The sequence below is a fragment of the Carcharodon carcharias genome, chromosome 5, assembly GCF_017639515.1.
Source record: "Carcharodon carcharias isolate sCarCar2 chromosome 5, sCarCar2.pri, whole genome shotgun sequence".
Lineage (NCBI taxonomy): Eukaryota > Metazoa > Chordata > Chondrichthyes > Lamniformes > Lamnidae > Carcharodon > Carcharodon carcharias.
The window spans coordinates 9,603,704-9,745,244 of record NC_054471.1 but is presented as its reverse complement, the minus strand read 5'-3'; positions in this window follow the sequence as shown (position 1 = coordinate 9,745,244).

Below are 141,541 nucleotides of genomic sequence, written 5' to 3'. Positions count from 1 at the left end.
GGAATCTCACCCTCTCCGGTGAGTGAGTGTGAGGGAATCTCACCTTCTCCGGTGAGTGAGTGTGAGGGAATCTCAACTTCTCCGGTGAGTGAGTGTGAGTGAATCTCACCTTCTCCGGTGAGTGAGTATGAGGGAATCTCACCCTCTCCAGTGAGTGAGTGTGAGGGAATCTCACCTTCTCCAGTGAGTGAGTGTGAGGAAATCTCAACTACTCCAGTGAGTGAGTGTGAGGGAATCTCACCCTCTCCAGTGAGTGAGGGTGAGGGAAACTCAACTTCTCCGGTGAGTGAGTGTGAGTGAATCTCACCTTCTCCGGTGAGTGAGTGTGAGGGGCATCTCACTATCTCCGGTGAGGGCGGGTGAGGAAATCTCACCCTCTCCGGTGAGTGAGTGTGAGGGAATCTCACCGTCTCCAGTGAGTGTGAGGGAATCTCAATCACTCCGGTGAGGGAGGGTGAGGGAATCTCACCTTCTCCGCTGAGTGAGTGTGAAGGAAACTCACCCTTTCCAGTGAGTGAGTGTGTGGGAATCTCATCCTCTCTGGTGAACGAATGTGAGGGAATCTCACCCACTCCGGTGACTGAGTGTGAGGGAATCTCACCTTCTCCAGTGAGTGAGTGTGAGGGAATCTCATCCTCTCTGGTGAGTGAATGTGAGGGAATCTCACTCTCTCCGGTGAGTGATTGTGAGGGAATCTCACGTTCTCCAGTGAGTGAGAGTGAGGGAATCTCATATTCCCCAGTGAGTGAGTGTGAGGGAATCTCACCTTCTCCAGTGAGTGACTGTGAGGGAACCTCACCCTCACGGTGAGTGAGTATGAGGGAATCTCATCCTCTCTGGCGAGTGAAAGTGAGGGAATCTCACCCTCTCCGTTTAGTGAGTGTGAGGGAATCTCACCCTGTCCGGTGAGTGAGTGTGAGGGAATCTCACCCACTCCAGTGAGTGAGTGTGAGGGAATCTCACCCTCTCCGGTGAGTGAGTGTGAGGGAATCTCATCCTCTCTGGTGAGTGAAAGTGAGGGAATCTCACCCTCTCCAGTGAGGGAGTATGAGTGAATCTCACCTTCTCCGGTGAGTGACTGTGAGGGAATCTCACCCTCTCCAGTGAGTGAGTGTAAGGGAATCTCAACCTCTCCGGTGAGTGAGTGTGAGGTAATCTCACCCTCTCCGGTGAGTGAGTGTGAGGGAATCTCACCTTCTCCGGTGAGTGAGTGTGAGGGAATCTCACCCTCTCCGGTGTGTGAGTGTGAGGGAATCTCACCCTCCCCAGTGAGTGAGTGTGAGGGAATCTCACCCTCTCCAGTGAGTGAGCGTGAGGGAATCGCACTCTCTCCGGTGAGTGAGTGTGAGGGAATATCACCACTCCAGTCAGTGAGTGTGAGGGAATCTCACCCTCTCTGGTGAGTGAGTGTGAGGGAATATCACCCTCTCCGGTGAGTGAGTGTGAGGGAATCTCACCTTCTCCGGTTAGTGAGTGTGAGGGAATCTCAACTATTCCGGTGAGTGAGTGTGAGTGAATCTCACTTCTCCGGTGAGTGAGTGTGAGGGAATCTCACCCTCGCCAGTGAGTGAGTGTGAGGGAATCTCACCCTCTCCAGTGAGTGAGTGTGAGGAAATCTCAACTACTCCAGTGAGTGATTGTGAGGGAATCTCACCCTCTCCAGCGAGTGATGGTGAGGGAAACTCAACTTCTCCGGTGAGTGAGTGTGAGTGAATCTCACCTTCTCCGGTGAGTGAGTGTGAGGGGCATCTCACTATCTCCGGTGAGGGCGGGTGAGGAAATCTCAACCTCTCCTGTGAGTGAGTGTGAGGGAATCTCACCTTCTCCAGTGAGTGAGTGTGAGGGAATCTCAGTCTCTCCGGTGAGGGAGGGTGAGGGAATCTCACCTTCTCCGCTGAGTGAGTGTGAGGGAAACTCACCCTTTCCAGAAAGTGAGTGTGTGGGAATCTCATCCTCTCTGGTGAACGAATGTGAGGGAATCTCACCCTCTCCGCTGAGTGAGTGTGAGGGAATCTCACCTTCTCCAGTGAGTGAGTGTGAGGGAATGTCACCTTCCCAAGTGAGAGACTGTGAGGGAATATCACCCTCTCCAGTGTGTGAATGTGAGGGAATCTCATCCTCTCTGGTGAGTGAATGTGAGGGAATCTCACCCTCTCCGGTGAGTGAGTGTGAGGGAATCTCACGTTCTCCAGTGAGTGAGAGTGAGGGAATCTCATCTTCCCCAGTGAGTGAGTGAGTCTGAGGGAATCTCACCTTCTCCGGTGAGTGAGTGTGAGGGAATCTCACCTTCTCCAGTGAGTGAGTGTGCGGTAACCTCACCCTCACGGTGAGTGAGTATGAGGGAATCTCATCCTCTCTGGTGAGTGAGTGTGAGGGAATCTCACCCTCTCCGTTGAGCGAGTGTGAGGGAATCTCACCCTGTCCGGTGAGTGAGTGTGAGGGAATCTCGCCCTCTCCAGTGAGTGAGTGTGACGGAATCTCACCTTCTCCGGTGAGTGATTGTGAGGGAATCTCACCATCTCCAGTGAGTGAGTGTGAGGGAATCTCACCCTCTCCGGTGAGTGAGTGTGAGGGAATCTCACCTTCTCCGGTGAGAGATTGTGAGGGAATCTCACCCTCTCCAGTCAGTGAGTGTGAGGGAATCTCACCTTCTCCGGTGAGTGAGTGTGAGGGAATCTCACCCTCTCCGGGGAGTGAGTGTGAGGGAATCTCACCCTCCCCAGTGAGTGAGTCTGAGGGAATCTCACCTTCTCCGCTGAGTGAGTGTGAGGGAAACTCACCCTTTCCTGTGAGTGAGTGTGAAGGAATCTCATCCTCTCTGGTGAACGAATGTGAGGGAATCTCACCCTCTCCGGTGAGTCAGTGTGAGGGAATCTCACAATCTCCATTGAGTGAGTGTGAGGGAATGTCACATTCCCAAGTGAGTGAGTGTGAGGGAATATCACCCTCTCCAGTGAGTGAGTGTGAGGGAATCTCATCCTCTCTGGTGAGTGAATGTGAGGGAATCTCACCTTCTCCAATGAATGAGACTGAGGGAATCTCACCTTCTCCAGTGAGTGAGTGAGAGGGAACCTCACCCTCACGGTGAGTGAGTATGAGGGAATCTCATCCTCTCTGGTGAGTGAAAGTGAGGGAATCTCACCCTATCCGGTGAGTGAGTGTGAGGGAATCTCACCCTCTCCAGTGAGTGAGTGTGAGGGAATCTCACCTTCTCCGGTGTGTGACTGTGAGGGAATCTCACAATCTCCAGTGAGTGAGTGTGAGGGAATGTCACCTTCCCAAGTGAGTGAGTGTGAGGGAATATCACCCTCTCCAGTGAGTGAATGTGAGGGAATCTCATCCTCTCTGGTGAGTGAATGTGAGGGAATCTCACCCTCTCCGGTGAGTGAGTGTGAGGGAATCTCACCCTCTCCGGTGAGTGAGTGTGAGGGAATATCACCCTCTCCAGTGAGTGATTGTGAGGGAATCTCACCTTCTCCGGTGAGTGACTGTGAGGGAATCTCACCCTCTCCAGTGAGTGAGTGCAAGGGAATCTCACCCTCACCGGTGAGTGAGTGTGAGGGAATCTCACCTTCTCCGGTGAGAGAGTGTGAGGGAATCTCACCCTCTCCGGTGAGTTTGTGTGAGGGAATCTCACCTTCTCCGGTGAGTGACTGTGAGGGAATCTCACCCTCTCCGGTGAGTGAGTGTGAGGTAATCTCACCCTCCCCAGTGAGTGAGTGTGAGGGAATCTCACCCTCTCCAGTGAGTGAGTGTGAGGGAATCTCACTCTCTCCGGTGAGTGAGTGTGAGGGAATATCTCCACTCCAGTCAGTGAGTGTGAGGGAATCTCACCCTCTCTGGTGAGTGAGTGTGAGGGAATCTCACCCTCTCCGGTGAGTGAGTGTGAGGGAATCTCACCTTCTCCGGTGAGTGAGTGTGAGGGAATCTCAACTTCTCCGGTGAGTGAGTGTGAGTGAATCTCACCTTCTCCGGTGAGTGAGTATGAGGGAATCTCACCCTCTCCAGTGAGTGAGTGTGAGGGAATCTCACCCTCTCCAGTGAGTGAGTGTGAGGGAATCTCAACTACTCCAGTGAGTGAGTGTGAGGGAATCTCACCTTCTCCGGTGAGTGAGTGTGAGGGGCATCTCACTATCTCCGGTGAGGGCGGGTGAGGAAATCTCACCCTCTCCGGTGAGTGAGTGTGAGGGAATCTCACCGTCTCCAGTGAGTGTGAGGGAATCTCAATCTCTCCGGTGAGGGAGGGTGAGGGAATCTCACCTTCTCCGCTGAGTGAGTGTGAAGGAAACTCACCCTTTCCAGTGAGTGAGTGTGTGGGAATCTCATCCTCTCTGGTGAACGAATGTGAGGGAATCTCACCCACTCCGGTGACTGAGTGTGAGGGAATCTCACCTTCTCCAGTGAGTGAGTGTGAGGGAATCTCATCCTCTCTGGTGAGTGAATGTGAGGGAATCTGACCCTCTCCGGTGAGTGATTGTGAGGGAATCTCACGTTCTCCAGTGAGTGAGAGTGAGGGAATCTCATCTTCCCCAGTGAGTGAGTGTGAGGGAATCTCACCTTCTCCAGTGAGTGACTGTGAGGGAACCTCACCCTCACGGTGAGTGAGTATGAGGGAATCTCATCCTCTCTGGCGAGTGAAAGTGAGGGAATCTCACCCTCTCCGTTGAGTGAGTGTGAGGGAATCTCACCCTGTCCGGTGAGTGAGTGTGAGGGAATCTCACCCACTCCAGTGAGTGAGTTTGAGGGAATCTCACCTTCTCCGGTGAGAGATTGTTAGGGACTCTCACCATCTCCAGTGAGTGAGTGTGAGGGAATCACACCCTCTCCGGTGAGTGAGTGTGAGGGAATCTCACCTTCTCCGGTGAGTGAGTGTGAGGGAATCTCACCCTCTCCGGTGAGTGAGTGTGAGGGAATCTCACCCTCCCCAGTGAGTGAGTGTGAGGGAATCTCAATCTCTCCGGTGAGGGAGGGTTAGGGAATCTCACCTTCTCCGCTGAGTGAGTGTGAGGGAAACTCACCCTTTCCTGTGAGTGAGTGTGAAGGAATCTCATCCTCTCTGGTGAACGAATGTGAGGGAATCTCACCCTCTCCGGTGAGTCAGTGTGAGGGAATCTCACAATCTCCAGTGAGTGAGTGTGAGGGAATGTCACATTCCCAAGTGAGTGAGTGTGAGGGAATATCACCCTCTCCAGTGAGTGAGTATGAGGGAATCTCATCCTCTCTGGTGAGTGAAAGTGAGGGAATCTCACCCTCTCCGGTGAGTGAGTGTGAGGGAATCTCACCCTCTCCAGTGAGTGTGTGTAAGGGAATCTAACCTTCTCCGGTGGGTGACTGTGAGGGAATCTCACAATCTCCAGTGAGTGAGTGTGAAGGAATGTCACCTTCCCAAGTGAGTGAGTGTGAGGGAATATCACCCTCTCCAGTGAGTGAGTGTGAGGGAATCTCATCCTCTCTGGTGAGTGAATGTGAGGGAATCTCGCCCTCTCCAGTGAGTGAGTGTGAAGGAATCTCATCCTCTCTGGTGAGTGAATGTGAGGGAATCTCACCTTCTCCAATGAATGAGACTGAGGGAATCTCACCTTCTCCAGTGAGTGAGTGAGAGGGAACCTCACCCTCACGGTGAGTGAGTATGAGGGAATCTCATCCTCTCTGGTGAGTGAAAGTGAGGGAATCTCACCCTATCCGGTGAGTGAGTGTGAGGGAATCTCACCCTCTCCAGTGAGTGAGTGTGAGGGAATCTCACCTTCTCCGGTGTGTGACTGTGAGGGAATCTCACAATCTCCAGTGAGTGAGTGTGAGGGAATGTCACCTTCCCAAGTGAGTGAGTGTGAGGGAATATCACCCTCTCCAGTGAGTGAATGTGAGGGAATCTCATCCTCTCTGGTGAGTGAATGTGAGGGAATCTCACCCTCTCCGGTGAGTGAGTGTGAGGGAATCTCACCCTCTCCGGTGAGTGAGTGTGAGGGAATATCACCCTCTCCAGTGAGTGATTGTGAGGGAATCTCACCTTCTCCGGTGAGTGACTGTGAGGGAATCTCACCCTCTCCAGTGAGTGAGTGCAAGGGAATCTCACCCTCTCCGGTGAGTGAGTGTGAGGGAATCTCACCTTCTCCGGTGAGAGAGTGTGAGGGAATCTCACCCTCTCCGGTGAGTTTGTGTGAGGGAATCTCACCTTCTCCGGTGAGTGACTGTGAGGGAATCTCACCCTCTCCGGTGAGTGAGTGTGAGGTAATCTCACCCTCCCCAGTGAGTGAGTGTGAGGGAATCTCACCCTCTCCAGTGAGTGAGTGTGAGGGAATCTCACTCTCTCCGGTGAGTGAGTGTGAGGGAATATCTCCACTCCAGTCAGTGAGTGTGAGGGAATCTCACCCTCTCTGGTGAGTGAGTGTGAGGGAATCTCACCCTCTCCGGTGAGTGAGTGTGAGGGAATCTCACCTTCTCCGGTGAGTGAGTGTGAGGGAATCTCAACTTCTCCGGTGAGTGAGTGTGAGTGAATCTCACCTTCTCCGGTGAGTGAGTATGAGGGAATCTCACCCTCTCCAGTGAGTGAGTGTGAGGGAATCTCACCCTCTCCAGTGAGTGAGTGTGAGGAAATCTCAACTACTCCAGTGAGTGAGTGTGAGGGAATCTCACCTTCTCCGGTGAGTGAGTGTGAGGGGCATCTCACTATCTCCGGTGAGGGCGGGTGAGGAAATCTCACCCTCTCCGGTGAGTGAGTGTGAGGGAATCTCACCGTCTCCAGTGAGTGTGAGGGAATCTCAATCTCTCCGGTGAGGGAGGGTGAGGGAATCTCACCTTCTCCGCTGAGTGAGTGTGAAGGAAACTCACCCTTTCCAGTGAGTGAGTGTGTGGGAATCTCATCCTCTCTGGTGAACGAATGTGAGGGAATCTCACCCACTCCGGTGACTGAGTGTGAGGGAATCTCACCTTCTCCAGTGAGTGAGTGTGAGGGAATCTCATCCTCTCTGGTGAGTGAATGTGAGGGAATCTGACCCTCTCCGGTGAGTGATTGTGAGGGAATCTCACGTTCTCCAGTGAGTGAGAGTGAGGGAATCTCATCTTCCCCAGTGAGTGAGTGTGAGGGAATCTCACCTTCTCCAGTGAGTGACTGTGAGGGAACCTCACCCTCACGGTGAGTGAGTATGAGGGAATCTCATCCTCTCTGGCGAGTGAAAGTGAGGGAATCTCACCCTCTCCGTTGAGTGAGTGTGAGGGAATCTCACCCTGTCCGGTGAGTGAGTGTGAGGGAATCTCACCCACTCCAGTGAGTGAGTTTGAGGGAATCTCACCTTCTCCGGTGAGAGATTGTTAGGGACTCTCACCATCTCCAGTGAGTGAGTGTGAGGGAATCACACCCTCTCCGGTGAGTGAGTGTGAGGGAATCTCACCTTCTCCGGTGAGTGAGTGTGAGGGAATCTCACCCTCTCCGGTGAGTGAGTGTGAGGGAATCTCACCCTCCCCAGTGAGTGAGTGTGAGGGAATCTCAATCTCTCCGGTGAGGGAGGGTTAGGGAATCTCACCTTCTCCGCTGAGTGAGTGTGAGGGAAACTCACCCTTTCCTGTGAGTGAGTGTGAAGGAATCTCATCCTCTCTGGTGAACGAATGTGAGGGAATCTCACCCTCTCCGGTGAGTCAGTGTGAGGGAATCTCACAATCTCCAGTGAGTGAGTGTGAGGGAATGTCACATTCCCAAGTGAGTGAGTGTGAGGGAATATCACCCTCTCCAGTGAGTGAGTATGAGGGAATCTCATCCTCTCTGGTGAGTGAAAGTGAGGGAATCTCACCCTCTCCGGTGAGTGAGTGTGAGGGAATCTCACCCTCTCCAGTGAGTGTGTGTAAGGGAATCTAACCTTCTCCGGTGGGTGACTGTGAGGGAATCTCACAATCTCCAGTGAGTGAGTGTGAAGGAATGTCACCTTCCCAAGTGAGTGAGTGTGAGGGAATATCACCCTCTCCAGTGAGTGAGTGTGAGGGAATCTCATCCTCTCTGGTGAGTGAATGTGAGGGAATCTCGCCCTCTCCAGTGAGTGAGTGTGAAGGAATCTCATCCTCTCTGGTGAGTGAATGTGAGGGAATCTCACCTTCTCCAATGAATGAGACTGAGGGAATCTCACCTTCTCCAGTGAGTGAGTGAGAGGGAACCTCACCCTCACGGTGAGTGAGTATGAGGGAATCTCATCCTCTCTGGTGAGTGAAAGTGAGGGAATCTCACCCTATCCGGTGAGTGAGTGTGAGGGAATCTCACCCTCTCCAGTGAGTGAGTGTGAGGGAATCTCACCTTCTCCGGTGTGTGATTGTGAGGGAATCTCACAATCTCCAGTGAGTGAGTGTGAGGGAATGTCACCTTCCCAAGTGAGTGAGTGTGAGGGAATATCACCCTCTCCAGTGAGTGAATGTGAGGGAATCTCATCCTCTCTGGTGAGTGAATGTGAGGGAATCTCACCCTCTCCGGTGAGTGAGTGTGAGGGAATCTCACCCTCTCCGGTGAGTGAGTGTGAGGGAATATCACCCTCTCCAGTGAGTGATTGTGAGGGAATCTCACCTTCTCCGGTGAGTGACTGTGAGGGAATCTCACCCTCTCCAGTGAGTGAGTGCAAGGGAATCTCACCCTCTCCGGTGAGTGAGTGTGAGGGAATCTCACCTTCTCCGGTGAGAGAGTGTGAGGGAATCTCACCCTCTCCGGTGAGTTTGTGTGAGGGAATCTCACCTTCTCCGGTGAGTGACTGTGAGGGAATCTCACCCTCTCCGGTGAGTGAGTGTGAGGTAATCTCACCCTCCCCAGTGAGTGAGTGTGAGGGAATCTCACCCTCTCCAGTGAGTGAGTGTGAGGGAATCTCACTCTCTCCGGTGAGTGAGTGTGAGGGAATATCTCCACTCCAGTCAGTGAGTGTGAGGGAATCTCACCCTCTCTGGTGAGTGAGTGTGAGGGAATCTCACCCTCTCCGGTGAGTGAGTGTGAGGGAATCTCACCTTCTCCGGTGAGTGAGTGTGAGGGAATCTCAACTTCTCCGGTGAGTGAGTGTGAGTGAATCTCACCTTCTCCGGTGAGTGAGTATGAGGGAATCTCACCCTCTCCAGTGAGTGAGTGTGAGGGAATCTCACCCTCTCCAGTGAGTGAGTGTGAGGAAATCTCAACTACTCCAGTGAGTGAGTGTGAGGGAATCTCACCTTCTCCGGTGAGTGAGTGTGAGGGGCATCTCACTATCTCCGGTGAGGGCGGGTGAGGAAATCTCACCCTCTCCGGTGAGTGAGTGTGAGGGAATCTCACCGTCTCCAGTGAGTGTGAGGGAATCTCAATCTCTCCGGTGAGGGAGGGTGAGGGAATCTCACCTTCTCCGCTGAGTGAGTGTGAAGGAAACTCACCCTTTCCAGTGAGTGAGTGTGTGGGAATCTCATCCTCTCTGGTGAACGAATGTGAGGGAATCTCACCCACTCCGGTGACTGAGTGTGAGGGAATCTCACCTTCTCCAGTGAGTGAGTGTGAGGGAATCTCATCCTCTCTGGTGAGTGAATGTGAGGGAATCTGACCCTCTCCGGTGAGTGATTGTGAGGGAATCTCACGTTCTCCAGTGAGTGAGAGTGAGGGAATCTCATCTTCCCCAGTGAGTGAGTGTGAGGGAATCTCACCTTCTCCAGTGAGTGACTGTGAGGGAACCTCACCCTCACGGTGAGTGAGTATGAGGGAATCTCATCCTCTCTGGCGAGTGAAAGTGAGGGAATCTCACCCTCTCCGTTGAGTGAGTGTGAGGGAATCTCACCCTGTCCGGTGAGTGAGTGTGAGGGAATCTCACCCACTCCAGTGAGTGAGTTTGAGGGAATCTCACCTTCTCCGGTGAGAGATTGTTAGGGACTCTCACCATCTCCAGTGAGTGAGTGTGAGGGAATCACACCCTCTCCGGTGAGTGAGTGTGAGGGAATCTCACCTTCTCCGGTGAGTGAGTGTGAGGGAATCTCACCCTCTCCGGTGAGTGAGTGTGAGGGAATCTCACCCTCCCCAGTGAGTGAGTGTGAGGGAATCTCAATCTCTCCGGTGAGGGAGGGTTAGGGAATCTCACCTTCTCCGCTGAGTGAGTGTGAGGGAAACTCACCCTTTCCTGTGAGTGAGTGTGAAGGAATCTCATCCTCTCTGGTGAACGAATGTGAGGGAATCTCACCCTCTCCGGTGAGTCAGTGTGAGGGAATCTCACAATCTCCAGTGAGTGAGTGTGAGGGAATGTCACATTCCCAAGTGAGTGAGTGTGAGGGAATATCACCCTCTCCAGTGAGTGAGTATGAGGGAATCTCATCCTCTCTGGTGAGTGAAAGTGAGGGAATCTCACCCTCTCCGGTGAGTGAGTGTGAGGGAATCTCACCCTCTCCAGTGAGTGTGTGTAAGGGAATCTAACCTTCTCCGGTGGGTGACTGTGAGGGAATCTCACAATCTCCAGTGAGTGAGTGTGAAGGAATGTCACCTTCCCAAGTGAGTGAGTGTGAGGGAATATCACCCTCTCCAGTGAGTGAGTGTGAGGGAATCTCATCCTCTCTGGTGAGTGAATGTGAGGGAATCTCGCCCTCTCCAGTGAGTGAGTGTGAAGGAATCTCATCCTCTCTGGTGAGTGAATGTGAGGGAAACTCACCCTCTCCGGTGAGTGAGTGTGAGGGAATCTCACGTGCTCCAGTGAATGAGAGTGAGGGCATCTCACCTTCTCCAGTGAGTGAGTCTGAGGGAACCTCACCCTCACGGTGAGTGAGTATGAGGGAATCTCATCCTCTCTGGTGAGTGAAAGTGAGGGAATCTCACCCTCTCCGGCGAGTGAGTGTGAGGGATCTCACCCTCTCCGGTGAGCGAGTGTGAGGGAATCTCACCCTCTCCAGTGAGGGAGTATGAGTGAATCTCACCTTCTCCGGTGAGTGACTGTGAGGGAATCTCACCCTCTCCAGTGAGTGAGTGTAAGGGAATCTCAACCTCTCCGGTGAGTGAGTGTGAGGTAATCTCACCCTCTCCGGTGAGTGAGTGTGAGGGAATCTCACCTTCTCCGGTGAGTGAGTGTGAGGGAATCTCACCCTCTCCGGTGTGTGAATGTGAGGGAATCTCACCCTCCCCAGTGAGTGAGTGTGAGGGAATCTCACCCTTTCCAGTGAGTGTGTGTGAGTGAATCTCACCTTCTCCGGTGAGTGACTGTGAGGGAATCTCACCCTCTCCAGTGAGTGAGTGTAAGGGAATCTCACCCTCTCCGGTGAGTGAGTGTGAGGGAATCTCACCTTCTCCGGTGAGAGAGTGTGAGGGAATCTCACCCTCTCCGGTGAGTGAGTGTGAGGGAATCTCACCTTCTCCGGTGAGTGAGTGTGAGGGAATCTCACCCTCTCCGGTGTGTGAGTGTGAGGGAATCTCACCCTCGCCAGTGAGTGAGTGTGAGGGAATCTCACCCTCTCCAGTGAGTGAGTGTGAGGGAATCTCACTCTCTCCGGTGAGTGAGTGTGAGTGAATATCACCACTCCAGTCAGTGAGTGTGAGGGAATCTCACCCTCTCCGGTGAGTGAGTGTGAGGGAATCTCACCTTCTCCGGTGAGTGAGTGTGAGGGAATCTCAAATTCTCCGGTGAGTGAGTGTGAGTGAATCTCACCTTCTCCGGTGAGTGAGTGTGAGGGAATCTGACCCTCTCCAGTGAGTGAGTGTGAGGGAATCTCACACTCTCCAGTGAGTGAGAGTGAGGAAATCTCACCTACTCCAGTGAGTGAGTGTGAGGGAATCTCACCCTCTCCAGTGAGTGAGGGTGAGGGAAACTCAACTTCTCCGGTGAGTGAGTGTGAGGGAATCTCACCTTCTCCAGTGAGTGAGTGTGAGGGAAACTCACCCTTTCCAGTTAGTGAGTGTGTGGGAATCTCATCCTCTCTGGTGAACGAATGTGAGGGAATCTCACCCTCTCCGTTGAGTGAGTGTGAGGGAATCTCACCTTCTCCGGTGAGTGACTGTGAGGGAATCTCACCCTCTCCAGTGAGTGAGTGTAAGGGAATCTCATCCTCTCCGGTGAGTGAGTGTGAGGGAATCTCACCTTCTCCGGTGAGAGAGTGTGAGGGAATCTCACCCTCTCCGGTGAGTGAGTGTGAGGGAATCTCACCTTCTCCGGTGAGTGAGTGTAAGGGAATCTCACCCTCTCCGGTGAGTGAGTGTGAGGGAATCTCACCTTCTCCGGTGAGAGAGTGTGAGGGAATCTCACCCTCTCCGGTGAGTGAGTGTGAGGGAATCTCACCCTCTCCGGTGAGTGACTGTGAGGGAATCTCACCCTCTCCGGTGAGTGAGTGTGAGGGAATCTCACCCTCCCCAGTGAGTGAGTGTGAGGGAATCTCACCCTCTCCAGTGAGTGAGCGTGAGGGAATCTCACTCTCTCCGGTGAGTGAGTGTGAGGGAATATCACCACTCCAGTCAGTGAGTGTGAGGGAATCTCACCCTCTCCGGTGAGTGACTGTGAGGGAATCTCACCTTCTCCGGTGAGTGAGTGTGAGGGAATCTCAACTACTCCGGTGAGTGAGTGTGAGTGAATCTAACCTTCTCCGGTGAGTGATGGTGAGGGAAACTCAACTTCTCCGGTGAGTGAGTGTGAGTGAATTTCACCTTCTCCGGTGAGTGAGTGTGAGGGGCATCTCACTATCTCCGGTGAGGGCGGGTGAGGAAATCTCAACCTCTCCGGTGAGTGAGTGTGAGGGAATCTCACATTCTCCAGTGAGTGAGTGTGAGGGAATCTCAGTCTCTCCGGTGAGGGAGGGTGAGGGAATCTCACCTTCTCCGCTGAGTGAGTGTGAGGGAAACTCACCCTTTCCAGAAAGTGAGTGTGTGGGAATCTCATCCTCTCTGGTGAACGAATGTGAGGGAATCTCACCCTCTCCGCTGAGTGAGTGTGAGGGAATATCACCTTCTCCAGTGAGTGAGTGTGAGGGAATGTCACCTTCCCAAGTGAGAGAGTGTGAGGGAATATTACCCTCTCCAGTGTGTGAATGTGAGGGAATCTCATCCTCTCTGGTGAGTGAATGTGAGGGAATCTCACCCTCTCCGGTGAGTGAGTGTGAGGGAATCTCACGTTCTCCAGTGAGTGAGAGTGAGGGAATCTCATCTTCCCCAGTGAGTGAGTCTGAGGGAATCTCACCTTCTCCGGAGAGTGAGTGTGAGGGAATCTCACCTTCTCCAGTGAGTGAGTGTGCGGTAACCTCACCCTCACGGTGAGTGAGTATGAGGGAATCTCATCCTCTCTGGTGAGTGAAAGTGAGGGAATCTCACCCTCTCCGTTGAGCGAGTGTGAGGGAATCTCACCCTGTCCGGTGAGTGAGTGTGAGGGAATCTCGCCATCTCCAGTGAGTGAGTGTGAGGGAATCTCACCTTCTCCGGTGAGTGATTGTGAGGGAATCTCACCATCTCCAGTGAGTGAGTGTGAGGGAATCTCACCTTCTCCGGTGAGAGAGTGTGAGGGAAACTCACCCTCTCCAGTGAGTGAGTGTGAGGGAATCTCACCTTCTCCGGTGAGTGAGTGTGAGGGAATCTCACCCTCTCCGGTGAGTGAGTGTGCGGGAATCTCACCCTCCCCAGTGAGTGAGTGTGAGGAAATCTCACCCTCTCCAGTGAGTGAGTGTGAGGGAATCTCACCTTCTCCGGTGAGTGAGTGTGAGGGAATCTCACCCTCTCCGGTGAGTGAGTGTGCGGGAATCTCACCCTCCCCAGTGAGTGAGTGTGAGGAAATCTCACCCTCTCCAGTGAGTGAGTGTGAGGGAATCTCACTCTCTCCGGTGACTGAGTGTGAGGGAATCTCTTCCTCCCTGGTGAGTGAATGTGAGGGAATGTCACCCTCTCCGGTGAGTGAGTGTGAGGGAATCTCACATTCTCCAGTGAATGAGAGTGAGGGAATCTCTCCTTCTCCAGTGAGTGAGTGTGAGGGAACCTCACCCTCACGGTGAGTATGCGGGAATCTCATCCTCTCTGGTGAGTGAAAGTGAGGGAATCTCACCGTCTCCAGTGAGGGAGTGTGAGGGAATCTCACCCTCTCCGGTGAGTGAGTGTGAGGGAATCTCACCCTTTCCTGTGAGTGAGTGTGAAGGAATCTCATTCTCTCTGGTGAACGAATGTAAGGGAATCTCACCCTCTCAGGTGAGTGAGTGTGAGGGAATCTCACAATCTCCAGTGAGTGAATGTGAGGGAATGTCACCTTCCCAAGTGAGTGAGTGTGAGGGAATATCACCCTCTCCAGTGAGTGAGTGTGAGGGAATCTCATCCTCTCTGGTGAGTGAATGTGAAGGATTCCCACCCCCTCCGGTGAGTGAGTGTGAGGGAATCTCACGTTCTCCAGTGAATGAGAGTGAGGGAATCTCTCCTTCTCCAGTGAGTGAGTGTGAGGGAACCTCACCCTTACGGTGAGTATGAGGGAATCTCATCCTCTCTGGTGAGTGAAAGTGAGGGAATTTCACCCTATCCGGTGAGTGAGTGTGAGGGAATCTCACCCTCTCCGGTGAGTGAGTGTGAGGGAATCTCACCCTCTCCAGTGAGTGAGTGTGAAAAAATCTCACCTTCTCCGGAGAGTGACTGTGAGGGAATCTCACCCTCTCCCGTGAGTGAGTGTGAGGGAATCTCACCCTCTCCGGTGAGTGAGTGTGAGGGAATCTCACCTTCTCCGGTGAGAGAGTGTGAGGAAATCTCTCATTCTCCGGTGAGTGAGTGTGAGGGAATCTCAACCTCTCCGGTGAGTGAGTGTGAGGGAATCTCACCCTCCCCAGTGAGTGAGTGTGAGAGAATCTCACCCTCTCCAGTGAGTGAGTGTGAGGGAATCTCACTCTCTCCGGTGAGTGAGGTGAGGGAATCTCACCACTCCAGTCAGTGAGTGTGAGGGAATCTCACCCTCTCTGGTGAGTGAGTGTGAGGGAATCTCACCCTCTCCGGTGAGTGAGTGTGAGGGAATCTCACCTTCTCCGGTGAGTGAGTGTGAGGGAATCTCAACTTCTCCGGTGAGTGAGTGTGAGGGAATCTCACCCTCTCCAGTGAGTGAGTGTGAGGGAATCTCACCTACTCCATTGAGTGAGTGTGAGGGAATCTCACCCTCCCCAGTGAGTGAGTGTTAGGGAATCTCACCCTCTCCAGTGAGTGAGTTTGAGGAGCATCTCACTATCTCCGGAGAGGGAGGGTGAGGAAATCTTACCCTCTCCGGTGAGTGAGTGTGAGGGAATCTCACCTTCTCCAGTGAGTGAGTGTGAGGGAATCTCAATCTCTCCGGTGAGGGAGGGTGAGGGAATCTCAACTTCTCCGCTGAGTGAGTGTGAGGGAAATTCACCCTTTCCAGTGAGTGAGTGTGTGGGAATCTCATCCTCTCTGGTGAACGAATGTGAGGGAATCTCATCCTCTCCGGTGAGTGAGTGTGAGGGAATCTCACCTTCTCCAGTGAGTGAGTGTGAGGGAATGTCACCTTCCCAAGTGAGAGAGTGTGAGGGAATATCACCCTCTCCAGTGAGTGAATGTGAGGGAATCTCATCCTCTCTGGTGAGTGAATGTGAGGGAATCTCACCCTCTCCGGTGAGTGAGTGTGAGGGAATCTCACGTTCTCCAGTGAGTGAGAGTGAGGGAATCTCATCTTCCCCAGTGAGTGAGTCTGAGGGAATCTCACCTTCTCCGGTGAGTGAGTGTGAGGGAATCTCACCATCTCCAGTGAGTGAGTGTGCGGTAACCTCACCCTCACAGTGAGTGAGTATGAGGGAATCCCATCCTCTCTGGTGAGTGAAAATGAAGGAATCTCACCCTCTCCGTTGAGCGAGTGTGAGGGAATCTCACCTTCTCCGGTGAGTGATTGTGAGGGAATCTCACCATCTCCAGTGAGTGAGTGTGAGGGAATCTCACCCTCTCCAGTGAGTGAGTGTGAGGGAATCTCACCTTCTCCGGTGAGAGAGTGTGAGGTAATCTAACCCTCTCCGGTGAGTGAGTGTGAGGGAATCTCACCTTCTCCGGTGAGTGAGTGTGAGGGAATCTCACCCTCTCCGGTGAGTGAGTGTGAGGGAATCTCACACTCCCCAGTGAGTGAGTGTGAGGGAATCTCACCTTCTCCAGTGAGTGAGTGTGAGGGAATCTCACTCTCTCCGGTGACTGAGTGTGAGGGAATCTCAATCCCTCCGGTGAGGGAGGGTGAGGGAATCTCACCTACTCCGCTGAGTGAGTGTGAGGGAAACTCACCCTTTCCTGTGAGTGAGTGTGAAGGAATCTCATCCTCTCTGGTGAACGAATGTAAGGGAATCTCACCCTCTCAGGTGAGTGAGTGTGAGGGAATCTCACAATCTCCAGTGAGTGAGTGTGAGGGAATGTCACCTTCCCAAGTGAGTGAGTGTGAGGGAATATCACCCTCTCCAGTGAGTGAGTGTGAGGGAATCTCATCCTCTCTGGTGAGTGAATGTGAGGGAATCTCACCCTCTCCGGTGAGTGAGTGTGAGGGAATCTCAACTTCTCCGGTGAGTGAGTGTGAGGGAATCTCACCCTCTCCAGTGAGTGAGTGTGAGGGAATCTCACCCTCTCCGGTGAGTGAGTGTGAGGGAATCTCACCTTCTCCGGTGAGTGAGTGTGAGGGAATCTCACCCTCTCCGGTGAGTGACTGTGAGGGAATCTCACCCTCTCCAGTGAGTGAGTGTAAGGGAATCTCACCCTCTCCGGTGAGTGAGTGTGAGGGAATCTCACCTTCTCCGGTGAGAGAGTGTGAGGGAATCTCACCCTATCCGGTGAGTGAGTGTGAGGGAATCTCACTTTCTCCGGTGAGTGAGTGTGAGGGAATCTCACCCTCTCCGGTGAGTGAGTGTGAGGGAATCTCACCCTCCCCAGTGAGTGAGTGTGAGGGAATCTCACCCTCTCCAGTGAGTGAGCGTGAGGGAATCTCACTCTCTCCGGTGAGTGAGTGTGAGGGAATATCACCACTCCAGTCAGTGAGTGTGAGGGAATCTCACCCTCTCTGGTGAATGAGTGTGAGGGAATCTCACCCTCTCCGGTGAGTGAGTGTGAGGGAATCTCACCTTCTCCGGTGAGTGAGTGTGAGGGAATCTCAACTACTCCGGTGAGTGAGTGTGAGTGAATCTCACCTTCTCCGGTGAATGAGTGTGAGGGAATCTCACCCTCGCCAGTGAGTGAGTGTGAGGGAATCTCACCCTCTCCAGTGAGTGAGTGTGAGGAAATCTCAACTACTCCAGTGAATGAGTGTGAGGGAATCTCACCCTCTCCAGTGAGTGATGGTGAGGGAAACTCAACTTCTCCGGTGAGTGAGTGTGAGTGAATTTCACCTTCTCCGGTGAGTGAGTGTGAGGGGGATCTCACTATCTCCGGTGAGGGCGGGTGAGGAAATCTCAACCTCTCCGGTGAGTGAGTGTGAGGGAATCTCACCTTCTCCAGTGAGTGAGTGTGAGGGAATCTCAGTCTCTCCGGTGAGGGAGGGTGAGGGAATCTCACCTTCTCCGCTGAGTGAGTGTGAGGGAAACTCACCCTTTCCAGAAAGTGAGTGTGTGGGAATCTCATCCTCTCTGGTGAACGAATGTGAGGGAATCTCACCCTCTCCGCTGAGTGAGTGTGAGGGAATCTCACCTTCTCCAGTGAGTGAGTGTGAGGGAATGTCACCTTCCCAAGTGAGAGAGTGTGAGGGAATATTACCCTCTCCAGTGTGTGAATGTGAGGGAATCTCATCCTCTCTGGTGAGTGAATGTGAGGGAATCTCACCCTCTCCGGTGAGTGAGTGTGAGGGAATCTCACGTTCTCCAGTGAGTGAGAGTGAGGGAATCTCATCTTCCCCAGTGAGTGAGTCTGAGGGAATCTCACCTTCTCCGGAGAGTGAGTGTGAGGGAATCTCACCTTCTCCAGTGAGTGAGTGTGCGGTAACCTCACCCTAACGGTGAGTGAGTATGAGGGAATCTCATCCTCTCTGGTGAGTGAAAGTGAGGGAATCTCACCCTCTCCGTTGAGCGAGTGTGAGGGAATCTCACCCTGTCCGGTGAGTGAGTGTGAGGGAATCTCGCCATCTCCAGTGAGTGAGTGTGAGGGAATCTCACCTTCTCCGGTGAGTGATTGTGAGGGAATCTCACCATCTCCAGTGAGTGAGTGTGAGGGAATCTCACCCTCTCCGGTGAGTGAGTGTGAGGGAATCTCACCTTCTCCGGTGAGAGAGTGTGAGGGAAACTCACCCTCTCCAGTGAGTGAGTGTGAGGGAATCTCACCTTCTCCGGTGAGTGAGTGTGAGGGAATCTCACCCTCTCCGGTGAGTGAGTGTGCGGGAATCTCACCCTCCCCAGTGAGTGAGTGTGAGGAAATCTCACCCTCTCCAGTGAGTGAGTGTGAGGGAATCTCACTCTCTCCGGTGACTGAGTGTGAGGGAATCTCTTCCTCCCTGGTGAGTGAATGTGAGGGAATGTCACCCTCTCCGGTGAGTGAGTGTGAGGGAATCTCACATTCTCCAGTGAATGAGAGTGAGGGAATCTCTCCTTCTCCAGTGAGTGAGTGTGAGGGAACCTCACCCTCACGGTGAGTATGCGGGAATCTCATCCTCTCTGGTGAGTGAAAGTGAGGGAATCTCACCGTCTCCAGTGAGGGAGTGTGAGGGAATCTCACCCTCTCCGGTGAGTGAGTGTGAGGGAATCTCACCCTTTCCTGTGAGTGAGTGTGAAGGAATCTCATTCTCTCTGGTGAACGAATGTAAGGGAATCTCACCCTCTCAGGTGAGTGAGTGTGAGGGAATCTCACAATCTCCAGTGAGTGAATGTGAGGGAATGTCACCTTCCCAAGTGAGTGAGTGTGAGGGAATATCACCCTCTCCAGTGAGTGAGTGTGAGGGAATCTCATCCTCTCTGGTGAGTGAATGTGAAGGATTCCCACCCCCTCCGGTGAGTGAGTGTGAGGGAATCTCACGTTCTCCAGTGAATGAGAGTGAGGGAATCTCTCCTTCTCCAGTGAGTGAGTGTGAGGGAACCTCACCCTTACGGTGAGTATGAGGGAATCTCATCCTCTCTGGTGAGTGAAAGTGAGGGAATTTCACCCTATCCGGTGAGTGAGTGTGAGGGAATCTCACCCTCTCCGGTGAGTGAGTGTGAGGGAATCTCACCCTCTCCAGTGAGTGAGTGTGAAAAAATCTCACCTTCTCCAGAGAGTGACTGTGAGGGAATCTCACCCTCTCCCGTGAGTGAGTGTGAGGGAATCTCACCCTCTCCGGTGAGTGAGTGTGAGGGAATCTCACCTTCTCCGGTGAGAGAGTGTGAGGAAATCTCTCATTCTCCGGTGAGTGAGTGTGAGGGAATCTCAACCTCTCCGGTGAGTGAGTGTGAGGGAATCTCACCCTCCCCAGTGAGTGAGTGTGAGAGAATCTCACCCTCTCCAGTGAGTGAGTGTGAGGGAATCTCACTCTCTCCGGTGAGTGAGGTGAGGGAATCTCACCACTCCAGTCAGTGAGTGTGAGGGAATCTCACCCTCTCTGGTGAGTGAGTGTGAGGGAATCTCACCCTCTCCGGTGAGTGAGTGTGAGGGAATCTCACCTTCTCCGGTGAGTGAGTGTGAGGGAATCTCAACTTCTCCGGTGAGTGAGTGTGAGGGAATCTCACCTACTCCATTGAGTGAGTGTGAGGGAATCTCACCCTCCCCAGTGAGTGAGTGTTAGGGAATCTCACCCTCTCCAGTGAGTGAGTTTGAGGAGCATCTCACTATCTCCGGAGAGGGAGGGTGAGGAAATCTTACCCTCTCCGGTGAGTGAGTGTGAGGGAATCTCACCTTCTCCAGTGAGTGAGTGTGAGGGAATCTCAATCTCTCCGGTGAGGGAGGGTGAGGGAATCTCAACTTCTCCGCTGAGTGAGTGTGAGGGAAATTCACCCTTTCCAGTGAGTGAGTGTGTGGGAATCTCATCCTCTCTGGTGAACGAATGTGAGGGAATCTCATCCTCTCCGGTGAGTGAGTGTGAGGGAATCTCACCTTCTCGAGTGAGTGAGTGTGAGGGAATGTCACCTTCCCAAGTGAGAGAGTGTGAGGGAATATCACCCTCTCCAGTGAGTGAATGTGAGGGAATCTCATCCTCTCTGGTGAGTGAATGTGAGGGAATCTCACCCTCTCCGGAGAGTGAGTGTGAGGGAATCTCACGTTCTCCAGTGAGTGAGAGTGAGGGAATCTCATCTTCCCCAGTGAGTGAGTCTGAGGGAATCTCACCTTCTCCGGTGAGTGAGTGTGAGGGAATCTCACCATCTCCAGTGAGTGAGTGTGCGGTAACCTCACCCTCACAGTGAGTGAGTATGAGGGAATCCCATCCTCTCTGGTGAGTGAAAGTGAAGGAATCTCACCCTCTCCGTTGAGCGAGTGTGAGGGAATCTCACCCTGTCCGGTGAGTGAGTGTGAGGGAATCTCGCCCTCTCCAGTGAGTGAGTGTGAGGGAATCTCACCTTCTCCGGTGAGTGATTGTGAGGGAATCTCACCATCTCCAGTGAGTGAGTGTGAGGGAATCTCACCCTCTCCAGTGAGTGAGTGTGAGGGAATCTCACCTTCTCCGGTGAGAGAGTGTGAGGTAATCTAACCCTCTCCGGTGAGTGAGTGTGAGGGAATCTCACCTTCTCCGGTGAGTGAGTGTGAGGGAATCTCACCCTCTCCGGTGAGTGAGTGTGAGGGAATCTCACACTCCCCAGTGAGTGAGTGTGAGGGAATCTCACCTTCTCCAGTGAGTGAGTGTGAGGGAATCTCACTCTCTCCGGTGACTGAGTGTGAGGGAATCTCAATCCCTCCGGTGAGGGAGGGTGAGGGAATCTCACCTACTCCGCTGAGTGAGTGTGAGGGAAACTCACCCTTTCCTGTGAGTGAGTGTGAAGGAATCTCATCCTCTCTGGTGCACGAATGTAAGGGAATCTCACCCTCTCAGGTGAGTGAGTGTGAGGGAATCTCACAATCTCCAGTGAGTGAGTGTGAGGGAATGTCACCTTCCCAAGTGAGTGAGTGTGAGGGAATATCACCCTCTCCAGTGAGTGAGTGTGAGGGAATCTCATCCTCTCTGGTGAGTGAATGTGAGGGAATCTCACCCTCTCCGGTGAGTGAGTGTGAGGGAATCTCACGTTCTCCAGTGAATGAGAGTGAGGGAATCTCTCCTTCTCCAGTGAGTGATTGTGAGGGAACCTCACCCTCACGGTGAGTATGAGGGAATCTCATCCTCTCTGGTGAGTGAAAGTGAGGGAATCTCACCCTATCCGGTGAGTGAGTGTGAGGGAATCTCACCCTCTCCGGTAAGTGAGTGTGAGGGAATCTCACCCTCTCCAGTGAGTGAGTGTGCGGGAATCTCACCTTCTCCGGTGAGTGACTGTGAGGGAATCTCACCCTCTCCAGTGAGTGAGTGTGAGGGAATCTCACCCTCTCCAGTGAGTGAGTGTGAGGGAATCTCACCTTCTCCGGTGAGAGAGTGTGAGGGAATCTCACCCTCTCCGGTGAGTGAGTGTGAGGGAATCTCACCCTCTACGGTGAGTGAGTGTGAGGGAATCTCACATTCTCCGGTGAGTGAGTGTGAGGGAATCTCACCCTCCCCAGTGAGTGAGTGTGAGGGAATCTAACCTTCTCCGGTGAGTGAGTGTGAGGGAATCTCACCCTCTCCGGTGAGTGAGCGTGAGGGAATCTCACCCTCCCCAGTGAGTGACTGTGAGGGAATCTCAGCCTCTCCAGTGAGTGAGTGTGAGGGAATCTCACTCTCTCCGGTGAGTGAGTTTGAGGGAATATCACCACTCCAGTCAGTGAGTGAGAGGGAATCTCACCCTCTCTGGTGAGTGAGTGTGAGGGAATCTCACCCTCTCCGGTGAGTGAGTGTGAGGGAATCTCACCTTCTCCGGTGAGTGAGTGTGAGGGAATCTCAACTTCTCCGGTGAGTGAGTGTGAGGGAATCTCACCCTCTCCAGTGAGTGAGTGTGAGGGAATCTCACCCCCTCCAGTGATTGAGTGTGAGGAAATCTCACCTACTCCATTGAGAGAGTGTGAGGGAATCTCACCCTCCCCAGTGAGTGAGTGTGAGGGAATCTCACCCTCTCCAGTGAGTGAGTGTGAGGGAATCTCACTCTCTCTGGTGACTGAGTGTGAAGGAATCTCTCATTCTCCGGTGAGTGAGTGTGAGGGAATCTCACCCTCTCCGGTGAGTGAGTGTGAGGGAATCTCTCATTCTCCGGTGAGTGAGTGTGAGGGAATCTCACCCTCTCCGGTGAGTGAGTGTGAGGGAATCTCACCCTCCCCAGTGAGTGAGTGTGAGGGAATCTCACCCTCTCCAGTGAGTGAGTGTGAGGGAATCTCACTCTCTCCGGTGAGTGAGTGTGAGGGAATATCACCACTCCAGTCAGTGAGTGTGAGGGAATCTCGCCATCCCTGGTGAGTGAGTGTGAGGGAATCTCACCCTCTCTGGTGAGTGAGTGTGAGGGAATCTCACCTTCTCCGGTGAGTGAGTGTGACGGAATCTCAACTTCTCCGGTGAGTGAGTGTGAGGGAATCTCACCCTCTCCAGTGAGTGAGTGTGAGGAAATCTCACCTACTCCATTGAGTGAGTGTGAGGGAACCTCACCCTCCCCAGTGAGTGAGTGTGGGGGAATCTCACCCTCTCCAGTGAGTGAGTGTGAGGGAATCTCACTCTCTCCGGTGACTGAGTGTGAGGGAATCTCAATCTCTCCGGTGAGGGAGGGTGAGGGAATCTCACCTTCTCCGGTGAGAGAGTGTGAGGGAATCTCACCCTCTCCGGTGAGTGAGTGTGAGGGAATCTCACCTTCTCCGGTGTGTGTGTGTGAGGGAATCTCACCCTCTCCGGTGAGTGAGTATGAGGGAATCTCACCCTCCCCAGTGAGTGAGTGTGAGGGAAGCTCACCCTCTTCAGTGAGTGAGTGTGAGGGAATCGCACTCTCTCCGGTGAGTGAGTGAGAGGGAATATCACCCACTCCAGTCAGTGAGTGTGAGGGAATCTCACCCCCTCCGGTGAGTGAGTGGGAGGGAATCTCACCTTCTCCGGTGTGTCAGTGTGAGGGAATCTCAACATCTGCGGTGAGTGAGTGTGAGTGAATCTCACCTTCTCCGGTGAGTGAGTGTGAGGGAATCTCACCCTCTCCAGTGAGTGAATGTGAGGGAATCTCACCCACTCCAGTGAGTGAGTGTGAGGAAATCTCACCTTCTCCGGTGAGTGAGTGTGAGGGAATCTCACCCTCTCCTGTGAGTGAGTGTGAGGGAATCTCATCCTCTCCGGTGAGTGAGTGTGAGGAAATCTCACCTTCTCCGGTGAGTGAGTGTGAGGGAATCTCACCCTCTCCAGGGAGTGAGTGTGAGTGAATCTCACCTTCTCCGGTGAGTTAGTGTGAGGGAATCTCACCCTCTCCAGTGAGTGAGTGTGAGGAAATCTCATCTTCTCCAGTGAATGAGTGTGAGGGAATCTCACCTCCTCCAGTGAGTGAGTGTGAGGGAATCTCACCTTCTCCAGTAAGTGAGTGTGAGGGGCATCTCACACTCTGCAGTTAGGGAGCGTGAGGGAATGTCACCTTCCCAAGTGAGTGAGTGTGAGGGAATCTCACCTTCTCCAGTAAGCGAGGGTGAGGGAATCTCACCTTCTCCGGTGAGTGAGTGTGATGGAATCTCACCCTCTCCGGTGAGTGTGTTAGGGAAACTCACATTCTCCAGTAAGTGAGTGTGAGGGAATCTCACCCTATCCAGTGAGTGATTGTGAGGGAATCTCAGCTTATCCAGTGAGTGAGTGTGAGGGAATCTCACCTTCTCCAGTGAGTGAGTGAGAGGGAATCTCACCCTCTCCGGTGAGCGAGTGTGAGGAAAACTCACCCTATCCGGTGAGTGAGTGTGAGGGAATCTCACAATCTCCAGTGAGTGAGTGTGAGGGAATGTCACCTTCCCAAGTGAGTGAGTTTGAGGGAATATAACCCTCTCCAGTGCGTGAGTGTGAGGGAATCTCATCCTCTCTGGTGAGTGAATGTGAGGGAATCTCACCCTCTCCGGTGAGTGAGTGTGAGGGAATCTCACATTCTCCAGTGAGTGAGAGTGAGGGAATCTCATCGTCCCCAGTGAGTGAGTGTGAGGGAAACTCACCTTCTCCGGTCAGTGAGTGTGAGGGAACCTCACCGTCACGGTAAGTGAGTATGAGGGAATCTCATCCTCTCTGGTGAGTGAAAGTGAGGGAATCTGACCAACTCCGGTGGTGAGTGTGAGGAAATCTCACCCTGTCCGGTGTGTGAGTGTGAGGGAATCACACCCTCTGCAGTGAGTGAGTGTGAGGGAATCTCACCTTCTCCGGTGCGTGACTGTGAGGGAATCTCACCCTTTCCAGTGAGTGAGTGTGAGGGAATCTCACCCTCTACGGTGAGTGAGTGTGAGGGAATCTCACCTTCTGAGGTGAGAGAGTGTGAGGGAATCTCACCCTCTCCGGTGAGTGAGTGTGAGGGAATCTCAACTTCTCCAGTGAGTGAGTGTGAGGGAATCTCACCTTCTCCGGTGAGTGAGTGTGAGGGAAACACAACTTCTCCGGTGAGTGAGTGTGAGTGAATCTCACCTTCTCCGGTGAGTGAGTGTGAGGGGCATCTCACTATCTCCGGTGAGGGAGGGTGAGTAAATTTTACGCTTTCCGGTGAGTGAGTGTGAGGGAATCTCACCTTCTCCAGTAAGTGAGTGTGAGGGAATCTCAATCTCTCCGGTGAGGGTGGGTGAGGGAATCTCACCTTCTCCGGTGAGTGAGTGTGAGGGAAGCTCACCCTTTCCGGTGAGTGAGTGTGAGGGAATCTCACCTTCTCCAGTGAGTGAGTGTGAGGGAATGTCACCTTCCCAAGTGAGTGAGTGTGAGGGAATCTCACCTTCTCCGGTGAGTGAGTGTGAGGGAATCTCACCCTCACGGAGAGCAGTATGAGGGAATCTCATCCTCTCTGGTGAGTGAAAGTGAGGGAATCTCACCCTCTCCGGTGAGTGAGTGTGAGGGAATCACAACTTCTCCGGTGAGTAAGTGTGAGGGAATCTCACCCTCTCCAGTGAGTGAGTGTGAGGGAATCTCACCTTCTCCGGTGAGTGACTGTGAGGGAATCTCACCCTCTCCAGTGAGTGAGTGTGAGGGAATCTCACCCTCTCCGCTGAGTGTGTTAGGCAATCTCACATTCTCCAGTAAGTGAGTGTGAGGGAATCTCACCCTATCCAGTGAGTGAGTGTGAGGGAATCTCAGCTTCTCCAGTGAGTGAGTGTGAGGGAATCTCACCTTCTCCAGTGAGTGAGTGTGAGGGAATATCACCCTCTCCAGTGAGTGAGTGTGAGGGAATCTCATCCTCTCAGGTGAGTGAATGTGAGGGAATCTCACCCGCTCCGGTGAGTGAGTGTGAGGGAATCTCACGTTCTCCAGTGAGTGAGAGTGAGGGAATCTCATCTACCCCAGTGAGTGAGTGTGAAAGAATCTCACCTTCACCGGTGAGTGAGTGTGAGGGAATCTCACCTTCTCCAGTGAGTGAGTGTGAGGGAACCTCACCCTCACGGTGAGTGAGTATGAGGGAATATCATCCTCTCTGGTGAGTGAAAGTGAGGGAATCTCACACTCTCCGGTGAGTAAGTGTGAGGGAATCTCACCCAGTCCGGTGAGTGAGTGTGAGGGAATCTCACCCTCTCCAGTGAGTGACTGTGAGGGAATCTCACCTTCTCCGGTGCGTGACTGTGAGGGAATCTCACCCGCTCCAGTGTGTGAGTTTGAGGGACTCTCACCCTCTCCGGTGAGTGAGTGTGAGGGAATCTCACCTTCTGAGGTGAGAGAGTGTGAGGGAATCACACCCTCTCCGGTGAGTGAGTGTGAGGAAATCTCACCCTCTCCGGTGAGTGAGTGTGAGGGAATCTCACCTTCTCCGGTGAGTGAGTGTGAGGGAATCTCACCCTCTCCGGTGAGTGAGTGTGAGGGAATCTCACCCTCCCCAGTGAGTGAGTGTGAGGGAATCTCACCCTCTCCAGTGAGTGAGTGTGAGGGAATCTCACTCTCTCCGGTGAGTGAGTGAGAGGGAATATCACCCACTCCAGTCAGTGTGTGTGAGGGAATCTCACCCTCTCCGGTGAGTGAATGTGAGGGAATCTCACCCTCTCCGGTGAGTGAGTGTGAGGGAATCTCACATTCTCCAGTGAGTGAGAGTGAGGGAATCTCATCGTCCCCAGTGAGTGAGTGTGAGGGAAAATCACCTTCTCCGGTCAGTGAGTGTGAGGGAACCTCACCGTCACGGTGAGTGAGTATGAGGGAATCTCATCCTCTCTGGTGAGTGAAAGTGAGGGAATCTGACCAACTCCGGTGGTGAGTGTGAGGGAATCTCACCCTGTCCGGTGTGTGAGTGTGAGGGAATCACACCCTCTGCTGTGAGTGAGTGTGAGGGAATCTCACCTTCTCCGGTGCGTGACTGTGAGGGAATCTCACCCTTTCCAGTGAGTGAGTGTGAGGGAATCTCACCCTCTACGGTGAGTGAGTGTGTGGGAATCTCACCTTCTGAGGTGAGAGAGTGTGAGGGAATCTCACCCTCTCCGGTGAGTGAGTGTGAGGGAATCTCAACTTCTCCAGTGAGTGAGTGTGAGGGAATCTCACCTTCTCCGGTGAGTGAGTGTGAGGGAAACACAACTTCTCCGGTGAGTGAGTGTGAGTGAATCTCACCTTCTCCGGTGAGTGAGTGTGAGGGGCATCTCACTATCTCCGGTGAGGGAGGGTGAGTAAATTTTACGCTTTCCGGTGAGTGAGTGTGAGGGAATCTCACCTTCTCCAGTAAGTGAGTGTGAGGGAATCTCAATCTCTCCGGTGAGGGTGGGTGAGGGAATCTCACCTTCTCCGCTGAGTGAGTGTGAGGGAAGCTCACCCTTTCCGGTGAGTGAGTGTGAGGGAATCTCACCTTCTCCAGTGAGTGAGTGTGAGGGAATGTCACCTTCCCAAGTGAGTGAGTGTGAGGGAATCTCACCTTCTCCGGTGAGTGAGTGTGAGGGAATCTCACCCTCACGGTGAGCAGTATGAGGGAATCTCATCCTCTCTGGTGAGTGAAAGTGAGGGAATCTCACCCTCTCCGGTGAGTGAGTGTGAGGGAATCACAACTTCTCCGGTGAGTAAGTGTGAGGGAATCTCACCCTCTCCAGTGAGTGAGTGTGAGGGAATCTCACCTTCTCCGGTGAGTGAGTGTGAGGGAATCTCACCCTCTCCAGTGAGTGAGTGTGAGGGAATCTCACCCTCTCCGCTGAGTGTGTTAGGCAATCTCACATTCTCCAGTAAGTGAGTGTGAGGGAATCTCACCCTATCCAGTGAGTGAGTGTGAGGGAATCTCAGCTTCTCCAGTGAGTGAGTGTGAGGGAATCTCACCTTCTCCAGTGAGTGAGTGTGAGGGAATATCACCCTCTCCAGTGAGTGAGTGTGAGGGAATCTCATCCTCTCAGGTGAGTGAATGTGAGGGAATCTCACCCGCTCCGGTGAGTGAGTGTGAGGGAATCTCACGTTCTCCAGTGAGTGAGAGTGAGGGAATCTCATCTACCCCAGTGAGTGAGTGTGAAAGAATCTCACCTTCACCGGTGAGTGAGTGTGAGGGAATCTCACCTTCTCCAGTGAGTGAGTGTGAGGGAACCTCACCCTCACGGTGAGTGAGTATGAGGGAATATCGTCCTCTCTGGTGAGTGAAAGTGAGGGAATCTCACACTCTCCGGTGAGTGAGTGTGAGGGAATCTCACCCAGTCCGGTGAGTGAGTGTGAGGGAATCTCACCCTCTCCAGTGAGTGACTGTGAGGGAATCTCACCTTCTCCGGTGCGTGACTGTGAGGGAATCTCACCCGCTCAAGTGAGTGAGTGTGAGGGAATCTCACCCTCTCCGGTGAGTGAGTGTGAGGGAATCTCACCTTCTGAGGTGAGAGAGTGTGAGGGAATCACACCCTCTCCGGTGAGTGAGTGTGAGGAAATCTCACCCTCGCCGGTGAGTGAGTGTGAGGGAATCTCACCTTCTCCGCTGAGTGAGTGTGAGGGAATCTCACCCTCTCCGGTGAGTGAGTGTGAGGGAATCTCACCCTCCCCAGTGAGTGAGTGTGAGGGAATCTCACCCTCTCCAGTGAGTGAGTGTGAGGGAATCTCACTCTCTCCGGTGAGTGAGTGAGAGGGAATATCACCCACTCCAGTCAGTGAGTGTGACGGAATCTCACCCTCTCCGGTGAGTGAGTGTGAGTGAATCTCACCTTCTCCGGTGAGTGAGTGTGAGGGAATCTCACCCTCTCCAGTGAGTGAGTGTGAGGGAATATCACCCTCTCCAGTGCGTGAGCGTGAGGGAATCTCACATTCTCCAGTGAGTGAGAGTGAGGGAATCTCATCGTCCCGAGTGAGTGAGTGTGAGGGAATCTCACCCTCTCCAGTCAGTGAGTGTGAGGGAACCTCACCCTCACGGTGAGTGAGTATGAGGGAATCTCATCCTCTCTGGTGAGTGAAAGTGAGGGAATCTCACCCTCTCCGGTGAGTGAGTGTGATGGAATCTAACCCTGTCCGGTGTGTGAGTGTGAGGGAATCTCACCTTCTCCGGTGAGTGAGTGTGAGGGAATCTCACCTTCTGAGGTGAGAGAGTGTGAGGGAATCTCACCTTCTCCAGTGAGTGAGTGTGAGGGAATCTCACCTTCTCCGGTGAGTGTGTGTGAGGGAAACACAACTTCTCCGCTGAGTGAGTGTGAGTGAATCTCACCTTCTCCGGTGAGTGAGTGTGAGGGGCATCTCACTATCTCCGGTGAGGGAGGGTGAGCAAATTTTACCCTTTCCGGTGAGTGAGTGTGAGGGAATCTCACCTTCTCCAGTAAGTGAGTGTGAGGGAATCTCAATCTCTCCGGTGAGGGAGGGTGAGGGAATCTCACCTTCTCCGCTGAGTGAGTGTGAGGGAAGCTCACACTTTCCGGTGAGTGAGTGTGAGGGAATCTCATCCTCTCTGGTGAACGAATGTGAGGGAATCTCACCCTCTCCGGTGAGTGTGTGTGAGGTAATCTCACCTTCTCCAGTGAGTGAGTGTGAGGGAATGTCACCTTCCCAAGTGAGTGAGTGTGAGGGAATCTCACCCTCACGGTGAGCAGTATGAGGGAATCTCATCCTCTCTGGTGAGTGAAAGTGAGGGAATCTCACCCTCTCCGGTGAGTGAGTGTGAGGGAATCACAACCTCTCCGGTGCGTAAGTGTGAGGGAATCTCACCCTCTCCAGTGAGTGAGTGTGAGGGAATCTCACCTTCTCCGGTGAGTGACTGTGAGGGAATCTCACCCTCTCCAGTGAGTGAGTGTGAGGGAATCTCACCCTCTCCGCTGAGTGTGTTAGGGAATCTCACATTCTCCAGTAAGTGAGTGTGGGGGAATCTCACCCTATCCAGTGAGTGAGTGTGAGGGAATCTCAGCTTCTCCAGTGAGTGAGTGTGAGGGAATCTCACCTTCTCCAGTGAGTGAGTGTGAGGGAATATCACCCTCTCAAGTGAGTGAGTGTGAGGGAATCTCATCCTCTCAGGTCAGTGAATGTGAGGGAATCTCACCCTCTCCGGTGAGTGAGTGTGAGGGAATCTCACGTTCTCCAGTGAGTGAGAGTGAGGGAATCTCATCTTCCCCAGTGAGTGAGTGTGAGGGAATCTCACCTTCACCGGTGAGTGAGTGTGAGGGAATCTCACCTTCTCCAGTGAGTGAGTGCGAGGGAACCTCACTCTCACGGTGAGTGAGTATGTGGGAATCTCATCCTCTCTGGTGAGTGAAAGTGAGGGAATCTCACACTCTCCGGTGAGTGAGTGTGAGGGAATCTCACCCAGTCCGGTGAGTGAGTGTGAGGGAATCTCACCTTCTCCGGTGCGTGACTGTGAGGGAATCTCACCCTCTACAGTGAGTGAGTGTGAGGGAATCTCACCCTCTCCGGTGAGTGAGTGTGAGGGAATCTCACCTTCTGAGGTGAGAGAGTGTGATGGAATCACACCCTCTCCGGTGAGTGAGTGTGAGGAAATCTTACCCTCTCCGGTGAGTGAGTGTGAGGGAATCTCACCTTCTCCAGTGAGTGAGTGTGAGGGAATCTCACCCTCTCCGGTGAGTGAGTGTGAGGGATTCTCACCCTCCCCAGTGAGTGAGTGTGAGGGAATCTCACCCTCTCCAGTGAGTGAGTGTGAGGGAATCTCACTCTCTCCGGGAGTGAGTGAGAGGGAAGATCACCCACTCCAGTCAGTGAGTGTGAGGGTATCTCACCCTCTCCGGTGAGTGAGTGTGAGGGAATCTCACCTTCTCCGGTGAGTGAGTGTGAGGGAATCTCAACTTCTCAGGTGAGTGAGTGTGAGTGAATCTAACCTTGTCCGGTGAGTGAGTGTGAGGGAATCTCACCCTCTCCAGTGAGAGAGTGTGAGGGAATATCACCCTCTCCCGTGCGTGAGTGTGAGGGAATCTCACATTCTCCAGTGAGTGAGAGTGAGGGAATCTCATCGTCCCCAGTGAGTGAGTGTGAGGGAATCTCACCCTCTCCAGTCAGTGAGTGTGAGGGAACCTCACCCTCACGGTGAGTGAGTATGAGGGAATCGCATCCTCTCTGGTGAGTGAAAGTGAGGGAATCTCACCCTCTCCGGTGAGTGAGTGTGAGGGAATCTCACCCTGTCCGGTGTGTGAGTGGGAGGGAATCTCACCCTCTCCAGTGATTGAGTGTGAGGGAATCTCACCTTCTCCGGTGCGTGACTGTGAGGGAATCTCACCCTCTCCGGTGAGTGAGTGTGAGGGAATCTCACCTTCTGAGGTGAGAGAGTGTGAGGGAATCTCACCCTCTCCGGTGATTGAGTGTGAGGGAATCTCACCTTCTCCAGTGAGTGAGTGTGAGGGAATCTCACCTTCTCCGGTGAGTGAGTGTGAGGGAAACACAACTTCACCGGTGAGCGAGTGTGAGTGAATCTCACCTTCTCCGGTGAGTGAGTGTGAGGGGCAACTCACTATCTCCGGTGAGGGAGGGTGAGCAAATTTTACCCTTTCCGGTGAGTGAGTGTGAGGGAATCTCACCTTCTCCAGTAAGTGAGTGTGAGGGAATCTCAATCTCTCCGGTGAGGGAGGGTGTGGGAATCTCACCTTCTCCGCTGAGTGAGTGTGAGGGAAGCTCACCCTTTCCGGTGAGTGAGTGTGAGGGAATCTCATCCTCTCTGGTGAACGAATGTGAGGGAATCTCACCCTCTCCGGTGAGTGAGTGTGAGGGAATCTCACCTTCTCCAGTGAGTGAGTGTGAGGGAATGTCACCTTCCCAAGTGAGTGAGTGTGAGGGAGTCTCACCTTCTCCGGTGAGTGAGTGTGAGGGAATCTCACCCTCACGGTGAGCAGTATGAGGGAATCTCATCCTCTCTGGTGAGTGAAAGTGAGGGAATCCCACCCTCTCCGGTGAGTGAGTGTGAGGGAATCACAACCTCTCCGGTGAGTAAGTGTGAGGGAATCTCACCCTCTCCAGTGAGTGAGTGTGAGGGAATCTCACCTTCTCCGGTGAGTGACTGTGAGGGAATCTCACCCTCTCCAGTGAGTGAGTGTGAGGGAATCTCACCCTCTCCGCTGAGTGTGTTAGGGAATCTCACATTCTCCAGTAAGTGAGTGTGGGGGAATCTCACCCTATCCAGTGAGTGAGTGTGAGGGAATCTCAGCTTCTCCAGTGAGTGAGTGTGAGGGAATCTCACCTTCTCCAGTGAGTGAGTGTGAGGGAATATCACCCTCTCCAGTGAGTGAGTGTGAGGGAATCTCATCCTCTCAGGTGAGTGAATGTGAGGGAATCTCACCCTCTCCGGTGAGTGAGTGTGAGGGAATCTCATCTTCCCCAGTGAGTGAGTGTGAGGGAATCTCACCTTCACCGGTGAGTGAGTGTGAGGGAATCTCACCTTCTCCAGTGAGTGAGTGTGAGGGAACCTCACCCTCACGGTGAGTGAGTATGTGGGAATCTCATCCTCTCTGGTGAGTGAAAGTGAGGGAATCTCACACTCACGGTGAGTGAGTGTGAGGGAATCTCACCCAGTCCGGTGAGTGAGTGTGAGGGAATCTCACCCTCTCCAGTGAGTGACTGTGAGGGAATCTCACCTTCTCCGGTGCGTGACTGTGAGGGAATCCCACCCTCTACAGTGAGTGAGTGTGAGGGAATCTCACCCTCTCCGGTGAGTGAGTGTGAGGGAATCTCACCTTCTGAGGTGAGAGAGTGTGATGGAATCACACCCTCTCCGGTGAGTGAGTGTGAGGAAATCTTACCCTCTCCGGTGAGTGAGTGTGAGGGAATCTCACCTTCTCCGGTGAGTGAGTGTGAGGGAATCTCACCCTCTCCGGGGAGTGAGTGTGAGGGAATCTCACCCTCTCCGGTGAGTGAGTGTGAGGGAATCTCACCTTCTCCGGTGAGTGAGTGTGAGGGAATCTCAACTTCTCAGGTGAGTGAGTGTGAGTGAATTTAACTTGTCCGGTGAGTGAGTGTGAGGGAATCTCACCCTCTCCAGTGAGAGACTGTGAGGGAATATCACCCTCTCCAGTGCGTGACTGTGAGGGAATCTCACATTCTCCAGTGAGTGAGAGTGAGGGAATCTCATCGTCCCCAGTGAGTGAGTGTGAGGGAATCTCACCCTCTCCAGTCAGTGAGTGTGAGGGAACCTCACCCTCACGGTGAGTGAGTATGAGGGACTCTCATCCTCTCTGGTGAGTGAAAGTGAGGGAATCTCACCCTCTCCGGTGAGTGAGTGTGATGGAATCTAACCCTGTCCGGTGTGTGAGTGTGAGGGAATCTCACTTCTCCGGTGAGTGAGTGTGAGGGAATCTCACCTTCTGAGGTGAGAGAGTGTGAGGGAATCTCACCCTCTCCGGTGAGTGAGTGTGAGGGAATCTCACCTTCTCCAGTGAGTGAGTGTGAGGGAATCTCACCTTCTCCGGTGAGTGAGTGTGAGGGAAACACAACTTCTCCGCTGAGTGAGTGTGAGTGAATCTCACCTTCTCCGGTGAGTGAGTGTGAGGGGCATCTCACTATCTCCGGTGAGAGAGGGTGAGCAAATTTACCCTTTCCGGTGAGTGAGTGTGAGGGAATCTCACCTTCTCCAGTAAGTGAGTGTGAGGGAATCTCAATCTCTCCGGTGAGGGAGGGTGAGGGAATCTCACCTTCTCCGCTGAGTGAGTGTGAGGGCAGCACACCCTTTCCGGTGAGTGAGTGTGAGGGAATCTCATCCTCTCTGGTGAACGAATGTGACGGAATCTCACCCTCTCCGGTGAGTGTGTGTGAGGTAATCACAACCTCTCCGGTGAGTAAGTGTGAGGGAATCTCACCCTCTCCAGTGAGTGAGTGTGAGGGAATCTCACCTTCTCCGGTGAGTGACTGTGAGGGAATCTCACCCTCTCCAGTGAGTGAGTGTGAGGGAATCTCACCCTCTCCGCTGAGTGTGTTAGGGAATCTCACATTCTCCAGTAAGTGAGTGTGGGGGAATCTCACCCTATCCAGTGAGTGAGTGTGAGGGAATCTCAGCTTCTCCAGTGAGTGAGTGTGAGGGAATCTCACCTTCTCCAATGAGTGAGTGTGAGGGAATATCACGCTCTCCAGTGAGTGAGAGTGAGGGAATCTCATCTTCCCCAGTGAGTGAGTGTGAGGGAATCTCACCTTCACCGGTGAGTGAGTGTGAGGGAATCTCACCTTCTCCAGTGAGTGAGTGTGAGGGAACCTCACCCTCACGGTGAGTGAGTATGTGGGAATCTCATCCTCTCTGGTGAGTGAAAGTGAGGGAATCTCACACTCTCCGGTGAGTGAGTGTGAGGGAATCTCACCCAGTCCGGTGAGTGAGTGTGAGGGAATCTCACCCTCTCCAGTGAGTGACTGTGAGGGAATCTCACCTTCTCCGGTGCGTGACTGTGAGGGAATCTCACCCTCTACAGTGAGTGAGTGTGAGGGAATCTCACCCTCTCCGGTGAGTGAGTGTGAGGGAATCTCACCTTCTGAGGTGAGAGAGTGTGATGGAATCACACCCTCTCCGGTGAGTGAGTGTGAGGGAATCTCACCTTCTCCGGTGAGTGAGTGTGAGGGAATCTCACCCTCTCCGGTGAGTGAGTGTGAGGGATTCTCACCCTCCCCAGTGAGTGAGTGTGAGGGAATCTCAACCTCTCCGGTGAGTGAGTGTGAGGGAATCTCACCTTCTCCGGTGAGTGAGTGTGAGGGAATCTCAACTTCTCAGGTGAGTGAGTGTGAGTGAATCTAACCTTGTCCGGTGAGTGAGTGTGAGGGAATCTCACCCTCTCCAGTGAGAGAGTGTGAGGGAATATCACCCTCTTCAGTGCGTGAGTGTGAGGGAATCTCACATTCTCCAGTGAGTGAGAGTGAGGGAATCTCATCGTCCCCAGTGAGTGAGTGTGAGGGAATCTCACCCTCTCCAGTCAATGAGTGTGAGGGAACCTCACCCTCACGGTGAGTGAGTATGAGGGAATCGCATCCTCTCTGGTGAGTGAAAGTGAGGGAATCTCACCCTCTCCGGTGAGTGAGTGTGAGGGAATCTCACCCTGTCCGGTGTGTGAGTGTGAGGGAATCTCACCCTCTCCAGTGATTGAGTGTGAGGGAATCTCACCTTCTCCGGTGCGTGACTGTGAGGGAATCTCACCCGCTCCAGTGTGTGAGTGTGAGGGAATCTCACCCTCTCCGGTGAGTGAGTGTGAGGGAATCTCACCTTCTGAGGTGAGAGAGTGTGAGGGAATCTCACCCTCTCCGGTGAGTGAGTGTGAGCGAATCTCACCTTCTCCAGTGAGTGAGTGTGAGGGAATCTCACCTTCTCCGGTGAGTGAGTGTGAGGGAAACACAACTTCTCCGGTGAGTGATTGTGAGTGAATCTCACCTTCTCCGGTGAGAGAGTGTGAGGGGCAACTCACTATCCTGGGTGAGGGAGGGTGAGCAAATTTTACCCTTTCCGGTGAGTGAGTGTGAGGGAATCTCATCCTCTCTGGTGAACGAATGTGAGGGAATTTCACCCTCTCCGGTGAGTGAGTGTGAGGGAATCTCACCTTCTCCAGTGAGTGAGTGTGAGGGAATGTCACCTTCCCAAGTGAGTGAGTGTGAGGGAATCTCACCTTCTCCGGTGAGTGAGTGTGAGGGAATCTCACCCTCACGGTGAGCAGTATGAGGGAATCTCATCCTCTCTGGTGAGTGAAAGTGAGGGAATCTCACCCTCTCCGGTGAGTGAGTGTGAGGGAATCACAACCTCTCCGGTGAGTAAGTGTGAGGGAATCTCACCCTCTCCAGTGAGTGAGTGTGAGGGAATCTCACCTTCTCCGGTGAGTGACTGTGAGGGTATCTCACCCTCTCCAGTGAGTGAGTGTGAGGGAATCTCACCCTCTCCGCTGAGTGTGTTAGGGAATCTCACATTCTCCAGTAAGTGAGTGTGGGGGAATCTCACCCTATCCAGTGAGTGAGTGTGAGGGAATCTCAGCTTCTCCAGTGAGTGAGTGTGAGGGAATCTCACCTTCTCCAGTGAGTGAGTGTGAGGGAATATCACCCTCTCCAGTGAGTGAGTGTGAGGGAATCTCATCCTCTCAGGTGAGTGAATGTGAGGGAATCTCACCCTCTCCGGTGAGTGAGTGTGAGGGAATCTCAACTTCTCCAGTGAGTGAGTGTGAGGGAATCTCACCTTCTCCGGTGAGTGAGTGTGAGGGAAACACAACTTCTCCGGTGAGTGAGTGTGAGTGAATCTCACCTTCTCCGGTGAGTGAGTGTGAGGGGCATCTCACTATCTCCGGTGAGGGAGGGTGAGTAAATTTTACGCTTTCCGGTGAGTGAGTGTGAGGGAATCTCACCTTCTCCAGTAAGTGAGTGTGAGGGAATCTCAATCTCTCCGGTGAGGGTGGGTGAGGGAATCTCACCTTCTCCGCTGAGTGAGTGTGAGGGAAGCTCACCCTTTCCGGTGAGTGAGTGTGAGGGAATCTCACCTTCTCCAGTGAGTGAGTGTGAGGGAATGTCACCTTCCCAAGTGAGTGAGTGTGAGGGAATCTCACCTTCTCCGGTGAGTGAGTGTGAGGGAATCTCACCCTCACGGAGAGCAGTATGAGGGAATCTCATCCTCTCTGGTGAGTGAAAGTGAGGGAATCTCACCCTCTCCGGTGAGTGAGTGTGAGGGAATCACAACTTCTCCGGTGAGTAAGTGTGAGGGAATCTCACCCTCTCCAGTGAGTGAGTGTGAGGGAATCTCACCTTCTCCGGTGAGTGACTGTGAGGGAATCTCACCCTCTCCAGTGAGTGAGTGTGAGGGAATCTCACCCTCTCCGCTGAGTGTGTTAGGCAATCTCACATTCTCCAGTAAGTGAGTGTGAGGGAATCTCACCCTATCCAGTGAGTGAGTGTGAGGGAATCTCAGCTTCTCCAGTGAGTGAGTGTGAGGGAATCTCACCTTCTCCAGTGAGTGAGTGTGAGGGAATATCACCCTCTCCAGTGAGTGAGTGTGAGGGAATCTCATCCTCTCAGGTGAGTGAATGTGAGGGAATCTCACCCGCTCCGGTGAGTGAGTGTGAGGGAATCTCACGTTCTCCAGTGAGTGAGAGTGAGGGAATCTCATCTACCCCAGTGAGTGAGTGTGAAAGAATCTCACCTTCACCGGTGAGTGAGTGTGAGGGAATCTCACCTTCTCCAGTGAGTGAGTGTGAGGGAACCTCACCCTCACGGTGAGTGAGTATGAGGGAATATCATCCTCTCTGGTGAGTGAAAGTGAGGGAATCTCACACTCTCCGGTGAGTAAGTGTGAGGGAATCTCACCCAGTCCGGTGAGTGAGTGTGAGGGAATCTCACCCTCTCCAGTGAGTGACTGTGAGGGAATCTCACCTTCTCCGGTGCGTGACTGTGAGGGAATCTCACCCGCTCCAGTGTGTGAGTTTGAGGGAATCTCACCCTCTCCGGTGAGTGAGTGTGAGGGAATCTCACCTTCTGAGGTGAGAGAGTGTGAGGGAATCACACCCTCTCCGGTGAGTGAGTGTGAGGAAATCTCACCCTCTCCGGTGAGTGAGTGTGAGGGAATCTCACCTTCTCCGGTGAGTGAGTGTGAGGGAATCTCACCCTCTCCGGTGAGTGAGTGTGAGGGAATCTCACCCTCCCCAGTGAGTGAGTGTGAGGGAATCTCACCCTCTCCAGTGAGTGAGTGTGAGGGAATCTCACTCTCTCCGGTGAGTGAGTGAGAGGGAATATCACCCACTCCAGTCAGTGTGTGTGAGGGAATCTCACCCTCTCCGGTGAGTGATGTGAGGGAATCTCACCCTCTCCGGTGAGTGAGTGTGAGGGAATCTCACATTCTCCAGTGAGTGAGAGTGAGGGAATCTCATCGTCCCCAGTGAGTGAGTGTGAGGGAAAATCACCTTCTCCGGTCAGTGAGTGTGAGGGAACCTCACCGTCACGGTGAGTGAGTATGAGGGAATCTCATCCTCTCTGGTGAGTGAAAGTGAGGGAATCTGACCAACTCCGGTGGTGAGTGTGAGGGAATCTCACCCTGTCCGGTGTGTGAGTGTGAGGGAATCACACCCTCTGCAGTGAGTGAGTGTGAGGGAATCTCACCTTCTCCGGTGCGTGACTGTGAGGGAATCTCACCCTTTCCAGTGAGTGAGTGTGAGGGAATCTCACCCTCTACGGTGAGTGAGTGTGTGGGAATCTCACCTTCTGAGGTGAGAGAGTGTGAGGGAATCTCACCCTCTCCGGTGAGTGAGTGTGAGGGAATCTCAACTTCTCCAGTGAGTGAGTGTGAGGGAATCTCACCTTCTCCGGTGAGTGAGTGTGAGGGAAACACAACTTCTCCGGTGAGTGAGTGTGAGTGAATCTCACCTTCTCCGGTGAGTGAGTGTGAGGGGCATCTCACTATCTCCGGTGAGGGAGGGTGAGTAAATTTTACGCTTTCCGGTGAGTGAGTGTGAGGGAATCTCACCTTCTCCAGTAAGTGAGTGTGAGGGAATCTCAATCTCTCCGGTGAGGGTGGGTGAGGGAATCTCACCTTCTCCGCTGAGTGAGTGTGAGGGAAGCTCACCCTTTCCGGTGAGTGAGTGTGAGGGAATCTCACCTTCTCCAGTGAGTGAGTGTGAGGGAATGTCACCTTCCCAAGTGAGTGAGTGTGAGGGAATCTCACCTTCTCCGGTGAGTGAGTGTGAGGGAATCTCACCCTCACGGTGAGCAGTATGAGGGAATCTCATCCTCTCTGGTGAGTGAAAGTGAGGGAATCTCACCCTCTCCGGTGAGTGAGTGTGAGGGAATCACAACTTCTCCGGTGAGTAAGTGTGAGGGAATCTCACCCTCTCCAGTGAGTGAGTGTGAGGGAATCTCACCTTCTCCGGTGAGTGAGTGTGAGGGAATCTCACCCTCTCCAGTGAGTGAGTGTGAGGGAATCTCACCCTCTCCGCTGAGTGTGTTAGGCAATCTCACATTCTCCAGTAAGTGAGTGTGAGGGAATCTCACCCTATCCAGTGAGTGAGTGTGAGGGAATCTCAGCTTCTCCAGTGAGTGAGTGTGAGGGAATCTCACCTTCTCCAGTGAGTGAGTGTGAGGGAATATCACCCTCTCCAGTGAGTGAGTGTGAGGGAATCTCATCCTCTCAGGTGAGTGAATGTGAGGGAATCTCACCCGCTCCGGTGAGTGAGTGTGAGGGAATCTCACGTTCTCCAGTGAGTGAGAGTGAGGGAATCTCATCTACCCCAGTGAGTGAGTGTGAAAGAATCTCACCTTCACCGGTGAGTGAGTGTGAGGGAATCTCACCTTCTCCAGTGAGTGAGTGTGAGGGAACCTCACCCTCACGGTGAGTGAGTATGAGGGAATATCGTCCTCTCTGGTGAGTGAAAGTGAGGGAATCTCACACTCTCCGGTGAGTGAGTGTGAGGGAATCTCACCCAGTCCGGTGAGTGAGTGTGAGGGAATCTCACCCTCTCCAGTGAGTGACTGTGAGGGAATCTCACCTTCTCCGGTGCGTGACTGTGAGGGAATCTCACCCGCTCAAGTGAGTGAGTGTGAGGGAATCTCACCCTCTCCGGTGAGTGAGTGTGAGGGAATCTCACCTTCTGAGGTGAGAGAGTGTGAGGGAATCACACCCTCTCCGGTGAGTGAGTGTGAGGAAATCTCACCCTCGCCGGTGAGTGAGTGTGAGGGAATCTCACCTTCTCCGCTGAGTGAGTGTGAGGGAATCTCACCCTCTCCGGTGAGTGAGTGTGAGGGAATCTCACCCTCCCCAGTGAGTGAGTGTGAGGGAATCTCACCCTCTCCAGTGAGTGAGTGTGAGGGAATCTCACTCTCTCCGGTGAGTGAGTGAGAGGGAATATCACCCACTCCAGTCAGTGAGTGTGACGGAATCTCACCCTCTCCGGTGAGTGAGTGTGAGTGAATCTCACCTTCTCCGGTGAGTGAGTGTGAGGGAATCTCACCCTCTCCAGTGAGTGAGTGTGAGGGAATATCACCCTCTCCAGTGCGTGAGCGTGAGGGAATCTCACATTCTCCAGTGAGTGAGAGTGAGGGAATCTCATCGTCCCGAGTGAGTGAGTGTGAGGGAATCTCACCCTCTCCAGTCAGTGAGTGTGAGGGAACCTCACCCTCACGGTGAGTGAGTATGAGGGAATCTCATCCTCTCTGGTGAGTGAAAGTGAGGGAATCTCACCCTCTCCGGTGAGTGAGTGTGATGGAATCTAACCCTGTCCGGTGTGTGAGTGTGAGGGAATCTCACCTTCTCCGGTGAGTGAGTGTGAGGGAATCTCACCTTCTGAGGTGAGAGAGTGTGAGGGAATCTCACCTTCTCCAGTGAGTGAGTGTGAGGGAATCTCACCTTCTCCGGTGAGTGTGTGTGAGGGAAACACAACTTCTCCGCTGAGTGAGTGTGAGTGAATCTCACCTTCTCCGGTGAGTGAGTGTGAGGGGCATCTCACTATCTCCGGTGAGGGAGGGTGAGCAAATTTTACCCTTTCCGGTGAGTGAGTGTGAGGGAATCTCACCTTCTCCAGTAAGTGAGTGTGAGGGAATCTCAATCTCTCCGGTGAGGGAGGGTGAGGGAATCTCACCTTCTCCGCTGAGTGAGTGTGAGGGAAGCTCACACTTTCCGGTGAGTGAGTGTGAGGGAATCTCATCCTCTCTGGTGAACGAATGTGAGGGAATCTCACCCTCTCCGGTGAGTGTGTGTGAGGTAATCTCACCTTCTCCAGTGAGTGAGTGTGAGGGAATGTCACCTTCCCAAGTGAGTGAGTGTGAGGGAATCTCACCCTCACGGTGAGCAGTATGAGGGAATCTCATCCTCTCTGGTGAGTGAAAGTGAGGGAATCTCACCCTCTCCGGTGAGTGAGTGTGAGGGAATCACAACCTCTCCGGTGCGTAAGTGTGAGGGAATCTCACCCTCTCCAGTGAGTGAGTGTGAGGGAATCTCACCTTCTCCGGTGAGTGACTGTGAGGGAATCTCACCCTCTCCAGTGAGTGAGTGTGAGGGAATCTCACCCTCTCCGCTGAGTGTGTTAGGGAATCTCACATTCTCCAGTAAGTGAGTGTGGGGGAATCTCACCCTATCCAGTGAGTGAGTGTGAGGGAATCTCAGCTTCTCCAGTGAGTGAGTGTGAGGGAATCTCACCTTCTCCAGTGAGTGAGTGTGAGGGAATATCACCCTCTCAAGTGAGTGAGTGTGAGGGAATCTCATCCTCTCAGGTCAGTGAATGTGAGGGAATCTCACCCTCTCCGGTGAGTGAGTGTGAGGGAATCTCACGTTCTCCAGTGAGTGAGAGTGAGGGAATCTCATCTTCCCCAGTGAGTGAGTGTGAGGGAATCTCACCTTCACCGGTGAGTGAGTGTGAGGGAATCTCACCTTCTCCAGTGAGTGAGTGCGAGGGAACCTCACTCTCACGGTGAGTGAGTATGTGGGAATCTCATCCTCTCTGGTGAGTGAAAGTGAGGGAATCTCACACTCTCCGGTGAGTGAGTGTGAGGGAATCTCACCCAGTCCGGTGAGTGAGTGTGAGGGAATCTCACCTTCTCCGGTGCGTGACTGTGAGGGAATCTCACCCTCTACAGTGAGTGAGTGTGAGGGAATCTCACCCTCTCCGGTGAGTGAGTGTGAGGGAATCTCACCTTCTGAGGTGAGAGAGTGTGATGGAATCACACCCTCTCCGGTGAGTGAGTGTGAGGAAATCTCACCCTCTCCGGTGAGTGAGTGTGAGGGATTCTCACCCTCCCCAGTGAGTGAGTGTGAGGGAATCTCACCCTCTCCAGTGAGTGAGTGTGAGGGAATCTCACTCTCTCCGGGAGTGAGTGAGAGGGAAGATCACCCACTCCAGTCAGTGAGTGTGAGGGTATCTCACCCTCTCCGGTGAGTGAGTGTGAGGGAATCTCACCTTCTCCGGTGAGTGAGTGTGAGGGAATCTCAACTTCTCAGGTGAGTGAGTGTGAGTGAATCTAACCTTGTCCGGTGAGTGAGTGTGAGGGAATCTCACCCTCTCCAGTGAGAGAGTGTGAGGGAATATCACCCTCTCCAGTGCGTGAGTGTGAGGGAATCTCACATTCTCCAGTGAGTGAGAGTGAGGGAATCTCATCGTCCCCAGTGAGTGAGTGTGAGGGAATCTCACCCTCTCCAGTCAGTGAGTGTGAGGGAACCTCACCCTCACGGTGAGTGAGTATGAGGGAATCGCATCCTCTCTGGTGAGTGAAAGTGAGGGAATCTCACCCTCTCCGGTGAGTGAGTGTGAGGGAATCTCACCCTGTCCGGTGTGTGAGTGGGAGGGAATCTCACCCTCTCCAGTGATTGAGTGTGAGGGAATCTCACCTTCTCCGGTGCGTGACTGTGAGGGAATCTCACCCTCTCCGGTGAGTGAGTGTGAGGGAATCTCACCTTCTGAGGTGAGAGAGTGTGAGGGAATCTCACCCTCTCCGGTGATTGAGTGTGAGGGAATCTCACCTTCTCCAGTGAGTGAGTGTGAGGGAATCTCACCTTCTCCGGTGAGTGAGTGTGAGGGAAACACAACTTCACCGGTGAGCGAGTGTGAGTGAATCTCACCTTCTCCGGTGAGTGAGTGTGAGGGGCAACTCACTATCTCCGGTGAGGGAGGGTGAGCAAATTTTACCCTTTCCGGTGAGTGAGTGTGAGGGAATCTCACCTTCTCCAGTAAGTGAGTGTGAGGGAATCTCAATCTCTCCGGTGAGGGAGGGTGTGGGAATCTCACCTTCTCCGCTGAGTGAGTGTGAGGGAAGCTCACCCTTTCCGGTGAGTGAGTGTGAGGGAATCTCATCCTCTCTGGTGAACGAATGTGAGGGAATCTCACCCTCTCCGGTGAGTGAGTGTGAGGGAATCTCACCTTCTCCAGTGAGTGAGTGTGAGGGAATGTCACCTTCCCAAGTGAGTGAGTGTGAGGGAGTCTCACCTTCTCCGGTGAGTGAGTGTGAGGGAATCTCACCCTCACGGTGAGCAGTATGAGGGAATCTCATCCTCTCTGGTGAGTGAAAGTGAGGGAATCCCACCCTCTCCGGTGAGTGAGTGTGAGGGAATCACAACCTCTCCGGTGAGTAAGTGTGAGGGAATCTCACCCTCTCCAGTGAGTGAGTGTGAGGGAATCTCACCTTCTCCGGTGAGTGACTGTGAGGGAATCTCACCCTCTCCAGTGAGTGAGTGTGAGGGAATCTCACCCTCTCCGCTGAGTGTGTTAGGGAATCTCACATTCTCCAGTAAGTGAGTGTGGGGGAATCTCACCCTATCCAGTGAGTGAGTGTGAGGGAATCTCAGCTTCTCCAGTGAGTGAGTGTGAGGGAATCTCACCTTCTCCAGTGAGTGAGTGTGAGGGAATATCACCCTCTCCAGTGAGTGAGTGTGAGGGAATCTCATCCTCTCAGGTGAGTGAATGTGAGGGAATCTCACCCTCTCCGGTGAGTGAGTGTGAGGGAATCTCATCTTCCCCAGTGAGTGAGTGTGAGGGAATCTCACCTTCACCGGTGAGTGAGTGTGAGGGAATCTCACCTTCTCCAGTGAGTGAGTGTGAGGGAACCTCACCCTCACGGTGAGTGAGTATGTGGGAATCTCATCCTCTCTGGTGAGTGAAAGTGAGGGAATCTCACACTCACGGTGAGTGAGTGTGAGGGAATCTCACCCAGTCCGGTGAGTGAGTGTGAGGGAATCTCACCCTCTCCAGTGAGTGACTGTGAGGGAATCTCACCTTCTCCGGTGCGTGACTGTGAGGGAATCCCACCCTCTACAGTGAGTGAGTGTGAGGGAATCTCACCCTCTCCGGTGAGTGAGTGTGAGGGAATCTCACCTTCTGAGGTGAGAGAGTGTGATGGAATCACACCCTCTCCGGTGAGTGAGTGTGAGGAAATCTTACCCTCTCCGGTGAGTGAGTGTGAGGGAATCTCACCTTCTCCGGTGAGTGAGTGTGAGGGAATCTCACCCTCTCCGGGGAGTGAGTGTGAGGGAATCTCACCCTCTCCGGTGAGTGAGTGTGAGGGAATCTCACCTTCTCCGGTGAGTGAGTGTGAGGGAATCTCAACTTCTCAGGTGAGTGAGTGTGAGTGAATTTAACTTGTCCGGTGAGTGAGTGTGAGGGAATCTCACCCTCTCCAGTGAGAGACTGTGAGGGAATATCACCCTCTCCAGTGCGTGACTGTGAGGGAATCTCACATTCTCCAGTGAGTGAGAGTGAGGGAATCTCATCGTCCCCAGTGAGTGAGTGTGAGGGAATCTCACCCTCTCCAGTCAGTGAGTGTGAGGGAACCTCACCCTCACGGTGAGTGAGTATGAGGGACTCTCATCCTCTCTGGTGAGTGAAAGTGAGGGAATCTCACCCTCTCCGGTGAGTGAGTGTGATGGAATCTAACCCTGTCCGGTGTGTGAGTGTGAGGGAATCTCACTTCTCCGGTGAGTGAGTGTGAGGGAATCTCACCTTCTGAGGTGAGAGAGTGTGAGGGAATCTCACCCTCTCCGGTGAGTGAGTGTGAGGGAATCTCACCTTCTCCAGTGAGTGAGTGTGAGGGAATCTCACCTTCTCCGGTGAGTGAGTGTGAGGGAAACACAACTTCTCCGCTGAGTGAGTGTGAGTGAATCTCACCTTCTCCGGTGAGTGAGTGTGAGGGGCATCTCACTATCTCCGGTGAGAGAGGGTGAGCAAATTTACCCTTTCCGGTGAGTGAGTGTGAGGGAATCTCACCTTCTCCAGTAAGTGAGTGTGAGGGAATCTCAATCTCTCCGGTGAGGGAGGGTGAGGGAATCTCACCTTCTCCGCTGAGTGAGTGTGAGGGCAGCACACCCTTTCCGGTGAGTGAGTGTGAGGGAATCTCATCCTCTCTGGTGAACGAATGTGACGGAATCTCACCCTCTCCGGTGAGTGTGTGTGAGGTAATCACAACCTCTCCGGTGAGTAAGTGTGAGGGAATCTCACCCTCTCCAGTGAGTGAGTGTGAGGGAATCTCACCTTCTCCGGTGAGTGACTGTGAGGGAATCTCACCCTCTCCAGTGAGTGAGTGTGAGGGAATCTCACCCTCTCCGCTGAGTGTGTTAGGGAATCTCACATTCTCCAGTAAGTGAGTGTGGGGGAATCTCACCCTATCCAGTGAGTGAGTGTGAGGGAATCTCAGCTTCTCCAGTGAGTGAGTGTGAGGGAATCTCACCTTCTCCAATGAGTGAGTGTGAGGGAATATCACGCTCTCCAGTGAGTGAGAGTGAGGGAATCTCATCTTCCCCAGTGAGTGAGTGTGAGGGAATCTCACCTTCACCGGTGAGTGAGTGTGAGGGAATCTCACCTTCTCCAGTGAGTGAGTGTGAGGGAACCTCACCCTCACGGTGAGTGAGTATGTGGGAATCTCATCCTCTCTGGTGAGTGAAAGTGAGGGAATCTCACACTCTCCGGTGAGTGAGTGTGAGGGAATCTCACCCAGTCCGGTGAGTGAGTGTGAGGGAATCTCACCCTCTCCAGTGAGTGACTGTGAGGGAATCTCACCTTCTCCGGTGCGTGACTGTGAGGGAATCTCACCCTCTACAGTGAGTGAGTGTGAGGGAATCTCACCCTCTCCGGTGAGTGAGTGTGAGGGAATCTCACCTTCTGAGGTGAGAGAGTGTGATGGAATCACACCCTCTCCGGTGAGTGAGTGTGAGGGAATCTCACCTTCTCCGGTGAGTGAGTGTGAGGGAATCTCACCCTCTCCGGTGAGTGAGTGTGAGGGATTCTCACCCTCCCCAGTGAGTGAGTGTGAGGGAATCTCAACCTCTCCGGTGAGTGAGTGTGAGGGAATCTCACCTTCTCCGGTGAGTGAGTGTGAGGGAATCTCAACTTCTCAGGTGAGTGAGTGTGAGTGAATCTAACCTTGTCCGGTGAGTGAGTGTGAGGGAATCTCACCCTCTCCAGTGAGAGAGTGTGAGGGAATATCACCCTCTTCAGTGCGTGAGTGTGAGGGAATCTCACATTCTCCAGTGAGTGAGAGTGAGGGAATCTCATCGTCCCCAGTGAGTGAGTGTGAGGGAATCTCACCCTCTCCAGTCAATGAGTGTGAGGGAACCTCACCCTCACGGTGAGTGAGTATGAGGGAATCGCATCCTCTCTGGTGAGTGAAAGTGAGGGAATCTCACCCTCTCCGGTGAGTGAGTGTGAGGGAATCTCACCCTGTCCGGTGTGTGAGTGTGAGGGAATCTCACCCTCTCCAGTGATTGAGTGTGAGGGAATCTCACCTTCTCCGGTGCGTGACTGTGAGGGAATCTCACCCGCTCCAGTGTGTGAGTGTGAGGGAATCTCACCCTCTCCGGTGAGTGAGTGTGAGGGAATCTCACCTTCTGAGGTGAGAGAGTGTGAGGGAATCTCACCCTCTCCGGTGAGTGAGTGTGAGCGAATCTCACCTTCTCCAGTGAGTGAGTGTGAGGGAATCTCACCTTCTCCGGTGAGTGAGTGTGAGGGAAACACAACTTCTCCGGTGAGTGATTGTGAGTGAATCTCACCTTCTCCGGTGAGAGAGTGTGAGGGGCAACTCACTATCCTGGGTGAGGGAGGGTGAGCAAATTTTACCCTTTCCGGTGAGTGAGTGTGAGGGAATCTCATCCTCTCTGGTGAACGAATGTGAGGGAATTTCACCCTCTCCGGTGAGTGAGTGTGAGGGAATCTCACCTTCTCCAGTGAGTGAGTGTGAGGGAATGTCACCTTCCCAAGTGAGTGAGTGTGAGGGAATCTCACCTTCTCCGGTGAGTGAGTGTGAGGGAATCTCACCCTCACGGTGAGCAGTATGAGGGAATCTCATCCTCTCTGGTGAGTGAAAGTGAGGGAATCTCACCCTCTCCGGTGAGTGAGTGTGAGGGAATCACAACCTCTCCGGTGAGTAAGTGTGAGGGAATCTCACCCTCTCCAGTGAGTGAGTGTGAGGGAATCTCACCTTCTCCGGTGAGTGACTGTGAGGGTATCTCACCCTCTCCAGTGAGTGAGTGTGAGGGAATCTCACCCTCTCCGCTGAGTGTGTTAGGGAATCTCACATTCTCCAGTAAGTGAGTGTGGGGGAATCTCACCCTATCCAGTGAGTGAGTGTGAGGGAATCTCAGCTTCTCCAGTGAGTGAGTGTGAGGGAATCTCACCTTCTCCAGTGAGTGAGTGTGAGGGAATATCACCCTCTCCAGTGAGTGAGTGTGAGGGAATCTCATCCTCTCAGGTGAGTGAATGTGAGGGAATCTCACCCTCTCCGGTGAGTGAGTGTGAGGGAATCTCACGTTCTCCAGTGAGTGAGAGTGAGGGAATCTCATCTTCCCCAGTGAGTGAGTGTGAGGGAATCTCACCTTCACCGGTGAGTGAGTGTGAGGGAATCTCACCTTCTCCAGTGAGTGAGTGTGAGGGAACCTCACCCTCACGGTGAGTGAGTATGTGGGAATCTCATCCTCTCTGGTGAGTGAAAGTGAGGGAATCTCACACTCTCCGGTGAGTGAGTGTGAGGGAATCTCACCCAGTCCGGTGAGTGAGTGTGAGGGAATCTCACCCTGTCCAGTGAGTGACTGTGAGGGAATCTCACCTTCTCCGGTGCGTGACTGTGAGGGAATCTCACCCTCTACAGTGAGTGAGTGTGAGGGAATCTCACCCTCTCCGGTGAGTAAGTGTGAGGGAATCTCACCTTCTGAGGTGAGAGAGTGTGATGGAATCACACCCTCTCCGGTGAGTGAGTGTGAGGAAATCTTACCCTCTCCGGTGAGTGAGTGTGAGGGAATCTCACCTTCTCCGGTGAGTGAGTGTGAGGGAATCTCACCCTCTCCGGTGAGTGAGTGTGAGGGATTCTCACCCTCCCCAGTGAGTGAGTGTGAGGGAATCTCACCCTCTCCAGTGAGTGAGTGTGAGGGAATCTCACTCTCTCCGGTGAGTGAGTGAGAGGGAATATCACCCACTCCAGTCAGTGAGTGTGAGGGTATCTCACCCTCTCCGGTGAGTGAGTGTGAGGGAATCTCACCTTCTCCGGTGAGTGAGTGTGAGGGAATCTCAACTTCTCAGGTGAGTGAGTGTGAGTGAATCTAACCTTGTCCGGTGAGTGAGTGTGAGGGAATCTCACCCTCTCCAGTGACAGAGTGTGAGGGAATATCACCCTCTCCAGTGCGTGAGTGTGAGGGAATCTCACATTCTCCAGTGACTGAGAGTGAGGGAATCTCATCGTCCCCAGTGAGTGAGTGTGAGGGAATCTCACCCTCGCCAGTCAGTGAGTGTGAGGGAACCTCACCCTCACGGTGAGTGAGTATGAGGGAATCGCATCCTCTCTGGTGAGTGAAAGTGAGGGAATCTCACCCTCTCCGGTGAGTGAGAGTGAGGGAATCTCACCCTGTCCGGTGTGTGAGTGTGAGGGAATCTCACCCTCTCCAGTGATTGAGTGTGAGGGAATCTCACCTTCTCCGGTGCGTGACTGTGAGGGAATCTCACCCGCTCCAGTGTGTGAGTGTGAGGGAATCTCACCCTCTCCGGTGAGTGAGTGTGAGGGAATCTCACCTTCTCCAGTGAGTGAGTGTGAGGGAATTACACCTTCTCCGGTGAGTGAGTGTGAGGGAAACACAACTTCTCCGGTGAGTGAGTGTGAGTGAATCTCACCTTCTCCGGTGAGTGAGTGTGAGGGGCAACTCACTATCTCCGGTGAGGGAGGGTGAGCAAATTTTAACCTTTCCGGTGAGTGAGTGTGAGGGAATCTCACCTTCTCCAGTAAGTGAGTGTGAGGGAATCTCAATCTCTCCGGTGAGGGAGGGTGAGGGAATCTCACCTTCTCCGCTGAGTGAGTGTGAGGGAAGCTCACCCTTTCCGGTGAGTGAGTGTGAGGGAATCTCATCCTCTCTGGTGAACGAATGTGAGGGAATCTCACCCTCTCCGGTGAGTGAGTGTGAGGGAATCTCACCTTCTCCAGTGAGTGAGTGCGAGGGAATGTCACCTTCCCAAGTGAGTGAGTGTGAGGGAATCTCACCTTCTCCGGTGAGTGAGTGTGAGGGAATCTCACCCTCACGGTGAGCAGTATGAGGGAATCTCATCCTCTCTGGTGAGTGAAAGTGAGGGAATCTCACCCTCTCCGGTGAGTGAGTGTGAGGGAATCACAACCTCTCTGGTGAGTAAGTGTGAGGGAATCTCACCATCTCCAGTGAGTGAGTGTGAGGGAATCTCACCTTCTCCGGTGAGTGACTGTGAAGGAATCTCACCCTCTTCAGTGAGTGAGTGTGAGGGAATCTCACCCTCTCCGCTGAGTGTGTTAGGGAATCTCACATTCTCCAGTAAGTGAGTGTGAGGGAATCTCACCCTATCCAGTGAGTGAGTGTGAGGGAATCTCAGCTTCTCCAGTGAGTGAGTGTGAGGGAATTTCACCTTCTCCAGTGAGTGAGGGTGAGGGAATATCACCCTCTCCAGTGAGTGAGTGTGAGGGAATCTCATCCTCTCTGGTGAGTGAATGTGAGGGAATCTCACCCTCTCCGGTGAGTGAGTGTGAGGGAATCTAACGTTCTCCAGTGAGTGAGAGTGAGGGAATCTCATCTACCCCAGTGAGTGAGTGTGAGGGAATCTCACCTTCACCGGTGAGTGAGTGTGAGGGAATCTCACCTTCTCCAGTGTGTGAGTGTGAGGGAACCTCACCCTCACGGTGAGTGAGTATGTGGGAATCTCATCCTCTCTGGTGAGTGAAAGTGAGGGAATCTCACACTCTCCGGTGAGTGAGTGTGATGGAATCTCACCCAGTCCGGTGAGTGAGTGTGAGGGAATCTCACCCTCTCCAGTGAGTGACTGTGAGGGAATCTCACCTTCTCCGGTGCGTGACTGTGAGGGAATCTCACCCTCTACAGTGAGTGAGTGTGAGGGAATCTCACCCTCTCCGGAGAGTGAGTGTGAGGGAATCTCACCTTCTGAGGTGAGAGAGTGTGATGGAATCACACCCTCTCCGGTGAGTGAGTGTGAGGAAATCTTACCCTCTCCGGTGTGTGAGTGTGAGGGAATCTCACCTTCTCCGGTGAGTGAGTGTGAGGGAATCTCAGCCTCTCCGGTGAGTGAGTGTGAGGGATTCTCACCCTCCCCAGTGAGTCAGTGTGAGGGAATCTCACCCTCTCCAGTGAGTGAGTGTGAGGGAATCTCACTCTCTCCGGTGAGTGAGTGAGAGGGAATATCACCCACTCCAGTCAGTGAGTGTGAGGGTATCTCACCCTCTCCGGTGAGTGAGTGTGAGGGAATCTCACCTTCTCCGGTGAGTGAGTGTGAGGGAATCTCAACTTCTCAGGTGAGTGAGTGTGAGTGAATCTAACCTTGTCCGGTGAGTGAGTGTGAGGGAATCTCACCCTCTCCAGTGACAGAGTGTGAGGGAATATCACCCTCTCCAGTGCGTGAGTGTGAGGGAATCTCACATTCTCCAGTGACTGAGAGTGAGGGAATCTCATCGTCCCCAGTGAGTGAGTGTGAGGGAATCTCACCCTCTCCAGTCAGTGAGTGTGAGGGAACCTCACCCTCACGGTGAGTGAGTATGAGGGAATCTCATCCTCTCTGGTGAGTGAAAGTGAGGGAATCTCACCCTCTCCGTTGATTGAGTGTGAGGGAATCTCACCCTGTCCGGTGTGTGAGTGTGAGGGAATCTCACCCTCTCCAGTGATTGAGTGTGAGGGAATCTCACCTTCTCCGGTGCGTGACTGTGAGGGAATCTCACCCGCTCCAGTGTGTGAGTGTGAGGGAATCTCACCCTCTCCGGTGAGTGAGTGTGAGGGAATCTCACCTTCTGAGGTGAGAGAGTGTGAGGGAATCTCACCCTCTCCGGTGAGTGAGTGTGAGGGAATCTCACCTTCTCCGGTGAGTGAGTGTGAGTGAATCTCACCTTCTCCGGTGAGTGAGTGTGAGGGGCAATTCACTATCTCCGGTGAGGGAGGGTGAGCAAATTTTACCCTTTCCGATGAGTGAGTGTGAGGGAATATCACCTTCTCCAGTAAGTGAGTGTGAGGGAATCTCAATCTCTCCGGTGAGGGAGGGTGAGGGAATCTCACCTTCTCCGCTGAGTGAGTGTGAGGGAAGCTCACCCTTTCCGGTGAGTGAGTGTGAGGGAATCTCATCCTCTCTGGTGAACGAATGTGAGGGAACCTCACCCTCTCCGGTGAGTGAGTGTGAGGGATTCTCACCTTCTCCAGTGAGTGAGTGTGAGGGAATGTCACCTTCCCAAGTGAGTGAGTGTGAGGGAATCTCACCTTCTCCGGTGAGTGAGTGTGAGGGAATCTCACCCTCACGGTGAGCAGTATGAGGGAATCTCATCCTCTCTGGTGAGTGAAAGTGAGGGAATCTCACCCTCTCCGGTGAGTGAGTGTGAGGGAATCACAACCTCTCCGGTGAGTAAGTGTGAGGGAATCTCAGCCTCTCCAGTGAGTGAGTGTGAGGGAATCTCACCTTCTCCGGTGAGTGACTGTGAAGGAATCTCACCCTCTTCAGTGAGTGAGTGTGAGGGAATCTCACCCTCTCCGATGAGTGTGTTAGGGAATCTCACATTCTCCAGTAAGTGAGTGTGAGGGAATCTCACCCTATCCAGTGAGTGAGTGTGAGGGAATCTCAGCTTCTCCAGTGAGTGAGTGTGAGGGAATCTCACCTTCTCCAGTGAGTGAGTGTGAGGGAATATCACCCTCTCCAGTGAGTGAGTGTGAGGGAATCTCATCCTCTCTGGTGAGTGAATGTGAGGGAATCTCACCCTCTCCGGTGAGTGAGTGTGAGGGAATCTCACCTTCTCCAGTGACTGAGAGTGAGGGAATCTCATCTTCCGTAGTGAGTGAGTGTGAGGGAATCTCACCTTCACCGGTGAGTGAGTGTGAGGGAATCTCATCCTCTCTGGTGAGTGAAAGTGAGGGAATCTCAAACTCTCCGGTGAGTGAGTGTGAGGGAATCTCACCCAGTCCGGTGAGTGAGTGTGAGGGAATCTCACACTCTCCAGTGAGTGACTGTGAGGGATTCTCACCTTCTCCAGTGAGTGAGTGTGAGGGAATGTCACCTTCCCAAGTGAGTGAGTGTGAGGGAATCTCACCTTCTCCGGTGAGTGAGTGTGAGGGAATCTCACCCTCACGGTGAGCAGTATGAGGGAATCTCATCCTCTCTGGTGAGTGAAAGTGAGGGAATCTCACCCTCTCCGGTGAGTGAGTGTGAGGGAATCACAACCTCTCCGGTGAGTAAGTGTGAGGGAATCTCAGCCTCTCCAGTGAGTGAGTGTGAGGGAATCTCACCTTCTCCGGTGAGTGACTGTGAAGGAATCTCACCCTCTTCAGTGAGTGAGTGTGAGGGAATCTCACCCTCTCCGATGAGTGTGTTAGGGAATCTCACATTCTCCAGTAAGTGAGTGTGAGGGAATCTCACCCTATCCAGTGAGTGAGTGTGAGGGAATCTCAGCTTCTCCAGTGAGTGAGTGTGAGGGAATCTCACCTTCTCCAGTGAGTGAGTGTGAGGGAATATCACCCTCTCCAGTGAGTGAGTGTGAGGGAATCTCATCCTCTCTGGTGAGTGAATGTGAGGGAATCTCACCCTCTCCGGTGAGTGAGTGTGAGGGAATCTCACCTTCTCCAGTGACTGAGAGTGAGGGAATCTCATCTTCCGTAGTGAGTGAGTGTGAGGGAATCTCACCTTCACCGGTGAGTGAGTGTGAGGGAATCTCATCCTCTCTGGTGAGTGAAAGTGATGGAATCTCAAACTCTCCGGTGAGTGAGTGTGAGGGAATCTCACCCAGTCCGGTGAGTGAGTGTGAGGGAATCTCACACTCTCCAGTGAGTGACTGTGAGGGAATCTCACCTTCTCCGGTGCGTGACTGTGAGGGAATCTCACCCTCTCCAGTGAGTGAGTGTGAGGAAATCTTACCCTCTCCGGTGAGTGAGTGTGAGGGAATCTCACCTTCTGAGGTGAGAGAGTGTGAGTGAATCTCACCTTCTCCGGTGAGTGAGTGTGAGGGAATCTCACCCTCTCCAGTGAGTGAGTGTGAGGGAATCACAACCTCTCCGGTGAGTAAGTGTGAGGGAATCTCACCCTCTCCAGTGAGTGAGTGTGAGGGAATCTCACCCTCTCCGGTGAGTGACTGTGAAGGAATCTCACCATCTTCAGTGAGTGAGTGTGAGGGAATCTCACCCTCTCCGATGAGTGTGTTAGGGAATCTCACATTCTCCAGTAAGTGAGTGTGAGGGAATCTCACCCTATCCAGTGAGTGAGTGTGAGGGAATCTCAGCTTCTCCAGTGAGTGAGTGTGAGGGAATCTCACCTTCTCCAGTGAGTGAGTGTGAGGGAATATCACCCTCTCCAGTGAGTGAGTGTGAGGGAATCTCATCCTCTCTGGTGAGTGAATGTGAGGGAATCTCACCCTCTCCGGTGAGTGAGTGTGAGGGAATCTCACCTTCTCCAGTGACTGAGAGTGAGGGAATCTCATCTTCCGTAGTGAGTGAGTGTGAGGGAATCTCACCTTCACCGGTGAGTGAGTGTGAGGGAATCTCATCCTCTCTGGTGAGTGAAAGTGAGGGAATCTCAAACTCTCCGGTGAGTGAGTGTGAGGGAATCTCACCCAGTCCGGTGAGTGAGTGTGAGGGAATCTCACACTCTCCAGTGAGTGACTGTGAGGGAATCTCACCTTCTCCGGTGCGTGACTGTGAGGGAATCTCACCCTCTCCAGTGAGTGAGTGTGAGGGAATCTTACCCTCTCCGGTGAGTGAGTGTGAGGGAATCTCACCTTCTGAGGTGAGAGAGTGTGAGGGAATCACACCCTCTCCGGTGAGTGAGTGTGAGGAAATCTTACCCTCTCCGGTGAGTGAGTGTGAGGGAATCTCACCTTCTCCGGTGAGTGAGTGTGAGGGAATCTCACCCCCTCCGGTGAGTGAGTGTGAGGGAATCTCACCTTCTCCGGTGAGCGAGTGTGAGGGAATCTCAACTTCTCAGGTGAGTGAGTGTGAGGGAATCTCACTCTCTCCGGTGAGTGAGTGAGAGGGAATATCACCCACTCCAGTCAGTGAGTGTGAGGGTATCTCACCCTCTCCGGTGAGTGAGTGTGAGGGAATCTCACCTTCTCCGGTGAGTGAGTGTGAGGGAATCTCAACTTCTCAGGTGAGTGAGTGTGAGTGAATCTAACCTTGTCCGGTGAGTGAGTGTGAGGGAATCTCACCCTCTCCAGTGACAGAGTGTGAGGGAATATCACCCTCTCCAGTGCGTGAGTGTGAGGGAATCTCACATTCTCCAGTGACTGAGAGTGAGGGAATCTCATCGTCCCCAGTGAGTGAGTGTGAGGGAATCTCACCCTCGCCAGTCAGTGAGTGTGAGGGAACCTCACCCTCACGGTGAGTGAGTATGAGGGAATCGCATCCTCTCTGGTGAGTGAAAGTGAGGGAATCTCACCCTCTCCGGTGAGTGAGAGTGAGGGAATCTCACCCTGTCCGGTGTGTGAGTGTGAGGGAATCTCACCCTCTCCAGTGATTGAGTGTGAGGGAATCTCACCTTCTCCGGTGCGTGACTGTGAGGGAATCTCACCCGCTCCAGTGTGTGAGTGTGAGGGAATCTCACCCTCTCCGGTGAGTGAGTGTGAGGGAATCTCACCTTCTCCAGTGAGTGAGTGTAAGGGAATTACACCTTCTCCGGTGAGTGAGTGTGAGGGAAACACAACTTCTCCGGTGAGTGAGTGTGAGTGAATCTCACCTTCTCCGGTGAGTGAGTGTGAGGGGCAACTCACTATCTCCGGTGAGGGAGGGTGAGCAAATTTTAACCTTTCCGGTGAGTGAGTGTGAGGGAATCTCACCTTCTCCAGTAAGTGAGTGTGAGGGAATCTCAATCTCTCCGGTGAGGGAGGGTGAGGGAATCTCACCTTCTCCGCTGAGTGAGTGTGAGGGAAGCTCACCCTTTCCGGTGAGTGAGTGTGAGGGCATCTCATCCTCTCTGGTGAACGAATGTGAGGGAATCTCACCCTCTCCGGTGAGTGAGTGTGAGGGAATCTCACCTTCTCCAGTGAGTGAGTGCGAGGGAATGTCACCTTCCCAAGTGAGTGAGTGTGAGGGAATCTCACCTTCTCCGGTGAGTGAGTGTGAGGGAATCTCACCCTCACGGTGAGCAGTATGAGGGAATCTCATCCTCTCTGGTGAGTGAAAGTGAGGGAATCTCACCCTCTCCGGTGAGTGAGTGTGAGGGACTCACAACCTCTCTGGTGAGTAAGTGTGAGGGAATCTCACCATCTCCAGTGAGTGAGTGTGAGGGAATCTCACCTTCTCCGGTGAGTGACTGTGAAGGAATCTCACCCTCTTCAGTGAGTGAGTGTGAGGGAATCTCACCCTCTCCGCTGAGTGTGTTAGGGAATCTCACATTCTCCAGTAAGTGAGTGTGAGGGAATCTCACCCTATCCAGTGAGTGAGTGTGAGGGAATCTCAGCTTCTCCAGTGAGTGAGTGTGAGGGAATCTCACCTTCTCCAGTGAGTGAGGGTGAGGGAATATCACCCTCTCCAGTGAGTGAGTGTGAGGGAATCTCATCCTCTCTGGTGAGTGAATGTGAGGGAATCTCACCCTCTCCGGTGAGTGAGTGTGAGGGAATCTCACGTTCTCCAGTGAGTGAGAGTGAGGGAATCTCATCTACCCCAGTGAGTGAGTGTGAGGGAATCTCACCTTCACCGGTGAGTGAGTGTGAGGGAATCTCACCTTCTCCAGTGTGTGAGTGTGAGGGAACCTCACCCTCACGGTGAGTGAGTATGTGGGAATCTCATCCTCTCTGGTGAGTGAAAGTGAGGGAATCTCACACTCTCCGGTGAGTGAGTGTGATGGAATCTCACCCAGTCCGGTGAGTGAGTGTGAGGGAATCTCACCCTCTCCAGTGAGTGACTGTGAGGGAATCTCACCTTCTCCGGTGCGTGACTGTGAGGGAATCTCACCCTCTACAGTGAGTGAGTGTGAGGGAATCTCACCCTCTCCGGTGAGTGAGTGTGAGGGAATCTCACCTTCTGAGGTGAGAGAGTGTGATGGAATCACACCCTCTCCGGTGAGTGAGTGTGAGGAAATCTTACCCTCTCCAGTGTGTGAGTGTGAGGGAATCTCACCTTCTCCGGTGAGTGAGTGTGAGGGAATCTCAGCCTCTCCGGTGAGTGATTGTGAGGGATTCTCACCCTCCCCAGTGAGTCAGTGTGAGGGAATCTCACCCTCTCCAGTGAGTGAGTGTGAGGGAATCTCACTCTCTCCGGTGAGTGAGTGAGAGGGAATATCACCCACTCCAGTCAGTGAGTGTGAGGGTATCTCACCCTCTCCGGTGAGTGAGTGTGAGGGAATCTCACCTTCTCCGGTGAGTGAGTGTGAGGGAATCTCAACTTCTCAGGTGAGTGAGTGTGAGTGAATCTAACCTTGTCCGGTGAGTGAGTGTGAGGGAATCTCACCCTCTCCAGTGAGAGAGTGTGAGGGAATATCACCCTCTCCAGTGCGTGAGTGTGAGGGAATCTCACATTCTCCAGTGACTGAGAGTGAGGGAATCTCATCGTCCCCAGTGAGTGAGTGTGAGGGAATCTCACCCTCTCCAGTCAGTGAGTGTGAGGGAACCTCACCCTCACGGTGAGTGAGTATGAGGGAATCTCATCCTCTCTGGTGAGTGAAAGTGAGGGAATCTCACCCTCTCCGTTGATTGAGTGTGAGGGAATCTCACCCTGTCCGGTGTGTGAGTGTGAGGGAATCTCACCCTCTCCAGTGATTGAGTGTGAGGGAATCTCACCTTCTCCGGTGCGTGACTGTGAGGGAATCTCACCCGCTCCAGTGTGTGAGTGTGAGGGAATCTCACCCTCTCCGGGAGTGAGTGTGAGGGAATCTCACCTTCTGAGGTGAGAGAGTGTGAGGGAATCTCACCCTCTCCGGTGAGTGAGTGTGAGGGAATCTCACCTTCTCCGGTGAGTGAGTGTGAGTGAATCTCACCTTCTCCGGTGAGTGAGTGTGAGGGGCAATTCACTATCTCCGGTGAGGGAGGGTGAGCAAATTTTACCCTTTCCGATGAGTGAGTGTGAGGGAATATCACCTTCTCCAGTAAGTGAGTGTGAGGGAATCTCAATCTCTCCGGTGAGGGAGGGTGAGGGAATCTCACCTTCTCCGCTGAGTGAGTGTGAGGGAAGCTCACCCTTTCCGGTGAGTGAGTGTGAGGGAATCTCATCCTCTCTGGTGAACGAATGTGAGGGAATCTCACCCTCTCCGGTGAGTGAGTGTGAGGGATTCTCACCTTCTCCAGTGAGTGAGTGTGAGGGAATGTCACCTTCCCAAGTGAGTGAGTGTGAGGGAATCTCACCTTCTCCGGTGAGTGAGTGTGAGGGAATCTCACCCTCACGGTGAGCAGTATGAGGGAATCTCACCCTCTCCGGTGAGTGAGTGTGAGGGAATCACAACCTCTCCGGTGAGTAAGTGTGAGGGAATCTCAGCCTCTCCAGTGAGTGAGTGTGAGGGAATCTCACCTTCTCCGGTGAGTGACTGTGAAGGAATCTCACCCTCTTCAGTGAGTGAGTGTGAGGGAATCTCACCCTCTCCGATGAGTGTGTTAGGGAATCTCACATTCTCCAGTAAGTGAGTGTGAGGGAATCTCACCCTATCCAGTGAGTGAGTGTGAGGGAATCTCAGCTTCTCCAGTGAGTGAGTGTGAGGGAATCTCACCTTCTCCAGTGAGTGAGTGTGAGGGAATATCACCCTCTCCAGTGAGTGAGTGTGAGGGAATCTCATCCTCTCTGGTGAGTGAATGTGAGGGAATCTCACCCTCTCCGGTGAGTGAGTGTGAGGGAATCTCACCTTCTCCAGTGACTGAGAGTGAGGGAATCTCATCTTCCGTAGTGAGTGAGTGTGAGGGAATCTCACCTTCACCGGTGAGTGAGTGTGAGGGAATCTCATCCTCTCTGGTGAGTGAAAGTGAGGGAATCTCAAACACTCCGGTGAGTGAGTGTGAGGGAATCTCACCCAGTCCGGTGAGTGAGTGTGAGGGAATCTCACACTCTCCAGTGAGTGACTGTGAGGGAATCTCACCTTCTCCGGTGCGTGACTGTGAGGGAATCTCACCCTCTCCAGTGAGTGAGTGTGAGGAAATCTTACCCTCTCCGGTGAGTGAGTGTGAGGGAATCTCACCTTCTGAGGTGAGAGAGTGTGAGTGAATCTCACCTTCTCCGGTGAGTGAGTGTGAGGGAATCTCACCCTCTCCAGTGAGTGAGTGTGAGGGAATCACAACCTCTCCGGTGAGTAAGTGTGAGGGAATCTCACCCTCTCCAGTGAGTGAGTGTGAGGGAATCTCACCTTCTCCGGTGAGTGACTGTGAAGGAATCTCACCCTCTTCAGTGAGTGAGTGTGAGGGAATCTCAACTTCTCCGATGAGTGTGTTAGGGAATCTCACATTCTCCAGTAAGTGAGTGTGAGGGAATCTCACCCTATCCAGTGAGTGAGTGTGAGGGAATCTCAGCTTCTCCAGTGAGTGAGTGTGAGGGAATCTCACCTTCTCCAGTGAGTGAGTGTGAGGGAATATCACCCTCTCCAGTGAGTGAGTGTGAGGGAATCTCATCCTCTCTGGTGAGTGAATGTGAGGGAATCTCACCCTCTCCGGTGAGTGAGTGTGAGGGAATCTCACCTTCTCCAGTGACTGAGAGTGAGGGAATCTCATCTTCCGTAGTGAGTGAGTGTGAGGGAATCTCACCTTCACCGGTGAGTGAGTGTGAGGGAATCTCATCCTCTCTGGTGAGTGAAAGTGAGGGAATCTCAAACTCTCCGGTGAGTGAGTGTGAGGGAATCTCACCCAGTCCGGTGAGTGAGTGTGAGGGAATCTCACACTCTCCAGTGAGTGACTGTGAGGGAATCTCACCTTCTCCGGTGCGTGACTGTGAGGGAATCTCACCCTCTCCAGTGAGTGAGTGTGAGGGAATCTTAACATCTCCGGTGAGTGAGTGTGAGGGAATCTCACCTTCTGAGGTGAGAGAGTGTGAGGGAATCACACCCTCTCCGGTGAGTGAGTGTGAGGAAATCTTACCCTCTCCGGTGAGTGAGTGTGAGGGAATCTCACCTTCTCCGGTGAGTGAGTGTGAGGGAATCTCACCCCCTCCGGTGAGTGAGTGTGAGGGAATCTCACCTTCTCCGGTGAGCGAGTGTGAGGGAATCTCAACTTCTCAGGTGAGTGAGTGTGAGTGAATCTCACCTTCTCCGGTGAGTGAGTGTGAGGGAATCTCACCCTCTCCAGTGAGTGAGTGTGAGGGAATCTCACCCTCTCCAGTGAGTGAGTGTGAGGAAATCTCACCCACTCCAGTGAATGAGTGTTAGGGAATCTCACCCTCTCCAGCGAGTGACTGTGAGGGAATCTCACCTTCTCCGGTGAGAGAGTGTGAGGGAATCTCACCCTCTCCGGTGGGTGAGTGTGAGGGAATCTGACCCTCCCCAGTGAGTGAGTGTGAGGGAATCTCACTCTCTCCGGTGAGTGAGTGTGAGGGAATATCACACCCTCCAGTGAGTAAGTGCGAGGGAATCTCACCCTCTCCAGCGAGTGAGTGTGAGGGAATCTCACCTTCTCCGGTGAGTGAGTGTGAGGGAATGTCACCCTTTCGGTGAGTGAGTGTGAGGGAATCTCACCCGCTCCGGTGAGTGAGTGTGAGGGAATCTCACCTTCTCCGGTGCGTGAGATTGAGGGAATCTCACCTCCTCGGGTGAGTGAGGGCGAGTGAATCTCACCGTCTCCAGTTAGTGAGTGAGAGGGAATATCACCCACTCCAGTCAGTGAGTGTGAGGGAATCTCACCCTCTCCGGTGAGTGAGTGTGAGGGAATCTCACCTTCTCCGGTGAGTGAGTGTGAGGGAATCTCAACTTCTCAGGTGAGTGAGTGTGAGTGAATCTCACCTTCTCCGGTGAGTGAGTGTGAGGGAATCTCACCCTCTCCTGTGAGTGAGTGTGAGGGAATATCACCCTCTCCAGTGCGTGAGCGTGAGGGAATCTCACATTCTCCAGTGAGTGAGAGTGAGGGAATCTCATCGTCCCGAGTGAGTAAGTGTGAGGGAATCTCACCCTCTCCAGTCAGTGAGTGTGAGGGAACCTCACCCTCACGGTGAGTGAGTATGAGGGAATCTCATCCTCTCTGGTGAGTGAAAGTGAGGGAATCTCACCCTCTCCGGTGAGTGAGTGTGATGGAATCTCACCCTGTCCGGAGTGTGAGTGTGAGGGAATCTCACCCTCTCCAGTGAGTGAGTGTGAGGGAATCTCACCCTCTCCGGTGAGTGAGTGTGAGGGAATCTCACCTTCTCCGGTGAGTGAGTGTGAGGGAATCTCACCTTCTGAGGTGAGAGAGTGTGAGGGAATCTCACCCTCTCCGGTGAGTGAGTGTGAGGGAATCTCACCTTCTCCAGTGAGTGAGTGTGAGGGAATCTCAGCTTCTCCAGTAAGTGAGTGTGAGGGAAACACAACTTCTCCGGTGAGTGAGTGTGAGTGAATCTCACCTTCTCCGGTGAGTGAGTGTGAGGGGCATCTCACTATCTCCGGTGAGGGAGGGTGAGCAAATTTTACCCTTTCCGGTGAGTGAGTGTGAGGGAATCTCACCTTCTCCAGTGAGTGAGTGTGAGGGAATATCACCCTCTCCGGTGAGTGAGTGTGAGGGAATCTCATCCTCTCAGGTGAGTGAATGTGAGGGAATCTCACCCTCTCCGGTGAGTGAGTGTGAGGGAATCTCACGTTCTCCAGTGAGTGAGAGTGAGGGAATCTCATCTTCCCCAGTGAGTGAGTGTGAGGGAATCTCACCTTCACCGGTGAGTGAGTGTGAGGGAATCTCACCTTCTCCAGTGAGTGAGTGTGAGGGAACCTCACCCTCACAGTGAGTGAGTATGAGGGAATCTCATCCTCTCTGGTGAATGAAAGTGAGGGAATCTCACACTCTCCGGTGAGTGAGTGTGAGGGAATCTCACCCAGTCCGGTGAGTGAGTGTGAGGGAATCTCACCCTCTCCAGTGAGTGACTGTGAGGGAATCTCACCTTCTCCGGTGCGTGACTGTGAGGGAATCTCACCCTCTCCAGTGAGTGAGTGTGAGGGAATCTCACCCTCTCCGGTGAGTGAGTGTGAGGGAATCTCACCTTCTGAGGTGAGAGAGTGTGATGGAATCACACCCTCTCCGGTGAGTGAGTGTGAGGAAATCTTACCCTCTCCGGTGTGTGAGTGTGAGGGAATCTCACCTTCTCCGGTGAGTGAGTGTGAGGGAATCTCAGCCTCTCCGGTGAGTGAGTGTGAGGGATTCTCACCCTCCCCAGTGAGTCAGTGTGAGGGAATCTCACCCTCTCCAGTGAGTGAGTGTGAGGGAATCTCACAATCTCCAGTGAGTGAGTGTGAGGGAATCTCACTCTCTCCGGTGAGTGCGTGAGAGGGAATATCACCCACTCCAGTCAGTGAGTGTGAGGGTATCTCACCCTCTCCGGTGAGTGAGTGTGAGGGAATCTCACCTTCTCCGGTGAGTGAGTGTGAGGGAATATCAACTTCTCAGGTGAGTGAGTGTGAGTGAATCTAACCTTGTCCGGTGAGTGAGTGTGAGGGAATCTCACCCTCTCCAGTGAGAGAGTGTGAGGGAACATCACCCTCTCCAGTGCGTGAGAGTGAGGGAATCTCACATTCTCCAGTGAGTGAGCGTGAGGGAATCTCATCGTCCCCAGTGAGTGAGTGTGAGGGAATCACAACCTCTCCGGTGAGTAAGTGTGAGGGAATCTCAGCCTCTCCAGTGAGTGAGTGTGAGGGAATCTCACCTTCTCCGGTGAGTGACTGTGAAGGAATCTCACCCTCTTCAGTGAGTGAGTGTGAGGGAATCTCACCCTCTCCGATGAGTGTGTTAGGGAATCTCACATTCTCCAGTAAGTGAGTGTGAGGGAATCTCACCCTATCCCGTGAGCGAGTGTGAGGGAATCTCAGCTTCTCCAGTGAGTGAGTGTGAGGGAATCTCACCTTCTCCAGTGAGTGAGTGTGAGGGAATATCACACTCTCCAGTGAGTGAGTGTGAGGGAATCTCATCCTCTCTGGTGAGTGAATGTGAGGGAATCTCACCCTCTCCAGTGAGTGAGTGAGAGGGAATCTCACGTTCTCCAGTGACTGAGAGTGAGGGAATCTCATCTTCCGTAGTGAGTGAGTGTGAGGGAATCTCACCTTCACCGGTGAGTGAGTGTGAGGGAATCTCATCCTCTCTGGTGAGTGAAAGTGAGGGAATCTCAAACTCTCCGGTGAGTGAGTGTGAGGGAATCTCACCCAGTCCGGTGAGTGAGTGTGAGGGAATCTCACACTCTCCAGTGAGTGACTGTGAGGGAATCTCACCTTCTCCGGTGCGTGACTGTGAGGGAATCTCACCCTCTCCAGTGAGTGAGTGTGAGGGAATCTTACCCTCTCCGGTGAGTGAGTGTGAGGGAATCTCACCTTCTGAGGTGAGAGAGTGTGAGGGAATCACACCCTCTCCGGTGAGTGAGTGTGAGGAAATCTTACCCTCTCCGGTGAGTGAGTGTGAGGGAATCTCACCTTCTCCGGTGAGTGAGTGTGAGGGAATCTCACCCCCTCCGGTGAGCGAGTGTGAGGGAATCTCAACTTCTCAGGTGAGTGAGTGTGAGTGAATCTCACCTTCTCCGGTGAGTGAGTGTGAGGGAATCTCACCCTCTCCAGTGAGTGAGTGTGAGGGAATCTCACCTTCTCCGGTGAGTGACTGTGAAGGAATCTCACCCTCTTCAGTGAGTGAGTGTGAGGGAATCTCACCCTCTCCGATGAGTGTGTTAGGGAATCTCACATTCTCCAGTAAGTGAGTGTGAGGGAATCTCACCCTATCCAGTGAGTGAGTGTGAGGGAATCTCAGCTTCTCCAGTGAGTGAGTGTGAGGGAATCTCACCTTCTCCCGTGAGTGAGTGTGAGGGAATATCACCCTCTCCAGTGAGTGAGTGTGAGGGAATCTCATCCTCTCTGGTGAGTGAATGTGAGGGAATCTCACCCTCTCCGGTGAGTGAGTGTGAGGGAATCTCACCTTCTCCAGTGACTGAGAGTGAGGGAATCTCATCTTCCGTAGTGAGTGAGTGTGAGGGAATCTCACCTTCACCGGTGAGTGAGTGTGAGGGAATCTCATCCTCTCTGGTGAGTGAAAGTGAGGGAATCTCAAACTCTCCGGTGAGTGAGTGTGAGGGAATCTCACCCAGTCCGGTGAGTGAGTGTGAGGGAATCTCACACTCTCCAGTGAGTGACTGTGAGGGAATCTCACCTTCTCCGGTGCGTGACTGTGAGGGAATCTCACCCTCTCCAGTGAGTGAGTGTGAGGGAATCTTAACATCTCCGGTGAGTGAGTGTGAGGGAATCTCACCTTCTGAGGTGAGAGAGTGTGAGGGAATCACACCCTCTCCGGTGAGTGAGTGTGAGGAAATCTTACCCTCTCCGGTGAGTGAGTGTGAGGGAATCTCACCTTCTCCGGTGAGTGAGTGTGAGGGAATCTCACCCCCTCCGGTGAGTGAGTGTGAGGGAATCTCACCTTCTCCGGTGAGCGAGTGTGAGGGAATCTCAACTTCTCAGGTGAGTGAGTGTGAGTGAATCTCACCTTCTCCGGTGAGTGAGTGTGAGGGAATCTCACCCTCTCCAGTGAGTGAGTGTGAGGGAATCTCACCCTCTCCAGTGAGTGAGTGTGAGGAAATCTCACCCACTCCAGTGAATGAGTGTTAGGGAATCTCACCCTCTCCAGCGAGTGACTGTGAGGGAATCTCACCTTCTCCGGTGAGAGAGTGTGAGGGAATCTCACCCTCTCCGGTGGGTGAGTGTGAGGGAATCTGACCCTCCCCAGTGAGTGAGTGTGAGGGAATCTCACTCTCTCCGGTGAGTGAGTGTGAGGGAATATCACACCCTCCAGTGAGTAAGTGCGAGGGAATCTCACCCTCTCCAGCGAGTGAGTGTGAGGGAATCTCACCTTCTCCGGTGAGTGAGTGTGAGGGAATGTCACCCTTTCGGTGAGTGAGTGTGAGGGAATCTCACCCGCTCCGGTGAGTGAGTGTGAGGGAATCTCACCTTCTCCGGTGCGTGAGATTGAGGGAATCTCACCTCCTCGGGTGAGTGAGGGCGAGTGAATCTCACCTTCTCCGGTGAGTGAGTGTGAGGGAATCTCACCCTCTCCTGTGAGTGAGTGTGAGGGAATCTCATCCTCTCCGGTGAGTGAGTGTGAGGAAATCTCACCTTCTCCGGTGAGTGAGTGTGAGGGAATCTCACCCTCTCCAGTCAGTGAGTGTGATGAAATCTCACCCTCTCCAGTGAGTGAGTGTGAGGGAATCTCACCTTCTCCGGTGAGTGAGTGTGAGTGAATCTCACCTTCTCCGGTGAGTGAGTGTGAGGGAATCTCACCGTCTCCAGTTAGTGAGTGAGAGGGAATATCACCCACTCCAGTCAGTGAGTGTGAGGGAATCTCACCCTCTCCGGTGAGTGAGTGTGAGGGAATCTCACCTTCTCCGGTGAGTGAGTGTGAGGGAATCTCAACTTCTCAGGTGAGTGAGTGTGAGTGAATCTCACCTTCTCCGGTGAGTGAGTGTGAGGGAATCTCACCCTCTCCAGTGAGTGAGTGTGAGGGAATATCACCCTCTCCAGTGCGTGAGCGTGAGGGAATCTCACATTCTCCAGTGAGTGAGAGTGAGGGAATCTCATCGTCCCGAGTGAGTAAGTGTGAGGGAATCTCACCCTCTCCAGTCAGTGAGTGTGAGGGAACCTCACCCTCACGGTGAGTGAGTATGAGGGAATCTCATCCTCTCTGGTGAGTGAAAGTGAGGGAATCTCACCCTCTCCGGTGAGTGAGTGTGATGGAATCTCACCCTGTCCGGAGTGTGAGTGTGAGGGAATCTCACCCTCTCCAGTGACTGAGTGTGAGGGAATCTCACCCTCTCCGGTGAGTGAGTGTGAGGGAATCTCACCTTCTCCGGTGAGTGAGTGTGAGGGAATCTCACCTTCTGAGGTGAGAGAGTGTGAGGGAATCTCACCCTCTCCGGTGAGTGAGTGTGAGGGAATCTCACCTTCTCCAGTGAGTGAGTGTGAGGGAATCTCAGCTTCTCCAGTGAGTGAGTGTGAGGGAAACACAACTTCTCCGGTGAGTGAGTGTGAGTGAATCTCACCTTCTCCGGTGAGTGAGTGTGAGGGGCATCTCACTATCTCCGGTGAGGGAGGGTGAGCAAATTTTACCCTTTCCGGTGAGTGAGTGTGAGGGAATCTCACCTTCTCCAGTGAGTGAGTGTGAGGGAATATCACCCTCTCCGGTGAGTGAGTGTGAGGGAATCTCATCCTCTCAGGTGAGTGAATGTGAGGGAATCTCACCCTCTCCGGTGAGTGAGTGTGAGGGAATCTCACGTTCTCCAGTGAGTGAGAGTGAGGGAATCTCATCTTCCCCAGTGAGTGAGTGTGAGGGAATCTCACCTTCACCGGTGAGTGAGTGTGAGGGAATCTCACCTTCTCCAGTGAGTGAGTGTGAGGGAACCTCACCCTCACAGTGAGTGAGTATGAGGGAATCTCATCCTCTCTGGTGAGTGAAAGTGAGGGAATCTCACACTCTCCGGTGAGTGAGTGTGAGGGAATCTCACCCAGTCCGGTGAGTGAGTGTGAGGGAATCTCACCCTCTCCAGTGAGTGACTGTGAGGGAATCTCACCTTCTCCGGTGCGTGACTGTGAGGGAATCTCACCCTCTCCAGTGAGTGAGTGTGAGGGAATCTCACCCTCTCCGGTGAGTGAGTGTGAGGGAATCTCACCTTCTGAGGTGAGAGAGTGTGATGGAATCACACCCTCTCCGGTGAGTGAGTGTGAGGAAATCTTACCCTCTCCGGTGTGTGAGTGTGAGGGAATCTAACCTTCTCCGGTGAGTGAGTGTGAGGGAATCTCAGCCTCTCCGGTGAGTGAGTGTGAGGGATTCTCACCCTCCCCAGTGAGTCAGTGTGAGGGAATCTCACCCTCTCCAGTGAGTGAGTGTGAGGGAATCTCACAATCTCCAGTGAGTGAGTGTGAGGGAATCTCACTCTCTCCGGTCAGTGCGTGAGAGGGAATATCACCCACTCCAGTCAGTGAGTGTGAGGGTATCTCACCCTCTCCGGTGAGTGAGTGTGAGGGAATCTCACCTTCTCCGGTGAGTGAGTGTGAGGGAATATCAACTTCTCAGGTGAGTGAGTGTGAGTGAATCTAACCTTGTCCGGTGAGTGAGTGTGAGGGAATCTCACCCTCTCCAGTGAGAGAGTGTGAGGGAACATCACCCTCTCCAGTGCGTGAGAGTGAGGGAATCTCACATTCTCCAGTGAGTGAGCGTGAGGGAATCTCATCGTCCCCAGTGAGTGAGTGTGAGGGAATCTCACCCTCTCCAGTCAGTGAGTGTGAGGGAACCTCACCCTCACGGTGAGTGAGTATGAGGGAATCTCATCCTCTCTGGTGAGTGAAAGTGAGGGAATCTCACCCTCTCCGGTGAGTGAGTGTGAGGGAATCTCACCCCGTCCGGTGTGTGAGTGTGAGGGAATCTCACCCTCTCCAGTGAGTGAGTGTGAGGGAATCTCACCTTCTCCAGTGCGTGACTGTGAGGGAATCTCACCCGCTCCAGTGAGTGAGTGTGAGGGAATCTCACCCTCTCCGGTGAGTGAGTGTGAGGGAATCTCACCTTCTGAGGTGAGAGAGTGTGAGGGAGTCTCACCCTCTCCGGTGAGTGAGTGTGAGGGAATCTCACCTTCTCCAGTGAGTGAGTGTGAGGGAATCTCACCTTCTCCGGTGAGTGAGTGTGAGGGAAACATAACTTCTCCGGTGAGTGAGTGTGAGTGAATCTCACCTTCTCCGGTGAGTGAGTGTGAGGGGCAACTCACTATCTCCGGTGAGGGACGGTGAGCAAATTTTACCCTTTCCGGTGAGTGAGTGTGAGGGAATCTCACCTTCTCCAGTAAGTGAGTGTGAGGGAATCCCAATCTCTCCGGTGAGGGAGGGTGAGGGAATCTCACCTTCTCCGCTGAGTGAGTGTGAGGGAAGCTCACCCTTTCCGGTGAGTGTGTGTGAGGGAATCTCATCCTCTCTGGTGAACGAATGTGAGGGAATCTCACCCTCTCCGGTGAGTGAGTGTGAGGGAATCTCACCTTCTCCAGTGAGTGAGTGTGAGGGAATGTCACCTTCCCAAGTGAGTGAGTGTGAGGGAATCTCACCTTCTCCGGTGAGTGAGTGTGAGGGAATCTCACCCTCACGGTGAGCAGTATGAGGGAATCTCATCCTCTCTGGTGAGTGAAAGTGAGGGAATCTCACCCTCTCCGGTGACTGAGTGTGAGGGAATCACAACCTCTCCGGTGAGTTAGTGTGAGGGAATCTCACCCTCTCCAGTGAGTGAGTGTGAGGGAATCTCACCTTCTCCGGTGAGTGACTGTGAGGGAATCTCACCCTCTTCAGTGAGTGAGTGTGAGGGAATCTCACCCTCTCCGCTGAGTGTGTTAGGGAATCTCACATTCTCCAGTAAGTGAGTGTGAGGGAATCTCACCCTATCCAGTGAGTGAGTGTGAGGGAATCTCAGCTTCTCCAGTGAGTGAGTGTGAGGGAATCTCACCTTCTCCAGTGAGTGAGGGTGAGGGAATATCACCCTCTCCAGTGAGTGAGTGTGAGGGAATCTCATCCTCTCAGGTGAGTGAATGTGAGGGAATCTCAACCTCTCCGGTGAGTGAGTGTGAGGGAATCTCACGTTCTCCAGTGACTGAGAGTGAGGGAATCTCATCTTCCCCAGTGAGTGAGTGTGAGGGAATCTCACCTTCACCGGTGACTGAGTTTGAGGGAATCTCATCCTCTCTGGTGAGTGAAAGTGAGGGAATCTCAAACTCTCCGGTGAGTGAGTGTGAGGGAATCTCATCCAGTCCGGTGAGTGAGTGTGAGGGAATCTCACCCTCTCCAGTGAGTGACTGTGAGGGAATCTCACCTTCTCCGGTGCGTGACTGTGAGAGAATCTCACCCTCTACAGTGAGTGAGTGTGAGGGAATCTCACCCTCTCCGGTGAGTGAGTGTGAGGGAATCTCACCTTCTGAGGTGAGAGAGTGTGAGGGAATCACACCCTCTCCGGTGAGTGAGTGTGAGGAAATCTTACCCTCTCCGGTGAGTGAGTGTGAGGGAATCTCACCTTCTCCGGTGAGTGAGTGTGAGGGAATCTCACCCCCTCCGGTGAGTGAGTGTGGGGGACTCTCACCCTCCCCAGTGAGTGAGTGTGAGGGAATCTCACCCTCTCCAGTGAGTGAGTGTGAGGGAATCTCACTCTCTCCGGTAAGTGAGTGAGAGGGAATATCCCCCACTCCAGTCAGTGAGTGTGAGGGAATCTCACCCTCTCCGGTGAGTGAGTGTGAGGGAATCTCACCTTCTCCGGTGAGTGAGTGTGAGGGAATCTCAACATCTCAGGTGAGTGAGTGTGAGTGAATCTCACCTTCTCCGGTGAGTGAGTGTGAGGGAATCTCACCCTCTCCAGTGAGTGAGTGTGAGGGAATCTCACCCTCTCCAGTGAGTGAGTGTGAGGAAATCTCACCCACTCCAGTGAATGAGTGTTAGGGAATCTCACCCTCTCCAGTGAGTCAGTGTGAGGGAATCTCACCTTCTCCGGTGAGTGAGTGCGAGGGAATCTCACCCTCTCCGGTGGGTGAGTGTGAGGGAATCTCACCCTCCCCAGTGAGTGAGTGTGAGGGAATCTCACCCTCTCCACTGAGTGAGTGTGAGGGAATCTCACTCTTTCCGGTGAGTGAGTGTGAGGGAATATCACACCCTCCAGTAAGTGCGAGGGAATCTCACCCTCTCCAGTGAGTGAGTGTGAGGGAATCTCACCTTCTCCGGTGAGTGAGTGTGAGGGAATGTCACCCTTTCGGTGAGTGAGTGTGAGGGAATCTCACCCGCTCCGGTGAGTGAGTGTGAGGGAATCTCACCTTCTCCGGTGCGTGAGATTGAGGGAATCTCACCTCCTCGGGTGAGTGAGTGCGAGTGTATCTCACCTTCTCCGGTGAGTGAGTGTGAGGGAATCTACCCTCTCCTGTGAGTGAGTGTGAGGGAATCTCATCCTCTCCGGTGAGTGAGTGTGAGGAAATCTCACCTTCTCCGGTGAGTGAGTGTGAGGGAATCTCCCCCTCTCCAGTGAGTGACTGTGATGAAATCTCACCCTCTCCGGTGAGTGAGTGTGAGGGAATCTCACCTTCTCCGGTGAGTGAGTGTGAGTGAATCTCACCTTCTCCGGTGAGTGAGTGTGAGGGAATCTCACCCTCTCCAGTGAGTGAGTGTGAGGAAATCTCATCTTATTCAGTGAATGAGTGTGAGGGAATCTCACCCCCTCCAGTGAGTGAGTGTGAGGGAATCTCACCTTCTCCAGTAAGTGAGTGTGAGGGGCATCTCACACTCTCCAGTTAGGGAGGGTGAGGGAATCTCACCTTCTCCAGTAAGCAAGGGTGAGGGAATCTCACCTTCTCCGGTGAGTGAGTGTGATGGAATCTCACCCTCTCCGGTGAGTGTGTTAGGGAATCTCACATTCTCCAGTAAGTGAGTGTGAGGGAATCTCACCCTATCCAGTGAGTGATTGTGAGGGAATCTCAGCTTATCCAGTGAGTGAGTGTGAGGGAATCTCACCTTCTCCAGTGAGTGAGTGAGAGGGAATCTCACCCTCTCCGGTGAGCGTGTGGGAGGGAAGCTCACCCTATCCGGTGAGTGAGAGTGAGGGAATCTCACCTTCTCCAGTGAGTGAGTGTGAGGGAATCTCAATCTCTCCGGTGAGGGAGGGTGAGGGAATCTCACGCTCTCCGCTGAGTGAGTGTGAGGGAAACTCGCCCTTTCCGGTGAGTGAGTGTGAGGGAATCTCACAATCAGTGAGTGAGTGTAGGGAATGTCACCTTCCCAAGTGAGTGAGTGTGAGGGAATATCACCCTCTCCGGTGCGTGAGTTTGAGGGAATCTCACCTTCTCCAGTAAGCAAGGGTGAGGGAATCTCACCTTCTCCGGTGAGTGAGTGTCATGGAATCTCACCCTCTCCGGTGAGTGTGTTAGGGAATCTCACATTCTCCAGTAAGTGAGTGTGAGGGAATCTCACCCTATCCAGTGAGTGATTGTGAGGGAATCTAAGCTTATCCAGTGAGTGAGTGTGAGGGAATCTCACCTTCTCCAGTGAGTGAGTGAGAGGGAATCTCACCCTCTCCGGTGAGCGAGTGGGAGGGAAGCTCACCCTATCCGGTGAGTGAGAGTGAGGGAATCTCACCTTCTCCAGTGAGTGAGTGTGAGGGAATCTCAATCTCTCCGGTGAGGGAGGGTGAGGGAATCTCACGCTCTCCGCTGAGTGAGTGTGAGGGAAACTCGCCCTTTCCGGTGAGTGAGTGTGAGGGAATCTCACAATCAGTGAGTGAGTGTAGGGAATGTCACCTTCCCAAGTGAGTGAGTGTGAGGGAATATCATCCTCTCCAGTGCGTGAGTGTGAGGGAATCTCACATTGTCCAGTGAGTGAGAGTGAGGGAATCTCATCGTCCCCAGTGAGTGAGTGTGAGGGAATCTCACCCTCTCCAGTCAGTGAGTGTGAGGGAACCTCACCCTCACGGTGAGTGAGTATGAGGGAATCTCATCCTCTCTGGTGAGTGAAAGTGAGGGAATCTCACCCTCTCCGGTGAGTGAGTGTGATGGAATCTCACCCTGTCCGGTGTGTGAGTGTGAGGGAACCTCACCCTCTCCAGTGATTAAGTGTGAGGGAATCACACCTTCTCCGGTGCGTGACTGTGAGGGAATCTCACCCTCTCCAGTGAGTGAGAGTGAGGGAATCTCACCCTCTCCGGTAAGTGAGTGTGAGGGAATCTCAATCTCTCCGGTGAGGGAGGGTGAGGGAATCTCACCTTCTCCGCTGAGTGAGTGTGAGGGAAGCTCACCCTTTCCGGTGAGTGAGTGTGAGGGAATCTCATCCTCTCTGGTGAACGAATGTGAGGGAATCCCATCCTCTCCGGTGAGTGAGTGTGAGGGAATCTCACCTTCTCCAGTGAGTGAGTGTGAGGGAATGTCACCTTCCCACGTGAGTGAGTGTGAGGGAATCTCACCTTCTCCGGTGAGTGAGTGTGAGGGAATCTCACCCTCACGGTGAGCAGTATGAGGGAATCTCATCCTCTCTGGTGAGTGAAAGTGAGGGAATCTCACCCTCTCCGGTGAGTGAGTGTGAGGGAATCACAAACTCTCCGGTGAGTAAGTGTGAGGGAATCTCACCCTCTCCAGTGAGTGAGTGTGAGGGAATCTCACCTTCTCCGGTGAGTGACTGTGAGGGAATCTCACCCTCTTCAGTGAGTGAGTGTGAGGGAATCTCATCCTCTCTGGTGAACGAATGTGAGGGAATCTCACCTTCCCCGGTGAGTGAGTGTGAGGGAATCTCACTTTCTCCAGTGAGTGAGTGTGAGGGAATCTCACCTTCCCAAGTGAGTGAGTGTGAGGGAATCTCACCCTCTCCGGTGAGTGAGTGAGGGAATCTCACCTTCTCCAGTGAGTGAGTGTGAGGGAACCTCACCCTCTCCGGTGAGTGAGTATGAGGGAATATCATCCTCTCTGGTGAGTGAAAGTGAGGGAATCTCACCCTCTCCAGTGAGTGAGTATGAGGGAATCTCACCCTTTCCAGTGAGTGAGTATGAGGGAATATCATCCTCTCCGGTGAGTGAGTGTGAGGGAAACTCACCCTCTCCAGTGAGTGAGTGTGAGGGAAGTTCAGCCTTTCCAGTGAGTGAGTGTGAGGGCATCTCACCCTCTCCGGTGAGTGAGTGTGAGGGAATCTCACCCTCTCCGGTGAGTGAGTGTGAGGGAATCTCACCTTCTCCGGTGAGTGAGTGTGAGGGAATCTCAACTTCTCCGGTGAGTGAGTGTGAGTGAATCTCACCTTCTCCGGTGACTGAGTGTGATGGAATCTCAACTTCTCCGGTGAGTGAGTGTGAGTGAATCTCACCTTCTCCGGTGAGTGAGTGTGAGGGAATCTCACCCTCTCCAGTGAGTGAGTGTGAGGAAATCTCACCTTCTCCAGTGAGTGAGTGTGAGGGAATCTCACCCCCTCCAGTGAGTGAATGTGAGGGAATCTCACCTTCTCCAGTAAGTGAGTGTGAGGGGCATCTCACACTCTCCAGTTAGGGAGGGTGAGGGAATCTCACCTTCTCCAGTGAGCGAGGGTGAGGGAATCTCACCTTCTCCGGTGAGTGAGTGTGATGGAATCTCACCCTCTCCGGTGAGTGTGTTAGGGAATCTCACATTCTCCAGTAAGTGAGTGTGAGGGAATCTCACCGTATCCAGTGAGTGAGTGTGAGTGAATCTCAGCTTCTCCAATGAGTGAGTGTGAGGGAAGCTCACCCTATCCGGTGAGTGAGTGTGAGGGAATCTCAATCTCTCCGGTGAGGGAGGGTGAGTGAATCTCACCTTCTCCGGTGAGTGAGTGTGAGGGAATCTCACCCTCTCCAGTGAGTGAGTGTGAGGGAATCTCACCTTCTCCAGTGAGTGAGTGTGAGGAAATCTCACCCACTCCAGTGAGTGAGTGTGAGGGAATCTCACCCTCTCCGGTGAGTGAGTGTGAGGGAATCTCACCTTCTCCGGTGAGTGAGTGTGAGGGAATCTCACCCTCTCCAGTGAGTGAGTGTGAGGGAATCTCACCTTCTCCGGTGAGTGAGTGTGAGGGAATCTCACCCTTTCGGTGAGTGAGTGTGAGGGAACCTCACCTTCTCCGGTGATTGAGTGTGAGGGAATCTCACCCTCTCCAGTGAGTGAGTGAGTGGGAATCTCATCCTGTCCAATGAGTGACTGTGAGGGAATCTCACCTTCTCCGGTGAGTGAGTGTGAGGGAATCTCACCTTCTCCGGTGGGTGAGTGTGAGGGAATCTCACCCTCCCCAGTGAGTGAGTGTGAGGGAATCTCACCCTCTCCACTGAGTGAGTGTGAGGGAATCTCACTCTCTCCGGTGAGTGAGTGTGAGGGAATATCACACCCTCCAGTGAGTAAGTGCGAGGGAATCTCACCCTCTCCAGTGAGTGAGTGTGAGGGAATCTCACCTTCTCCGGTGAGTGAGTGTGAGGGAATGTCACCCTTTCGGTGAGTGAGTCTGAGGGAATCTCACCCGCTCCGGTGAGTGAGTATGAGGGAATCCCACCTTCTCCGGTGCGTGAGATTGAGGGAATCTCACCTCCTCGGGTGAGTGAGTGCGAGTGAATCTCACCTTCTCCGGTGAGTGAGTGTGAGGGAATCTCACCCTCTCCTGTGAGTGAGTGTGAGGGAATCTCATCCTCTCCGGTGAGTGAGTGTGAGGAAATCCCACCTTCTCCGGTGAGTGAGTGTGAGGGAATCTCACCCTCTCCAGTGAGTGAGTGTGATGAAATCTCACCCTATCCGGTGAGTGAGTGTGAGGGAATCTCACCTTCTCCGGTGAGTGAGTGTGAGTGAATCTCACCTTCTCCGGTGAGTGAGTGTGAGGGAATCTCACCCTCTCCAGTGAGTGAGTGTGAGGAAATCTCATCTTATCCAGTGAATGAGTGTGAGGGAATCTCACCCCCTCCAGTGAGTGAGTGTGAGGGAATCTCACCTTCTCCAGTAAGTGAGTGTGAGGGGCATCTCACACTCTCCAGTTAGGGAGGGTGAGGGAATCTCACCTTCTCCAGTAAGCAAGGGTGAGGGAATCTCACCTTCTCCGGTGAGTGAGTATGAGGGAATATCATCCTCTCCAGTAAGTGAGTGTGAGGGAATCTCACCCTATCCAGTGAGTGATTGTGAGGGAATCTCAGCTTATCCAGTGAGTGAGTGTGAGGGAATCTCACCTTCTCCAGTGAGTGAGTGAGAGGGAATCTCACCCTCTCCGGTGAGCGAGTGGGAGGGAAGCTCACCCTATCCGGTGAGTGAGAGTGAGGGAATCTCACCTTCTCCAATGAGTGAGTGTGAGGGAATCTCAATCTCTCCGGTGAGGGAGGGTGAGGGAATCTCACGCTCTCCGCTGAGTGAGTGTGAGGGAAACTCGCCCTTTCCGGTGAGTGAGTGTGAGGGAATCTCACAATCAGTGAGTGAGTGTAGGGAATGTCACCTTCCCAAGTGAGTGAGTGTGAGGGAATATCACCCTCTCCAGTGCGTGAGTGTGAGGGAATCTCACATTGTCCAGTGAGTGAGAGTGAGGGAATCTCATCGTCCCCAGTGAGTGAGTGTGAGGGAATCTCACCCTCTCCAGTCAGTGAGTGTGAGGGAACCTCACCCTCACGGTGAGTGAGTATGAGGGAATCTCATCCTCTCTGGTGAGTGAAAGTGAGGGAATCTCACCCTCTCCGGTGAGTGAGTGTGATGGAATCTCACCCTGTCCGGTGTGTGAGTGTGAGGGAACCTCACCCTCTCCAGTGATTAAGTGTGAGGGAATCACACCTTCTCCGGTGCGTGACTGTGAGGGAATCTCACCCTCTCCAGTGAGTGAGTGTGAGGGAATCTCACCCTCTCCGGTATGTGAGTGTGAGGGAATCTCAATCTCTCCGGTGAGGGAGGGTGAGGGAATCTCACCTTCTCCGCTGAGTGAGTGTGAGTGAAGCTCACCCTTTCCGGTGAGTGAGTGTGAGGGAATCGCATCCTCTCTGGTGAATGAATGTGAGGGAATCCCACCCTCTCCGGTGAGTGAGTGTGAGGGAATCTCACCTTCTCCAGTGAGTGAGTGTGAGGGAATGTCACCTTCCCACGTGAGTGAGTGTGAGGGAATCTCACCTTCTCCGGTGAGTGAGTGTGAGGGAATCTCACCCTCACGGTGAGCAGTATGAGGGAATCTCATCCTCTCTGGTGAGTGAAAGTGAGGGAATCTCACCCTCTCCGGTGAGTGAGTGTGAGGGAATCACAAACTCTCCGGTGAGTAAGTGTGAGGGAATCTCACCCTCTCCAGTGAGTGAGTGTGAGGGAATCTCACCTTCACCGGTGAGTGACTGTGAGGGAATCTCACCCTCTTCAGTGAGTGAGTGTGAGGGAATCTCATCCTCTCTGGTGAACGAATGTGAGGGAATCTCACCTTCCCCGGTGAGTGAGTGTGAGGGAATCTCACGTTCTCCAGTGAGTGAGTGTGAGGGAATCTCACCTTCCCAAGTGAGTGAGTGTGAGGGAATCTCACCCTCTCCGGTGAGTGAGTGAGGGAATCTCACCTTCTCCACTGAGTGAGTGTGAGGGAACCTCACCCTCTCCGGTGAGTGAGTGTGAGGGAATATCATCCTCTCTGGTGAGTGAAAGTGAGGGAATCTCACCCTCTCCAGTGAGTGAGTATGAGGGAATCTCACCCTTTCCAGTGAGTGAGTATGAGGGAATATCATCCTCTCCGGTGAGTGAGTGTGAGGGAAACTCACCCTCTCCAGTGAGTGAGTGTGAGGGAAGTTCAGCCTTTCCAGTGAGTGAGTGTGAGGGCATCTCACCCTCTCCGGTGAGTGAGTGTGAGGGAATCTCACCCTCTCCGGTGAGTGAGTGTGAGGGAATCTCACCTTCTCCGGTGAGTGAGTGTGAGGGAATCTCAACTTCTCCGGTGAGTGAGTGTGAGTGAATCTCACCTTCTCCGGTGACTGAGTGTGATGGAATCTCAACTTCTCCGGTGAGTGAGTGTGAGTGAATCTCACCTTCTCCGGTGAGTGAGTGTGAGGGAATCTCACCCTCTCCAGTGAGTGAGTGTGAGGAAATCTCACCTTCTCCAGTGAGTGAGTGTGAGGGAATCTCACCCCCTCCAGTGAGTGAATGTGAGGGAATCTCACCTTCTCCAGTAATTGAGTGTGAGGGGCATCTCACACTCTCCAGTTAGGGAGGGTGAGGGAATCTCACCTTCTCCAGTGAGCGAGGGTGAGGGAATCTCACCTTCTCCGGTGAGTGAGTGTGATGGAATCTCACCCTCTCCGGTGAGTGTGTTAGGGAATCTCACATTCTCCAGTAAGTGAGTGTGAGGGAATCTCACCGTATCCAGTGAGTGAGTGTGAGTGAATCTCAGCTTCTCCACTGAGTGAGTGTGAGGGAAGCTCACCCTATCCGGTGAGTGAGTGTGAGGGAATCTCAATCTCTCCGGTGAGGGAGGGTGAGTGAATCTCACCTTCTCCGGTGACTGAGTGTGAGGGAATCTCACCCTCTCCAGTGAGTGAGTGTGAGGGAATCTCACCTTCTCCAGTGAGTGAGTGTGAGGAAATCTCACCCACACCAGTGAGTGAGTGTGAGGGAATCTCACCCTCTCCGGTGAGTGAGTGTGAGGGAATCTCACCTTCTCCGGTGAGTGAGTGTGAGGGAATCTCACCCTCTCCAGTGAGTGAGTGTGAGGGAATCTCACCTTCTCCGGTGAGTGAGTGTGAGGGAATCTCACCCTTTCGGTGAGTGAGTGTGAGGGAATCTCACCTTCTCCGGTGATTGAGTGTGAGGGAATCTCACCCTCTCCAGTGAGTGAGTGAGTGGGAATCTCATCCTGTCCAATGAGTGAGTGTGAGGGTATCTCACCTTCTCCGGTGAGTGAGTGTGAGGGAATCTCACGTTCTCCAGTGAGTGAGTGTGAGGGAATCTCACCTTCCCAAGTGAGTGAGTGTGAGGGAATCTCACCCTCTCCGGTGAGTGAGTGAGGGAATCTCACCTTCTCCAGTGAGTGAGTGTGAGGGAACCTCACCCTCTCCGGTGAGTGAGTGTGAGGGAATATCATCCTCTCTGGTGAGTGAAAGTGAGGGAATCTCACCCTCTCCAGTGAGTGAGTATGAGGGAATCTCACCCTTTCCAGTGAGTGAGTATGAGGGAATATCATCCTCTCCGGTGAGTGAGTGTGAGGGAAACTCACCCTCTCCAGTGAGTGAGTGTGAGGGAAGTTCAGCCTTTCCAGTGAGTGAGTGTGAGGGCATCTCACGCTCTCCGGTGAGTGAGTGTGAGGGAATCTCACCCTCTCCGGTGAGTGAGTGTGAGGGAATCTCACCTTCTCCGGTGAGTGAGTGTGAGGGAATCTCAACTTCTCCGGTGAGTGAGTGTGAGTGAATCTCACCTTCTCCGGTGACTGAGTGTGATGGAATCTCAACTTCTCCGGTGAGTGAGTGTGAGTGAATCTCACCTTCTCCGGTGAGTGAGTGTGAGGAAATCTCACCTTCTCCAGTGAGTGAGTGTGAGGGAATCTCACCCCCTCCAGTGAGTGAGTGTGAGGGAATCTCACCTTCTCCAGTAAGTGAGTGTGAGGGGCATCTCACACTCTCCAGTTAGGGAGGGTGAGGGAATCTCACCTTCTCCAGTGAGCGAGGGTGAGGGAATCTCACCTTCTCCGGTGAGTGAGTGTGATGGAATCTCACCCTCTCCGGTGAGTGTGTTAGGGAATCTCACATTCTCCAGTAAGTGAGTGTGAGGGAATCTCACCGTATCCAGTGAGTGAGTGTGAGGGAATCTCAGCTTCTCCACTGAGTGAGTGTGAGGGAATCTCACCTTCTCCAGTGAGTGAGTGAGAGGGATTCTCACCCTCTCCGGTGAGTGAGTGTGAGGGAAGCTCACCCTATCCGGTGAGTGAGTGTGAGGGAATCTCAATCTCTCCGGTGAGGGAGGGTGAGTGAATCTCACCTTCTCCGGTGAGTGAGTGTGAGGGAATCTCACCCTCTCCAGTGAGTGAGTGTGAGTGAATGTCACCTTCTCCAGTGAGTGAGTGTGAGGAAATCTCACCCACTCCAGTGTGAGTGTGAGGGAATCTCACCCTCTCCGGTGAGTGAGTGTGAGGGAATCTCACCTTCTCCGGTGAGTGAGTGTGAGGGAATCTCACCCTCTCCAGTGAGTGAGTGTGAGGGAATCTCACCTTCTCCGGTGAGTGAGTGTGAGGGAATCTCACCCTTTCGGTGAGTGAGTGTGAGGGAATCTCACCTTCTCCGGTGATTGAGTGTGAGGGAATCTCACCCTCTCCAGTGAGTGAGTGAGTGGGAATCTCATCCTCTCCAATGAGTGAGTGTGAGGGTATCTCACCTTCTCCGGTGAGTGAGTGTGAGGGAATCTCACGTTCTCCAGTGAGTGAATGTGAGGGAATCTCACCTTCCCAAGTGAGTGAGTGTGAGGGAATCTCACCCTCTCCGGTGAGTGAGTGAGGGAATCTCACCTTCTCCAGTGAGTGAGTGTGAGGGAACCTCACCCTCTTCGGTGAGTGAGTGTGAGGGAATATCATCCTCAATGGTGAGTGAAAGTGAGGGAATCTCACCCTCTCCAGTGAGTGAGTATGAGGGAATCTCACCCTTTCCAGTGAGTGAGTATGAGGGAATATCATCCTCTCCGGTGAGTGAGTGTGAGGGAAACTCACCCTCTCCAGTGAGTGAGTGTGAGGGAAGTTCAGCCTTTCCAGTGAGTGAGTGTGAGGGCATCTCACCCTCTCCGGTAAGTGAGTGTGAGGGAATCTCACCCTCTCCGGTGAGTGAGTGTGAGGGAATCTCACCTTCTCCAGTGAGTGAGTGTGAGGGAATCTCAACTTCTCCGGTGAGTGAGTGTGAGTGAATCTCACCTTCTCCGGTGACTGAGTGTGATGGAATCTCAACTTCTCCGGTGAGTGAGTGTGAGTGAATCTCACCTTCTCCGGTGAGTGAGTGTGAGGGAATCTCACCCTCTCCAGTGAGTGAGTGTGAGGAAATCTCACCTTCTCCAGTGAGTGAGTGTGAGGGAATCTCACCCCCTCCAGTGAGTGAGTGTGAGGGAATCTCACCTTCTCCAGTAAGTGAGTGTGAGGGGCATCTCACACTCTCCAGTTAGGGAGGGTGAGGGAATCTCACCTTCTCCAGTGAGCGAGGGTGAGGGAATCTCACCTTCTCCGGTGAGTGAGTGTGATGGAATCTCACCCTCTCCGGTGAGTGTGTTAGGGAATCTCACATTCTCCAGTAAGTGAGTGTGAGGGAATCTCACCGTATCCAGTGAGTGAGTGTGAGTGAATCTCAGCTTCTCCACTGAGTGAGTGTGAGGGAATCTCACCTTCTCCGGTGAGTGAGTGTGAGGGAATCTCACCCTTTCGGTGAGTGAGTGTGAGGGAATCTCACCTTCTCCGGTGATTGAGTGTGAGGGAATCTCACCCTCTCCAGTGAGTGAGTGAGTGGGAATCTCATCCTGTCCAATGAGTGACTGTGAGGGAATCTCACCTTCTCCGGTGAGTGAGTGTGAGGGAATCTCACCCTCTCCGGTGGGTGAGTGTGAGGGAATCTCACCCTCCCCAGTGAGTGAGTGTGAGGGAATCTCACCCTCTCCACTGAGTGAGTGTGAGGGAATTTCACTCTCTCCGGTGAGTGAGTGTGAGGGAATATCACACCCTCCAGTGAGTAAGTGCGAGGGAATCTCACCCTCTCCAGTGAGTGAGTGTGAGGGAATCTCACCTTCTCCGGTGAGTGAGTGTGAGGGAATGTCACCCTTTCGGTGAGTGAGTCTGAGGGAATCTCACCCGCTCCGGTGAGTGAGTGTGAGGGAATCCCACCTTCTCCGGTGCGTGAGATTGAGGGAATCTCACCTCCTCGGGTGAGTGAGTGCGAGTGAATCTCACCTTCTCCGGTGAGTGAGTGTGAGGGAATCTCACCCTCTCCTGTGAGTGAGTGTGAGGGAATCTCATCCTCTCCGGTGAGTGAGTGTGAGGAAATCCCACCTTCTCCGGTGAGTGAGTGTGAGGGAATCTCACCCTCTCCAGTGAGTGAGTGTGATGAAATCTCACCCTATCCGGTGAGTGAGTGTGAGGGAATCTCACCTTCTCCGGTGAGTGAGTGTGAGTGAATCTCACCTTCTCCGGTGAGTGAGTGTGAGGGAATCTCACCCTCTCCAGTGAGTGAGTGTGAGGAAATCTCATCTTATCCAGTGAATGAGTGTGAGGGAATCTCACCCCCTCCAGTGAGTGAGTGTGAGGGAATCTCACCTTCTCCAGTAAGTGAGTGTGAGGGGCATCTCACACTCTCCAGTTAGGGAGGGTGAGGGAATCTCACCTTCTCCAGTAAGCAAGGGTGAGGGAATCTCACCTTCTCCGGTGAGTGAGTGTGATGGAATCTCACCCTCTCCGGTGAGTGTGTTAGGGAATCTCACATTCTCCAGTAAGTGAGTGTGAGGGAATCTCACCCTATCCAGTGAGTGATTGTGAGGGAATCTCAGCTTATCCAGTGAGTGAGTGTGAGGGAATCTCACCTTCTCCAGTGAGTGAGTGAGAGGGAATCTCACCCTCTCCGGTGAGCGAGTGGGAGGGAAGCTCACCCTATCCGGTGAGTGAGAGTGAGGGAATCTCACCTTCTCCAATGAGTGAGTGTGAGGGAATCTCAATCTCTCCGGTGAGGGAGGGTGAGGGAATCTCACGCTCTCCGCTGAGTGAGTGTGAGGGAAACTCGCCCTTTCCGGTGAGTGAGTGTGAGGGAATCTCACAATCAGTGAGTGAGTGTAGGGAATGTCACCTTCCCAAGTGAGTGAGTGTGAGGGAATATCACCCTCTCCAGTGCGTGAGTGTGAGGGAATCTCACATTGTCCAGTGAGTGAGGGAATCTCATCGTCCCCAGTGAGTGAGTGTGAGGGAATCTCACCCTCTCCAGTCAGTGAGTGTGAGGGAACCTCACCCTCACGGTGAGTGAGATTGAGGGAATCTCATCCTCTCTGGTGAGTGAAAGTGAGTGAATCTCACCCTCTCCGGTGAGTGAGTGTGATGGAATCTCACCCTGTCCGGTGTGTGAGTGTGAGGGAACCTCACCCTCTCCAGTGATTAAGTGTGAGGGAATCACACCTTCTCCGGTGCGTGACTGTGAGGGAATCTCACCCTCTCCAGTGAGTGAGTGTGAGGGAATCTCACCCTCTCCGGTATGTGAGTGTGAGGGAATCTCAATCTCTCCGGTGAGGGAGGGTGAGGGAATCTCACCTTCTCCGCTGAGTGAGTGTGAGGGAAGCTCACCCTTTCCGGTGAGTGAGTGTGAGGGAATCTCATCCTCTCTGGTGAACGAATGTGAGGGAATCTCACCTTCCCCGGTGAGTGAGTGTGAGGGAATCTCACTTTCTCCAGTGAGTGAGTGTGAGGGAATCTCACCTTCCCAAGTGAGTGAGTGTGAGGGAATCTCACCCTCTCCGGTGAGTGAGTGAGGGAATCTCACCTTCTCCAGTGAGTGAGTGTGAGGGAACCTCACCCTCTCCGGTGAGTGAGTATGAGGGAATATCATCCTCTCTGGTGAGTGAAAGTGAGGGAATCTCACCCTCTCCAGTGAGTGAGTATGAGGGAATCTCACCCTTTCCAGTGAGTGAGTATGAGGGAATATCATCCTCTCCGGTGAGTGAGTGTGAGGGAAACTCACCCTCTCCAGTGAGTGAGTGTGAGGGAAGTTCAGCCTTTCCAGTGAGTGAGTGTGAGGGCATCTCACCCTCTCCGGTGAGTGAGTGTGAGGGAATCTCACCCTCTCCGGTGAGTGAGTGTGAGGGAATCTCACCTTCTCCGGTGAGTGAGTGTGAGGGAATCTCAACTTCTCCGGTGAGTGAGTGTGAGTGAATCTCACCTTCTCCGGTGACTGAGTGTGATGGAATCTCAACTTCTCCGGTGAGTGAGTGTGAGTGAATCTCACCTTCTCCGGTGAGTGAGTGTGAGGGAATCTCACCCTCTCCAGTGAGTGAGTGTGAGGAAATCTCACCTTCTCCAGTGAGTGAGTGTGAGGGAATCTCACCCCCTCCAGTGAGTGAATGTGAGGGAATCTCACCTTCTCCAGTAAGTGAGTGTGAGGGGCATCTCACACTCTCCAGTTAGGGAGGGTGAGGGAATCTCACCTTCTCCAGTGAGCGAGGGTGAGGGAATCTCACCTTCTCCGGTGAGTGAGTGTGATGGAATCTCACCCTCTCCGGTGAGTGTGTTAGGGAATCTCACATTCTCCAGTAAGTGAGTGTGAGGGAATCTCACCGTATCCAGTGAGTGAGTGTGAGTGAATCTCAGCTTCTCCAATGAGTGAGTGTGAGGGAAGCTCACCCTATCCGGTGAGTGAGTGTGAGGGAATCTCAATCTCTCCGGTGAGGGAGGGTGAGTGAATCTCACCTTCTCCGGTGAGTGAGTGTGAGGGAATCTCACCCTCTCCAGTGAGTGAGTGTGAGGGAATCTCACCTTCTCCAGTGAGTGAGTGTGAGGGAATCTCACCTTCTCCGGTGAGTGAGTGTGAGGGAATCTCACCCTCTCCAGTGAGTGAGTGTGAGGGAATCTCACCTTCTCCGGTGAGTGAGTGTGAGGGAATCTCACCCTTTCGGTGAGTGAGTGTGAGGGAACCTCACCTTCTCCGGTGATTGAGTGTGAGGGAATCTCACCCTCTCCAGTGAGTGAGTGAGTGGGAATCTCATCCTGTCCAATGAGTGACTGTGAGGGAATCTCACCTTCTCCGGTGAGTGAGTGTGAGGGAATCTCACCTTCTCCGGTGGGTGAGTGTGAGGGAATCTCACCCTCCCCAGTGAGTGAGTGTGAGGGAATCTCACCCTCTCCACTGAGTGAGTGTGAGGGAATCTCACTCTCTCCGGTGAGTGAGTGTGAGGGAATATCACACCCTCCAGTGAGTAAGTGCGAGGGAATCTCACCCTCTCCAGTGAGTGAGTGTGAGGGAATCTCACCTTCTCCGGTGAGTGAGTGTGAGGGAATGTCACCCTTTCGGTGAGTGAGTCTGAGGGAATCTCACCCGCTCCGGTGAGTGAGTATGAGGGAATCCCACCTTCTCCGGTGCGTGAGATTGAGGGAATCTCACCTCCTCGGGTGAGTGAGTGCGAGTGAATCTCACCTTCTCCGGTGAGTGAGTGTGAGGGAATCTCACCCTCTCCTGTGAGTGAGTGTGAGGGAATCTCATCCTCTCCGGTGAGTGAGTGTGAGGAAATCCCACCTTCTCCGGTGAGTGAGTGTGAGGGAATCTCACCCTCTCCAGTGAGTGAGTGTGAGGAAATCTCATCTTATCCAGTGAATGAGTGTGAGGGAATCTCACCCCCTCCAGTGAGTGAGTGTGAGGGAATCTCACCTTCTCCAGTAAGTGAGTGTGAGGGGCATCTCACACTCTAAAGTTAGGGAGGGTGAGGGAATCTCACCTTCTCCAGTAAGCAAGGGTGAGGGAATCTCACCTTCTCCGGTGAGTGAGTATGAGGGAATATCATCCTCTCCAGTAAGTGAGTGTGAGGGAATCTCACCCTATCCAGTGAGTGATTGTGAGGGAATCTCAGCTTATCCAGTGAGTGAGTGTGAGGGAATCTCACCTTCTCCAGTGAGTGAGTGAGAGGGAATCTCACCCTCTCCGGTGAGCGAGTGGGAGGGAAGCTCACCCTATCCGGTGAGTGAGAGTGAGGGAATCTCACCTTCTCCAATGAGTGAGTGTGAGGGAATCTCAATCTCTCCGGTGAGGGAGGGTGAGGGAATCTCACGCTCTCCGCTGAGTGAGTGTGAGGGAAACTCGCCCTTTCCGGTGAGTGAGTGTGAGGGAATCTCACAATCAGTGAGTGAGTGTAGGGAATGTCACCTTCCCAAGTGAGTGAGTGTGAGGGAATATCACCCTCTCCAGTGCGTGAGTGTGAGGGAATCTCACATTGTCCAGTGAGTGAGAGTGAGGGAATCTCATCGTCCCCAGTGAGTGAGTGTGAGGGAATCTCACCCTCTCCAGTCAGTGAGGGTGAGGGAACCTCACCCTCACGGTGAGTGAGTATGAGGGAATCTCATCCTCTCTGGTGAGTGAAAGTGAGGGAATCTCACCCTCTCCGGTGAGTGAGTGTGATGGAATCTCACCCTGTCCGGTGTGTGAGTGTGAGGGAACCTCACCCTCTCCAGTGATTAAGTGTGAGGGAATCACACCTTCTCCGGTGCGTGACTGTGAGGGAATCTCACCCTCTCCAGTGAGTGAGTGTGAGGGAATCTCACCCTCTCTGGTATGTGAGTGTGAGGGAATCTCAATCTCTCCGGTGAGGGAGGGTGAGGGAATCTCACCTTCTCCGCTGAGTGAGTGTGAGGGAAGCTCACCCTTTCCGGTGAGTGAGTGTGAGGGAATCTCATCCTCTCTGGTGAATGAATGTGAGGGAATCCCACCCTCTCCGGTGAGTGAGTGTGAGGGAATCTCACCTTCTCCAGTGAGTGAGTGTGAGGGAATGTCACCTTCCCACGTGAGTGAGTGTGAGGGAATCTCACCTTCTCCGGTGAGTGAGTGTGAGGGAATCTCACCCTCACGGTGAGCAGTATGAGGGAATCTCATCCTCTCTGGTGAGTGAAAGTGAGGGAATCTCACCCTCTCCGGTGAGTGAGTGTGAGGGAATCACAAACTCTCCGGTGAGTAAGTGTGAGGGAATCTCACCCTCTCCAGTGAGTGAGTGTGAGGGAATCTCACCTTCACCGGTGAGTGACTGTGAGGGAATCTCACCCTCTTCAGTGAGTGAGTGTGAGGGAACCTCACCCTCTCCGGTGAGTGAGTGTGAGGGAATATCATCCTCTCTGGTGAGTGAAAGTGAGGGAATCTCACCCTCTCCAGTGAGTGAGTATGAGGGAATCTCACCCTTTCCAGTGAGTGAGTATGAGGGAATATCATCCTCTCCGGTGAGTGAGTGTGAGGGAAACTCACCCTCTCCAGTGAGTGAGTGTGAGGGAAGTTCAGCCTTTCCAGTGAGTGAATGTGAGGGCATCTCACCCTCTCCGGTGAGTGAGTGTGAGGGAATCTCACCCTCTCCGGTGAGTGAGTGTGAGGGAATCTCACCTTCTCCGGTGAGTGAGTGTGAGGGAATCTCAACTTCTCCGGTGAGTGAGTGTGAGTGAATCTCACCTTCTCCGGTGACTGAGTGTGATGGAATCTCAACTTCTCCGGTGAGTGAGTGTGAGTGAATCTCACCTTCTCCGGTGAGTGAGTGTGAGGGAATCTCACCCTCTCCAGTGAGTGAGTGTGAGGAAATCTCACCTTCTCCAGTGAGTGAGTGTGAGGGAATCTCACCCCCTCCAGTGAGTGAATGTGAGGGAATCTCACCTTCTCCAGTAATTGAGTGTGAGGGGCATCTCACACTCTCCAGTTAGGGAGGGTGAGGGAATCTCACCTTCTCCATTGAGCGAGGGTGAGGGAATCTCACCTTCTCCGGTGAGTGAGTGTGATGGAATCTCACCCTCTCCGGTGAGTGTGTTAGGGAATCTCACATTCTCCAGTAAGTGAGTGTGAGGGAATCTCACCGTATCCAGTGAGTGAGTGTGAGTGAATCTCAGCTTCTCCACTGAGTGAGTGTGAGGGAAGCTCACCCTATCCGGTGAGTGAGTGTGAGGGAATCTCAATCTCTCCGGTGAGGGAGGGTGAGTGAATCTCACCTTCTCCGGTGACTGAGTGTGAGGGAATCTCACCCTCTCCAGTGAGTGAGTGTGAGGGAATCTCACCTTCTCCAGTGAGTGAGTGTGAGGGAATCTCACCTTCTCCGGTGAGTGAGTGTGAGGGAATCTCACCCTCTCCAGTGAGTGAGTGTGAGGGAATCTCACCTTCTCCGGTGAGTGAGTGTGAGGGAATCTCACCCTTTCGGTGAGTGAGTGTGAGGGAATCTCACCTTCTCCGGTGATTGAGTGTGAGGGAATCTCACCCTCTCCAGTGAGTGAGTGAGTGGGAATCTCATCCTGTCCAATGAGTGAGTGTGAGGGTATCTCACCTTCTCCGGTGAGTGAGTGTGAGGGAATCTCACGTTCTCCAGTGAGTGAGTGTGAGGGAATCTCACCTTCCCAAGTGAGTGAGTGTGAGGGAATCTCACCCTCTCCGGTGAGTGAGTGAGGGAATCTCACCTTCTCCAGTGAGTGAGTGTGAGGGAACCTCACCCTCTCCGGTGAGTGAGTGTGAGGGAATATCATCCTCTCTGGTGAGTGAAAGTGAGGGAATCTCACCCTCTCCAGTGAGTGAGTATGAGGGAATCTCACCCTTTCCAGTGAGTGAGTATGAGGGAATATCATCCTCTCCGGTGAGTGAGTGTGAGGGAAACTCACCCTCTCCAGTGAGTGAGTGTGAGGGAAGTTCAGCCTTTCCAGTGAGTGAGTGTGAGGGCATCTCACGCTCTCCGGTGAGTGAGTGTGAGGGAATCTCACCCTCTCCGGTGAGTGAGTGTGAGGGAATCTCACCTTCTCCGGTGAGTGAGTGTGAGGGAATCTCAACTTCTCCGGTGAGTGAGTGTGAGTGAATCTCACCTTCTCCGGTGACTGAGTGTGATGGAATCTCAACTTCTCCGGTGAGTGAGTGTGAGTGAATCTCACCTTCTCCGGTGAGTGAGTGTGAGGAAATCTCACCTTCTCCAGTGAGTGAGTGTGAGGGAATCTCACCCCCTCCAGTGAGTGAGTGTGAGGGAATCTCACCTTCTCCAGTAAGTGAGTGTGAGGGGCATCTCACACTCTCCAGTTAGGGAGGGTGAGGGAATCTCACCTTCTCCAGTGAGCGAGGGTGAGGGAATCTCACCTTCTCCGGTGAGTGAGTGTGATGGAATCTCACCCTCTCCGGTGAGTGTGTTAGGGAATCTCACATTCTCCAGTAAGTGAGTGTGAGGGAATCTCACCGTATCCAGTGAGTGAGTGTGAGGGAATCTCAGCTTCTCCACTGAGTGAGTGTGAGGGAATCTCACCTTCTCCAGTGAGTGAGTGAGAGGGATTCTCACCCTCTCCGGTGAGTGAGTGTGAGGGAAGCTCACCCTATCCGGTGAGTGAGTGTGAGGGAATCTCAATCTCTCCGGTGAGGGAGGGTGAGTGAATCTCACCTTCTCCGGTGAGTGAGTGTGAGGGAATCTCACCCTCTCCAGTGAGTGAGTGTGAGTGAATGTCACCTTCTCCAGTGAGTGAGTGTGAGGAAATCTCACCCACTCCAGTGTGAGTGTGAGGGAATCTCACCCTCTCCGGTGAGTGAGTGTGAGGGAATCTCACCTTCTCCGGTGAGTGAGTGTGAGGGAATCTCACCCTCTCCAGTGAGTGAGTGTGAGGGAATCTCACCTTCTCCGGTGAGTGAGTGTGAGGGAATCTCACCCTTTCGGTGAGTGAGTGTGAGGGAATTTCACCTTCTCCGGTGATTGAGTGTGAGGGAATCTCACCCTCTCCAGTGAGTGAGTGAGTGGGAATCTCATCCTCTCCAATGAGTGAGTGTGAGGGTATCTCACCTTCTCCGGTGAGTGAGTGTGAGGGAATCTCACGTTCTCCAGTGAGTGAATGTGAGGGAATCTCACCTTCCCAAGTGAGTGAGTGTGAGGGAATCTCACCCTCTCCGGTGAGTGAGTGAGGGAATCTCACCTTCTCCAGTGAGTGAGTGTGAGGGAACCTCACCCTCTTCGGTGAGTGAGTGTGAGGGAATATCATCCTCAATGGTGAGTGAAAGTGAGGGAATCTCACCCTCTCCAGTGAGTGAGTATGAGGGAATCTCACCCTTTCCAGTGAGTGAGTATGAGGGAATATCATCCTCTCCGGTGAGTGAGTGTGAGGGAAACTCACCCTCTCCAGTGAGTGAGTGTGAGGGAAGTTCAGCCTTTCCAGTGAGTGAGTGTGAGGGCATCTCACCCTCTCCGGTAAGTGAGTGTGAGGGAATCTCACCCTCTCCGGTGAGTGAGTGTGAGGGAATCTCACCTTCTCCAGTGAGTGAGTGTGAGGGAATCTCAACTTCTCCGGTGAGTGAGTGTGAGTGAATCTCACCTTCTCCGGTGACTGAGTGTGATGGAATCTCAACTTCTCCGGTGAGTGAGTGTGAGTGAATCTCACCTTCTCCGGTGAGTGAGTGTGAGGGAATCTCACCCTCTCCAGTGAGTGAGTGTGAGGAAATCTCACCTTCTCCAGTGAGTGAGTGTGAGGGAATCTCACCCCCTCCAGTGAGTGAGTGTGAGGGAATCTCACCTTCTCCAGTAAGTGAGTGTGAGGGGCATCTCACACTCTCCAGTTAGGGAGGGTGAGGGAATCTCACCTTCTCCAGTGAGCGAGGGTGAGGGAATCTCACCTTCTCCGGTGAGTGAGTGTGATGGAATCTCACCCTCTCCGGTGAGTGTGTTAGGGAATCTCACATTCTCCAGTAAGTGAGTGTGAGGGAATCTCACCGTATCCAGTGAGTGAGTGTGAGTGAATCTCAGCTTCTCCACTGAGTGAGTGTGAGGGAATCTCACCTTCTCCGGTGAGTGAGTGTGAGGGAATCTCACCCTTTCGGTGAGTGAGTGTGAGGGAATCTCACCTTCTCCGGTGATTGAGTGTGAGGGAATCTCACCCTCTCCAGTGAGTGAGTGAGTGGGAATCTCATCCTGTCCAATGAGTGACTGTGAGGGAATCTCACCTTCTCCGGTGAGTGAGTGTGAGGGAATCTCACCCTCTCCGGTGGGTGAGTGTGAGGGAATCTCACCCTCCCCAGTGAGTGAGTGTGAGGGAATCTCACCCTCTCCACTGAGTGAGTGTGAGGGAATCTCACTCTCTCCGGTGAGTGAGTGTTAGGGAATATCACACCCTCCAGTGAGTAAGTGCGAGGGAATCTCACCCTCTCCAGTGAGTGAGTGTGAGGGAATCTCACCTTCTCCGGTGAGTGAGTGTGAGGGAATGTCACCCTTTCGGTGAGTGAGTCTGAGGGAATCTCACCCGCTCCGGTGAGTGAGTGTGAGGGAATCCCACCTTCTCCGGTGCGTGAGATTGAGGGAATCTCACCTCCTCGGGTGAGTGAGTGCGAGTGAATCTCACCTTCTCCGGTGAGTGAGTGTGAGGGAATCTCACCCTCTCCTGTGAGTGAGTGTGAGGGAATCTCATCCTCTCCGGTGAGTGAGTGTGAGGAAATCCCACCTTCTCCGGTGAGTGAGTGTGAGGGAATCTCACCCTCTCCAGTGAGTGAGTGTGATGAAATCTCACCCTATCCGGTGAGTGAGTGTGAGGGAATCTCACCTTCTCCGGTGAGTGAGTGTGAGTGAATCTCACCTTCTCCGGTGAGTGAGTGTGAGGGAATCTCACCCTCTCCAGTGAGTGAGTGTGAGGAAATCTCATCTTATCCAGTGAATGAGTGTGAGGGAATCTCACCCCCTCCAGTGAGTGAGTGTGAGGGAATCTCACCTTCTCCAGTAAGTGAGTGTGAGGGGCATCTCACACTCTCCAGTTAGGGAGGGTGAGGGAATCTCACCTTCTCCAGTAAGCAAGGGTGAGGGAATCTCACCTTCTCCGGTGAGTGAGTGTGATGGAATCTCACCCTCTCCGGTGAGTGTGTTAGGGAATCTCACATTCTCCAGTAAGTGAGTGTGAGGGAATCTCACCCTATCCAGTGAGTGATTGTGAGGGAATCTCAGCTTATCCAGTGAGTGAGTGTGAGGGAATCTCACCTTCTCCAGTGAGTGAGTGAGAGGGAATCTCACCCTCTCCGGTGAGCGAGTGGGAGGGAAGCTCACCCTATCCGGTGAGTGAGAGTGAGGGAATCTCACCTTCTCCAATGAGAGAGTGTGAGGGAATCTCAATCTCTCCGGTGAGGGAGGGTGAGGGAATCTCACGCTCTCCGCTGAGTGAGTGTGAGGGAAACTCGCCCTTTCCGGTGAGTGAGTGTGAGGGAATCTCACAATCACTGAGTGAGTGTAGGGAATGTCACCTTCCCAAGTGAGTGAGTGTGAGGGAATATCACCCTCTCCAGTGCGTGAGTGTGAGGGAATCTCACATTGTCCAGTGAGTGAGGGAATCTCATCGTCCCCAGTGAGTGAGTGTGAGGGAATCTCACCCTCTCCAGTCAGTGAGTGTGAGGGAACCTCACCCTCACGGTGAGTGAGATTGAGGGAATCTCATCCTCTCTGGTGAGTGAAAGTGAGTGAATCTCACCCTCTCCGGTGAGTGAGTGTGATGGAATCTCACCCTGTCCGGTGTGTGAGTGTGAGGGAACCTCACCCTCTCCAGTGATTAAGTGTGAGGGAATCACACCTTCTCCGGTGCGTGACTGTGAGGGAATCTCACCCTCTCCAGTGAGTGAGTGTGAGGGAATCTCACCCTCTCCGGTATGTGAGTGTGAGGGAATCTCAATCTCTCCGGTGAGGGAGGGTGAGGGAATCTCACCTTCTCCGCTGAGTGAGTGTGAGTGAAGCTCACCCTTTCCGGTGAGTGAGTGTGAGGGAATCGCATCCTCTCTGGTGAATGAATGTGAGGGAATCCCACCCTCTCCGGTGAGTGAGTGTGAGGGAATCTCACCTTCTCCAGTGAGTGTGAGGGAATGTCACCTTCCCACGTGAGTGAGTGTGAGGGAATCTCACCTTCTCCGGTGAGTGAGTGTGAGGGAATCTCACCCTCACGGTGAGCAGTATGAGGGAATCTCATCCTCTCTGGTGAGTGAAAGTGAGGGAATCTCACCCTCTCCGGTGAGTGAGTGTGAGGGAATCACAAACTCTCCGGTGAGTAAGTGTGAGGGAATCTCACCCTCTCCAGTGAGTGAGTGTGAGGGAATCTCACCTTCTCCGGTGAGTGACTGTGAGGGAATCTCACCCTCTTCAGTGAGTGAGTGTGAGGGAATCTCATCCTCTCTGGTGAACGAATGTGAGGGAATCTCACCTTCCCCGGTGAGTGAGTGTGAGGGAATCTCACGTTCTCCAGTGAGTGAGTGTGAGGGAATCTCACCTTCCCAAGTGAGTGAGTGTGAGGGAATCTCACCCTCTCCGGTGAGTGAGTGAGGGAATCTCACCTTCTCCACTGAGTGAGTGTGAGGGAACCTCACCCTCTCCGGTGAGTGAGTGTGAGGGAATATCATCCTCTCTGGTGAGTGAAAGTGAGGGAATCTCACCCTCTCCAGTGAGTGAGTATGAGGGAATCTCACCCTTTCCAGTGAGTGAGTATGAGGGAATATCATCCTCTCCGGTGAGTGAGTGTGAGGGAAACTCACCCTCTCCAGTGAGTGAGTGTGAGGGAAGTTCAGCCTTTCCAGTGAGTGAGTGTGAGGGCATCTCACCCTCTCCGGTGAGTGAGTGTGAGGGAATCTCACCCTCTCCGGTGAGTGAGTGTGAGGGAATCTCACCTTCTCCGGTGAGTGAGTGTGAGGGAATCTCAACTTCTCCGGTGAGTGAGTGTGAGTGAATCTCACCTTCTCCGGTGACTGAGTGTGATGGAATCTCAACTTCTCCGGTGAGTGAGTGTGAGTGAATCTCACCTTCTCCGGTGAGTGAGTGTGAGGGAATCTCACCCTCTCCAGTGAGTGAGTGTGAGGAAATCTCACCTTCTCCAGTGAGTGTGTGTGAGGGAATCTCACCTTCTCCAGTGAGCGAGGGTGAGGGAATCTCACCTTCTCCGGTGAGTGAGTGTGATGGAATCTCACCCTCTCCGGTGAGTGTGTTAGGGAATCTCACATTCTCCAGTAAGTGAGTGTGAGGGAATCTCACCGTATCCAGTGAGTGAGTGTGAGTGAATCTCAGCTTCTCCACTGAGTGAGTGTGAGGGAAGCTCACCCTATCCGGTGAGAGTGTGAGGGAATCTCAATCTCTCCGGTGAGGGAGGGTGAGTGAATCTCACCTTCTCCGGTGACTGAGTGTGAGGGAATCTCACCCTCTCCAGTGAGTGAGTGTGAGGGAATCTCACCTTCTCCAGTGAGTGAGTGTGAGGAAATCTCACCCACACCAGTGAGTGAGTGTGAGGGAATCTCACCCTCTCCGGTGAGTGAATGTGAGGGAATCTCACCTTCTCCGGTGAGTGAGTGTGAGGGAATCTCACCCTCTCCAGTGAGTGAGTGTGAGGGAATCTCACCTTCTCCGGTGAGTGAGTGTGAGGGAATCTCACCCTTTCGGTGAGTGAGTGTGAGGGAATCTCACCTTCTCCGGTGATTGAGTGTGAGGGAATCTCACCCTCTCCAGTGACTGAGTGAGTGGGAATCTCATCCTCTCCAATGAGTGAGTGTGAGGGTATCTCACCTTCTCCGGTGAGTGAGTGTGAGGGAATCTCACGTTCTCCAGTGAGTGAGTGTGAGGGAATCTCACCTTCCCAAGTGAGTGAGTGTGAGGGAATCTCACCCTCTCCGGTGAGTGAGTGAGGGAATCTCACCTTCTCCAGTGAGTGAGTGTGAGGGAACCTCACCCTCTCCGGTGAGTGAGTGTGAGGGAATATCATCCTCTCTGGTGAGTGAAAGTGAGGGAATCTCACCCTCTCCAGTGAGTGAGTATGAGGGAATCTCACCCTTTCCAGTGAGTGAGTATGAGGGAATATCATCCTCTCCGGTGAGTGAGTGTGAGGGAAACTCACCCTCTCCAGTGAGTGAGTGTGAGGGAAGTTCAGCCTTTCCAGTGAGTGAGTGTGAGGGCATCTCACCCTCTCCGGTGAGTGAGTGTGAGGGAATCTCACCCTCTCCGGTGAGTGAGTGTGAGGGAATCTCACCTTCTCCGGTGAGTGAGTGTGAGGGAATCTCAACTTCTCCGGTGAGTGAGTGTGAGTGAATCTCACCTTCTCCGGTGACTGAGTGTGATGGAATCTCAACTTCTCCGGTGAGTGAGTGTGAGTGAATCTCACCTTCTCCGGTGAGTGAGTGTGAGGAAATCTCACCTTCTCCAGTGAGTGAGTGTGAGGGAATCTCACCCCCTCCAGTGAGTGAGTGTGAGGGAATCTCACCTTCTCCAGTAAGTGAGTGTGAGGGAATCTCACCGTATCCAGTGAGTGAGTGTGAGGGAATCTCAGCTTCTCCACTGAGTGAGTGTGAGGGAATCTCACCTTCTCCAGTGAGTGAGTGAGAGGGATTCTCACCCTCTCCGGTGAGTGAGTGTGAGTGAATGTCACCTTCTCCAGTGAGTGAGTGTGAGGAAATCTCACCCACTCCAGTGTGAGTGTGAGGGAATCTCACCCTCTCCGGTGAGTGAGTGTGAGGGAATCTCATCTTCTCCGGTGAGTGAGTGTGAGGGAATCTCACCCTCTCCAGTGAGTGAGTGTGAGGGAATCTCACCTTCTCCTCTGAGTGAGTGTGAGGGAATCTCACCCTTTCGGTGAGTGAGTGTGAGGGAATCTCACCTTCTCCGGTGATTGAGTGTGAGGGAATCTCACCCTCTCCAGTGAGTGAGTGAGTGGGAATCTCATCCTCTCCAATGAGTGAGTGTGAGGGTATCTCACCTTTTCCAGTGAGTGAGTGTGAGGGAATCTCACGTTCTCCAGTGAGTGAGTGTGAGGGAATCTCACCTTCCCAAGTGAGTGAGTGTGAGGGAATCTCACCCTCTCCGGTGAGTGAGTGAGGGAATCTCACCTTCTCCAGTGAGTGAGTGTGAGGGAACCTCACCCTCTTCGGTGAGTGAGTGTGAGGGAATATCATCCTCTCTGGTGAGTGAAAGTGAGGGAATCTCACCCTCTCCAGTGAGTGAGTATGAGGGAATCTCACCCTTTCCAGTGAGTGAGTATGAGGGAATATCATCCTCTCCGGTGAGTGAGTGTGAGGGAAACTCACCCTCTCCAGTGAGTGAGTGTGAGGGAAGTTCAGCCTTTCCAGTGAGTGAGTGTGAGGGCATCTCACCCTCTCCGGTAAGTGAGTGTGAGGGAATCTCACCCTCTCCGGTGAGTGAGTGTGAGGGAATCTCACCTTCTCCGGTGAGTGAGTGTGAGGGAATCTCAACTTCTCCGGTGAGTGAGTGTGATTGAATCTCACCTTCTCCGGTGACTGAGTGTGATGGAATCTCAACTTCTCCGGTGAGTGAGTGTGAGTGAATCTCACCTTCTCCGGTGAGTGAGTGTGAGGGAATCTCACCCTCTCCAGTGAGTGAGTGTGAGGAAATCTCACCTTCTCCAGTGAGTGTGTGTGAGGGAATCTCACCTTCTCCAGTGAGCGAGGGTGAGGGAATCTCACCTTCTCCGGTGAGTGAGTGTGATGGAATCTCACCCTCTCCGGTGAGTGTGTTAGGGAATCTCACATTCTCCAGTAAGTGAGTGTGAGGGAATCTCACCGTATCCAGTGAGTGAGTGTGAGTGAATCTCAGCTTCTCCACTGAGTGAGTGTGAGGGAAGCTCACCCTATCCGGTGAGAGTGTGAGGGAATCTCAATCTCTCCGGTGAGGGAGGGTGAGTGAATCTCACCTTCTCCGGTGACTGAGTGTGAGGGAATCTCACCCTCTCCAGTGAGTGAGTGTGAGGGAATCTCACCTTCTCCAGTGAGTGAGTGTGAGGAAATCTCACCCACACCAGTGAGTGAGTGTGAGGGAATCTCACCCTCTCCGGTGAGTGAATGTGAGGGAATCTCACCTTCTCCGGTGAGTGAGTGTGAGGGAATCTCACCCTCTCCAGTGAGTGAGTGTGAGGGAATCTCACCTTCTCCGGTGAGTGAGTGTGAGGGAATCTCACCCTTTCGGTGAGTGAGTGTGAGGGAATCTCACCTTCTCCGGTGATTGAGTGTGAGGGAATCTCACCCTCTCCAGTGACTGAGTGAGTGGGAATCTCATCCTCTCCAATGAGTGAGTGTGAGGGTATCTCACCTTCTCCGGTGAGTGAGTGTGAGGGAATCTCACGTTCTCCAGTGAGTGAGTGTGAGGGAATCTCACCTTCCCAAGTGAGTGAGTGTGAGGGAATCTCACCCTCTCCGGTGAGTGAGTGAGGGAATCTCACCTTCTCCAGTGAGTGAGTGTGAGGGAACCTCACCCTCTCCGGTGAGTGAGTGTGAGGGAATATCATCCTCTCTGGTGAGTGAAAGTGAGGGAATCTCACCCTCTCCAGTGAGTGAGTATGAGGGAATCTCACCCTTTCCAGTGAGTGAGTATGAGGGAATATCATCCTCTCCGGTGAGTGAGTGTGAGGGAAACTCACCCTCTCCAGTGAGTGAGTGTGAGGGAAGTTCAGCCTTTCCAGTGAGTGAGTGTGAGGGCATCTCACCCTCTCCGGTGAGTGAGTGTGAGGGAATCTCACCCTCTCCGGTGAGTGAGTGTGAGGGAATCTCACCTTCTCCGGTGAGTGAGTGTGAGGGAATCTCAACTTCTCCGGTGAGTGAGTGTGAGTGAATCTCACCTTCTCCGGTGACTGAGTGTGATGGAATCTCAACTTCTCCGGTGAGTGAGTGTGAGTGAATCTCACCTTCTCCGGTGAGTGAGTGTGAGGAAATCTCACCTTCTCCAGTGAGTGAGTGTGAGGGAATCTCACCCCCTCCAGTGAGTGAGTGTGAGGGAATCTCACCTTCTCCAGTAAGTGAGTGTGAGGGAATCTCACCGTATCCAGTGAGTGAGTGTGAGGGAATCTCAGCTTCTCCACTGAGTGAGTGTGAGGGAATCTCACCTTCTCCAGTGAGTGAGTGAGAGGGATTCTCACCCTCTCCGGTGAGTGAGTGTGAGTGAATGTCACCTTCTCCAGTGAGTGAGTGTGAGGAAATCTCACCCACTCCAGTGTGAGTGTGAGGGAATCTCACCCTCTCCGGTGAGTGAGTGTGAGGGAATCTCATCTTCTCCGGTGAGTGAGTGTGAGGGAATCTCACCCTCTCCAGTGAGTGAGTGTGAGGGAATCTCACCTTCTCCTCTGAGTGAGTGTGAGGGAATCTCACCCTTTCGGTGAGTGAGTGTGAGGGAATCTCACCTTCTCCGGTGATTGAGTGTGAGGGAATCTCACCCTCTCCAGTGAGTGAGTGAGTGGGAATCTCATCCTCTCCAATGAGTGAGTGTGAGGGTATCTCACCTTTTCCAGTGAGTGAGTGTGAGGGAATCTCACGTTCTCCAGTGAGTGAGTGTGAGGGAATCTCACCTTCCCAAGTGAGTGAGTGTGAGGGAATCTCACCCTCTCCGGTGAGTGAGTGAGGGAATCTCACCTTCTCCAGTGAGTGAGTGTGAGGGAACCTCACCCTCTTCGGTGAGTGAGTGTGAGGGAATATCATCCTCTCTGGTGAGTGAAAGTGAGGGAATCTCACCCTCTCCAGTGAGTGAGTATGAGGGAATCTCACCCTTTCCAGTGAGTGAGTATGAGGGAATATCATCCTCTCCGGTGAGTGAGTGTGAGGGAAACTCACCCTCTCCAGTGAGTGAGTGTGAGGGAAGTTCAGCCTTTCCAGTGAGTGAGTGTGAGGGCATCTCACCCTCTCCGGTAAGTGAGTGTGAGGGAATCTCACCCTCTCCGGTGAGTGAGTGTGAGGGAATCTCACCTTCTCCGGTGAGTGAGTGTGAGGGAATCTCAACTTCTCCGGTGAGTGAGTGTGATTGAATCTCACCTTCTCCGGTGACTGAGTGTGATGGAATCTCAACTTCTCCGGTGAGTGAGTGTGAGTGAATCTCACCTTCTCCGGTGAGTGAGTGTGAGGGAATCTCACCCTCTCCAGTGAGTGAGTGTGAGGAAATCTCACCTTCTCCAGTGAGTGAGTGTGAGGGAATCTCACCCCCTCCAGTGAGTGATTGTGAGGGAATCTCACCTTCTCCAGTAAGTGAGTGTGAGGGGCATCTCACACTCTCCAGTTAGGGAGGGTGAGGGAATCTCACCTTCTCCAGTGAGCGAGGGTGAGGGAATCTCACCTTCTCCGGTGAGTGAGTGTGATTGAATCTCACCCTCTCCGGTGAGTGTGTTAGGGAATCTCACATTCTCCAGTAAGTGAGTGTGAGGGAATCTCACCGTATCCAGTGAGTGAGTGTGAGTGAATCTCAGCTTCTCCACTGAGTGAGTGTGAGGGAATCTCACCTTCTCCAGTGAGTGAGTGAGAGGGAATCTCACCCTCTCCGGTGAGTGAGTGTGAGGGAAGCTCACCCTATCCGGTGAGTGAGTGTGAGGGAATCTCAATCTCTCCGGTGAGGGAGGGTGAGGGAATCTCACCTTCTCCGCTGAGTGAGTGTGAGGGAAACTCACCCTTTCCGGTGAGTGAGTGTGAGGGAATCTCACCTTCTCCAGTGAGTGAGTGTGAGGAAATCTCACCCACTCCAGTGAGTGAGTGTGAGGGAATCTCACCCTCTCCAGTGAGTGAGTGTGAGGGAATCTCACCTTCTCCGGTGAGTGAGTGTGAGGGAATCTCACCCTCTCCAGTGAGTGAGTGTGAGGGAATCTCACCTTCTCCGGTGAGTGAGTGTGAGGGAATCTCACCCTTTCGGTGAGTGAGTGTGAGGGAATCTCACCTTCTCCGGTGATTGAGTGTGAGGGAATCTCACCCTCTCCAGTGAGTGAGTGAGTGGGAATCTCATCCTCTCCAATGAGTGAGTGTGAGGGTATCTCACCTTCTCCGGTGAGTGAGTGTGAGGGAATCTCACGTTCTCCAGTGAGTGAGTGTGAGGGAATCTCACCTTCCCAAGTGAGTGAGTGTGAGGGAATCTCACCCTCTCCGGTGAGTGAGTGAGGGAATCTCACCTTCTCCAGTGAGTGAGTGTGAGGGAACCTCACCCTCACGGTGAGTGAGTGTGAGGGAATATCATCCTCTCTGGAGAGTGAAAGTGAGGGAATCTCACCCTCTCCAGTGAGTGAGTATGAGGGAATCTCACCCTTTCCAGTGAGTGAGTATGAGGGAATATCACCCTCTCCGGTGAGTGAGTGTGAGGGAATCTCACCCTCTCCGGTGAGTGAGTGTGAGGGAATCTCAACTTCTCCGGTGAGTGAGTGTGATGGAATCTCAACTTCTCCGGTGAGTGAGTGTGAGTGAATCTCACCTTCTCCGGTGAGTGAGTGTGAGGGAATCTCACCCTCTCCAGTGAGTGAGTGTGAGGAAATCTCACCTTCTCCAGTGAGTGAGTGTGAGGGAATCTCACCCCCTCCAGTGAGTGAGTGTGAGGGAATCTCACCTTCTCCAGTAAGTGAGTGTGAGGGGCATCTCACACTCTCCAGTTAGGGAGGGTGAGGGAATCTCACCTTCTCCAGTGAGCGAGGGTGAGGGAATCTCACCTTCTCCAGTGAGTGAGTGTGATGGAATCTCACCCTCTCCGGTGAGTGTGTTAGGGAATCTCACATTCTCCAGTAAGTGAGTGTGAGGGAATCTCACCGTATCCAGTGAGTGAGTGTGAGGGAATCTCAGCTTCTCCACTGAGTGAGTGTGAGGGAATCTCACCTTCTCCAGTGAGTGAGTGAGAGGGAATCTCACCCTCTCCGGTGAGTGAGTGTGAGGGAAGCTCACCCTATCCGGTGAGTGAGTGTGAGGGAATCTCAATCTCTCCGGTGAGGGAGGGTGAGGGAATCTCACCTTCTCCGCTGAGTGAGTGTGAGGGAAACTCACCCTTTCCGGTGAGTGAGTGTGAGGGAATCTCATCCTCTCTGGTGAGTGAATGTGAGGGAATCTCACCCTCTCCGGTGAGTGAGTGTGAGGGAATCTCACGTTCTCCAGTGAGTGAGAGTGAGGGAATCTCATCTTCCCCAGTGAGTGAGTGTGAGGGAATCTCACCCTCTCTGGTGAGTGAGTGTGAGGGAATCTCACCCTCTCCGGTGATTGAGTGTGAGGGAATCTCACCCTTTCCAGTGAGTGAGTATGAGGGAATATCATCCTCTCCGGTGAGTGAGTGTGAGGGAAACTCACCCTCTCCAGTGAGTGAGTATGAGGGAATATCATCCTCTCCGGTGAGTGAGTGTGAGGGAATCTCACCCTCTCCGGTGAGTGAGTGTGAGGGAATCTCACCTTCTCCGGTGAGTGAGTGTGAGGGAATCTCAACTTCTCCGGTGAGTGAGTGTGAGTGAATCTCACCTTCTCCGGTGACTGAGTGTGATGGAATCTCAACTTCTCCGGTGAGTGAGTGTGAGTGAATCTCACCTTCTCCGGTGAGTGAGTGTGAGGGAATCTCACCCTCTCCAGTGAGTGAGTGTGAGGAAATCTCACCTTCTCCAGTGAGTGAGTGTGAGGGAATCTCACCCCCTCCAGTGAGTGAGTGTGAGGGAATCTCACCTTCTCCAGTAAGTGAGTGTGAGGGACATCTCACCTTCTCCAGTGAGCGAGGGTGAGGGAATCTCACCTTCTCCGGTGAGTGAGTGTGATGGAATCTCACCCTCTCCGGTGAGTGTGTTAGGGAATCTCACATTCTCCAGTAAGTGAGTGTGAGGGAATCTCACCGTATCCAGTGAGTGAGTGTGAGTGAATCTCAGCTTCTCCACTGAGTGAGTGTGAGGGAATCTCACCTTCTCCAGTGAGTGAGTGAGAGGGAATCTCACCCTCTCCGGTGAGTGAGTGTGAGGGAAGCTCACCCTATCCGGTGAGTGAGTGTGAGGGAATCTCAATCTCTCCGGTGAGGGAGGGTGAGGGAATCTCACCTTCTCCGCTGAGTGAGTGTGAGGGAAACTCACCCTTTCCGGTGAGTGAGTGTGAGGGAATCTCACCTTCTCCAGTGAGTGAGTGTGAGGAAATCTCACCCACTCCAGTGAGTGAGTGTGAGGGAATCTCACCCTCTCCAGTGAGTGAGTGTGAGGGAATCTCACCTTCTCCGGTGAGTGAGTGTGAGGGAATCTCACCCTCTCCAGTGAGTGAGTGTGAGGGAATCTCACCTTCTCCGGTGAGTGAGTGTGAGGGAATCTCACCCTTTCGGTGAGTGAGTGTGAGGGAATCTCACCTTCTCCGGTGATTGAGTGTGAGGGAATCTCACCCTCTCCAGTGAGTGAGTGAGTGGGAATCTCATCCTCTCCAATGAGTGAGTGTGAGGGTATCTCACCTTCTCCGGTGAGTGAGTGTGAGGGAATCTCACGTTCTCCAGTGAGTGAGTGTGAGGGAATCTCACCTTCCCAAGTGAGTGAGTGTGAGGGAATCTCACCCTCTCCGGTGAGTGAGTGAGGGAATCTCACCTTCTCCAGTGAGTGAGTGTGAGGGAACCTCACCCTCTCCGGTGAGTGAGTGTGAGGGAATATCATCCTCTCTGGAGAGTGAAAGTGAGGGAATCTCACCCTCTCCAGTGAGTGAGTATGAGGGAATCTCACCCTTTCCAGTGAGTGAGTATGAGGGAATATCACCCTCTCCGGTGAGTGAGTGTGAGGGAATCTCACCCTCTCCGGTGAGTGAGTGTGAGGGAATCTCAACTTCTCCGGTGAGTGAGTGTGATGGAATCTCAACTTCTCCGGTGAGTGAGTGTGAGTGAATCTCACCTTCTCCGGTGAGTGAGTGTGAGGGAATCTCACCCTCTCCAGTGAGTGAGTGTGAGGAAATCTCACCTTCTCCAGTGAGTGAGTGTGAGGGAATCTCACCCCCTCCAGTGAGTGAGTGTGAGGGAATCTCACCTTCTCCAGTAAGTGAGTGTGAGGGGCATCTCACACTCTCCAGTTAGGGAGGGTGAGGGAATCTCACCTTCTCCAGTGAGCGAGGGTGAGGGAATCTCACCTTCTCCAGTGAGTGAGTGTGATGGAATCTCACCCTCTCCGGTGAGTGTGTTAGGGAATCTCACATTCTCCAGTAAGTGAGTGTGAGGGAATCTCACCGTATCCAGTGAGTGAGTGTGAGGGAATCTCAGCTTCTCCACTGAGTGAGTGTGAGGGAATCTCACCTTCTCCAGTGAGTGAGTGAGAGGGAATCTCACCCTCTCCGGTGAGTGAGTGTGAGGGAAGCTCACCCTATCCGGTGAGTGAGTGTGAGGGAATCTCAATCTCTCCGGTGAGGGAGGGTGAGGGAATCTCACCTTCTCTGCTGAGTGAGTGTGAGGGAAACTCACCCTTTCCGGTGAGTGAGTGTGAGGGAATCTCATCCTCTCTGGTGAGTGAATGTGAGGGAATCTCACCCTCTCCGGTGAGTGAGTGTGAGGGAATCTCACGTTCTCCAGTGAGTGAGAGTGAGGGAATCTCATCTTCCCCAGTGAGTGAGTGTGAGGGAATCTCACCCTCTCTGGTGAGTGAGTGTGAGGGAATCTCACCCTCTCCGGTGATTGAGTGTGAGGGAATCTCACCCTCTCCAGTGAGTGAGTGTGAGGGAATCTCACCCTCTCCGTTGAGTGAGTGTGAGGGAATCTCACCCTCTCCGGTGATTGAGTGTGAGGGAATCTCACCTCTCCAGTGAGTGAGAATGAGGGAATCTCACCTTCTCCGGTGAGTGAGTGTGAGGGAATCTCACCTTCCCCAGTTAGTGAGTGTGAGGGAATCTCACCCTCTCCGGTGAGTGAGTGTGAGGGAATCTCACCTTCCCCAGTGAGTGAGTGTGAGGGAATCTCACCTTCTCCGGTGAGTGAGTGTGAGGGAATCTCACCTTCTCCGGTGAGTGAGTGTGAGGGAATCTCACCTTCTCGGGTGAGTGAGTGTGAGGGAATCTCACCTTCTCTGGTGAGTGAGTGTGAGGGAATCTCACCTTCTCCGGTGAGTGAGTGTGAGGGAATCTCACCTTCTCGGGTGAGTGAGTGTGAGGGAATCTCACCTTCTCCGGTGAATGAGCGTGATGGAATCTCACCTTCTCCGGTCAGTGAGTGTGTGGGAATCTCACCCATTCCGATGAGTGAGTGTGTGTAGGAATCTTACCTTGTCTGGGATGCTGTCCTTGTCCAATTTGAGCAGATGTTTGAGGAAGCTGGGGTCTGAGAGCAGCAGTTTAGCGGTGGTCCACTGTGGAGTTTTCTGCATCAGGACACAAACTGCATTCATCACTGTGAGAACCAGTGTTGGAGGGTGGGTGTAGACTCTATGCATGGAGATTTCAGAGCGTTAGCAGCACATTGATAACCGTCATTACACACACACAGACCAGGAACGATGAGCCACTCCAACCAGTAACATCCAGCGCTGGGTGGGGGGGCTTACTGAGTAACTATGTGAACAAGCTGGATGGGGGTACAATCAATAACACAGCCCACAATGGACAGGGAGTTCAAGGATGATTTGAATGAAATATATAAGATGATGAGGGTTCTTGACAGGGTTGATGTGGAGCGAATGATTTCTCTTGTGGAAGAATCTAGAACTCTTTAAAAGTAAGAGGTTGCTCATTTAAAACGGATGAGGTGAAATTTATTCTCTCAGGGGGTTGTGAGTCTTTGCAGCTCTCTTCCTGAAAAGGTGCTGGAAGCAGATTCTTTGAACAGTTTTCAGACAGAGGTGGATAGATTCTTGGGGGTGATGTTAATGCAAGGATAAGCAAGGGAGTGATAGGTCATCGGGGGGTGGGGGGGATGCAGATCTCAGGTTATTATCAGATCAGCCATGATCTTATGAAAGGGTGGTGCAGGCTCAAGGGGCTGGATGGCTTACTACTGCTCCTAATTCATAGGTGATAACGTGAGCGAGCTGGATTAACATCAGTATCTGGTCTGTAACACAGTGTACTGCAGGGAGGGGGGGTTACTGAGTGACAGTGCGAGGGGGCTGGATTAACATCAGTATCTGGTCTGTAACACAGTGTACTGCAGGGAGGGGGGGTTACTGAGTGACAGTGCGAGGGGGCTGGATTAACATCAGTATCTGGTCTGTAACACAGTGTACTGCAGGGAGGGGGGGTTACTGAGTGACAGTGCGAGGGGGCTGGATTAACATCAGTATATGGTCTGTAACACAGTGTACTGCAGGGAGGGGGGGGTTACTGAGTGACAGTGCGAGGGGGCTGGATTAACATCAGTATCTGGTCTGTAACACAGTGTACTGCAGGGAGGGGGGGTTACTGAGTGACAGTGCGAGGGGGCTGGATTAACATCAGTATCTGGTCTGTAACACAGTGTACTGCAGGGAGGGGGGGTTACTGAGTGACAGTGCGAGGGGGCTGGATTAACATCAGTATATGGTCTGTAACACAGTGTACTGCAGGGAGGGGGGGTTACTGAGTGACAGTGCGAGGGGGCTGGATTAACATCAGTATATGGTCTGTAACACAGTGTACTGCAGGGAGGGGGGGTTACTGAGTGACAGTGCGAGGGGGCTGGATTAACATCAGTATCTGGTCTGTAACACAGTGTACTGCAGGGAGGGGGGGTTACTGAGTGACAGTGCGAGGGGGCTGGATTAACATCAGTATCTGGTCTGTAACACAGTGTACTGCAGGGAGGGGGGGTTACTGAGTGACAGTGCGAGGGGGCTGGATTAACATCAGTATCTGGTCTGTAACACAGTGTACTGCAGGGAGGGGGGGTTACTGAGTGACAATGCGAGGGGGCTGGGTTAACATCAGTATATGGTCTGTAACACAGTGTACTGCAGGGAGGGGGGGTTACTGAGTGACAGTGCGAGGGGGCTGGATTAACATCAGTATATGGTCTGTAACACAGTGTACTGCAGGGAGGGGGGGTTACTGAGTGACAGTGCGAGGGGGCTGGATTAACATCAGTATCTGGTCTGTAACACAGTGTACTGCAGGGAGGGGGGGTTACTGACTGACAGTGCGAGGGGGCTGGATTAACATCAGTATCTGGTCTGTAACACAGTGTACTGCAGGGAGGGGGGGTTACTGAGTGACAGTGCGAGGGGGCTGGATTAACATCAGTATATGGTCTGTAACACAGTGTACTGCAGGGAGAGGGGGTTACTGAGTGACAGTGCGAGGGGGCTGGATTAACATCAGTATCTGGTCTGTAACACAGTGTACTGCAGGGAGGGGGGGTTACTGAGTGACAGTGCGAGGGGGCTGGATTAACATCAGTATCTGGTCTGTAACACAGTGTACTGCAGGGAGGGGGGGTTACTGAGTGACAGTGCGAGGGGGCTGGATTAACATCAGTATCTGGTCTGTAACACAGTGTACTGCAGGGAGGGGGGGTTACTGAGTGACAGTGCGAGGGGGCTGGATTAACATCAGTATCTGGTCTGTAACACAGTGTACTGCAGGGAGGGGGGGTTACTGAGTGACAGTGCGAGGGGGCTGGATTAACATCAGTATCTGGTCTGTAACACAGTGTACTGCAGGGAGGGGGGGTTACTGAGTGACAGTGCGAGGGGGCTGGATTAACATCAGTATCTGGTCTGTAACACAGTGTACTGCAGGGAGGGGGGGTTACTGAGTGACAGTGCGAGGGGGCTGGATTAACATCAGTATCTGGTCTGTAACACAGTGTACTGCAGGGAGGGGGGGTTACTGAGTGACAGTGCGAGGGGGCTGGATTAACATCAGTATATGGTCTGTAACACAGTGTACTGCAGGGAGGGGGGGTTACTGAGTGACAGTGCGAGGGGGCTGGATTAACATCAGTATATGGTCTGTAACACAGTGTACTGCAGGGAGGGGGGGTTACTGAGTGACAGTGCGAGGGGGCTGGATTAACATCATTATCTGGTCTGTAACACAGTGTACTGCAGGGAGGGGGGGGTTACTGAGTGACAGTGCGAGGGGGCTGGATTAACATCAGTATATGGTCTGTAACACAGTGTACTGCAGGGAGGGGGGGTTACTGAGTGACAGTGCGAGGGGGCTGGATTAACATCAGTATCTGGTCTGTAACACAGTGTACTGCAGGGAGGGGGGGTTACTGAGTGACAGTGCGAGGGGGCTGGATTAACATCAGTATCTGGTCTGTAACACAGTGTACTGCAGGGAGGGGGGGTTACTGAGTGACAGTGCGAGGGGGCTGGATTAACATCAGTATCTGGTCTGTAACACAGTGTACTGCAGGGAGGGGGGGTTACTGAGTGACAGTGCGAGGGGGCTGGATTAACATCAGTATATGGTCTGTAACACAGTGTACTGCAGGGAGGGGGGGTTACTGAGTGACAGTGCGAGGGGGCTGGATTAACATCAGTATCTGGTCTGTAACACAGTGTACTGCAGGGAGGGGGGGTTACTGAGTGACAGTGCGAGGGGGCTGGATTAACATCAGTATCTGGTCTGTAACACAGTGTACTGCAGGGAGGGGGGGTTACTGAGTGACAGTGCGAGGGGGCTGGATTAACATCAGTATCTGGTCTGTAACACAGTGTACTGCAGGGAGGGGGGGTTACTGAGTGGCAGTGCGAGGGGGCTGGATTAACATCAGTATCTGGTCTGTAACACAGTGTACTGCAGGGAGGGGGGGTTACTGAGTGACAGTGCGAGGGGGCTGGATTAACATCAGTATCTGGTCTGTAACACAGTGTACTGCAGGGAGGGGGGGTTACTGAGTGACAGTGCGAGGGGGCTGGATTAACATCAGTATATGGTCTGTAACACAGTGTACTGCAGGGAGGGGGGGTTACTGAGTGACAGTGCGAGGGGGCTGGATTAACATCAGTATATGGTCTGTAACACAGTGTACTGCAGGGAGGGGGGGTTACTGAGTGACAGTGCGAGGGGGCTGGATTAACATCAGTAGAGATACAGTCAGTAACACAGGGAGCTGTGGAGAGAGGGGTTACTGAGTGACAGTGCGAGGGGGCTGGATTAACATCAGTAGAGATACAGTCAGTAACACAGGGCACTGGGGGGAGAGGGGTTACTGAGTGACAGTGTGAGGGAGCTGGATTAAAATCAGTTGAGATACAGTCAGTAACACAGGGCGCTGGGGGGAGAGGGGTTACTGAGTGACAATGTGAGGGAGCTGGATTAACATCAGTAGAGATACAGTCAGTAACACAGGGCGCTGGGGGGAGAGGGGTTACTGAGTGACAGTGTGAGGGAGCTGGATTAAAATCAGTTGAGATACAGTCAGTAACACAGGGCACTGGGGGGAGAGGGGTTACTGAGTGACAGTGTGAGGGAGCTGGATTAACATCAGTAGAGATACAGTCAGTAACACAGGGCGCTGGGGGGAGAGGGGTTGCTGAGTGACAGTGTGAGGGAGCTGGATTAACATCAGTAGAGATACAGTCAGTAACACAGGGCGCTGGGGGGAGAGGGGTTGCTGAGTGACAGTGTGAGGGAGCTGGATTAACATCAGTACAGATACAATCAGTGACACAGGCTACTGGAGGGGGAGGGGGGCGCAGGAGAGGGGTTACTGAATGACAGTGAGGGAGCTGGATTAACATCAGTAGAGATACGGTCAGTAACACAGGGCGCTGGGGGAGAGGGGTTACTGAGTGAGAGTGAGGGAGCTGGACTAACATCAGTAGAGATACAGTCAGTAACACAGGGCACTGGGGGAGAGGGGTTACTGAGTGACAGTGTGAGGGAGCTGGATTAACATCAGTAGATATACAGTCAGTAACGCAGGGCACTGGGGGAGAGGGGTTACTGAGTGACAGTGTGAGGGAGCTGGATTAACATCAGCAGAGATACAGTCAGTAACACAGGGCACTGGGGGAGAGGGATTACTGAGTGACAGTGTGAGGGAGCTGGATTAACATCAGTAGAGATACAGTCAGTAACACAGGGCGCTGGGGGAGAGGGGTTACTGAGTGACAGTGTGAGGGAGCTGGATTAACATCAGTAGAGATACAGTCAGTAACACAGTATACTGCAGGGAGGGGGGTTACTGAGTGACAGGGTGAGGGAGCTGGATTAACATCAGTAGAGATACAGTCAGTAACACAGGGCGCTTGGGGGAGAGGGGTTACTGAGTGAGAGTGTGAGGGAGCTGGATTAACATCAGTAGAGATGTAGTCAGTAATGCAGGTCGCTGGGGGAGAAGGGTTACTGAGTGACAGTGTGAGGGAGCTGGATTAACATCAGTAGAGATACAATCAGTAACACGGTGCTGGGGGGAGAGGGGTTGCTGAGTGACACTGGGAGGGAGCTGGATTAACATCAGTACAGATACAATCAGTGACACAGGCTACTGGAGGGGGAGGGGGGCGCAGGAGAGGGGTTACTGAGTGACAGTGAGGGAGCTGGATTAACATCAGTAGAGATACGGTCAGTAACACAGGGCGCTGGGGGAGAGGGGTTACTGAGTGAGAGTGAGGGAGCTGGACTAACATCAGTAGAGATACAGTGAGTGACACAGGGCGCTGGGGGTGGGGGGAGAGGGGTTACTGAGTGACAGTGTGAGGGAGCTGGATTAACATCAGTAGAGATACAGTCAGTAACACAGGGCACTGGGGGGAGAGGGGTTACTGAGTGACAGTGTGAGGGAGCTGGATTAACATCTGTAGAGATCCAGTCAGTAACACAGGGCGCTGGGGGAGAGGGGTTACTGAGTGACAGTGTGAGGGAGCTGGATTAACATCAGTAGAGATACAGTCAGTAACACAGGGCACTGGGGGGAGAGGGGTTACTGAGTGACAGTGTGAGGGAGCTGGATTAACATCTGTAGAGATACAGTCAGTAACACAGGGCGCTGGGGGAGAGGGGTTACTGAGTGACAGTGTGAGGGAGCTGGATTAACATCAGTAGAGATACAGTCAGTAACACAGGGTGCTGGGGGAGAGGGGTTACTGAGTGACAGTGTGAGGGAGCTGGATTAACATCTGTAGAGATACAGTCAGTAACACAGGGCGCTGGGGGAGAGGGGTTACTTAGTGACAGTGTGAGGGAGCTGTATTAACATCTGTTGAGATACAGTGAGTAACACAGGGCACTGGGGGAGAGGGGTTACTGAGTGAGAGTGTGAGGGAGCTGGATTAACATCAGTAGAGATACAGTCAGTAACACAGGGAGCTTTGGAGAGAGGGGTTACTGAGTGACAGTGTGAGGGAGCTGGATTAAAATCAGTAGAGATACAGTCAGTAACACAGGGCGCTGGGGGGAGAGGGGTTACTGAGTGACAGTGTGAGGGAGCTGGATTAACATCATTAGAGATACAGTCAGTAACACAGGGAGCTGTGGAGAGAGGAGTTACTGAGTGACAGTGTGAGGGAGCTGGATTAACATCAGTAGAGATACAGTCAGTAACACAGGGCACTGGGGGAGAGGGGCTACTGAGTGAGAGTGTGAGGGAGCTGGATTAACATCAGTAGAGATACAGTCAGTAACACAGGGCACTGGGGGAGAGGGTTTACTGAGTGACAGTGTGAGGGAGCTGGATTAACATCAGTAGAGATACAGTCAGTAACACATGGTGCTGGGGGAGAGGGGTTACTGAGTGACAGTGTGAGGGAGCTGGATTAACATCAGTAGAGATACAGTCAGTAACACAGGGCGCTGGGGGAGAGGGGTTACTGAGTGACAGTGTGAGGGAGCTGGATTAACATCTGTTGAGATACAGTCAGTAACACAGGGCACTGGGGGGAGAGGGGTTACTGAGTGAGAGTGTGAGGGAGCTGGATTAACATCAGTAGAGTTACAGTCAGTAACACAGGGAGCTTTGGAGAGAGGGGTTACTGAGTGACAGTGTGAGGGAGCTGGATTAACATCAGAAGAGATACAGTCAGTAACACAGGGTGCTGGGGGAGAGGGGTTACTGAGTGACAGTGTGAGGGAGCTGGATTAACATCAGTAGAGATACAGTCAGTAACACAGGGCACTGGGGGAGAGGGGTTACTGAGTGAGAGTGTGAGGGAGCTGGATTAACATCAGTAGAGATACAGTCAGTAACAGAGGGAGCTGTGGAGAGAGGGGTTACTGAGTGACAGTGTGAGGGAGCTGGATTAACATCAGTAGAGATACAGTCAGTAACACAGGGCACTGGGGGAGACGGGTTACTGAGTGACAGTGTGAGGTATCTGGATTAACATCAGTAGAGATACAGTCAGTAACACAGGGCACTGGGGGAGAAGGGTTATTGATTGACAGTGTGAGGGAGCTGGATTAACATCAGTAGAGATACAGTCAGTAACACAGGGAGCTGTGGAGAGAGGGGTTACTGAGTGACAGTGTGAGGGAGCTGGATTAAAATCAGTAGAGATACAGTCAGTAACACAGGGAGCTGTGGGGAGCGGGGTTACTGAGTGACAGTGTGAGGGAGCTGGATTAACATCAGTAGAGATACGGTCAGTAACACAGGGAGCTGTGGGGAGAGGGGTTACTGAGTGACAGTGTGAGGGAGCTGGATTAACATCAGTAGAGATACAGTCAGTAACACAGGGAGCTGTGGGGAGAGGGGTTACTGAGTGACAGTGTGAGCGAGCTGGATTAACATCAGTAGAGATACAGTCAGTAACACAGGGTGCTGGGGAAAGAGGGGTTACTGAGTGAGATTGTGAGGGAGCTGGATTAACATCAGTAGAGATACAGTCAGTAACACAGTGAGCTGTGGAGAGAGGGGTTACTGAGTGACAGTGTGAGGGAGCTGGATTAACATCAGTAGAGATACAGTCAGTAACACAGGGAGCTGTGGGGAGAGGGGTTACTGAGTGACAGTGTGAGGGAGCTGGATTAACATCAGTAGAGATACAGTCAGTAACACAGGGAACTGTGGGGAGAGGGGTTACTGAGTGACAGTGTGAGGGAGCTGGATTAACATCAGTAGAGATACAGTCAGTAACACAGGGCGCTGGGGGGAGAGGGGTTACTGAGTGACAGTGTGAGGGAGCTGGATTAACATCAGTAGAGATACGGTCAGTAACACAGGGCGCTGGGGGAGAGGGGTTACTGAGTGACAGTGTGAGGGAGCTGGATTAACATCTGTTGAGATACAGTCAGTAACACAGGGCACTGGGGGGAGAGGGGTTACTGAGTGAGAGTGTGAGGGAGCTGGATTAACATCAGTAGAGTTACAGTCAGTAACACAGGGAGCTTTGGAGAGAGGGGTTACTGAGTGACAGTGTGAGGGAGCTGGATTAACATCAGAAGAGATACAGTCAGTAACACAGGGTGCTGGGGGAGAGGGGTTACTGAGTGACAGTGTGAGGGAGCTGGATTAACATCAGTAGAGATACAGTCAGTAACACAGGGCACTGGGGGAGAGGGGTTACTGAGTGAGAGTGTGAGGGAGCTGGATTAACATCAGTAGAGATACAGTCAGTAACAGAGGGAGCTGTGGAGAGAGGGGTTACTGAGTGACAGTGTGAGGGAGCTGGATTAACATCAGTAGAGATACAGTCAGTAACACAGGGCACTGGGGGAGACGGGTTACTGAGTGACAGTGTGAGGTATCTGGATTAACATCAGTAGAGATACAGTCAGTAACACAGGGCACTGGGGGAGAAGGGTTATTGATTGACAGTGTGAGGGAGCTGGATTAACATCAGTAGAGATACAGTCAGTAACACAGGGAGCTGTGGAGAGAGGGGTTACTGAGTGACAGTGTGAGGGAGCTGGATTAAAATCAGTAGAGATACAGTCAGTAACACAGGGAGCTGTGGGGAGCGGGGTTACTGAGTGACAGTGTGAGGGAGCTGGATTAACATCAGTAGAGATACGGTCAGTAACACAGGGAGCTGTGGGGAGAGGGGTTACTGAGTGACAGTGTGAGGGAGCTGGATTAACATCAGTAGAGATACAGTCAGTAACACAGGGAGCTGTGGGGAGAGGGGTTACTGAGTGACAGTGTGAGCGAGCTGGATTAACATCAGTAGAGATACAGTCAGTAACACAGGGTGCTGGGGAAAGAGGGGTTACTGAGTGAGAGTGTGAGGGAGCTGGATTAACATCAGTAGAGATACAGTCAGTAACACAGTGAGCTGTGGAGAGAGGGGTTACTGAGTGACAGTGTGAGGGAGCTGGATTAACATCAGTAGAGATACAGTCAGTAACACAGGGAGCTGTGGGGAGAGGGGTTACTGAGTGACAGTGTGAGGGAGCTGGATTAACATCAGTAGAGATACAGTCAGTAACACAGGGAACTGTGGGGAGAGGGGTTACTGAGTGACAGTGTGAGGGAGCTGGATTAACATCAGTAGAGATACAGTCAGTAACACAGGGCGCTGGGGGGAGAGGGGTTACTGAGTGACAGTGTGAGGGAGCTGGATTAACATCAGTAGAGATACAGTCAGTAACACAGGGAGCTGTGGGGAGAGGGGTTACTGAGTGACAGTGTGAGGGAGCTGGTTAACATCAGTAGAGATACAGTCAGTAACACAGGGAGCTTAGGGGAGAGGGGTTACTGAGTGACATTGTGAGGGAGCTGGATTAACATCAGTAGAGATATAGTCAGTAACTCTGGGCGCTGGGGGGAGAGGGGTTACTGAGTGAGAGTGTGAGGGAGCTGGATTAACATCAGTAGAGAAACAGTCAGTAACACAGGGCGCTGGGGGGAGAGGGGTTACTGAGTGACAGTGTGAGGGAGCTGGATTAACATCAGTAGAGATACAGTCATCAACATAGGGCGCTGTGGGGAGAGGGGTTACTGAGTGAGAGTGTGAGGGAGCTGTTATAGAACTACACAGGGAACTGGATAGAGAGTTACTGACAGGGCATGCAGGCATCTCAGAAGGCCCATGGAATTCCGAATCCACTGCTTTGGCCCTGAACCTATGCAGGGTTTGTTCAGGGCGACGCTTTAACAATCAGTTGCAATGATAGAACAACATAATAACACAGCACATTAGGATGCCATTTAATCCATTGTGCCAGTGCCAGCTCATTAGTCTTGCTCTCCAATTAGTGCCACTTGCTGCTCTTTCCCACAGCCTTGCAAGGGCTCCTCATTCAATTCCCCTTTGAAAGTTACTATCGAATCTGCTTTCAACACCCATTCGGACAGCTTACATTTGGTACTTCTGTCAATCGCTGTAAATCTGTGTCCTCTGGTTAATGACCTGTCAGCCACTGGAATTAAAACAGAACGTGCTGGGAATACTCAGCGGGCAGGAGTTTGCCCTTGGCGGGGCAGGCTCAGCGAGGTCGGGCAGGGGTGGTCGGAAAGCCAACTACCCCCCGAGATTGGCACAGCACTGCCATTTCACACTGGACGGGTCACTCAAGGCCTGAAAGGCATCCGGGGAAGCTCTGAGAAGGTGCGGGTGAGGGTGGGGCCACGATGTCCGCTGGGTCCAATGGCAGCCCAGGCAGCCCCTGGGAGGCTGCCACTGAAGGACGCTGAAGTCTCGATGGATTCCTGTGCCGTTGGACACGGCAGGCGGGAGGGCAGGTCAGTGGGGCAGTCGGCCCTGCGTTTCTCAGATGAGTGCCTCACTGCCCTCCTGGAGCAGGTGGCAGCCAGGAGGGCCACCCTTGTCCACAGGGATGGGAGGAAGAGGACCACCCACCTCACCAAAAAGGCCTGTGAGGAGGTGGCATCCAGGATCAGCAGCCACCACCTGGTGAGGCGGACATGGGCGCAGTGCCAGAAGCACATTAATGACCTCCTGCGATGGGGAAGGGTGATTACCGTGTTGGCATGGGTCACTGTGCTGAACAGTTAAGGGCTGACCATCCCCACCCCGTGGACCTGAGGGTGAGTGGCAACTATCAATGACGCCGGAGCTGGCCAAGAGTGTGAGCTCTGGCTGCTTGGACTGAGTGCCTTGTGGCTCAAGGGCCACGAATTGGCTGAGCCCTGCCAGATGTTCCTCAGCTGGGGTTGGCCAGGCTGCAGTGGCGCAGTTACAGAGTGGGCTAGTCAATGCTCCTCTATCCCTTCAGGAGAAGATGCCCCATAACATTATTGAGAGGTTGCGGACTGGCAGTGCCCCCCACAGCTCCTAATCCTGACACACTATGAGCAGGAGGCACTGGAGCTCAAGAGGCACCATGCACCTCGGTCAACTGGCCACAGTGAGGTTGGGGTGCCAGACGAAGGTAAGAGTGCAGTGCACTGGGGTGAGAATGTCAGTTATCGCAGCTATTGTAGTGTTGTCTCTATATTCATATGAGCCTCAAAACTGGAGACCCCATTGATAATTGAAAGACAAGGGCACCAAGATGCAGGTATCTGTTGTATCACCAGGGTGCTTGGCATGCACAGTGACAGTGTCATGACTTAAACCAATAACATGTCCTTCTTCTCCCTTTTAGGCTCACCAGCAGGCGCTCACAATAAGGATCCTGAAGGCTCACCCCTGATCCCAGAGGACCACCACACTCAGTACACATCTGTGTCACACCCTCTCTGTCAGGCAGGCACTGGCGCAGATACCCACACCTCGGTGGGCATAAGGTCGCCATCTCATATCTCGATGCATATTGGTGAGGAAACTTCACACTCGCTTGATGTGAGGTGGAGGCAGAGAGTGCCCAGGGTGCCAGCAGTCAGAGAACTGCTGAGGACCAGGACCATGCTCAGTGGATGGCTGATGATGGGCCTCTGGAGTTGTCCATTAGACAGCAGATGCTGGAAGTCCAGCAAGGTGTGCGGGAGGATCTGGCAGAGATACATGAGGGAATGTGTGCCATGGTCTCCGTTATGGAGGAGTCCATGTGGAGCATGACCACTGCGTTGACCCTCATGGCCGAGCGCACAGCCTCCTCCGTGGAGAGAGTGCTGAATCTAATGGAGAGGTTCCTCCAGGAGAACAATCAGGGCTTCCTGGGGATGCACTCAGACCTGCAAGCCCTCAAAGCGGCATTGACCTCAGCTGGTCAGTGTCGGTGTGGGAGATGGATGAGGCACCCAGTATCCCAGCTAGGTGCCTGTCCATCAATGGTGAGCAGTGAGGTCCAAAGTGACCACACTTTGGTGTCTGAGCTGCCTGTCAACTCTGTGAGCTCCTCCCAGGGCACTCTGGATGATGGCAGCATCTCCTCTGCCCCTCTGCCAGCGACCTGATGAGGCTGCGGCGACTGGGGAGATGCCAGCTGTGCCACTGGCCACTCCCTCCTATAAGACCATAAGACATAGGAGCAGAAATTAGGCCATTCGGCCCATCGAGTCTGCTCCGCCATTCAATCATGGCTAATAAGTTTCTCAACCCCATTCTCCCGCCTTCTCCCCATAACCTTTGATCCCCTTACCAACCAAGAACCTGTCTATCTTGGTCTTAAATACACCCAATGACCTGGCCTCCACAGCCTTCTGTGGCAATGAATTCCATAGGTCCCAGGTAGGGCCTTCACAGGCTCCATGGGCCAAGGTCATCAAGGCCAGCATGAGAGCAGAGTCAGCGGGCTGTCTCCAACGCCGGTGCCAGCGAGCGGGGAGCACCTAGATGTAGCACCTGCAAACGTAAATGTAAAGCACCTTAAACACAAGGTAGCCTTATCACAGGTGATATCTTGTTCCCCCTTTTTATTTTAACTTTTTGAATGGTGTTTATGTTCATTTCAGCTATGTTTCACATGCACAATTAAATGAGATTTGATTTTGTGCTATTGGATTTTGTATGCTTCATTTGTTCTGAAGGTGCAGGGTAAGCCACAATGTAATGATGGATGTATGTCTTCTGAAACTTTATTGCACAGGCACAGAGCGTATGTTGGTGTCCAAGGAAATGGCCCTCTCTGGGGTTGAGAATGGAGCCTGCAGCCCTCACATGTGGTGGTTCTTATTTGGCAGGCTAGCTGAAGGAGTCTCCCTGGAGGTTACCCAGGTCAGCGTCCATGTCTTCAGCGTTTTCCTGACTGTGCTCGTCCTCGGACACAATACTGGACTCATCATCTGTGGCCTGTGCAGCTGCATCAAGATCCTCTCCCTCCACTAGGTCCCCCCTTTGCCAGTGCCAGATTGTGGAGAGTGCAGCATGTAACCACTATCAGTGACGCCCGCTCTGGGAGGTATTGCAGTGCACCCCTGAACGGTCCAGGCATCGGAAGAGCATCTTGAGAAGACCTATGGTCCCCTCTACCACTGCCCTGGTGGAGGCATGGCTCCTATTGTACCGTTGCTCCACCTCTGTTCTTGGATGGTGGAGAGGTGTCATGAGCCACCTTTTGAGGGGATAGCCCTTGTCACCCAGCAGCCATCCATCCAGCTGAGCTGGAGCACCGAAGAGCCTCAGCACCTGGGAGTGTCTGAGGATGTAGGCGTTATGGGAGCTGCCTGGGTACCTTGCACAGACTTGTAGAATCAGCATCCTGTGGTCACACTATCTGCACGTTCATGGAGTGGAAGCCCTTCCTGCTGACCAAGGCACCGGGCTCACCTGCTGGTACTTTGATGGCCACATGTGTACAGTCTATAGCACCCTGGACATGGGGGAAGCCAGCAATGGCCACGAAGCCTCTGGCTCGCTGTGCCTGACTTGCCTTTGTCCATATGGTAATGAATGAAAGTTAATGCACAACTGAACAGAGCATCTGTCACCAGCTTGACACAACTGTGAACCGCTGATTGGGACACTCCACACAGGTCCCTCACTCACCCCTGGAAAGAGCTGGAAGCATAGACGCTGATGGCCACTGTGACCTTCAGAGCCACTGGCACGGGATCGGAGCTGCTCAGGCCCAATCCTCTGACAAATGAAGATTAAGGTCTTTCTCGAGAGATGGAGCCTCCTTCGGCATTGCACCTCGGACATATTGAGGTAGTTGCATCGCCGCCTGTAAACCCTGGCAGCAGGATAGTGCTGACATCTGTGCCCCTTCTGCCTTAGACTGCCAGCTGGCCCTGCCCACCTTGTGCCTGCACCTCCCCTCCCACAGGTCACTCCCCAGGAAGCTGCATAAGGACAGCTGGCCTCCTCTGCCTTCTACCCCTCTCCTCCTCTGAGGAGGAGGTGCCTCCAGCGGAAACCACAATCCCCATTACCAGGGTTTATGCAAGGCTGTCCGAGGCCTGGAAGGACCCACACAGTCTGGCAGCGTCTACAGAGAGGGAAACAGGGTTAATGTTTTGAGTCGAATTCTGCCACTTGAAACAGTTCCTCTTTATTTACGCTATCATAATCCTTCCTAATTTTAAACATATCTATTAAATCACCTCTTAACCTTCTCTGTTCACAGGAGAACAACATCAGCTTCTCCAGTTTTTCTATATAAGTGAAGTTCCTATTCCCTGATATCGTTTCAGTAAATCTCTTCTGCACACTCTCTAAGGCCCTCACATCCTTCCTAGTGCCCAAAACTGGCACTGAACTTCCTGCTGAGGCTGAACCATTGATTTATAAACAATACACAAAATAAGAGCACATGGGGTAGGAGGTAACATATTAGCATGGACAAAGGATTGGTTCGCTAACAGGAAGCTGAGAGTTGGGATAAATAGGTCATTCTTGGGCTGGCAAGCTGTAACTTAATAGCACACTACAGAGGTCAGCGCTGGGGCCTCAACTATTTATAATCAGTACCATTGACTTGGATGAAGGGACTGAATGTATGGTAGGTAACTTTGCCAATGACACAAAGATAAGTAAATTGTCAAGATGAGGTAAAGAGTCTACAAAATGATATAGATAGGTTAAGGGGGTGGGTGTAAATTTGGCAAATGGAGTATAATGTGGGAACATGTGAATTTGTCCATTTTTGTAGGAGGAGTAGAAAAGCAGTACATTAAATGGAGAGAGATTGAAAACTCTACAGTAGAGAGGGGTGCAATCTGGGTGTCCTGGTACATGAATCACAAAAAGTTAGCATGTAGGTACAGCAAGTGGTAAGAAAGGCAAATGGAATATTGGCATTTATTACAAGGGAAGTGTAGTGTAAAAGTGGGGAAGTTTTACTGCAGCTGTACAGGGCCTTTGTGAGACCACATCTGGAGAACTGTGTACAGTTTTGGCCTTATTTTAAAAAAAATACTTGTATTAGAAGCACTTCAGAGAAAGTTCACTCGACTCATTCTTGGGAACAAAGGGCTCATCTCATGAGGAAAGGTTGAACAGATTGAGCCTTTCCCCACTGGAGTTTAGAACAATGAGAGGTGATCTTGAGTATCGCTGAAAAAAGACACTGAAGCTTTTTGTCTTGCACTCATCAGGACATTCACAAGAATACCAAATGTAAAGGGAACAACAATTTATACTTCATGAGAAGAGAGTGCTGATTGGTTGGCAAATGAGCTCTGATTGATAAGGGATAATGGAGAATGCACCAGTTAATTGATGACTGGCAGTTAACTGCAAAGCTTTGTTTAAATTCAAGCCTGGGAGGTTGACTGTGATTGGTCAAGGCATTGCCTCAGAGAATGGCTGTCACCAATTTTGCTCAGTTCAAACAGGTACAATGTGTGTACATGTTCTTTCTGTCTACAAAGAAGTGGACCCTGTGTATTGATTTACATAGCTTCTAACACATATAAATGCATCACACTGCGAGCCGACTGATAATCTTAAATTGGTTGTCAGCATAATTCTTAGCATATTCGGGCTTGCAGTGTGGCAGTTATCTGTCAGTCATCATGCATGACAGTGCCTCTACTGATCAGAGTTCACTTGCCAACCAATTAGCACTCTCGTCTCATGAAATACAAGTTATTGTTCCCTTTACATTTGGCATTGGAGTAGAATATGAGAGGAGCACCCTGGGATAGGCAGTCAGCAGCGCCTAGAGGAGAGTGTGAGAGGAGCACCCTGGGACGGGCAGTCAGCAGCACCTAGAGGAGAGTGTGAGAGGAGGACCCTGGGGCAGGTAGTCAGCAGCGCCTAGAGAAGAGTGTGAGAGGAGGACCCTGGGACAGGCAGTCAGCAGCGTCTAGAGAAGAGAGCGAGAGGAGGACCCAGGGACAGAGGCAGTCAGCAGCGCCTAGAGGAGAGTGTGAGAGGAGGACCCTGGGGCAGGTAGTCAGCAGCACCTAGAGAAGAGTGTGAGAGGAGGACCCTGGGACAGGCAGTCAGCAGCGTCTAGAGAAGAGAGCGAGAGGAGGACCCAGGGACAGAGGCAGTCAGCAGCGCCTAGAGGAGAGTGTGAGAGGAGGACCCTGGGACAAGCAATCAGCAGCACCTAGAGAAGAGAGTGAGAGGAGGACCCTGGGACAGGCAGTCAGCAGCACCTAGAGGAGAATGTGAGAGGAGGACCCTGGGATGGGCAGTCAGCAGCACCTAGAGAAGAGTGTGAGAGGAGGACCCAGGGACAGGCAGTCAGCAGCACCTAGAGGAGAGTGTGAGAGGAGGACCCTGGGATGGGCAGTCAGCAGCACCTAGAGAAGAGTGTGAGAGGAGGACCCTGGGACAGGCAGTCAGCAGCACCTAGAGGAGAGTGTGAGAGGAGGACCCTGGGGCAGGCAGTCAGCACCTAGAGGAGAGTGTGAGAGGAGGGCCCTGGGACAGTCAGCAGCACCTAGAGGAGAAAGTGAGAGGAGGACCCTGGGACTGGCAGTCAGCAGCACCTAGAGGAGAGTGTGAGAGGAGGACCCTGGGACAGGCAGTCAGCACCTAGAGGAGAGTGCGAGAGGAGGGCCCTGGGACAGGCAGTCAGCAGCACCTAGAGGAGAAAGTGAGAGGAGGATCCTGGGACAGGCAGTCAGCAGCACCTAGAGGATCTGGTCTATCTAGAGGACCTAACATCTAGTCTACACTTAAGTAGGAGTAAGGGTAAAATAAAAGCAAGGGTCCATATTCTATTTAGTTAAGATATGTCTGGGGAGCTCAGTCCAATGATTTGCACATCCTGTGCCATGTGGGAAATCCCAGACACTCCTGGCGTTCTGGATGACCATGTGTGCAGGAGGTGCCCCCGACAGGAGCAACTCGAGCTCTGCGTTTGGAGCTTGAGCGTAAGCTGGGGTCACTACGGTGCATCACGAGGCTGAGTGGTTGGTGGATAGCATGTTTCAGGATGTGGTCACCCCGCAGTTTCAGGAAGTGCAAGCAGAGAGGGAACAGGTCACCGCCAGACTGAAGAAGGGGGCTAGGCAGGTAGTTGGGAATCCCCCGAGTGCATCTCACCTGTAAACCGTTTATCGGCTTTGGAAAACAGTGAGAGTGACGGTCCCTCTGTGGAGGCCCATCAGAGCCAAGGCCATGACATTGTGAGTGGTCCAGCTGCACAGAGGGGAGGAAAGTGTGGAAGAGCAATAGTGGTAGGGGTTTCGTTAGTGAGGGGAGTAGACAGGCGCTTCTGCGGGCATAGACATGACTCCAGGATGGTGTGTTGCCTCCCGGGAGCCAGTGTCAAGGATGTCATGGAACAGCTGCAGGGAATTCTGAATGGGGAGGGTGAACAGCCAGAGATTGTGGTCCAAGTTGGGACCAATGACATAGGAAGAAAGAGAAATGAGGTCCTGCAAGCAGGCTTTAGGGAGTTTGGGAGGAAATTGAAAAGCAGGATTTCAAAGGTAGTAATCTCCGGATTATTCCCGGTGCCACGCAGTAGTGAATATGGGAACAGAGGACAGAGCAGATGAATGCGTGGCTGGAGAGATGGTACAGGAGGGAGGGCTTTAGATTCCGAGGGCTCAATACAGCAGAGTTCCTATAGGAGTATAAAAAGTGCAGAGGGGAACTTAAAAAAGAAATTAGGAAATCTAAGAGCGTGCATGAGAAAGCATTGGTGGGTAGAATAAAGGAAAACTCAAAGGGGTTTTTTAAATATATAAAGTGCAAGAAAATAACTATGGTAAGAATAGGGCCAATTAGGGACATAGAGGTAATCTGTGTGTGGATCTGGAAGACTTGGGTACACTCCTCAATCAATACTTTGTGTCAATCTTCACAATGGAAAAGGATGATGCAGGTATAGACATCAGGATGGAGGACTGTGAAATTAACATAGAGAGAGAGGAGGCACTAGCGGGTTTAGCAGCCTTAAAAGTGGATAAATCCGCAGGCCCAGATGAGATGTATCCCAGGCTGTTGAAGGAGGCAAAGGAAGAAATATCAGGGGCCCTGGCAGGAATTTTCAAATCCTCTCTGGCCACAGGTGAGGTGCCAGAGGATGGGAGGACTGCTAACGTTGTTCCATTATTAAAAAAGGGATAGACCAGGAAATTACAGGCCAGTCAGTCTAACCTCAGTGGTGGGGAAGTTACTAGAAAGAATTCTGAGGGACAGAATATATCGGCACTTGGAGAGACATGGATTAATCTGGGATAGTCAGCATGGATTTGTTAAGGGAAGGTCGTGTTTGACAAATTTGATGAATTTTTTGAGGAAGTAACCAGGAGAGTTGATGAGGGTAATGCATTTGATATAGTCTACATGGACTTTAGCAAGGCTTTTGATAAGGTTCCTCATGGCAGACTGGTCAAGAAAGTAAGAGCCCATGGGATCCAAGGCAAAGTGGCACGTTGGTTCCAAAATTGGTTGAAAGGCAGGGAGCAGAGGGTGATAGTAGAGGGATATTTTGGTGACTGGAAATCTGTTTCCAGTGGAGTTCTGCAGGGCTTAGTGCTGGGGCCCTTGCTGTTTGTGGTTTACATAAATGATTTGGACTTAAATGTAGAGGGTATGATCAAGAAGTTTGCGGATGACATGAAAGTTGCTAGAGTGGTAACTAGTAAGGAGGATAGATGTGAACTGCAGGAGGATATCAATGGATTGGTCAGGTGGGCAGAGCAGTGGCAAATGGAATTCAACCCAGAAAAGTGTGAGGTAATGCAGTTGGGGAGGGCTAGCAAGGAGAGGGATTACACTATGAATGGTAGAACCCTGGAAGCTACTGAAGATCAGAGGGACCTTGGTGTGCATATCCACAGATCTCTGAGGGTAGCAGGGCAGGTAGATAAGATGGTTAAGAAGGCATATGGGATGCTTGCCTTTATTAGCCAAGGCATAGAATACAAGAGTAGGGAGGTTATGCTGGAACTGTCTAAAACGCTGGTTAGGCCACAACAGGAGTACTGTGTGCAGTTCTGATCACCACATTATAGGAAGGATGTGATTGCACTGGAAAGAATACAGAGGAGATTCACCAGGATGCTGTCTGGGCTGAAGGGTCTGAGCTATGAGGAAAGATTGGATAGGCTGGGGTTGTTTTCCTTGGAGCATCGAAGGTTGAGAGGGGACCTGATAGAGGTGTATAAGATTATAAGGGTCATAGATAGGGTGGATAGGAAGGCACTTTTTCCATCAGTAAAGGGGTCAATAACCAGGGGGCATAACTTTATGGTGAGAGGCAGAAGGCTAAGGGGGGAGTTGAGGAGAAGTTTTTTCACCCAGAGGGTGGTGGGAGTCTGGAAATTACTGCCTGAAAGGGTGGTTGAGTCAAAAACTCTTGTAACATTTCAGAAGTATTTAGATGTTCACTTGCATTGCCATAGCCTCCAGGGCTATGGGGCAAGTGCTGGAAAATGAGATTAGTGTAGTTAGGTCTCTGTTGACCAGCGTGGACATGATGGGCCAAATGGCCTCCTTCTGTGCTGCAGACATCTATGAGTCTATTCTTGCGAATGTCCTGCTGAGAGCAAGATGAAAAGCTTTGACATGTGTCATTTTTCAGCGATACTCAAATTCTGCCCTACCAAATGACTAAGACGTGAACTTATTAAAACATACAAGATGCTAAGGGTACTTGATAGGTTGAGAGGAGGATGTGGGAGAGGCAAGAACTGCAGACACCGTTTAAGAATGAGATTTCCCTTTTAAGATGGAGATGAGGGGTAATTAGTCTGTGGAATTCTATTCCTCAAAGAGCAGTGGAGGCTGTGTCTTTAAATTTATTGAATCTATTGAGTTAGATATATTTTTGATAGGCAAGGGAGTCAAGGGTTATGGGAGAGCAAAAAGGGAAATGCAGTTGAGACCACAACCAGATCAGTTGTGATATTATCAAATGGCGGAGCAGGCTGGACAGGCATACTTCTGCTCTTCACTCCTATGTTCCTATGTTCAGTGCAACTTCCTTGCTTTTATACTCTGTGTCTGTTAATAAAGTCTTTTTTCAACAAGCTTCTCAACTTGTCCTTCTATCTTCAAGAATTTGTGTTTATACATCCCCAGGGCCCTGTTAAGTTGGAACGTATTTTGAAATGAAGAGGTTGGTAATCCTGGTGCAATATATAGCAAGACTCTCCAGTTATATTGATGTTACTGTGATGATATCTGTCACAGGCATACACGCGTGCACATACATGCACACACACATACACACACAAGTGCATACACATGTGCACACACACACAAACACACAGACAGATTGAAGTTTAGCACATCATACCTGATCTCTGAAATATCACTCTTATCCAGGGCTTGAAGTGCAATTATTGCCTTTTCCAGTATCGGAAGCACGTCATTCAGCTCAGTGGTCGCTTGCTGCAAGTCAACACAAAAGTCCCTTCAAATCAGTGAATGAAGCTCATCAACATCATGGGCAGTCAGAAATGAGAACGGTGGGGGTAGGTGAGGTGGGGGGTATCACATGGCTCTCTCTGCTGGCTCAATTATTAACTGCACCAACACAATGTTTTCTTCCATCACCCCAGCCTGGAACTGCATTAAATCCAGCCCCAGAACTGAGACTATGCATTGGACCTGGATGTGGAAATCCCAGTTCTCCATTTCCAACAGATCTATTTTTTTCTAGGAGGGGGAAGAGGGCGAGGTGTGATTCATACAGGTGGAAAAGCCAAACTCAGCAGTTTGAACCTAGTGCTGAATTCAAACAGACTCCATTTGTCTGGTCCAAGGGCCTTAGCCTGCAGTGTGGGAGTCATGGATTTATGCAGTAGACATAAACACTCTTGAAAGGCAGATGCAGTCAGTTCAAGTGCCATTATATCATGAAACTATTAATGTATATGTTATGGGAAATTATTTCTCTTTTAAATATAAAGGTTTAACCTGTGCAGTTTAGTTGGATACTTTGATGTATACTAGTTTTGAAATGTAAGAGAGGTAGAGTGCATTTGCATTTTGTTGAATAGAGCATTCAAGAAGGGCAGTGAATTCTGGCACCTAGCTAGCAGAGACCAAGCAATTCTGAAGAAGAGTCATACGGACTCGAAATGGTAACTCTGTCTTTCTCTCCACAAATGTTGTCAGATCTGCTGAGTTTTTCCAGCAATTTTTGTTTTTGTTTCAGATTTCCAGAGACCAAGCAATGTTTATATTACTAATAAAATTGGTACTATGAAAGGGGTTTTATTGTTAGAAGAGGTGGAGTTCAAAGGGGCTGGAGATACAATGAGAATTTACATTCGATGATATATGCTAGATGTATCAGAGGGCAGTTTTGTGTGTGCAGGGCAGAGGCATGTAACATCAAAGCAGCTGTAAGCCTACCATTGTGTCTGCAAGGAACCAAAGTGAAAGGAACCTCATTTTGAAATTGTAAGGTGAAAATACTTTGCCTGGTGTCTGCACAAAGTCTATGGGTTGCTGTTGCCTTAGTGGAGATTAGTCTGGGAATTTGTTAAAAGCTATGATTGTAGTAATCTGTAGCCATGTGTTTGTGTTCAATGTGTTGTAACTTAATAAAATGCTTCATTCATTTTAACATGAAACCTCTCAAGAACTGATGGTCTGATTCCTGAATTCAGAGCTGCATCTCAAATGTACCACTTAAAAATATAGGTTATGACAGTTGTTTAATGTTTCCCTCTGGGATCCAGCTGCTAGGTCATAACACTTTAATCATGAAAAATACACACTGAACCTGTCAGCGAGAGTTAATAAAAACCTCAGCTGTACAGCTTTGATTGATAGGCAAATCTGGTGTCAGGTAGAAGAAAATGACTTTCTGCTCATGCATTTTCAATAGAGTTCTTTGTTGACATTTCCCTAAGAGCTATTATTATGTCATTATGAATGTTGGGTGAGTTTCAAAAGTTACAATTATCTAAGTAGGGGTTCTAAGTTCACAGCTTGATTGACAATTTAAAAAGGCTATCAAAGTATTAGCTGTCTGTGATGTGAGGTCTGAATAGTCATTTCTTTTTATAAAAGATTAACTGCATGAGGAGATTTGAAAGTTTTGTATGGGAGTTTTTCACTATTAGGTGTGTGGACTGAGAGCTTTATTAGATTGTTAGAAGTTTAATTTTTTTATCGCAGCATGCTTCCTGAGGTCAGCCCACAGTGGATACTGAATGAGTGGCTATGGATATGACATGGAGGGCATGAGGGGGCCATGAGTTGGCACGGAGGTGGCAGGTTGTATGAGGAAGCATGGAGGTGGGTTGTAGTGACTTGACATAGCAGACAAGTTTCAACAAGAAACAGTTAACTTTATTACAGAGAGCTTTTCAGATGCTACATGCTTGAACCAGGTCTTCGACAAGAAGCTCCACCCTTCCAGATTACCTGCGCTTAGGGCTCATTGGTCGGAGCCTCCAAGAACAATCACGAGACCCCTGATAGACAGTAGGAGAGGCTATACCTTCAGTTACTACATTTCCTCCCCCGTTAGTTTTTTACAGTTTCTATTTACAGAGAACATTTGAATATCCAACAACATGTACATATATAACTCAGGGGATTAAAGATTAAGTCTCTTATTCGGTTACATTGACGTAGCTCTACCACTTGAGGTTCTTCTGCAGGTTTGACATGATCAGAAGCTGCAGCACTAGATACATCATTAGAAAGTGGCCGTTCAGGGTTTGGCAATTCTACAGAGACATCGGGAATGTCTATTCTAGGCTGATCTGTCACATTAGGGATTAACGATTCAACGTTAATCACAGGCAGAATAGCTGGTTGTTGGAATGTCTCTCAGTTCCTAAGATGGTCCACATGTTTTCAAATAATTCGGCCTTCCACTTCCAATTGGAAGGACAGGGGACCAGTTTCTGAGACAATTGTACCAGGAACACAACCAGGTCCACTTCTAATATTCTGCACAAAAACTGTGTCTCCTACAGTAAATCTGCGAGCTTTGCTATCAATATCGTAAATGTAGCAAGACCTGGACACTTTCCAGGCTTCGGCTGACAAGCAGCAAGTAACATTCAGGCCACACAAGTGTCAGGCAGTGACCATCTCCAACAAAAGAGAATCTAACCATCGCCCCTTGACATTCGATGGCATTACCATCACTGAATCCCCCACTATCAACATCCTGGGGGTTACCATTGACCAGAAACTGAACTGAATTTGCCATATAAATACTGTGGCCAGAAGAGCAGATCAGAAGCTAGGAATTGTGCGATGAGTAACTCACCTCCTGACTCCCCAAAGCCATCGACAAGGCACAAATCAGGAGTGTGATGAAATACTCCCCACCTGCCAGGATGAGTGTAGCTCCCACAACACTCAAGGAGCTTGACACTGTCCAGGACAATGTAGCCACATCCTTGATTGGCACCACATCCACAAAAATTCACTCCCTCCACCACCGACACACAGTAACAGCAGTGTGTGTACCATCTACAAGATACACTGCAGGAACTCACCAAGGCTCCTTAGACAGCACCTTCCAAACCCATGACTACTACCATCTAGAAGGACAAGGGCAGCAGATAGATGGGAACACCACCACCTACAAGTTCCCCTCCAAGTCACTCTCCATCCTGATTTGGAAATATATCGCCGTTCCTTCACTGTTGCTGGGTCAAAATCCTGGAACTCCCTTGTGGATGTACCTGTGGGTGTACCTACACCACATGGACTGCAGCAGTTCAAGAAGGCAGCTCACCACCACCTTCTCAAGGGCAACTAAGGATGGGCAATAAATGCTGGCCCAGCCAGTGAAGCCCACATCCCATGAATGAATTAAAAAAGTCATTTTTTGATTACTCTGATTCCTCTCTACCTTCCCCGTTAAGTATGGAAACCCCAGACTTAACCTTGTACATAGGCAGCGTTTCATCAATAATTCAGACAGTGTTGAACCGGTAGTCAAACATGGTGTTGAACTATAATTGAAATGAAAGCAGGAAAGTCGAGTTTCTGAAAACCTCCTCATTCCAGATTTGAAAGTTTGCACAGATCCTTCAGCTAACCCATTTGATGGGGAATGGTATGGTGCTGTTTCAATATGTCTAATTCCATTTCAACTAATGAATCTCTGAAACTCTGTACTGGTAAAAACTGTACTATTATCAGAAACAAAGGCTTCCAGTAGGCCATGTATACTAAAACTATGACGCAGCTTTTCGATAGCTGCATTCGATGTCAGTGATCTGACTTCATACACATCCATCCATTCAGAATGCGCACCTACATTCAAGAAAAACATGGTCTAACCCAGGGTCGACCAGGCCACTCTCACGGATGCAATGGAGCTGAAACAGGCAACTTCTGTTGTTGCTGACATTGGAGACAGTGCTTGACCACGCTTTCAACATCACTGTCAATGCCTAGCCACCAGGCTAGCTACGTGCAATCATTTCCATGTTCGATATGCCTGGATGCGCACTGTGAAGCTCTGTCAAGATTTGTTCTCTTCCTTGTGAAGGGACAACAACTCTTGCTCTCCACAACAAAGTTCCACCTTGACAAACTTAACTCTGTTTTTTGGGCACGTAATGGTCTCATCTCTTCAGGCACTGGTGAATTTGACTGCTCTTACAATACCAGGTTTCTGACTTTCGACAAGTGTTCGGTTTTGGTTGACACTGTGATCTGAGCATCATCTAGATACACTATCATTCGGGGAAGTTCTTGGATCTCTGTTCATCCAATTTCTAATTTGCTTCACACGCACATGTGAAGAATCCAAGAGATTGAGTACAAGCACAACTTCTTGTGGCACAGGAGCATGTACAATGCTATCTGGTAATGGGAGATAACTGAGTGCATCCGCATTTGCAATATGCCCACCAGGTTGGTGAATGAAGATGTACTCATACACAGATAATGTCAAAGCCCAACACTGAATTCTTGCTGATGCTATTGGCCTTATCCTCACTGAATAAACCCATTAATAGATTATGGTCCCACAATGGTGAAGTGTTGTCCAAGTGGATACTGGTGGAATTACTCCACTCTGAATTTCACTGATAAACCTTCCTTTTCCAGTTGGGAATAACCCTCCACGGCTGTGGAGAGGGTTCTAAAGACTTAGCCTTTCTGATCCTATGTGATAACACAGCTTCCACACCATAAGGAGACACATCACATATTAATACCAATTCTTTCAATAGATCATGGTATACCGATAAACATGATGAATATAATAGCTTCTTAACTTTCAAAAAGGCTTCTTCCTGTTGTGAATTCCATGACCAACAATGATTGTTTTTTAACAACAAGTGAAATGGTGCTAACGCTGTTGACAAGTTTGGCAAGAAGCGGCTATAATAGTTGATCGTACCCGGGAAAGACTTGAGTTCAGTTACACTGGACGGAGAGGGTGCATCTTTAATTGCCCTAACTTTCTCTTCTACTGAATGCAAACCCATGGCATCTACCCTGTGACCCAAGTAAGTAATTTCTGAAGCTTGGAATGTACATTTCTCTTTCTTTAATCGTACGCCAGCTTCCAAGAACCTTCTTAGCACCTCTTCCAGGTTGGCCAAGTATTTGGCTCTAGTTGACCTGTGATCAGAACATCATCTACATATACTACTACTCGGGGAAGTCCTCGTGAAAGACTTTCCGTTGTCCATTGGAAGATTGCACATGCAGACGATACTCCAAAGGGTAAGCGCATATATCGATAAAGACCCTTGTATATATTGATAGTCCCATATCCTCTAGGCCTGCTATCCAGCTCTAATTGTTGGTGAGCATGGTTCATGTCCAGTCTTGTGTAGGATTTTCCTCTAGCTAGCTTTGCATATAAGTCGCCTATCCTCGGGATAGGATATTTATCTAGTTTTCTTGTTCACGGTCAGACTAGATTGGTCAGACTTCACCACTGGGACTATGGGCACTGCCCATTCTGAAAATTGGACTGCCTGGATGATGCCTAGCTTTCCTAACTGGCACAATTCTGCATTCACCTTCTCCTTTAAGGCATAAGGCACAGGTCTGGCCTTAAAGCAATGGGGTGTCACCTGAGAATCCACGTATAGTTTTGCTTACAAGCCTTTAACTTCCCTAATTCATCACAAAATGCATTGTATTTCTTTAGCAGTTCAGGAACTGCTCCTGTTCTCAAGTGAAATATCCCAGACCAGTCAAGCTTGATTTTTTGTGACCAATTTCTGCCCAGAAGACTAAGTCCTTCACCTGTTCCTATGATCACTCAGAGTTGGGCTGTCTGTTGCCTATAAGACACTGGTACTGTGATAATGCCCTTTACCTGAATAGATTCTCCAGTGTATATTTTCAATTGTCCGCTCCAGATTCAGTTGCTGGGTACCTTTATTTAGGTACTTAAGTGTGTGCTGTCCCCCCACTGTGGCTGAGGCTCCTGTATCTACCTCCATTATTAATGGCTCCCATTCACTTGGATTGTGACAGTAATAGGTTTGGTTTTTACCGCTGTGACATTGTACAGGGAATAGGTATCAGTATCGGCAGCTTCAGGTTCTGTCGTATTATTCAATTCAATCATATCGGTTTGTTGCTTTAAGGGCTGTTTGGATTTTGTCCTGCATTGCTTTATTATGTGACCCTTTCTTGTGGTAGTAATGGCATTCTGCCTCCTTGAATCTGCAGGTGTCCGGTACATGGTCACCCTCACATCTATAACAAATAAATCTTGGAGTTGCTACTGAAATGTTTCAGACCTTGCCTCTTGCTTCGATGCTGTGTCTCTGGATATCACATCATGCCCAGCAGTAGGTTCTTGCCCCACATGACGATCGGCGCCATGTTGAATGTGTTGTAAAGCCTGCGAGTTTCTCACAGTACTTTCCATGGCTCCTGCTGTTTCCATGGTGTGCTTCAAGTCCACATCGACCTCTGTGAGTAAATGGCACTAAATGGTGTCGGTGTGAACTCCACAAGCTAATCAGTCCTGCAACATATCATTTAATGTGTCTCTGAAGTCACAGTGCTCAGTCAACTGCTTCAACTTCATTACATCGGTTGCAATGGATTTTCCCACGGCTCTAACTCTGTAATTAAACTTAAACATCTGTATTACACATGGCTTCAGCTGGAAATGTGCTTTCACTAGGTCCATTAATTCATTAAAGGATTTAGAATTGGACATGTTTGGGCCATCAGACTGTGGACGAGATTGTATGTCTTGCTACCACAAACACTCAGAAGAATTGCTTTCTGCTTCTCCTCTGCAGTCATTTTGTTTGCTGTGAAATAAAACCAAGCTCCAGTCTTCCATAGTCTCATTGTGAGGATTGATTCTGCTGAAGAGTGACATGACGGGTAAGTATTCTTTTATTTTTCCTTAAGATTTGATGTACATTGCCACCTTCAATGACTTATGCACACAAAAACCCAGATCCCTCTGCTCCTGCACACCCTTTAGAATGTACCTTTCATGTTATATTGCCTTTCCATGTTCTTCTTACCAAAGCGAATCACCTCACAGATCTCTGAATCGAACTTCATTTGCCATGGCAGTTGGTGGAATTTAAATTCAATTAATAAACCTGGGATATAAAACTAGCCTCAGTAACGATGAAAATGAACCTCTCATCGATTGTCATAAAAACCCATCTGGTTCACTAATGACCTTTAGGGAAGGAAATCTGCCATCCTTACCTGGTCTGGCCCACATGTGACTCCAGGTCCACAGCAATGTGGTTGACTCTTAAGTGCCCCTCTGAAATGGTCTAGCAAGCCACTCAGTTCAAGAGCTTTTAGGCACGGACTGGCCTTTGCCAGCAACACCCACATCCCATGAAAGAATAAAGAAGAAGAAGCATTGAGATAAGTGACATATGTGGTTATGAAAAGCATTATATAATAGTGTGATGCTCACATGAAAGATGCCTGGTTGGTCAGGGAAATTATCCTCACACACAGGGTTGAAGGTGATTGGGATGTGGGAGGAGTTAATTGGGTAATAGCCAGGATAAAAGATGTCCCCACCTTCCCTTTGCCTGGCAGAGAGAAAGAGAGAGACCATCCAGAGACAGAGCAAACAAGACAAGGTACAAGGGAAACAGAGAGAGGCAGAGGCTTGAGGACCAAAAGACCAAAGCTTTGAGGAAATCAGTCATTGGCCTGACCATCCAGATCTTGACATGGGCAGTATAATCTGTGTTAAACTATAAAGCACAACCTGAGTTCACTGGCACAGTTTATCTTAATTAAGTTGTCCTGACTTTGTCTCAATAACGTTGATTCACAACTTTGCTGCAAAGTCTGCTCCTGCAGGGAGAAACACAAACTGGGGAGAGAAAGGGAGAAAACATACAAACTGGGGAGGGAGAGAGAAAATACAAACTGGGCAGCAAGGGAGAGAGAGACAAAGAATCAAAAACTAGGGAGGGAGGCAGAGAGACAGAGAAAAACACAATGTCAAGAAACATGAGGGGTGGAATTTCAGTTGAAATCCACGTGGGGAAAAACACAAACTGAGGGGAAAGAGGGAGAAAAACGCAACAATTACACATTTCCTTCTGGCGCAAAAACACACAGGAAAAGTGGCCCAAAATGGCTAACAAAATAAATGAAGGGTTGTATTAGATCCAAAGAGGAGTCATATTAAGTTGCTAGAAAAAGCAGCAAGCCTGAGGATTAGGGACAGTTTAGAATTCAGCAAAGGAGGACCAAGAGATTGATTAAGAGATGAAAAATAGAGTATGAGAGTAAACCTACAAGGAACATAAAAGTGGACTGTAAAAGCTTCTAGATGTAAAGAAAAAAGAATAGTGAAGCCAAATGTCTTACAGTCTGAAATGGGAAAATTTATAATAGAAAACAAGGAAATGGCAGAGCAATTAAACAACTACTTCAGTTCTGTCTTCATGGAGGAAGACACAAATAACTTCCCAGAGATGCAAGGGAACCAAGGGTCTGATGAGAAAGAGAAATTGAAGGAAATTAGTATTACTGAAAAAATAATGCTGGAGAAATTAATGGGACTGAAAGTCAATAAATCCCCAGGGCCTGATAATCTACATCCCAGGATACTAAAGGAGGTGGCCATGGAAATAGTGGAAGCGTAGGTTGTCATCTTCCAAAATTCTGTAGATTCTGGAACAGCCCCGGCAGATTGGAGGGTGGTGAATGTAACCCCACGATTTAAAATAGGAGGAAGGAAGAAAACAAGGAATTACAGACTGGTTAGCCAAACATTAGTAGTAAGGAAAATGCAAGAGTCTATTATAAAGGATGTGATAAAGGACACTTAGAAAAAGATCAGCGGGATTAGTCAAAGTCAACATGGATTCATGAAAGGGAAATCATGTTTGACAAACCTACTGGAGTTTTTTGAGGAATAGATAAGGGAGAACCAGTAGATGTGGTGTATTTAGATTTTCAGAAAGGTTTTGATAAAGTCCCACATAAGACATTAGTGTGTAAAATGAAAGCACATGGGATTGGGGCTAATGTATTGGCATGGATTGAGAATTGGTTAGCAGACAGGATAGAGTGTAGGAATAAATGGGTCTTAAATAAATAGGCGGTGACTAATGTGGTAAAGGGATCAGTATTTGGGCCCCAGCTACTCACAATATATATATATTTTAATGATTTGGAAGAGGGAACCAAGTGTAATAGTTCTGTCAAAGGGTTATGAGGACTCGAAACGTCAACTCTTTTCTTCTCCGCCGATGCTGCCAGACCTGCTGAGTTTTTCCAGGTAATTCTGTTTTTGTTTTGGATTTCCAGCATCCGCAGTTTTTTTGTTTTTATCGTAATATTTCCAAGTTTGCTGATGACATGAAACTTGGTGGGAATAAGAACATAAGAACATAAGAACTAGGAGCAGGAGTAGGCAATTCAGCCCCTCGAGCCTGCCCTGCCATTCAATACGATCATGGCTGATCTCATTTTGGCCTCAACTCCAATTTCCCACCCTCTCCTCATAACCTTTCAACCCATTACTAATTAAAAATCTGTCTATCTCCTCCTTAAATTTATTCAGTGTCTCAACATCCACTGCACTCTGAGGTAGTGAATTCCACAGATTCATGACCATTTGAGAAAAGTAATTCTTCCTCATCTCTGATTTAAATCTACCACCCCTTAGCCTAAAACTATGGCCTCTCATTCCAGAATGCCCCAGAAGGGGAAACATCCGCTCCGCGTCTACTTTGTCTATCCCCTTTAGCATCTTATATACCTCAATTAGTTCTTCTCTCATCCTTCTAAACTCTAGTGAGTACAGGCCTAAACTGCTCAATCTCTCCTCATAAGACAAGCCCTGCATCTCTGGAATCAATCTACTGAACGTCCCCTGAATTGCCTCCAATGCAACTACATCCTTCCTCAAGTAAGGGGACCAAAACTGTGCACAGTACTCCAGGTGTGGTCTCACCAACACCTTGTACAGTTGCAACAACACTTCCCTATCTTTATACTCTATTCCTTCAGCAATAAATGCCAAAATTCCATTTGTCTTCCTTATTACCTGCTGTATCTGCATACCAGCTTTCAGTGATTCATGCACAAGGACACCCAGATCCCTCTGAACACATTAAAGAGCGGAGCTGAATGGCTGAACGACCTACTCCTGCTCCTATTATCTATGAGAGAGAGAGAAACTCAAACTGGGAGGTAGGGAGAGAGAGAGAAACATAATCTGGGGGAGGGAGAGAGAGATAAAAGCACAAATTTGGGGAGAGAGATCAGAGACCATGAAACACAAACTGGGCAGAGAGATTAAGAAAGAAAAACACAAACAGGAAAGAGGGAGAGTTTGTCTCGGACTGGGGTGTGTGCTATTGTACAATGTTTGTTTCAGGAGTCGGGCAGATTTGGTGCTTCTCTCTGAGATCTGGAGCTGAGCTTCTGCAGTGAGGTGTGGGAGCCAGTGAACTGAATTACAATTTCTTTTGGTTTTACCCACTGCTTTTGTAACTTGTGAAAGCTGAGAAACTTGAGTTAGCACAGTGACTCTTCAGTGCTTTTGTTGAATTAGTGGGATTTACTTGGTATTTCTCACTGTGGTCAACATGACAGAAACAACACACCATTTCATTTAATGATTACTATTTATTTGTTTTCCTGTGTACTTGATTTATAAATGATGCTATTCGCTTAACTAAAAAACAAAAAAATCAAATATTTTACTCAGCCTTGGTAATACTGAGACTCAAACAATGGAGAGATATATTAATCAAATGTCATCACATGAGCAGTGTCATGTAGTGTAATAAGCAGTAATCAAATCCTCAGGAATTGTCAAACCGGAGTTGACAGCCCATCTTGAGCAAGGAGTTAGGTGCAACTTTCAAAGCTTGTGTGGTGACCAGGTAAATGTGGGATGGGGTCGCACAATAAGAATTGGTTGGTGTGATTTTTAAAAAAAAAATCATTCATGGGACGTGGGCTTCGCTGGCTGGACCAGCATTTATAGCCCATCCCTAGTTGCCCTTGAGAAGGTGGTGGTGAGCTGCCTTCTTGAACCGCTGCAGTCCATGTGGTGTAGGTACACCCACAGTGCTGTTAGGAAGGGAGTTTCAGGATTTTGACCCAGCGACAGTGAAGGAATGGCGATATATTTCCAAGTCAGGATGGTGAGTGACTTGGAGGGGAACTTCCAGGTAGTGGTGTTCCCACCTATCTGCTGCCCTTGTCCTTCTAGATGGTAATGGTCGTGGGTTTGGAAGATGCTGTCGAAGGAGCCTTGGTGAATTCCTGCAGTGCATCTTGTAGATGGTGCACACACTGCTGCTACTGTGTGTCGGTGGTGGAGGGAGTGAATGTTTGTGGATGTGGTGCCAATCAAGCGGGCTGCTTTGTCCTGGACGGTGTCCAGCTTCTTGAGTGTTGTAGGAGCTGCACTCATCCAGGCAAGTGGAGAGTATTCCATCACACTCCTGACTTGTGCCTTGTAGATAGTGGACATGCTTTGGGCAGTCAGGCGATGAGTTATTCGTTGCAGGATTCCCAGCCTCTGACCTGCTCTTGCAGATACAGTATTTCTATGGTTAGTCCGGTTAAATTTCTGGTCAATGGTAACCCCCCAGGATGTTGATAGTGGGGGATTCAGTGATGGTAATGCCATTGAACATCAAGGGGCGATGGTTAGGATCTCTCTTTTGGAGATGGTCATTGCCTGGCATTTATGTGACCGGAATGTTACTTGCCACTTGTCAGCCCAAGCCTGGATATTGTCCAGGTCTTGCTGCATTTGCTTCAGTGTCTGAAGAGTCACGAATGGTGCTGAACATTGTGAAATCATCAACGAACATCCCCACTTCTGACCTTACGATGGAAGGAAGGTCATTGGTGAAGCAGCTGAAGATGGTTGGGCCGAGGACACTACCCTGAAGAATTCCTTCAGCAATGTCCTGGAGCTGAGGTGCTTAACATCCAGCAACCACAACCATCTTCCTTTGTGCTAGGTATGACTCCAACCAGCGGAGAGTTTTCCCCCTGATTCCCATTGACTCCAGTTTTGCTAGGGCTCCTTGATGTCACACTCAGTCAAATGCTGCCTTGATGTCAAGGGCAGTCACTCTCACCTCACCTCAGGAGTTCAGCTCTTTTGTCCATGTTTGAACCAAGGCTGTAATGAGGTCAGGAGCTGAGTGAAGCTGAGTAGACCTGGTGGAACCCAAACTGGGTGTCAGTGAGCAGGTTATTATTAAGCAAGTGCCGCTTGATAGCATTGTTGATGACCCCTTCCATTGATTTACTGATGATCAAGAGTAGACTGCTGGGGTGGTAATTGGCCAGGTTGGATTTGTCCAGCTTTTTGTGTACAGGACATGTCTGGGCAATTTTCCACATAGCCACGTAGATGCCAGTGTTGTAGCTGTACTGGAACAATTTAGCTAGGGGTGCGGCAAGTGCTGGAGCACATCATCAGTACTATTGCTGGAATATTGTCCGGGCCCATAGCCTTTGCAATATCCAGTGTCTTCAGTAGTTTTTGATATCACGTGGAGTGAATCGAATTGGCTCAGTACTGACATCTGTGATACTGGGGACCTCCAGGAGAGGCCGACATAGATCATATACTTGGCACTTCATGCTGAAAATTGTAGCAAATGCTTTAGCCTTATCGTTTGCACTGATGCGCTCGGTTCCTCTATCAAAGAACAAGAACAAAGAAAAGTACAGAACAGGAACAGGCCCTTCGGCCCTCCAAGCCTGCGCCGATCATATTGCCCGTCAACTAAAACATTTTGCACTTCCGGGGTTCACATCCCTTTATTCCCATCCTATTCATGTATTTGTCAAGCTGCCTCTTAAACACCACTATCGTACCTGCTTCCACCACCTCCTCTGGCAGCGAATTCCAGACACTCACTACCCTCTGTGTAAAAAACTTGCCCCGCACATCTCCTTTATAGTTTTGTCCTCTCACCTTAAATCTATGTCCCCTAGTAATTGACTCTTCCACCCTGGGAAAAAGCTTCTGACTATCTACTCTGTCCATGCCACTCATAATTTTGTAAACTTCTATCAAGTCGCCCCTCAATCTCCGACGCTCTAGTGAGAACAATCCGAGTTTCTCCAACCTCTCCTCATAGCTAATAACCTCCAGACCAGGCAGCATCCTGGTAAACCTCCTCTGCACTCTCTCTAATGCCTCCATATTCTTTTGGTAATGTGATGACCAGAATTGCACGCAATATTTCAAATGTGGCCTAACCAAGGTTCTATACAGCTGCAGCAATGACTTCCCAGCTTTTATACTCAATATCCCTGCCAAAGAAGGTAAGCATGCCATATGCCTTCCTGACTACCTTATCCACCTGCATTGCCACTTTCAGTGACCTATGGACCTGTACACCCAGATCCCTCTGCCCGTCGATGCACTTAAGGGTTCTGCCACTTACTGTATAATTCCTGCCTGTATTAGAACTTACAAAATGCATTACCTCACATTTGTCCGGATTAAACTCCATTTGCCATTTCTCCGCCCAAGTCTCCAACCGATCTATATCCTGTTGTATCCTTTGACAATCCTCTTCACTATCTGCAACTCCTCCAACCTTAGTGTCGTCTGCAAACTTACTAATCAGCCCAGTTATATTTTTGTCCAAATCATTTATGTATACCACAAACAGCAAAGGTCCCAGCACTGATCCCTGCGGAACTCCACTAATCACAACTCTCCATTCAGAAAAGCACCCTTCCACTGCTACCCTCTGTCTTCTATGACCAAGCCAATTCTGTATCCATCTTGCCAGCTCACCTCTGATCCTCTGATCCCATCATTGAGAATGGGGATACTTGTGGAATCTCCTCCTCCAGTGAGTTGTTTAATTGTCCACCACCATTCACGACTGGATGTGGCAGGACTGCAGAGCTTAGATCTGATCCGTTGATTATGGGATCACTTATCTCTGTCTATCACTTGCTGCTTATGCTGTTTAGCACGCAAGTAGTTCTGTGCTATACCTTCACCAAGTTGACACCTCATTTTTAGGTGTGCCTGGTGCTGCTCCTGGCATGCATCCTGCACTCTTCATCCAACCAGAGTTGTTCCCCAGGCTTAATGGTAATGGTAGAGCGGGGGATATGCAGGTTGCAGATTGTGTTCTGTTGCTGCTGCTGCTGCTGCTGCTGGCCCACAGCGCCTCATGGATGCCCAGCCTTGAGTTGCTAGATCTGTTCGAAATCTATCCCATTTAGCACGGTGGTAGTGCCACACAACATGATGGAAGGTATCCTCAATGTGAAGACGGGTTTTTGTCTCCACAATGACTGTGCGGTTGTCACTCCTACAGATACTGTCATGGACAGATGCATCTGCAGCAGGCAGGTTGGTGAGGATGAGGTCAAGTATGTTTTTCCCTCTTGTTGGTTCCCTCACCATCTGTTGCAGACCCAGTCTAGCGGCTATGTCCTTTAGACTTGGCTATTTCAGTCAGCAGTGGTGCTACCGAGCCACACTTGGTGACGGACATTGAAGTCCCCAACTCAGAGTACATTCTGCGCCCTTGCCACCCTCAGTGTTTCCTCCATGTGATGTTCAACATGGGAGGAGCACTGATTCACACATTACCTCAGCATATTCCTGCACAATCCGGGTCTCTTCAGCCATGATCTCCTCTTCCTGTTTCACGATGGCTCGAACCTCCTCCACTGCCTCAGTGTCATCTTGAAGTTTCTGCATTAACTGTTCAATCTCCTGCAGAAAGAAAGGTCTGGTTAGTTCCCTCTGCAGACAGCTCTGCAATATATACGCAACACTTTGCTCCTTTACATTGCATATTGTCATGATTATTGTCATCATAAAAACATCCATCAATGAAACCCTAGATACATGGGAAGAGGAGGAGGCCATTTGGCTCTTAGTTACGCTCGTCTGCTCATTCTACATAGTCCTGAAATATTTTTCCTTTCAAATATTCTCCAATTCCCTTTTGGAGGTTAATAACGGATCTGTTTCCATCAGCTGTTTGGACAGTGCACTCCAGAGCATAACAACTCGCTGCTTACAAAAAGCTCCCCTCATCTCCCCTATCACCTTTCCTGCTACAATCTACAGACTTTTAAAACCTGTCATTCCACCCAATACCAGTACCAATTCATTTCCCTGCCCTTTCCCCTTAATCTTTTATAGTCTTCCTTTACCTATGAACCCCTGCAAGATGCAAACCTGGTTTTTGTCACCTCTGACTTCCCTTAGATATTCAAACAGACTCTAAACTTATCTAAAAAGTTTGTACACTTGTACCTCAAACTTAACACCTCTATCCTTTTCATATTTTAAACCCCCGACAACCTGTCTCCTATTAATCTCTGCCTAGCTTAGTTAAAACACATACACACACGTACACATGCAGTCTTTTTCACAGAATAATATTGAAGGGTACATGACATTTAGGAAGGACAGGAAGTTAGGAAAAGGTGGAGGGGTGACTCTGTTAAATAATGGTATTAGCACAATAGAGAGGGATGACCCAAATTTAGGAAAGCAGGATGTAGAAGTGGTTTGGTAGGGATGAGAAAGGATAAAGGCAAATGCATTTGTGGGAGTGGTGTACAGGCCCTCTAACAGTAGATATGCAGTAGGACGGAGTATAAAGGAAGAAATAATGGGACATTGTCAGAAAGGTACAGTGACAATCATGGGGGATTTTAATTTACATATAGGCTGGAAAAATCAGAGGAACAAAGGTAGTCTAGATGAGGAGTGAATAGAATATTTTGGGGCAAAACAAAAACAGAATTACCTGGAAAAACTCAGCAGGTCTGGCAGCATCGGCGGAGAAGAAAAGAGTTGACGTTTCGAGTCCTCATGACCCTTCGACAGAACTTGAGTTCGAGTCCAGGAAAGAGCTGAAATATAAACTGGTTTAAGGTGTGTGTGTGGGGGGCGGAGAGATAGAGAGACAGAGAGGTGGAGGGGGTTGGTGTGGTTGTAGCGACAAACAAGCAGTGATAGAAGCAGAATATCAAAAGATGTCAACAACAATAGTACAATAGAACACATAGGTGTTAAAGATAAAGTTGGTGATATTATCTAAACGAATGTGCTAATTAAGAATGGATGGTAGGGCACTCAAGGTATAGCTCTAGTGGGTTTTTTTTTTATTTTATATAATGGAAATAGGTGGGAAAAGGAAAATCTTTATAATTTATTGGGAAAAAAAAAAAGAGAAGGGGGAAACAGAAAGGGGGTGGGGATGGGGGAGGGGACTCACGACCTAAAGTTGTTGAATTCAATATTCAGTCCGGAAGGCTGTAAAGTCCCTAGTCGGAAGATGAGGTGTTGTTCCTCCAGTTTGCGTTGGGCTTCACTGGAACAATGCAGCAAGCCAAGGACAGACATGTGGGCAAGAGAGCAGGGTGGAGTGTTAAAATGGCAAGCGACAGGGAGGTTTGGGTCATTCTTGCGGACAGACCGCAGGTGTTCTGCAAAGCGGTCGCCCAGTTTACGTTTGGTCTCTCCAATGTAGAGGAGACCACATTGGGAGCAACGAATGCAGTAGACTAAGTTGGGGGAAATGCAAGTGAAATGCTGCTTCACTTGAAAGGAGTGTTTGGGTCCTTGGACGGTGAGGAGAGAGGAAGTGAAGGGGCAGGTGTTGCATCTTTTGCGTGGGCAAGGGGTTGTGCCATAGGAGGGGGTTGAGGAGTAGGGGGTGATGGAGGAGTGGACCAGGGTGTCCCGGAGGGAGCGATCCCTACGGAATGCCGATAAGGGGGGTGAAGGGAAGATGTGTTTGGTAGTGGCATCATGCTGGAGTTGGCGGAAATGGCGGAGGATGATCCTTTGAATGCGGAGGCTGGTGGGGTGATAAGTGAGATAAGCAGAATATCAAAAGATGTCAACAACAATAGTACAATAGAACACATAGGTGTTAAAGATAAAGTTGGTGATATTATCTAAACGAATGTGCTAATTAAGAATGGATGGTAGGGCACTCAAGGTATAGCTCTAGTGGGTTTTTTTTTTTTATTTTATATAATGGAAATAGGTGGGAAAAGGAAAATCTTATCACCCCACCAGCCTCCGCATTCAAAGGATCATCCTCCGCCATTTCCGCCAACTCCAGCATGATGCCACTACCAAACACATCTTCCCTTCACCCCCCTTATCGGCATTCCGTAGGGATCGCTCCCTCCGGGACACCCTGGTCCACTCCTCCATCACCCCCTACTCCTCAACCCCCTCCTATGGCACAACCCCTTGCCCACGCAAAAGATGCAACACCTGCCCCTTCACTTCCTCTCTCCTCACCGTCCAAGGACCCAAACACTCCTTTCAAGTGAAGCAGCATTTCACTTGCATTTCCCCCAACTTAGTCTACTGCATTCGTTGCTCCCAATGTGGTCTCCTCTACATTGGAGAGACCAAACGTAAACTGGGCGACCGCTTTGCAGAACACCTGCGGTCTGTCCGCAAGAATGACCCAAACCTCCCTGTCGCTTGCCATTTTAACACTCCACCCTGCTCTCTTGCCCACATGTCTGTCCTTGGCTTGCTGCATTGTTCCAGTGAAGCCCAACGCAAACTGGAGGAACAACACCTCATCTTCCGACTAGGGACTTTACAGCCTTCCGGACTGAATATTGAATTCAACAACTTTAGGTCGTGAGTCCCCTCCCCCATCCCCACCCCCTTTCTGTTTCCCCCTTCTCTTTTTTTTTTCCCAATAAATTATAAAGATTTTCCTTTTCCCACCTATTTCCATTATATAAAAAAAAACCCACTAGAGCTATACCTTGAGTGCCCTACCATCCATTCTTAATTAGCACATTCGTTTAGATAATATCACCAACTTTATCTTTAACACCTATGTGTTCTATTGTACTATTGTTGTTGACATCTTTTGATATTCTGCTTCTATCACTGCTTGTTTGTCGCTACAACCACACCAACCCCCTCCACCTCTCTGTCTCTCTATCTCTCCGCCCCCCACACACACACCTTAAACCAGTTTATATTTCAGCTCTTTCCTGGACTCGAACTCAAGTTCTGTCGAAGGGTCATGAGGACTCGAAACGTCAACTCTTTTCTTCTCCGCCGATGCTGCCAGACCTGCTGAGTTTTTCCAGGTAATTCTGTTTTTGTTTTGGATTTCCAGCATCCGCAGTTTTTTTGTTTTTAGAATATTTTGGGGATTGTTTCTGGGAACAGCATGTTCTGGGGACCAACCAGAGAGCAGGCTATGCTAGACCTGGTATTGTGCAAAGAGACAGGATTAATTCATGACCTCATGGTGAAGGCACCCATAGGTAGCAGCAGTCATAATATGATTAAATTTTACATTCAGTTTGATGGAGAGAAGAGTAGGTCCAAGACAAGTACTTTAAACTCAAATTATGAGGGCACAAAAGCACAGCTAGCCAAAGTGAACTGGAAAATTAGGTTAAGGGATGAGTCATAGGAACTTAAGAACATAAGAAATAGGAACAGGAGTAGAAAATTCAGCCCCTCGAGCCTGCTCCGCCATTCAATAAGATCATGGCTGATCTTGCGTTTCGATTTCCACATTCCCATCAACCCCAATAACCTTTGATTCCTTTGCCTAACAAGAATCTATCTACCTCTGTCCTAAAAATATTCAATGACCCCACCTCCACCACCTTCTGAAGCAGAGAATTCCAAAGATGCACAACCTTCTGAGAGAAAAAAATTCTCCTCATCTCTGTTCTTAAAGTGTGACACACAATTTTAAAACAGTGCCCCCTAGTTTTGGACTCACCCACAAGAGGAAACATCCTTTCCACATCCACCTTGTCAACGCCGTTCAGGATCTTGTATACTTCAATCAAATCACCCCTCACTCTTCTAAACTCCAGTGGAAACAAACCCAGTCTGTCCAATCTTTCCTCATAAGACAACCCACTCGTTCCAGGTATCAATCTAGTAAACCTCGTTTAAACCACCTCCAATACATTTACATCCTTCCTTAAATAAGGAGACCAAAACTGCACAAAGTATGAGAGGTGCGGTCTCACCAATGCCCTGTATAACTGAAGCATAACATCCTTACTTTTATGTTCAATCCCTCTTGTAATAAGGGATAGCATTCCATTAGCCTTCTTAATTACTTACTGTACTTGCATACTAACTTTTTGTGACTCATGGACTAGAACACCTAGATCCCTCTGCACCTCAGAATTATGTAGCCGTTCTCCATTTAAGTCATACTCTGCTTTTTTGTTCTTCCTGCCAAAGTGAACAACTTCACATTTTCCCACATTAAACTCCATTTGCCAGATCTTTGCCCATTCAACCTATCTATATCCATCTGCAACCTCCTCATATCCTCTTCACAACATACTTTCCTACCTATCTTTGTGTCATCTGCAAATTTAGCTACCATGTGTTCACTCCCCTCATCTAAGTCATTGATGTAAATCATAAAAAGTTGAGGCCTCAGTACAGACCCTTGTGGGACTCCACTCGTCACATCCTGCCAATCAGAAAAAGACCCATTTATACATACTCTCTGCTTTCTGCCAGCCAGCCAATCTTCTATCCATGCTAATATGTTACCCACTGCACTATGCATGTTTATTTTCCGTAATAATCTTTGATGTGGCACCTTATCAAATGCCTTCTGGAAATCCAAGTACAGTATGTCTACAGGCTCCCCTGTATCCATTGCGCATGTTACTCCTTCAAAAAACTCCAATAAATTGGTTAAACATGATTTTCCTTTCACAAAATCATGCTGACTCTTCATAATCGCCTTGAGCTCTTCTAAGTGCCCGGCTATAACCTCCTTAATGATATATTCTAATAACCCTCCCCATGATAGACCTCAAGCTAACAGGCCGATAGTTTCCTGTTTTCTGCCTCCCTCCCTTCTTGAATAGAGGGGTTATATTTGCTACTTTCCAATCTGATGGAACCTTTCCAGAATCTAGTGAATTTTGGAAAATTAACACCAGCGCATCAACTACCTCATTAACCACCTCTTTTAAGACCCTAGGATGCAGTCGATTGGGACCCGGAGACTTGCCAGCCTGCAGTTCCATCAATTTGCTCAGTACCATTTCCATAGTGATTTCAATTTCACCAAGTTCCTTTCTCCTGTTCACCTCCTGATTTGCAGCTATTACTGGAATGTTTTTTGTATCCTCGATAGTGAACACAGAAGCAAAATATTTGTTCAGTTCTTCTGCCATTTCTTTATTGTCTACTAATATCTCCCCAATGTCACTCTCTTGAGGACCAACACTCACTTTACTTACTCTTTTCCTTTTTAAGTACCTGTAGAAACTCTTGCTATCTATTTTTACATTTCTAGCTAGCTTCCTCTCGTACTCTAATTTCTTTCTCCTGATTAACTTTTTAGTCATTCTCTGCCATTCTTTATATTCTGTCCAATTATCTGTCCTGCCACTCATCTTTATGCAGTTGTACGCTTTTTCCCTTAAGTTTGATGTTTTCCTTAACATCTCTAGTTAACCACGGATGGTGGGTCCTCACCTCAGAATTTTTCTTTATAGTAGGAATGTACTTATTCTGAAAACTCTGAAATATCCCCTTAAATGTCTGCCATTGCATATCTATTAATCTGTCCTCTAGCCTAGTTTTCCAGTTCACTTCAACTAGTTCAGCTTTCATCCCCACATAGATGCCCTTATTCATGTTTAAGATACTAGCCTTAGACCCACTCTCCTCCCTTTCAAACTGGATGTAAAATTCAATCATATTGTGGTCGCTGCTACCTAGGGGTGCTTTACTCTGAGGTCATTAATTAATCCTGTCACATTACATAATACCAAGTCTAATCTAACCTGCTCTCTGGTTGGTTCCCGAACATGCTGCTCTAAGAAACTATCTCAAAAGCATTCTAAGAACTCTTTATCCAGTCTGATTTTTCCAGTTTATGTGTTGATTAA